Source organism: Glycine max, chromosome 18 (genome assembly GCF_000004515.6).
Source record: "Glycine max cultivar Williams 82 chromosome 18, Glycine_max_v4.0, whole genome shotgun sequence".
NCBI classification, from domain to species: Eukaryota; Viridiplantae; Streptophyta; class Magnoliopsida; order Fabales; family Fabaceae; genus Glycine; species Glycine max.
This window is the reverse complement of record NC_038254.2, coordinates 40,820,329-40,927,539: the sequence shown is the minus strand read 5'-3', so window position 1 is coordinate 40,927,539 and position 107,211 is coordinate 40,820,329. Positions and strand designations below refer to the sequence as shown.

At 34.8% G+C, this 107,211-nt stretch overlaps 1 protein-coding gene and 2 pseudogenes across 4 annotated transcripts; 1 reads left to right on the top strand and 2 right to left on the bottom strand.

The window, feature by feature from the left end:
- Window positions 1-2,952: 2,952 nt before the first annotated feature.
- On the bottom strand, window positions 2,953-6,812 carry LOC102668487 (uncharacterized; annotated as a pseudogene).
- Window positions 6,813-27,691: 20,879 nt separating this feature from the next.
- LOC100787701 (putative receptor protein kinase ZmPK1) lies at window positions 27,692-64,696 on the top strand (annotated as a pseudogene).
- A 14,333-nt stretch (window positions 64,697-79,029) lies between these two features.
- On the bottom strand, window positions 79,030-86,094 carry LOC100787174 (E3 ubiquitin-protein ligase PRT1). 4 transcript variants are annotated; one of them, XM_006602468.4, is made up of 8 exons: window positions 85,874-86,093; window positions 85,298-85,326; window positions 85,043-85,222; window positions 81,235-81,315; window positions 80,959-81,153; window positions 80,637-80,840; window positions 80,130-80,224; window positions 79,030-79,695 (listed from the first exon to the last, which is right to left on the bottom strand). In XM_006602468.4, the coding sequence occupies exons 1-8, from the start codon at window positions 85,957-85,959 to the stop codon at window positions 79,381-79,383; spliced, it is 1,185 nt and encodes a 394-aa protein (XP_006602531.1). In that variant the 5' UTR covers window positions 85,960-86,093; the 3' UTR covers window positions 79,030-79,380. The 4 variants fall into 4 exon arrangements, with proteins under 4 accessions (XP_006602531.1, XP_003551419.1, XP_040867608.1 ...); XM_003551371.5 differs by having other exon boundaries at window positions 80,959-81,315; window positions 85,874-86,092; XM_041011674.1 differs by having other exon boundaries at window positions 80,959-81,315; window positions 85,043-85,326; window positions 85,874-86,094.
- Window positions 86,095-107,211: the final 21,117 nt, after the last annotated feature.

Genomic DNA, 107,211 nt, shown 5'->3' with positions numbered 1-107,211 from the left:
GGGTTGCTTGAGTACTGGACGTAGGCACGGGTTGTGGCCGAACCAATATAAAACTGTGTTTGCATTCTCTCTTCCCTTATCTCATTTATGTTATTGCAATCAATTTTGCCTTTCATGTTTAAAGAACATTATTAAATTGATTGTTGTTGCTTCTTCTGCATTCTAAGCCTATCCCTCTTAAGTTATTGAGGCCACAAGGTCCAACAAGTGGTATCAGAGCGGGATTCTTGTATAAAGTTTAAAAACTTCAAGAATAGATATGGCCTCAACCAAATTTCCATTTTTTGAGGAAAATTCTATCAATAGGCTCTTATGTTCAATGGTGAGGGTTATCATTATTGGAAAACCCGAATGCAGATCTTTATAGAAGCCATAGATCTAAAGATATGGGAAGCCATTGATTTTGATTCATTTATTCCTACAATGGTTGAGAGAAATGCAACTACATAAAAAAAAACTAGAGAAGAAAGAAGATGATGATGAAAGAAGAAAGAAGAAGATTCCTCTTTAGCCCCAAAATGTTAAGTGCGATCAAATTGGGCACATGAGATTCAATTGTCCTGTGTTTAAAAGAAGAATGGAAAAATCCGACAAGATGAATTTCAAAGGGAAGAAAGAAAAGAAAGGATACATCACTTGGGAAGATAATGTCATAAATTATTCAAGTGATTCAGAGTAGAAAATCATAAGTCTGGGTATCATGATGAAAGACTATGAAAACGGAGAAGAGCAAAGTCGATACATTGATAGCAATTTCTCCAAACACATGGCATGCATCAAAGTTTATTCATATTTCTCCCCAAAATAAAGTGGATATGTGATTTATGAAGACAACAAGCAAAGGCCATATTTCTCCCCAAGAAAAAGTGAGTCTCAAGAAAAGTAAATATGTGATCTATGGAGACAACGAACAAAGGTCACTTGATCAACAAGCCCAACAAGTGATATCAAATGATACCAACAGGTCACTTGTCTTTGATTAATTATTTTTTATGCTTGTTTGCTACTTGAGTTTAGATTGTCCTTGATGATTGTGATTGAATTTGATTGGTTGTGTTTGATGATTGATTGATTGTGTTTTTTGATTAATGTGTTTGTTTTTTCTTGTTTGATATTCAATGTTTGTTAGTTTGATTGATTGATTATATTTTATAATTGATTAATTGTGGTTGTTGATTATTTTTTATTGAGTTTTGATTGTCTTTGATAATTGTTTTTTTATTGTGTTTTGTTGATTGCTTTTGATTGTATATTTGATTGATTGTGTTTTTTATTGATGTGATACTATACTTGTTTTTGCTTGATCAATATTGAATGATTGGTTTAATGCCTTTTGGTATCACTTGATTCTCATACATTACAACAAGTGGTAACATTTTTCTCCTCTCTATTCATGATTTGTTTTTGATGTTGACAAAGGGGGAGAGAACGATAAAAGATAAAATAATAAGAAAAAATTATCTATTTTTTATGAGACAACTTTTTATATATGAAAAATATGAAATCTTCAATTGTCTCATATAAGAAATCATTGTAAAACCAAGGGGGAGTAAACTATATGCAAATAGATATTTTCTTTGTTGTTGCTCCTAACCTACAGGTGGTTGTCATCATCAAAAAGGGGGAGAATGTAAATCATGAAGATTTTGATGATATCAAGAAGAAATTGCTTGAGAAAGGGGGAGATGTAAATCATGCAAGCTTTGATGGTGTCGAGAAGAAATCACATGTTTGTCATCATCAAAAAGGGGGAGAATGTGAATGTATGTATACATGATTTTGACGATGTCAAAGAAGAATCTAACAAGGCTGCTTCAAATGATAAGCATTTGCTTCAAGAATAATTCAAGATTGCTTCAACAAACAAAGCCTTATTTCAAGATTCACTAAAGACCAAGTCTTGCCTTAAAACAAAGTGCTTTCAAGACATGCAAGTCTCTGGTAATCGATTACCAAGAAGTGTAATCGATTACCAGAAGACAGGGTTGAGAAATAGCTGTTGAAAAAGGTTTTGAATTTGAATTTTCAACATGTAATCGATTACCATATGTCTGTAATCGATTACCAGCAACAGAACTTTGGAAATTCAAATTCAAAAGTCATAACCCTTCAAATTATAACTGTGTAATCGATTACACAAACATTGTAATCGATTACCAGTGGAAAGTTTTCAGAAAATCTGCCAACAGTCACATCTTTTCATTAGATTTTTGAATGGCCATCAAAGGCCTATAAATAGGTGACTAGGGCACGAATTAAAAAAGAGAGAGTTTTGATTGATCAAAATGTTTTATCCTCTCAAAAGATTAAGAGAGTTTTGCTTGGCAAAAATGTCTTATCCTCTCAAAAGACAATGAGAGAGATTCTAAAAGAACTTCGTTGTCAAATGCTCTCTCAAAAGAAATCCTTGACCAAACACTTGCAAAATCTATAAGGATTCTTACATGATCTTCATTGTAATATTCTTCTCTTGAAGAGAGAATTCTTCTTCCATTCTTCTTATTCAATGAGATTGGTTAAGAGACTGTAAGTCTCTTGTTGTAAAGCATCAGAACACAAGGGATGGGTTGTCCTTGTGTGGTTCAGACTTTGTAAAGGATTTTACAAAGATAGTGGAAATCTCAAGTGGGTTGCTTGAGTACTGGACGTAGGCACGGGTTGTGGCCGAACCAGTATAAAACTGTGTTTGCATTCTCTCTTCCCTTATCTCATTTATGTTATTGCAATCAATTTTGCCTTTCATGTTTAAAGAACATTATTAAATTGATTGTTGTTGCTTCTTCTACATTCTAAGCCTATCCCTCTTAAGTTATTGAGGCCACAAGGTCCAACATTAAGAAGTAAAATGATCCACAAATTTTAAGCTAGCAGCACATGAATATTTGAAATATTATTGTACATTTCAATTTTTATGCATGTATTGGTTAGTGATAAGGAACAAGTTACAAGAAGACCGGAGAATCTAAATCACTTGCAATGAATAAGGGCCACAAATAAAAGTATAAATCTTGAGTCTTAAGTTCTGTCTATAGAGAGGCTTTTATCTTAGGTAAATAGACATTTCAATTAAATAAGTTATGTCAAAACAAAATAATGGATTTATTTGTTAATAGTGATCACTTGGAAGGGGAAATAAAAAAAAAGGTAAGGCTCGTATGAAGTGGAAAATTTTATGATATGATACTATATAACAATTCTACCTTTTTGTTGGGGGTGGGGGAGCACAATATCAGACTTTCAGTACAAATATTTTCTTTAAAATAAGGCTTTTCATGTGTATGAAATGAAATACCATGTTTTATTTTCATTAACTAAAAGATCCTATATAACCTGAGAAAATAAAAAAAAACAAAAAAAAAACAGAACTGAATGGCTTACATTATTAGAAATACAACAATCCCAAACCCGAGCATGATGCCCAAATAAGACAAGGGCAATAGGATCATGGCACAATGAATGTTCCCTTTTAATAGAAACACCCTAGACACATGCACTGCATTAATAAAAGGAGATCAATCAGCATGTGTCATTGTCTTTAAGAATGAACATAAATCAGTGATACAATAGGACTTGAAAAAACTAGCTTGCCTTCGGTCATCAGAGACATATACCAGTTTAGATCCACAAGACGACCATGCTATTCAGAAGATTGAACCTTTATGTCCAATAAGTTAACAAACATGAATAGCCTCATACAACAACAATTGGAGGATGAAATGCTCTGATGATCATGGTTTTCTTGATGACTTGAAATTTATTGTGGTGAGGGGAAACTTTCCAAATAATAATCTACCGGAACCAAACTCTTTGAAGAAATTAAAAGAAAATAGAAACATCAATACATTAAACATTAGGCCACAACAAGCACAGGGATCTTTTAAAAAGGATAGTGACGAGTATTTTAAGTACAACACTTCTATGAAGAAAACCAAACATAATTTTCAAGTAAAACATAAAGAGATACAGTGCAGATAAAAAATCCTTCATGTGCGCACTTAAATAAAATTAACTTAGTTAGTCATGTAGTGTCATACTATGCCTGTAGCACAACAGTCATGCTATATACTTTTGAGTGTTTTTGCATGAGGTCTTTGGTACTAGTATGTGGAAACCTAGCAGGATTGTGTCAACACAACAACACAAGGTTTCTATATAATTATTGTTATGACTTATGATGAAGGTTTTTCCAGCCACCAACCTACTGGAGTTGTAGAAGATGAATTTAGAGTAATAAATATAAAAGCATATGGAGGATATTTGATCTGTTATTAGGCATCTGGACCCAACTTCAAACCAAATAATACTAAACAAGATCTCAAGAATAGGAGCAAGGAGGAAATTTACATTACCAATGGTTTAGGGGAAATTTACTCCACATCCTTTCCTCCCTTGTTCCATTCGGCCAAATCCATTTAACCTTTCCATTTTGTCATCAAAAGCATGATTTATAAACCTCTTATATATTTTATGACCCTCTTATATATCCATTTCGATAACATTAAGCCAAGAAGCATTCACCATCATTTACTACTTACTAGGCAAAAAAAGGGATGGGGGAAGGAATTCCATTTGGTCAATTATCATGAAATGCATAAACCAAAATGCTTCCTCTACAGACTAGTCAGCAAGACTCTATATTGGAAAGAACCAATGACATACTTGCATGGTGACAACAATATGTTCAAAACAAATTCTTCATAATCTATGTGACTCTTTTCGGACATTTCGAACATCAATTGTAAACATTTAATATCAGCATATCTCTTACCTCATTAAATATTGTATCAGATGCAATTAAGAGAACTTCAAGATTGTGACTCAATAATCTCATTAAGTACAGAAGGCACCACACTGTTGTAGAAGCAAAGACTTTGACTTTGATGTTTTGATGATGCCATATGGTCATGATATTTTGATGCCTTATGAAAATGCGCTTCTCAAGTTTAATTCAAGACAAAAATCCAAGAATACAAGATACATCATCAAGAAGATCTCTAGTGATTTAGGAAGGGAATTCCAAATTGAAACAACAAAAGGTTTGGCCAAGAAATTTAAGCTAAAATGTCTTCTTTTTCAAGAGATTTACTCTCTGGTAATCGATTACCAGAAGATGTAATCGAGGGTTAATCGATTACCAGTGGCCAACATGATTTATAACAGCCATTAGAAAATTTAAATTTAAATTTTACACTGTGTAATCGATTACACATGGATGGTAATCGATTACCAGCAGTTATTGAACGTTTTAATTCAAATTTTAAAGTCTGTAATCGATTACACAAGTCTTGTAATCAATTACACAAGTCTTGTAATCAATTACCAGAGGAGATTTTCAGAAAATTATTTTTAAGGGTCACATCTGTTCAAATGGTTTTTACATGACCATCAAAGGTTTATTTATATGTGACTTGAAACACGAATTTGCTTAGAGTTTTTTAGAACAAATAGGTCTTATCCTCTCAAAAAGAAAAATCATCTTATCCTCTTAAAAATTCCTTGACCAATACACTTGCAATTCAATAAAGAATTATTTGAGTGCTCAATTGTTCAATCTATCTCTTTTAAGAGAGATTTCTTCTTCTCTTCATCTTATTTCTCAAAAGGGATTAAGAGACCGAGGGTCTCTTGTTGTAAAGAAATCTGAACACAAAGGAAGGGTTGTCCTTGTGTGGTTCAGAACTTGTAAAGGGCTTTTGCAAGATAGTGGAACTCTTAAGCGGGTTGCTTAGGGACTGGACGTAGGCACAAAGGTGTGGCCGAACCAGTATAAATCTGAGTTTGCAATCTTTCTTCCCTTAAACTCCTTTATTGTTTATTGCTTATTGCTTATTGTTTCTATTCAGTAAGATTAATTTGCATTATTATTTAGGAGTTCATTTTGAAAGAAATCTTGAGTTTTTGGGTTAAAATCAAAATAGAATTTTTCATTAAGAAAAGATTGTGATATCTTAATTCAACCCCCCCTTCTTAAGATATCTGAGGTCACTTGTCTAACAACTGTTATCCAACGACAAACACAACATCATTAAACAAAACAAAAAGAAAAATCTACAAGAAAAAAAAAACAATCCATGGTATATAGTAAAGTTGATACCAACCTGGAGATTGAACCTTAAGAACCATATTAGAGTTAGAAATATCCCAAATGTAAACTGAATTGTCGCTACATCCTACAACAAGAAACTAACTCTTCACATTGGAATGGTGCAAGTATCCCTATTACCAAGTAAAAAGAAAAAAGAAAAAGCAACACAAGTTAGAACAGAATAAGAAGAAGTATTCATTATTTCGAAATTGAAATATGTTAAGTACTCACTCTCACTCACCTTGAGGAAGCAAACATCCAAAACCGAGTGACCAAATTTCGGCAACAAATGAATGAGCGTCAACTCTGGACTCTGAGAAATGCTATCAAATACGATGCTAAATAGTTTCACTCTCATTTCCCCAAATACGGCAATTACATTCCCTTGAGGGAAACTAGAAGCGATTCTGTGGACGCGAACTCCTTCGAATACTGAGAAGAATATTATTCTCTTACTCAGTTCTAAATTGTACACCGTAATTTTTGAACCCAAACCTGAACGAAGCATTGAGAAGGTCAAAACAAATGAGGTACAACAAACACAATGCAATTGAAACTTTGAAAACGGTGAGAGAAAAACAATACCGGCGAGCAAAAAAGGAAGAAAGAGATTGGGAAAGTGAAGAAAATAGAGAGTTGAGATGTCACCGAAGTGGGGGCCATAGTGCATGCGCCATTCGGCTAACTGTTGGTCCTCCACTGTCGTTGTTCTGTTCAGCGAATCCATTTAGCTCCTTCAACAATACAGTTACAGTGAAGTAGGGTTTAAGGCTTTAAGCATGAGTTCGTTGAGCAGATTCATGTTTGAAAATACATTACACTTAACGCACTAGCTCATCATGAGATAAACTAATTAAATTTGAAAGTTCAGGGAAGCAACAGAATACGATGATTCATGTTTTTGTCATGCAAACAAAAATAATTGCCCCACAAAAACATGAAAATTGATTCAGGAGAAATGCTTTCCATAAGCAACAAAATAATAGCCTCATTGTGTCTTCGTTGCCACTGGTCTCAGTGCGCCACCATCACGATTCCCAAATTAAACGTTTGTCGCCATCGGCAGTGGAGGTTGCGCCGACATGGAGACCGTAGCTGCAGGGAGGCTGCGCCGTTGTGTGGGTGCCAATGCCTCTTGGGAACGAATTGAGAAAACGCATGCAGAAGGGCAGAACACGAGAGTGAAGAAGAAGGGTTTTTGCGGTGCCCATGCGTTTTGGGAAATTTTTAATCTCCCCCCCAAAAAAACCAAAGTAAGTACGAGATCTCGAAGGAGTTTCTTGGGTTTACAATCTTTTTTAATGGAGAGCATATCGGTGACAATGTTCTCTACGGAGTTCTTGTTGTTGCACAACATTTCGTAGGGTGATTCCTTCGACTTGTGTGGCTCTAGTGATTCCTCTTCAATCTCACCATATTCCATCGATTCTGTTCTTTGTGACAACCTTGCCCTATACTCTTCTTTTATTCTGCTTCCCACCTTTAAATTTAAAGACAAAGACAATGAGAACTGATTTTGTCACGAATTTAAATTGCGAGGACTGGGAGGACATCTTATCAATTGTGAGGATGAGAGGAGAGGAACACTGGGGGGGAAATGAAAAGTTGAAAACGAGCGAGAGTGTGTGGAACCACAAAAATAAAAACCCGCTCAACGAGAGTTTCTTTGTAAAACCAATGTTGAGTATCTAATTTCAAGGATGATTTTGACAAAAAAACCCTCTTTGCAAAGATGTTCTAAATATTTAAAAAAAGTCATCACTATCCAAATTACAACGGTTTTTGGACAACCGTCTTTGTAAAAAGTACTTTTTTAGTCGTGTCGCCACATCCAAATGGGAGATTATCAACATCTTCCTCATCATAGCTTTCATCTTGCATGTGACACACTTTCAGTTGGTGATCCAAACTTTCGCATCCATACCAGAAATTACAAAGTCTCTCATATTTGAAAGAGATATTTATAATATCCATGTTGCGAGTTTAGCTCCTCTCCATTTTTTAAAGAAATGGACATTACGTGGCCTTGAAACATTTCAAAGCTTGAGATTCAATTTTTTTTTTTAAAGAGAATATTGAACTTCTTTCTTCAACAACTGGGCCCCTCTCTTTCTCTCTTTATTTTATTTTTTAGGATACGCCCCTTTCTTTTCATCCCTGCACTGACACCCTCGCTCTTTCTCATTGCGGGAGTGAGGTTGTGCTATTTTAGACAACATTGAACATTTAATGGGAAAAAATGCCTTCTTTTTTTTTATTTTAAGGGTTAAATATGTTTTTTATCCCTAATAAATATTTAATTTTTTATTTGCTCCCTAATAAATTTTTTTTAGTAAGCCGATGAATCTCTAATAAAACAACAATTTTTTTTGTCCTTGACACTTATTTTTAACTTCTAATAAATTAGTAAATTTTGTGTTTACTTCATGATAAATATTTTTCATTTGTTATTAATACAGACTAAAACAAAATTTGTTAATTTATTAGAAAGCAAACACAAAATTTTCTAATTTATTAGACTAAAACAAAATATCAAGAATAAAAAATAAAAATATTTTATTAGGGACTCAACACAAAACAAAAATTTATTAGAAAACAAACACGAAATTCATTATTTACTAGGGATCAAAAACATATTTAAGTCTTATTTTAATATTCTTTCAACATAATGGTGGTTCAATAAAATTTTATACTAGAGAAGAGGCATGATAAGAACATGGAATTGAGAAAGAGTTATCTATTTTGAAAATTTGAGTTTTCACAACTAATTGTTGGTTTGACTCGTTTCTACTGCATATATAACAGATTATAAACCTATCCACTTTAAGAAGCATTGTGCCCAAATTTGAGAAAGAAACTTAAATGGAAAAAAGATAAGAAAAAAAATGTTCTATACTCTCTTTTTTCACAAAAGTTTCATCCTCATTATGAATTTCTCCCTTTGTCAAGAGAGGTTACCATTAAAGATTTATTTGCTTAATTAACCATTTAAGTATTTGAAGAACCTACCAACCATTTCCTATGATCCAAAGATCTTTCCTACAAAGAAATTTTTAATAGAAGATCAAACTTTTGGCTTGTGGGAATAAAACTTTGGTTGGCTTTTTGTCAAGAAGCAACAATAACAATAGTAGACCAAGCTGAGAGGAAAACTCCAGCAGGGAGCTATGTACCAAATCATGAGATACAAGTATAAATCTTGGAGTCTAAATACACATTTGTTAACACATTTTCTCAATGTCAATCCTCTAAAGATATATTTATGCTTCTCAAAACACACTTTTCACACTTAGCTGTTAGCTCCTCCTCCATTCCCACTCTCCAGGGACAGCCATAACAAGTCCGGAGGTATGACGACATAGGACTCACAACTAAAAGGGACCCAAAATATTTTAAAAAAAATTATAGTCATTAAATATTTTTTATATTATTTAGGTTATTTTTATAACTAAATTAAAATTATTTTTATTTTATATCTCATTTTTGTTCAAATTAAGATGTGACATATGCGATTAAAAAGATTAAAAAGTATTATTATGTTCGTTGTTAGTTTCTTTTTTATTTATTACCTTCATAAGCCTATACTGAATGCATTTTTAGCTCAGTGCAACCTATCAACATGTAATTGATCTATGATAATGGACTTAAAATATTTTTTTAACAAAATAAGAAAAAAAACAAAAACTCAAATTATAAATGAAAAAAACTAAATATTAGTATATTAATAAAGAACAAAAATATGAAATGATATTTTGTTGACGATAGAATTGAAACATAGTACAATTAAATTAAATTATAAATATATAATGTTATAGCCATTTTTGTACATTCAATGTACTCTACAGATAGAGGATTACATAGAGTTAAAAATAATAAAATAAGAAATTGAAAGATTTTGTTGAAATTAATTGTTTGTGAAATTCTGATACCAGGGGACAGATGTCGTACAGGATGTCACGACATCACGCTTCAGAACATGCAGTTTATGTGTGTCCGTATGAACAGATTAAACAAGTAAATAACACAAGAGAATTGTTAACCCAGTTCGGTGCAACCTCACCTACATCTGGGGGCTACCAAGCCAGGGAGGAAATCCACTCTCAATAGTGTTAGTTCAAGGTCTAACAGCCCCTGTTTACAACCTTCTCACCTAACCACTACCCGTGCGATCTCTACCTAAGAGCCACTCTTAGATATGAGAACCTCTGCTCACTCCCTCTCACTCACACTCCCGTGTTTACAATTAAGTCAAAGACACACCAGAGATCAACTCTGAACAAAAGAGATCAACTCTACACACTAGAGATCAACTCTAGACACAAGAGATCAACTCTACACACATAGGTCCAACACTTGATGCTAGGGTACCATCAAGGTGGCTCACAAATCACTCAAGTCCCAAAACTCACAAAATAACTCTTCAATCCCGGACTTGGTACAGAACTCGTGCAGCCTCCATGGTTATATAGCAATTTGCGTTTCTGGGCTGCAACGGCTTGTGCTGGAGGAGATCTATCTTCTTCTGAAAAAATCTGCAGTTAAAGAACTAAAAGATAACTTTTGATCTTTTAGTTTGAATCTTTAATCTTTAATCTTTAATCCCTGAACGAACTCTTCTACTTTGAAATTCGAACTTTAATGATCTTTTAATTCGTTCCTAAAGATAGATCTTCTAATCTCTTGCTAACTGCACAATAATCTGTTAAAGATATAACAGATTTATATGTCCAGTATTTTCGGGCCGGATGTCAGGACATCGTGTCCGACATCGTGGATCCTGCAGCTTCACTTCTGCACTTGACTTTTATCTTGCATTGTACAGCAACTCCAGTATTCTCGGGCAGGATGTCAGGACATTGTATCCGACATCGTGGATCCTGCAACTTCAATTCTTCATTTGCCATTTTATCTTGCCTTGTACATTGTGCAGCCCGATCTTATTCCTTGACATAACGTTGGACATCATGTGCAGCAACTCCAGCTTTCCTTCATTGTCTAAGTGCTTATGTTTTAACAAAATCTTAGCCAATCTTTTAAAGCTCAGTAGAGCTAAACACTAACAATCTCCCCCTTTGGCAAATTTTGTCTAAAACATACTTAGACACCTCCTGAGCAGGTACGAGCAGTTATGCAAGTGGGATCAGCAACTTCCATTATCAGAGTAATCAAGCACAGCGGAAATTTTTCAAGTTGCAAATCTACAAGTCTTCTCCAGGATGTCAAGACATCTCTCGTGACATCAGCTTTCTGCTACTGCTCCCCCTGTCTTCATGCTTACTGCAGCATCTTCTATCAGCTACTAGTCTTTTCCAGGATGTCGATACATCTCATGTGACATCCGCTATCTGCTCCCCCTGTCTTCATGCTCTTACTGCAGCATCTTCTATCAGCTTCTAGTAGCTTACATCATTCATCATCAGCAGCAGTCTCCCCCTCAAAATCGTATACATACAACTCCCCCTCAAAATCATAAATCATGCATACATCGTATCAATCATGCATAATACGACTATTGCATACACAGTATCCTACTGCTCAAAATCATGCATAATAGCAAGCATAATACTATTACTCCCCCTTTTTAGACATAAATTTGGCAAAAGTAGGATGCATGAAATTAAAGTGCAAATATTACAGACCAATAGTAATCAACTGTTCAAAGGGACATGCCCCTTTAGCTAGTAAAAGTAAAAATAAAGGTCTGATGATCATGGGGTGGCTTCAGAATCATCATCTGATTCTGTCTCTTCTGCTGCATCTTCCTCTTCCTCAGCAGCTTCTTCTTCTTCTTCAGCTGCTTCTCCTTCTTCCTCAGCTGCTTCTTCATCATCAATGCCACTCTCTGAGAGCCTTTTGATCAGTAGTTCCAGCTCCATTTTCTTCTCTGTGGAGGCTTTGATGGTTGCTTCCAGCACCTTGCATGTGTCCTTGAGTTCAGCAATCAGAGCATCCTTGGACACAGCACCTGAAGCAGCAGCTTTCCCTGATGTCGAGACAATGTCTGGGACATGTGTCCCCTCAAACAGTTTGTAATGCAGGGATAGAGGAGATTCTCTCTTTATCACAGAGTCAGTGTAGTTAAACATATTGGGATGCTGACTCAACATAATGCCACACAATACAGTAGGGAAGGCAATGGGTAATTTGACAGCAAATGATTCTGAATGCTTAACAGTTTGATCAAAAATATAGTTTCCAAAATTAAATTTGGACTTGGTTCCAACAGCATACAGAAATTTACCCAAACCTGTGGCAACAGTGGAAGTATGATTGGTGGGTACCCAGTTTGCAGCACCAATCCTGTGTAGAATTGCATACTTCACACTTAGCTTCCCTGCTGAAAGCTTCCCTTTCTTCGGCCAATGCTGGACTTGTTTGGCAGTGATTTCCTTGGCAATTTGATGCTCAGAAACAGCAATATCTATCACTCCATCAGTAGGTCTGCCCAGGTACTTGTTAATCACAGCAGGGGAGAATCTAACACACTTTCCTCTGACAAACACTCTTTGATAATCATCACTTTTTCTGTTTGATATGTCAGAGGGAATGTTGACAATGAATTCCCTGACTAAGCCTTCATAGCAATCTCCCAACTTGCTGACAGTCTTCAGCAGTCCAGCAGCCTTGATGAGGTCCATGATCTCCTTGCAATCCATGGCAGCTCTTCCCAGTTCTCTTTCAACCGCAAGTCTGCGTTGATACACATATTTCCACTTTTCAACATTGCCAATGGAGTGGAAAGAGATGTTGTCCAATGGTGCATCAGGAACATTTCCAGGCACCTTTCTCCCAGATTTCTTGGCCCTCTTAGATGTCGAGACATCTAGTTCGACATCCTCATCAGAATCGGATGAGGAAATTTCTTTCCTCTTCTTGGAGGGGATAGCAACCTTGCTTCTTCTGGATGTGGCAGGAGTGATTGGAGTACTCTTCTTCTGTGCCATAGTCTTGATTCGTCCAGACCTCTTAAGGGGGGTTTTTCCCTTTCTGTTTTGAAGTCTTTCCGCAATGCCAGGTGCCAACCTGTTGGCAATGGGTTCTTCATCAGATTCGACTTCTTCCAGGTCGATGAGGTCACCTGGAACAGATTCTGGTGCCCGTGGTGCAGGGGTCTCCTCTGCGGCTTGATCCTCTTCTTCTGTTGATTCCTCTTCACTGGGTGAAGGGAAGGCTTCAGCATTTGGAGCGGAGGATGTTGGAACATCTTTCTCAGCATCAGGCACAGAAACACTTGGGGTGGACGATGTTGGAACATCTTTCTCAGCATCAGGCACAGAAGCATCTTTCAGAATGCTACTCACAATACTGCGGATTTTCTTGTCCATCTCCGTGTCTACTTCCCTAGAACTTGTTGCAAGGCTAGGGTTTTCAGCAATCTTCACTCCCTGTTGTCTTCTGGGAACCAGTTTCTCAGGGACAGAAGCTTGACCAGGAATTATTTGGATGGGTTGGATGTTGAATTCAGGTTGTTCCTGGTGCGGAGATGATGGTACTGCGGGTGAACCAGAAGCGGAAGTTTCTTTTGGTGAGGTAGCCATGGAAAAGCAGAGCGTTTGGAATGATTTCGTAAATCTCAGAAAACTATTGGGAAATGCTGGTAAAAACACGAATGCCAAGCAGATATAAATTTGAATGAAGAATGTAGAGGGGCGTGTGAAGCAACGGTCGAATTTGCTTTGTGGTGAACGTGCTATTAATGTTAAGTGATTCGTTTGGGCACGTTCAGATTGCAGTAGCTGCTATAATTCCTCTAGCAGACAAATGCCCAGCTTGCCCCTCAGTTTTTCAAACTGATTTGCATCCAAAGCCTTTGTGAAAATATCTGCTATTTGTTCCTCAGTGTCAACATGCTTCAGTGTGATCACTTTATCATCAACAAGATCTCTGATATAGTGATGTCTAATGTCAATGTGCTTGGTTCTGCTGTGTTGAACAGGATTTTTAGAAATATTAATAGCACTCATGTTGTCACAGTACAATGTCATGACATCTTGTTCGACATTGTACTCCTTCAGCATCTGCTTCATCCAAACTAGTTGTGAACAGCTGCTTCCTGCTGCAATATACTCGGCTTCTGCAGTAGATAGGGACACACAGTTCTGCTTCTTGCTGAACCATGAAGTAAGGTTGTTTCCCAAATAGAAGCATCCACCAGAAGTGCTTTTTCTGTCATCTGCACTTCCAGCCCAATCAGCATCACAATACCCAACCAGCATTGAATCTGAACAATGACAGTATATGATCCCATAGTCACTGGTGCCATTTACATATTTCAGAATTCTCTTTACTTGAGTCAAGTGACTTATCTTGGGATTGGCTTGATATCTTGCACAAACACCCACTGCATAGGTGATGTCGGGTCTGCTAGCTGTTAAATATAGTAAGCTCCCTATCATGCTTCTGTACAGACTTTGATCAACACTGGTGCCTGCTTCATCCTTTGACAGCTTCAAGTGAGTAGGTGCAGGTGTCCTTTTATAACTGGCATTCTCCATTCCAAACTTCTTGACCATGTTCTTTGCATACTTGCTCTGTGAGAGGAATATGGAGTCTTCCATCTGCTTCACTTGGAGTCCCAGAAAATAAGTCAGCTCTCCAACAAGACTCATCTCAAATTCAGATTGCATCTGTTGAACAAAATGTCGAAGCATCTCATTCGACATCCCTCCAAACACAATGTCATCAACATATATCTGTGCAATCATCAAGTTTTTAGCATCTTGTTTGACAAAGAGAGTCTTGTCAATTCCTCCCTTCCTATACCCTTGCTGAGTAAGGAACTCTGTTAGCCTTTCATACCAAGCTCTTGGAGCTTGCTTCAATCCATAGAGAGCCTTCTTGAGCCTGTATACATGATCTGGATGAGTTGGGTCTACAAATCCCCTTGGCTGCTCCACATAGACTTCTTCATTCAGGTATCCATTCAGAAATGCGCTCTTCACATCCATCTGGTACAGCTTGAATTTGAGGATGCAAGCTACACCAAGTAATAATCTGATGGACTCAAGTCTAGCAACTGGGGCAAAAGTCTCATCAAAGTCTACACCTTCAATCTGAGTGTAGCCTTGAGCAACTAGTCTGGCCTTGTTTCTGGTTATGACACCTTCTTCATTGGTTTTGTTCTTGAAGATCCACTTGGTGCCAATCACATTAGTTCCCTCGGGCCTAGGAACTAGCTCCCATACTTCATTCCTTTTGAATTGCTCCAATTCTTCTTGCATAGCATTGATCCAGAACTCATCTGTCAGTGCCTCTTTCACATTCTTGGGCTCAATTTTGGAGACAAAACATGAGTTTGAGACGATCTCAACCTCCCTTGATCTTGCAGTGACCCCTCTGTTTGGATCTCCTATAATCAGCTCCTTGGGGTGCATCTTCTGGATTCTAATGGAGGGTCTCTTGTCAGGTTGGTTGATGTTTGAATCATCTGTAGCAGGATCAGAGTTTTCTGCATTTTCTCCACTTTTAGTTGCATCTGCTACATTGTCTCCCGATGTTCTGACATCTTCTTCGACATCCTTCTTTCTTGCTGGAGACAGATCATCAACAACCACATTGATGGATTCCATCACTGTTCTGGTTCTGGAATTGAATACTCTATATGCTCTGCTGTTTGTAGAGTATCCCAGGAATATTCCTGCATCACTCTTGGGATCCATCTTTCTCCTTTGCTCTCTATCTGCCAAGATGTAACATGGACTTCCAAAGATGTGGAAGTGCTTGACAGATGGCTTCCTCCCTTTCCAGATTTCATACAGGGTGGTTGGAGTCCCTCTTCTCAGTGTGACTCTGTTGTGGATGTAGCATGCTGTGTTCATGGCTTCAGCCCAGAGATTATAGGGAAGTTCTTTGGCATGAAGCATGACCCTAGCAGCCTCTTGCAGAGTCCTGTTTTTCCTTTCAACTATGCCATTCTGTTGTGGTGTAATGGCTGTAGAGAACTCATGAGTGATGCCTTCAGATGTGCAGAATTCAGTGAACCTGCTGTTTTCAAATTCTCTGCCATGGTCACTCCTGATTCTCTTGATGACACAATCCTTTTCTCTTTGAAGTCTTAGACTCAACTCTTTGAATACTTCAAAGGTTTCTGATTTCTCTCTGATAAAGTTGACCCAGGTAAATCTGGAGAAATCATCCACAACAACATAGGCATACCTCTTTCCTCCAAGGCTTTCAACTTGCATAGGCCCCATCAAGTCCATGTGAAGTAGTTCCAGCACCCTGGAAGTGGTCTGATGTTGAAGCTTCTGGTGGGACATCTTGACTTGCTTTCCAATCTGACATTCACCACAGATTCTGCCTTCTTCTATTTTCAGATTGGGAATGCCTCTAACAGCACCTTTGTCAATGATTTTCTTCATGCCTCTTAAGTGCAGATGTCCAAATCTTTGATGCCATATTCTGACTTCATCTTCTTTGGAGGATAGACATGTGGAGGAGTAGCTGGTTTCTTGGGGTGTCCATAGGTAACAATTGTCCTTTGATCTGCTGCCCTTCATTAGAACTTCACTCTTCTCATTTGTCACCAAGCATTCTGACTTTGTGAAGTTTACATTGAACCCTTCATCACACAGCTGACTGATGCTGATCAAGTTTGTAGTCAGTCCCTTCACCAGCAGTACTTTGTTCAGACTAGGAAGTCCATCATGAGCTAGCTTTCCCATTCCAATGATCTTTCCTTTAGAGCCATCTCCAAATGTCACATAACTAGTGGAGCAGGGCTCAATATTCAGCAGGAATTCTTTGACTCCTGTCATGTGTCTGGAACAGCCGCTATCTAGGTACCAATCTTCCTTAGCTGATGCTCTAAGTGAAGTATGAACAACAAGACTGACAGCCTTGTGTTTTGGAACCCACATCATCTTCTTTCTGCTGTTGCTACTTTGAGTTCCATGATGTGGATGGCCATGTAGATGATAGCAAAAGGGCTTTATGTGACCATACTTGCCACAGTAGTGACACCTCCACTTCTTTCTTTCGTTCTTTTTCTGCTGCGTTCCATGATGTCGAGACCGATGTTGTGACATCGTGGCTCCAGTGCTGGTTTTGGCAGGAACAAAATCTTTCATGGTTTTTCTGCCAGCAGATTTACTATTAAGCCCAAGTCCTCTCTGGTCTCCAACATTCTTCCCAAGCTGTAGCACCTCATCAAGCATATCTGAGCCTTTATTCAACATCTTTATTGATTTGGTCATGTTTTCCAGTTTAGAGTTCAGAAAACCGACTTCTCCTTTAAGCTCAGAGATCTCCTCTTTATGTGCCTTCTTCTCAGCCTCCAGATCTGCAATGACCTTCTTTAGTTGTGCTTCTTGCTGAAGAATCTTCTCACTTCTGATGCATAGTTCTCTATAGGATGTAGCAAGCTCATCAAAAGTGATTTCACTGTCTGTATCACTTGAATCTTCAGCAGTTTCAAATCTCCCAGTGAGTGCATTCTCATCTCTGTCAGAGTCACTTTCCTGTTCACTCTCTGTATCAGATCGACATACAGAAAGTCCTTTCCTCTGCTTCTTGAGATGAGTGGGACATTCAGCTATGATGTGTCCATAGCCTTCACACCCATGGCATTGAATTCCTTTGCTGTGACTGGGCTTTACATCTGACTCTTTCTGGTGTTTACTGCCTTTCCTGATGTCGAAAGGGATGTTCTGGACATGTGGCTTCTGCCTTCTGTCCATTCTGTTCTGCACTTTGTTGAACTGCTTTCCAAGGAGCACAACTGCCTTAGTCAGACCTTCATCAGTGTCCAGGTCATACTCATCTTCTTCTCCTTCATCATTGGACACGAAAGCCAAGTTCTTGCTTTTCTTTTCAGCCCTATCCGAGAGTCCTAGCTCAAGGGTTTGAAGGGAACCAATGAGTTCATCCACTCTCATGTTGCAAATGTCTTGGGCCTCCTCTATTGCAGTGACTTTCATGTCAAATCTCTTAGGCAAGGATCTGAGGATCTTTCTCACCAGCTTTTCATCTGTCATCTTCTCTCCCAAGGCAGTGCAAGCATTGGCAATTTCAAGAATGTTCATGTGGAAGTCATGAATACATTCTTCCTCCTTCATCTTCAGATTTTCGAATTTTGTAGCCAATAGTTGCAGTCTGGACATCTTTACCTTGGAGGTTCCTTCATGAGTGGTTTTCAGGATCTCCCACGCATCCTTGGCCACTGTGCAAGTGTTGATTAGTCTGAAGATATTCTTGTCAACTCCATTGAATAGAGCATTCAAAGCTTTGGAGTTTCCAAGTGCCAATTCGTCTTCTTCTTTAGTCCAGTCTTCTTCTGGCTTCAATTCTTCAGTGGGCTTTCCTTCTGTGTCCAGCATCTTGGGATGTTCCCAGCCTTTGATGACAGCTTTCCAGGTTCTGCTATCCAGTGATTTGAGGAAGGCCACCATCCTTGCTTTCCAGTATTCATAGTTGGTTCCATCTAGGATTGGTGGTCTGTTCACTGGTCCTCCTTCTTTCTCCATGTTCATCAGAATTTATCTCCCCAGATCTCACTCTGTGATTTCGAGTGTTGGCTCTGATACCAATTGAAATTCTGATACCAGGGGACAGATGTCGTACAGGATGTCACGACATCACGCTTCAGAACATGCAGTTTATATGTGTCTGTATGAATAGATTAAACAAGTAAATAACACAAGAGAATTGTTAACCCAGTTCGGTGCAACCTCACCTACATCTGGGGGCTACCAAGCCAGGGAGGAAATCCACTCTCAATAGTGTTAGTTCAAGGTCTAACAGCCCCTGTTTACAACCTTCTCACCTAACCACTACCCGTGCGATCTCTACCTAAGACCCAATCTTAGATATGAGAACCTCCGCTCACTCCCTCTCACTCACACTCCCGTGTTTACAATTAATTCAAAGACACACCAGAGATCAACTCTGAACAAAAGAGATCAACTCTACACACTAGAGATCAACTCTAGACACAAGAGATCAACTCTACACACATAGGTCCAACACTTGATGCTAGGGTACCATCAAGGTGGCTCACAAAAGACTCAAGTCCCAAAAACTCACAAACTAACTCTTCAATCCCGGACTTGGTACAGAACTCGTGCAGCCTCCATGATTATATAGCAATTTGCGTTTCTGGGCTGCAACGGCTTGTGCTGGAGGAGATCTATCTTCTTCTGAAAAAATCTGCAGTTAAAGAACTAAAAGATAACTTTTGATCTTTTAGTTTGAATCTTTAATCTTTAATCTTTAATCCCTGAACGAACTCTTCTACTTTGAAATTCGAACTTTAATTATCTTTTAATTCGTTCCAGAAGATAGATCATCTAATCTCTTGCTAACTGCACAATAATCTGTTAAAGATATAACAGATTTATATGTCCAGTATTATCGGGCCGGATGTCAGGACATCGTGTCCGACATCGTGGATCCTGCAGCTTCACTTCTGCACTTGACTTTTATCTTGCATTGTACAGCGACTCCAGTATTCTCGGGCAGGATGTCAGGACATTGTATCCGACATCGTGGATCCTGCAACTTCAATTCTTCATTTGACATTTTATCTTGCCTTGTGCATTGTGCAGCCCGATCTTATTCCTTGACATAACGTTGGACATCATGTGCAGCAACTCCAGCTTTCCTTCATTGTCTAAGTGCTTATGTTTTAACAAAATCTTAGCCAATCTTTTAAAGCTCAGTAGAGCTAAGTACTAACAGTTTGGAAAGTTCCCTAAAAGCTAATCATAGGTTCTTTCTGCCCATTGGAACAATAGGGGGTCATTATGCTCATTACTAAACTTGTTGAAGAGATAAAAAAGAACCAAGGTATATATTTTTTATCAGAGGTTGAATCAATCATCAGATGAAGAATTAGGCCAAAAATTGGGATACATTCTATGATAATAAAAATTCCATTGAAGGTATAAAGAATGTGATGGTTTCCTCATAGCTTTACCTAAATTTGTAAAACTTAATCGAGATCAAGATGGATCTAAAAAATATATATCTACCTTTTTAAATGTGAACCTATCTCACCTTTCTGAATGGATGGGATAGGGAGAGTCCATCCTATGATCAACTTGTTCCATTGTCATGTCTACATTATGTGTAAATATTTATGTTATGTAATTGTTTTAGGAATAAATTGAATTAAAAATATGGTATATCATTTTGAGATTTATTAAAGCTATGTTATTCGTTTAATATAAGAAAACATGTAATTTTTAATTAAATTATGTGTCTACTTCTTTTTATATAAGTCAAATGATTTTTTTAGTCCTTTTATCTTATTTTTTTGGTTCAGTTTAGTCCTTTATCTTTTAAAAAATTTATTTTAGTTCTTTATCTTTTTTAAATTGGTTCAAATTGGTCCTTCCATCCTTTAAAAATGGATGTCATTAATAATTTACAAATATCAGTGGCTAAATGCATCCTCTCTAGTATTGAATTGAATGACACCAGCGAGGAAGTTGCACGTCTTGATGTGGCCACCGTCGACAAGGGAGAAGAAGTCTTTATTGTGGACCTTGATGGTAAGGGAGAACGAAAGGTCGATAGTGCATGGGTTTGGCGTTGGCTTGAATCCCAATGCAATTGAGTCAGATCTAGGCAAGGCAGATCTTCGAGTCATACTGGTAGATGAGGAAGGCGCCACCGTTAGAGGTGTTAGGTTTTGCTATTTGATTTTCGGTTTTGGGTCTTTGAATTTCTGAATTTATGGCATGTAACACAGTGATTATGAATTGTACTCTTCTCCATTGTACTGCCTAAATTGTTTAAGTTTTAGTGAATCTTGTTGTGGTTTGATCATTATATTGGAGATCGAGTTCTTATATTTTATGACATTGGTGTAGTTTGAATTTTGTCCAGTCATGTTTTCCTATATGGTGGTGAGTTATAGGAAGTTTAATAGTGGAATTATTATGGTGGCTCGTTGTTGGTCTTTGGGAAGCATGCATTTTTAGAGGTGGTTACCTTAGGTGGGAGGGGTTTGGTTATATTGGTTCACGTGTAGTTTGTTAGTGGGTTCATAACTGTGTGTATATATTTTGAACTTCATTTTGGAACTAGATTTGAAGATTTTTGTTGTATGTTATTGAGTTGAAGATGAAAATGGAATAAGATAAGGGAGAAGGGAGAAAAAAAGGAAGAAGGTGAAGGGAAAAAACTAAGAAACACATTTGTGGCGGCTTTTAGCTGCCAATTTTTTAAAATTATTAACGACGTTAATTTTCAATGGACAGAAGGACCAATTTGAACCAATTTAAAAAGATAAAGGACTAAAATAAACTTTTTAAAAGATAAAGGATAAAATTAAACCAAGAAAAATAAGATAAAGGATCAACTAGATCATTAGGCCTTTTATATAATATATATTTATATTTTCCAATACCTAAATATAAAAAGGTCCAAATTAATTTTTTGCCATGGGCCTATGAAATCTCAACACCAACCCTACCATTCTCTTATCATCCATCTCCTCTAATATAAAATTTTACAAAACTCCGATAATGCTAAGAAAAAAATTAAATAAGAAAGTGTAAAATATGTTTGGGGTCCATATAAAATTTGAAAAGTATTAGTCTTATCCTCATAATATTTTTCATATAAGGACTAAATTAATATTTTTCAAATTTTACTAGAACCTCAAACATATTTTACCCAATAAAAATTTAAGAAAAAAGAAGGAAAAACACTTTTTTTTTAATTTCCACTTACTTTGTGTTGTCTAAAATGACGTCAACTAGCATAGTCCCACCCTATGGCAACAAGAGAAAGAGGAGTGCAGTCTTATAACAATGAGAGAGAGAGAGAGAGAGAGAGAGAGAGAGAGAGAGAGAGAGTTGTACCTGCTGAAGGAAAAATGTTCTATTTTTTTTAATATAGAAAGGATTGGATCTCAACCTTTGAAATATTGTAAGGTTAATGTCATGTACTAGTGAAAAGAAATGGAGATGTCTATTAAATAATGGAGAGGATTTGAACTCCCATATTGCCTACCTTCAATTGGGTGTCACATTTTAGAGGTTTCATGACATCCAGTAGAACTCTCACCCTCAGGAACTTATCAAGTATGTTATCCTCCACTACATCCCACTCCATAACACGACCCAATTTAGGGTGCTATTATTGGCCCCTACAAAATTGTTCTTGGCCTCTACTAGCCAAGTGCAAAGACCAAAATACCCTTTGAGCATTTTCACCCCACCCTTCCTCACCCCACTACTCTTTCCTCCTTCCCTTTCTTCATTCCTTTTACCCTTTCCTCTTTTCTTTTCTTAGTTCATTCATTCCTTCCATTTTTCCTTCTCTTCACTCACATAGGTCTCCAATGTTAGGAATCATGATTCCATTTTTTGTGTTTTTGGTAACACAACGAAATCTAGATTCTGTTGTATTATATTTTTTTATTGCATAACAGAATCACGATTTCACTGTACTACAAATTCACATCTCATGCAACACAATGGAATCTAGATTCTATTGAATAACAAAACTTGTTACATAACGAAATCGTAATTTTGTTGGGTTGCAAATTATACAATAAATAATTTTTTTAAAAAAATAACAAGTTATTTTATGTTGATTGTGTAGCCAATGGATTGGAATACATATATATTTGATAAGGTTAAAATGCCACCTTGATAGGGAAATATAGATGATGGAAGCCAAGGTTTCTTTTACTATCCCTCCGTTTCATATGGAGTCGAGTCTAGTGATACTGGTATAGGGAATGATAATGATGATAATGTGGGTAGTGGTGACACTAACATGCATTTGCAACCTTGCTATCTTGACTTTTCTAGTTATTTCATGATTTTTATAGGTATGTGTTTATGCAACCTTGTGTTTTGTTATTGAATAATTTTTTCGATTCTTTTAGGGTTTTGAAGAGTGCGATGATTTGTTAAATTCGGCTCAATGTCTGGGAAATGAGCATGGGTTTGTGATTATGATTCCAAAGTCAGAAGTAAAAAAAATGTTATATTGGTTTGCAAAAAAGGAAGGAAGAAAAGTACAAACAATACAAAGACAAGTTAGTGCACAAGTCTACAAGAACCAGAAAATATGGGTGTCCTTTTAAATTAAAAGGGAGGTTGGTAAGAACTATAGGGTGGAGAGTTACTGTAGAATATGGTTTCCATAACCATAAAGTGATGGCAACCTTGCTTGGTCATTCATATGATGGTCGTTTAAGCAGTGAATGAAAAACTATGGTTAATTAATTAACCAAAAACATAGTGAAGCTTGGTCAAATTTTGTTGATAATCAAAGATCAAGACCAAAAAAATGTTAACACCATCAAAACCATATATGTAACAACTTGCCTTGTCGCTACGATATCACCATCCTAAACCGCGATAAATTCAATTTTTTTAAATAAAAACACCCTTAATTTTTTGCTTATGAAAATAAAGTAATTTTGTCTCGACATACATTCACCCAACAACACACCATTACTTAAGTGAATATATAATTATGTAGGAATAGTAACTCGGTACACGTCATACACATAATGAAAATTAAATCTGTTCATACATATATATAAAATCTGAGGTTTACATCTTTAACTCAACAAAATAAAACTTGAAAACCAACTATGGAGGAGTTGATTACAAAAACACAACTCTCTCTCCCAAAATAATGCCAACGTCATCACGTCGGCTCGGCGGCTCCTCACTAGAATCTTACTCCCTGTACCCTACTGCTGCCATTCTGCTCCTACGAACAAGGTTCGCGATCATCATAGGTATCAACCACACGATGCAAAATTGCAAGGGTGAGTTCATTATAAAAAAAACCAATATCCAATCCAAATAACCACAATTAGCAAGAAACATAGGCAAACATTATGAGCTTACACAACATTCGTTATTCAACATCCACATTCAGCAATTACTCATCATCCATCTATGGATTCAATCAATACTGCACAGAGTGATGCATGCACCTGACCTCAACTCTCAGATGCAATGTGGCACGTACCATCAACCAATACCAGGAAATAGCCTAAGCGTGTCCGCATGACACTCTCACTTAGGAAAACTAGGCAGTAAGTGTCGAGGCCACCCTGTCGTGCAAGGCAACTCCTCCCCCACGGTGATTAACCTGAGTCTCAAGGGAGTTCCAAACCAAGTGACACACCCCCTAGTACAAGTATTCCTCCGCATAAGGTCTACAAGTACTTACTGGCAAAGTTTATACTATTTCCCGTGTCATATGAGGCATGAAACATGGGAGTCTCAAGTACATGACCATAGATGAATTAAAGCGCCTAAGCATTCCCTCCAAAATGCTTAAATTCTTTAACCACTCTATTTCCCTCACCAGGGACATCCGACAAGGTCAATGCACCCCCTTCATGATCATACACAACATACGACGTATGGACGTAGGAGTCTCAAGTACATGACCATGGATGAATTAAAGGGCCTAAGCATCCCCTAAAAAATGCTTAAGTTCTTTAACCACTCTAGTTTCCCCCACCAGGGACATATGACAAGGTCAATGCACCCCCCCCCCCACGAACATATACAACATCCAACGTATGAAACATGGGCATCTCAAGTACATGACCATGGATGAATTAAAGCGCCTAAGCATCCCCTCAGAAATGCTTAAATTTTTTGACCACTCTAGTTTCCCACACAAGGGACATCCGACAAGGTCAATGCACCCCGCCCATGAACATACACAACATGCACATGTCAATGCATTTCCAACATCATCAACATTTCATTTCAATATCATTCTCAACATAAACATCATCTCATCTCAATGACGTTATCAACAACAACAACAACCTCATTTCATATTCACATAAGCATCAATAATAACATCAATTCATATTGGCATGATCTTCATCACCACATATCAACACTCAAATCATGTTGACGTCATCTCAAATCAATATCATCATGGATATCAACATCACCACATATCAATTAAAGTCATCAATAGCAACATCAACAGTAAGTCACATTCCGCATATACATATATTTTTCATGCCTGAGATTCACACTCCCTAGGTCTTCAAACAATACAAGTCAAATAGAGACAATAATTTCATTCATCAACAGTAAATATATCGCATCCCATTCGTCAAAACATAGTTTTTCTTGAAAACTAGCATGCACATCAATAATAATTATATCACATCCCATTAGTTAAAAACATTGTTTTCTATAAAGGAAAAAAATCATCATGCAACAAGGACATGCATATATTCTCATAGCTAGGTTCCCTGACCCTAACTATGGTGTCAAAACGGTAAATCTTATAATAAACTCCCCTCACCTATTGTGAGCTTCCCATCGACTTTTTCTTTGCGTCACTTAAAGGTCTCTTTCTCATTCATGCTTGTCGGTCCAACGTGAGTTTTAGAAAAGCAAGACAATATTCTGAATCAAAACCCTTGTCAAAACGTAAAGGGCTCAAGGGCGTTTCGGATTTTAGAAAAGCAACATCATTTTGAAATTCCGATCATGCCAATGTGACCGGGGTTCAGTGAAGGTCACAAAAAAAACACCCATTTCATGAAAAGATAACGTTTACGAAGTCTCTTTCTCTAGTGTTTTTCAAAGGAAGCGCAAAACATACAATGGTGGTTCCAAAGTCAGAAAAGATGCAAAGACAAGCTAAAACTAACAAGGAACAAGCATAGAATCACGGTTACCTCAAGGAAAACCACGAAGGTCAGACCGGGCTTCGTTCTCAACCAAAACCGCGAGGCAAGTTTGGAAGATTCCACTTCGGTTGAAGGGTTCCTCTCGGTGTGGGGTTTCAACGGGGAACAAACGGAGGTTCGTGGTGGCTACTGGTGGCTGTGGGTGATGGAGAAGAAGCTTGAGACATTGGAAATGGTTTTGGAAGAAAGAAGGAGAAAGAAATGGTTGTTTTTCCAAGGCTATACGAAAAGCAAAGGCTGAAACACTCAAGTGCTTCTGCTCGCGGGAAAGGAAGAGTTCCTCACACGCCAGACGTCATATTGAAGATCGCAACGGTCAGATCATGGACATTTGTCCTATGAACCTCCAGGAAAAGTTTCAAGAATATCCAACGGTTAACAAAGGCAAGGGGGCACTTTTACTGAGACAGTTTCAGATAGCTTCCTTGAGAAGCTTCATTAAGAGGCTCCCTCGAGAAGCTTCCTCGTGAGGCTTCTTTGAGAAGTCAACGCTTTAACTACCAACACCCTTCTAATAACTAAACTCACCTCCTTGAAAATAAAACACGAATAAAATAACACAACAAAATAATCAAACATCAAATATAATTACTAATAATATTTCAGGGTGTTACAATATACAATGAACGTCTAAAATATCATTGCGAACAAAGGAGACCAAAACAAAAGTACAACATTCAATGAAGTTGATAGAATGCGACGAATATGTTTACTGATTTAGATGGGTAGACAATGAAGATGTTGTCAGATATATATGGTGGGCACATCCAGATTCCATCAAACTCCTAAATCCATTTCCAACATGTTGATTTGTGATAAAACTTATAAAACAAACAAATATTGTCTTCTGATGTTGGAAATTGTAGGTATCACTTCAACAAACATGGCTTTCGTTGTTGCCTTTACTTTTTTAAGTTTATGAGAGAACAAATAATTTTGAATGGGATTTAAGTAAGGTGAAAGGATTGTTTGTGAAAGATGATATGTTGCCTCAAGTTATTATCAGTGATATGGATCTTGCTTTCATGAATGCATTGGAGAGTGTGTTTCCTTCCTCAATCAATTTGTTATGTGTGTTACACATTACGAAGAATGTCAACGTAAAATGAAAAATCCTCATGGATAAGGCTGAAGAGTGGCAAAATATCATGGATGCTTGGGAACTATTGTTGCATTCTCTGGATGAAGAATCGTATAATGAATGCTTGAAAATCTTTACAAATTGGTAAGCACGTTATAAAGAATTTGTTGACTATGCCCAAAATACAATGGTTGATGCCTTTTAGGGAGAAGTTTGTAAAGCATAGGTTAATCGAGTGATGCATCTTGAAAACACAACAACAAACAGGTACATAAATTATTTGACATGTTTTTAATGTTTCATTTTGTTAAGTTAAAAGTATTTTTTATATTATCATTTTGTTACATAATAGGTTTGAAGGTGCATATGCAAGATTGAAGAGGTTGCTTCATGATAGCATGAGATATTTGTGTAGTTGTTGGAATGCAATGAATAACATGTTTGTCTTGTAGCATATGTTGATTAAAGCTTCATTTCAAAAAAGCATAAATATGGTTGAGCACATGTTTAATTCCCCAGTATATAAGAAGTTACACTACTTTATATCAAGAAAAGCACAAGAGATCCTTTTCCATGAGTTACAAAGGGTTGACTCCATAGGTACTGATAATTCTATTTGTGGTTGCACACTTAGAGTTACTCACAGTCTACCATGTGCTTGTGAACTTAAACAATTTGCAATATATATGGCTCCATTCATGTACATTGAAATATGTTATCTATTCATAGTTTAGAAGACACAGGTGACTCTTGGGGAAACTTAACCTTGACACATGAGGTTAATGCATTGTTAAAGAGACTTTCACCACTAGACGTGTGTGGTAAAATCACCTTAAAGACTAAATTTTATGAACTTGCATTTCTGAATACCACTTCAATGTGTCCCCCTCCAGAGAAAGCAAAAACAAAGGGTGCGTTGAAGTCTGTAAAATGTACTAAACGTGAACCTTCAATGTGGGAGAATGTCAATGAAATGAGCACAATGGTTGGTAGTTTTGGAACTCCAAGTGTGGCTCACAAGGTTGGTCGTGACAAGAAGAAGAGAAAAATGGATCATTATATGGATGAATTTCTTGATGAGTTGCAACAATACATTATGAACACTAAAGATGTCACACCAGATGAAAATTGTGGTTATAGGACAATTGTAGCTTTGCTAGGCCAAGGTAAGGAGTCTTGGTCTCTCATTTGTCAACATTTGATTTGAGAACTTCAAACATGACACTCTCTCCATGTTCAATTATTTGACTCAAAAGAAAGATTGTTGGAATTAATAACCTCTTTGTATGTTGACTTTGGTTTAGTACCCAAAGAGAAGTGAACGATCATTCCTGACATAGGTTATGTCATTGCCAGTAGGTATAATATTGTATTGGTCCACTTATATAGGCTACAAAGTTGGACTTTCTTTCCACTTAGGAATCTCGTGATAGTTGCGTCTTATCTTATTGCAATTGAATTTCTCAATGGAAATCACTTTGTGCATGTATACATTATCCACTAAAGATATCATTTACTTTTGTAAGCTAATATTTATTTATTCACTAACTCCATCTTTTATATGATAATATAGTTATTTTTAAGGGATAATTGTCCCTTGCCTCCTGTTGTACCCCAATGGACAAAATATTGCACACCGAAGCCCGTTTATGGAAAAATCCTTACATGAAATACATTCAAGCTTTCAACTCAATACATTTCAACCAGCTAGAGGATCTTAATATGTAATAGACCTTTCTAAGGATTGAAATTATTTTAAATGCTCAATGCATATCCAATTAATTTTATGGATGTGTATGTCAATATGTAGTAGACATTTCTATGAAATCTCATTTAATACATACGTTTTTTTCTCTCTGTCAAACCACTAGAAAAACAAAAAATGTACAATGGAAGAATCATACTCACTGAATAGTTTTTTATAGAAAAAAATTGTACAAGAGAATTGTCATTTTGCTATACTGTGCAACAAAATCATAATTTTATTGTACATGTCGTATTTAGCCTCCTTTACACAATAAAGTTGTGATTCCGTTATATATTTTTTCATAAATCATAATGCACCACAAAATCATAATTATGTTGTATATGGAAAGTGTAAAATAAAGTACAATAAAATGTCAATTCCATAGAACAATGGTTTGCACAGCTCCCACAATGCATGATTCCATTGTGAGGGCCAATATTTGAAATTTTAAAATGGTGGTGAGGGCCAATATTTGGTTGGGACCAATACCCAAAAAAAAAATTTGGCAATATGTTGAACTATTTTCTCGATCCTCGGTATAGGACTAACGTGACCAACGTTGATTTGAAAGCCCGAATATTCATAGGGCCTTGAGAAAGGACCCTTCCCACCAGCCAAAAGTCTTATAGTTCAGCATTGGCCGGTTTTTTTACCTATCTACACACTGATGTAAGCTCCATTGGAGCCTGTAGGCCTAGGATCTTCTTCATCAATGGATTCCTTTGCTTCTTGGAAGATGAATGGCAGCGGAATGGAGAAGGAAGAGAGACAGGAGACACCACTTCAGGAGAAGATGAGACAAGAAGAAGCTCACCACTATAGGAGGCCATGGATAAGAGCTTGGAGGAATAAGGAGATGAATGAAGGGAGAGGAAGAGAAGAGCACGAAATTTTGTGCTCTAAAAGAGCTCTAAAATCTGAAGTTTAATTTTCAAATGATCAAAGTTGAAAAAATGCACACACATGATCTCTATTTATAGCTTAAGTGTCACACAAAATTAGAGGGAAATTTGAATTTCAATTCAAATTTCACTTGAATTTGAAATTGAATTTGTGGAGCCAAACTTTGGAGCCAAAATTTCACTAATTATGATTAGTGAATTTTAGTTATGGTTCAACCCACTAATCCAAGATCAATTCCAAGATTCTCCACTAAGTGTGCTTAGGTGTCATGAGGCATGTAAAGCATGAAGGACATGCACAAAGTGTGACTATATGATGTGGCAATGGGGTGTAGTAAGCAAATGCTCACCTCCCGCTTTAAAATTTAATTGGATTAGGCTTCTAAATGACTTTGGCAAGTCTTCTAAATGCATGAAATGCATCATTTTTATGAGTAAGAAATAAAGTCCAAGTATACCTAGAATAGTCATCAACAATTACTAATGCATAGTAGCTTCCACCAAAACTCATGACCCTAGATTGTCTAAACAAATCCATGTGCAATAATTGTAATGGTTGAGTGGTAGAAACAATATTTTTAGACTTAAAAGATACTTTTGTTTGTTTACCTTTTTGGCATGCATCACATAACTTATCTTTTTCAAATTTTAATTTTGGTAAACCAATAACTAGATCTTTTGAAATTAATCTATTTAGATTATCCATGTTAATATGAGCAATTCTCTTATGCCATAACCATGGATCACAATCTTTACTTAGAAAGCATCTATCATTTTCAGATTTTTGTTTTAAATCAATCATGTAAACATTATTTTCTCTGAAACCTATATGTTCAATATCTTTGTCATGCTCATGCTTGATATCACATTTTTCAGAATCAAAAGATACTTTATCCTCTATCACATAATTGACTAACACTTAATAGGCTATGCTTTAAACCTTCTACAAGTAACACATTTTCAATAGGAGTAGAGGAACTCGTACCTATTTTACCGATTCCAATGATTTTGCCTTTGTTGTTGTCGCCATATGTAACATGTTCACTTTTCTTGGGGAAAATAGTTGTAAATTTTGATACATCTCCCGTCATATGCTTGAACATCCACTGTCGATGTACCACTTCTTCCTTACAGATTCTTCTTTGTTGTTTTCATGAGATTTTGTCATGAGACACAAGTTGACTTGGCCTTCATCATGATCTGGGAATAACCTATTCCTGAAAATACTTTTGAAAAACAAAGAATTTAAAAAGGCCATGAATCTTGAAGTTGTTAAACTTTCTACAAGATACTTGCTCTGATACCACTTGTTGGATCATGTGGCCTCGGAATAATTAAGAAGGGGGGGGTTGAATTAATTATTAATGAACCTTTACTAATTAAAAATCTATCCTTCTTAATGTTACTAAAATCAATTAGGCTTTTACTATAATGTTAAGAAAGTAAAGAACAGAAATAGAAACTTAACCAAAAGTAAAAGCGATAATTAAAGTGCATAGCGGAAATTAAAAGTGTAGGGAAGAAGAAGACAAACACAAGAGTTTTATACTGGTTCGGCAACAACCCGTGCCTACATCCAGTCCCTAAGCGACCTGCGGTCCTTGAGATTTCTTTTCAACCTTGTAAAATCCTTTACAAGCAAAGATCCACAAAGGATGTACCCTCCCTTGTTCTCTTTGAACAACCAAGTGGATGTACCCTCCACTTGAACTAATCCACAAGAGATGTACCCTCTCTTGTTCTCAGTCACAACAACCCAAGTAGATGTACCCTCTACTTGTACCACAAAGGATGTACCCTCCAATGTGTTAAGACAAAGTTCTCAGGCGGTTCGTCCTTTGAAACTTTGTGAAGGGGAAACAAAAGATATCTCAAGCGGTTAGTCCTTTGAAATCTTTTGTTTATGGGAAAGGGAAGAATCAAAAGAATTCTCAGGCTGTGTCGTTTTGAATTCTTTGACAAGGAAGAAGGGAGACACAAAAGAATTCAGGCGATTAGTCCTTTGTTCTTTTGGAAAAGGGAGAAGAGAGACACAAAAAGAATTCAGGTGGTTAGTCCTTGGCGAATTCTTTTTGGCAAAAGGAGAAGAGAATGAAAAAGACGAATAGCACACTTTTGTTTTATGTGAAAGAACAAAATTTGGAAACCAGAAAACTCAGAAAGCTTTTGGCAAAGGAAGAAGAAGAAGAAGTTCAAGAAGATGTTCAAAGAGATTCAAAGGTTGTAAAAGAATATATATAAAAAGTTGTTGAAATGCAAGTCAAGGTCTTGCTTTTATAGACTCTTCATGTCTGGTCAAGAAAACCATTAGAAGAGTTATAACCTTTAGAAAAACCTGAAAACCATTGGAAGAGTTATATCTTTTGATTTTTATTCAAAACTTGTCACTAGTAATTGATTACTAAAACCATGTAATCGATTACACAAAGCTTTTTATGAAAGGATATGAATCTTCACAATTGATTTTGAATTTCAACGTTCAGATACACTGGTAATCGATTACCAATACCTTGTAATCGATTACACCATTTTGAAATCAATTGGAACGTTGCAAATTCAGTTGCAAGCTTTTGAAATCAAACTTTGCCACTAGTAATCGATTACAGGAAACTGGTAATCGATTACCAGAGAGTAAAAACTCTGGTAACTTAGAAAATTTTGAGAAAAACTCTTCTGAAAAACAAAATTGTGCTATGTTTGTTTTTTTGAAAAATCTTTTCAATACTTCCCTTGTGAAGTCTTCTTGATTTCTTCTCTTGAAACTTGAATTCATCTTCTCTTGAATCTTGAAATCAAACTTCTCTTGATTCTTGAATCTTCTTGATTTCTTTTCTTGAAACTTGAAATTAAACTTGATCTTGAACTTGTTGACTCAATCTTGAAATCATTCTTTGGGATTTTTGTCATCATCTTTGTCATTATCAAAACTACTTGAATCAACTTGATTTATCATCATGAAGCTTGCTTCTACAAAATCTATCCTGAGGTTCATGAGAACCCTAGGGCCTTCTTCAGCAACTCTAGCTCAATCCTCTTGGAGCCTCTTGCTCATGGCTCTAGTGACTGGTCCCTTCCTAGGAAGGATTGCATCATCCCCTTCCCCTTGAAGAGGATTTGACCTCAAATTTGTTATTTCCTCATCCTCAATATCAGCTCCACCTGCAAAAGGAATTAAATCATAAATGTTAAAAGTGGTGCTGACTCCATACTATTCTGGGAGGTCCAACCTATAGGCATTGTTATTGATCCTCTCCAAAACCTGAAAAGGTTCATCCCCTCTAGGGCTAAGCTTGGATTTCCTTTTAGTAGGGAATCTATCCTTCCTAAGATGGAGCCAAACCCAGTCACTGTCATTAAGAACTAGCTCTTTTCTTCCTCTATTGCCTTTAGTTGAATACACCTTTGTTTGGTTCTCTATTTGGTTCTTAACCCTCTCATGAAACTTCTTTACAAACATTGACCTAGATTCCCCTTCTTTATGTATAAAAGAAGTGTCCAGTGGGAGGGGAATGAGGTCTAACGGTGTTAGGGGATTGAACCCATAGACAATCTTAAAAGGGGATTGCTTGGTGGTTCTATGAACCCCCATGTTGTAGGCAAATTCTATATGAGGAAGATACTCATCCCAAGACTTATGGTTGCCTTTCAGAAGAGCCCTTAAAAGGGTGGATAAAGACCTATTCACTACCTCTGTTTGCCCATCAGTTTGTGGATGACAAGTGGTAGAGAAAAGAAGTTTAGTTCCTAGCTTAGCCCATAAGGTTTTCCAGAAGTGGCTAAGGAACTTAGCATCTCTAGCTGACACAATGGTCCTAGGAAAACCATGGAGTCTCACAACTTCCCTGAAAAAGAGTTTTGAGATGTGGGAAGCTTCATCCACCTTGTGGCATGGTATAAAGTGTGTCATCTTGCTAAACCTATCCACCACCGCAAAGATAGAGTCTACACCTCTTTGGGTTCTAGGAAGCCCAAGGACAAAGTCCATACTAATGTCTACCCAAGGTGCAGAGGGGATGGGTAAGGGTATGTATAGCCCATGAGGCATCACCCTAGACTTGGCTTGTAAACAAGCCACACACCTAGTGCAATGCTTATGGACATCTTTCTTCATATGGGGCCAATAAAACTTTTCTTTGAGTAAGACAAGGGTCTTGTCTATCCCAAAGTGGCCCATGAGCCCACCCTCGTGGCTCTCTTTCACAAGTAATTTCCTAATGGATCCTTGGGGTATGCAAAGCTTTCCCTCTTTGAACAAATACCCCTCAGCCAAATAGAATCCATCTTGGGCCTTTTTCCCACAACTCTCATAAATGGGAGAGAAATGTTCATCTAAAGCATACAAGTCCCTAATATTATCAAATCCTAAAATTTGGCCTCCTAGGGAGCAAAACCATGTGTGTCTCCTAGAGAGGGCATCAGCTACCACATTTGTTGTTCCCTTTTTGTATTTGATAACATATGGAAATTGCTCTAGGTACTCTACCCATTTTGCATGCCTCTTGTTTAACTTGATTTGCCCTCTAATGTACTTAAGTGATTGATGATCACTATAAATGACAAATTCCTTGGAAACAAGGTAATGTTCCTAAGTTTGGAGGGCTCTTATTAAGGCATAAAGCTCTTTATCATAGGTGGGGTAGTTGAGGGTGGCACTATGAAGTTTTTCACTAAAATAAGCAATAGGGTGCCCACCTTGTAACAATACATCTCTAACTCCCACTCCAGAGGCATCACATTCTAGCTCAAAAGTTTTAGAAAAGTCAGGAAGAGCTAGAACAGGAGCCTTAGTAAGCTTTTCTTTGAGCAAAGCAAAGGCTTGCTCTTGTTTTTCACCCCAGGTAAATGCCACATTCTTCTTCACAAGCTCATTGATAGGTGATGCAATTGTAGAGAAATTAGGAACGAACCTTCTATAGAAGCTTGCTAACCCATGGAAGCTCTTAATATCTCCCACACTTTTTGGGGTGGGCCATTCTTGGATGGCCTTGATTTTCTCAGGGTCCACTTGGACCCCATTTCTACCAACTACAAACCCTAAGAAAACTATATTATCTACACAAAAAGTATACTTCTCTATATTTGCATAGAGGGTGTTTTTCCTAAGGACTGAAAGAACTTGCCTGAGATGTCCTAAGTGATCATCTAGGCTCCTATTGTACACTAAAATATCATCAAAATAAACAACTACAAATCTACATATGAAATCCCTTAAGACAAGATGCATAAGCCTCATAAAGGTGCTTGGTGCATTACTGAGCCCAAAAGGCATCACTAGCCATTCATACAAACCAAACTTGGTCTTGAAAGCGGTTTTCCACTCATCACCCTTTTTCATGCTGATTTGGTGATACCCACTTTTAAGATCAATTTTTGAAAAGATATTGGCACCATGCAACTCATCAAGAAAATCATCAAGTCTAGGAATGGGGTGCCTATACTTTACAGTGATGTTGTTGATGGCTCTACAATCTGTACACATTCTCCACGTACCATCCTTTTTGGGCACCAACAACACTGGCACAACACATGGGCTTAGGCTCTCTTGGACCCAGCCCTTCTCCAACAATTCTTTAACCCGAGACTCTTTCTCCATAGTCTTCCGAGGGTTAGTCCTATAGGCTGGCCTATTAGGAAGGCTTGCTCCTAGGACTAAATCTATTTGGTGTTCTATTCCCCTTAAAGGAGGTAGCCTAGGGGGTATCTCTTTGGGAAATATATCACCAAATTCATGTAAGAGTTCTTGGACCTTTGGGGGTAAGGTCTTGGACCCAGCCCTTCTCCAACAATTCTTTAACCTAAGATTCTATCTCCTTAGTCTCCTAAGGGTTAGTCCTATAGGCTGGCCTATTAGGAAGGCTTGCTCCTGGGACTAAATCTATTTGGTGTTCTATTCCCCTTAAAGGAGGTAGCCCAAGGGATATCTCTTTGGGAAATATATCACCAAATTCATGTAAGAGTTCTTGGACCTTTAGGGGTAAGGTCTCAAATGTAGGAATTGTGGCAGTGCTAAGGGATGTTTCCCTTGATAGGAGAGGATAGAAAGATTGTTTAAGAAGGAGTGCTCTTTTAATATCACCTTTTGTTGCAAAATGATTTTCCTTTTTAACAATATTCTTGGAGGAATCCTTTTCCTCTTTTTCCTTCCCCTTGGCCTTTGAAGACAAGACCTTACTATCCTTCTTTTTCTTTTGTTTTTCTAGTTTTTCTTCCTCATCCCTCTTATCTTTCATAGTTACTTGATCTTTGGCCACCTGTGAAGGTGTTTGAGGATGCAACACAAATTTAGTGCCAAGATGGGTGAGGGTAATCTCATTAGTTAGGCCATTGTAAATGATCTTCCTATCAAATTGTCATAGCCTTCCTAAATGAATATGTCCTGCCTCCATGGGAACTATATCACAATTAACTTCATCCTTATATGTCCCAATGGAGAAAGTACCTTCACTTGTTGGTTAACTATCATTTCCCCTTGCTCATCGAGCCATTGAAGTTTATAAGGTTTTGGGTTGGGAATGATAGTGAGGTTTAACTTGGAAACTAATCTTGTGCTACAAAAATTGCAACAAGATCCACTATCCACAATGAGAGAACAAGTTTTATCTAAAATTTTGCATCTTGTATAAAAGATGTTCTCTCTTTGGGATTGAGATAGATCACAAGATTGACCTCCAAGGAGCCTTCTAACCATTAATAGGTCACCTTTTTCATGGGGGTAGGCTTCCTCACTAGACTCTTCACCCCTTAATTCATCTTCACTTCCACTAGAGGAAGGGAAAGAAGTAGTCTCCTCTTGACTACTATAAATGTCTTGACCCCTCATGATCATGGTTTTCTTTGTGGGGCATTGAGAGGCAATGTGACCTCTCCCAAGACATTTTAAGCATTTAATGTTGCTAGTCCTTTCTTGGGAACTAGTCTTAGGGGTGTATTTCTCTATGGTCTTACCCTTATCTTCCTTGGGTTTTGAAGGTGCAGCCCCTAAAATTCCATGGGCTTGGTCCTTCCTTGGACAAGAGTGAGAGCCATAAGATTTTGAAGAAGGCTTTCTTTTAAGTTGTTGCTCCACTCTTATACAAAGTTGGACTAGCTCATCTAGGTCCCTATATGGAAGGAGTTCAACCTTGTCCCTCACTTCCATATTAAGCCCACTAAGGAACCTAGCTATGCTTGTTCTTTCCTCCTCCCTAAGTCCAGCTCTTAAAAGGAGTAGTTCCATTTGTTGTCTATATTCTTCAACACTCATACTCCCTTGTTTAAGCCTTTGGAGCTTGTCCATAAGCTCCCTTTCATAGTAGGAAGGAATGTGCCTCTTCCTAAGGGCACTCTTAAGATCATTCCAATACTCTACTGGAGGATCCCCATGAATCCTTTGTTCCCTAACAAGGGAAGTCCACCAATAGAGGGCATACCCTTGAAAGCTAAGGGTAGCCAATGGAACTTTTTCTCTCTTCGCTAATATGATGGCAAGCAAAGAGTTGTTCAACCTTCATTTTCCAATCTAAGTAGCCTCTACATTGTCCTTCCCATGGAAGTATGGGAGGTTAATGTTAGCCTCTTGAGGCTTTCTTTCCTTTTCTCTCGTATGGGAGTGAGGTCTAAGATGTGACCTATGCCTTCCTTCATAATAGTCACAAAGTTCCTCACTTAGGCTTTTGCAAGAGTTATGACTACTATAGGAGGCATGTTTTTCTTTTCTTAATTCTTTTAGTATTTTCCTTCTTTCTTCTTCCCTTATTTGTTCCCTCTCATCTTGATTTATTTTTACCATCTCTTTTCCTTTTTCTTTTCTTTCTAGTTTTTCTTTCCATAACTTGAGGGAACTCAACTCATCTAGGATTCTAGATAGAGGGTCCTTGTGACTAGTACCCTTGCCATTAACACTAGATGAATGATGACTCATGTTGGTTCCTAAGTTGTGGTTCTTTCTTGTTGGGGGTTTGTAAAAAAAAAAGGTAAAAGCTAAGGTTCCAAAATAACTCAAGATAAGCGTGATAAGAAAGAAGAAATTACTATGCAATAACAAGATAAACTAGGTGTGACCAGTAAAGAAAATAAACTATGAAAGTAAGCAAGAAATTAAAGTGAAAGAAATGTAAACTACGCGGATCCTAAGAGTGTTTGGATGACCTCATTTAAGGTTCCCAACAAAACACTCACTATCCTAAGGAAAAATTGCCTAAAATTATTACACACAAATGGAAGTAGGGTGACTTATTGGAGGCTCCCAACTTACTTCCAATGAAAGGCCTTTTTGTTACAAAATTTGAAAGCAATGAAGGTAAGTAAATTCTCAATTAAAAAAATTACAAAAAGATCCTCAATTTTTGGTGATTGTTCTCTCTTTAGTGATTCACTCAATTTGGAGTGCTTCTTAGTCCAATAGCTCTTAAGGTGGTTTTCCCCTTGCTTCTTGACTCAAATTCTTCAAGGGATGGCACCAATCCTCCTTTTCAATTCCCTATATGACAACTCACAAACAAGGAAACAAAGAGACAAGCAATAACCAAAGACCAAAAAAATTAAATGAAAGCTAAACCAATAGAGTTTTAACAAGACAAATTTTCAAGGATTATTCAACAATTAAAGCAATGAAAAGCACACAAAAGCAAGCTAGGACTCAAAGAGAAACCTAAAATGGCTCTAGAGTAGAGTAGAAAAAAACTAAAAAAAAAAGACTCAAGAAACCTCTAGTTTTGGAACTTGTATTAACAGTAATTTTCAATTGAAATTTCAAAACTAGGATTGGTATAAAATAGGCACCAATTATAGAACAAATTTTGAGCCAAAACAACAAGCACACTTCCCTTTCACTTTTTTTTTTCTTGGACACTGATTTTTCAGCCAACTTGTGTGATTTTTATTATTTTTTCCTTTAATCCAAATCGCTTGGTTCTTTTTTCATAATTTTTTTCCAGATGTCTAGCAAATTCATTAACAATTTCAGCACAAAACACGTAGTGACCAATTCCCAGTAATTTATACAAGTTCGTATGTTCAAGCTGCCAACACCAGCGATTTCAACCTAGAAATCAAGAGTAGTGTTTATGTTGCTTAAGGCATGAATAGTTACAATTTATGTTTGCTTATGCTCAATTATCTTGAATAACACAATTCAAGAGAGATTAAGACTTATTTTGATTCACAAATCCAGCCACAACTAAGCACCACAACTCAACTTCATCATAGGCATCATGTAGGAAACTTAGAAAAAAAAAGTTCAACAACAAGACTACTTCTAGGAATTGATTTAGAGCATGTTATGAACTAAATAACATGCATGAATTAGACTCAAAATTCAAAAGATAGGCTAAGAATGACAAGAATACATGAACAAATGTATCTAGAATTCAATCAACAAAATAAAAATTCAACACAAACTTAGAACATAATGTGACAATTACCATGACTAAACATGACTCTAAGACAACATGGATTAAGTGATTTGCACTTAGATTTTTGTGTTTTTTTTTCTAATCAATATTTTGGAAGAAAATTTAGATCTAAGGTTCAGCGCAAGAATATTATGAATGAAAAATGATAGAACATAAAATCAACACAAAAACATGATTCAAAAGTATATCTACAAAATTTGAACCATAGAAACGCAAGAACAAGTGTAGATCTAAGATTTAATCGGTTTATTTTTTTTGAATCTACTATAAACAGAACCAAACCACAATACAATGGAGGGTATACATGGGGAATAAGATGAAGAACAAGGAATTAAAGAGAATTCATCGAACAAAAAGATAGAGGAAGCAAAAGAACATCACCTAGATGAAGATGCTCTTGATACCACATGATGTAAGCTCCATTGGAGCTTGTAGGCCAAGGATCTTCTTCATCAATGGATTCCTTTGCTTCTTGGAAGATGAATGGTAGCGGAATGGAGAAGGAAGAGAGAGAGGAGATTCCACTTCAAGGAGAAGATGAGTCTAGAAGAAGTTCACCACCATAGGAGGCCATGGATAAGAGCTTGGAGGAAGAAGGAGATGAATGAAGAGAGAAGAAGAGAAGAGGATAAAATTTTGTGCTCTAAAAGAGCTCTGAAATCTGAAGTTTAATTTTCAAATGATCAAAGTTGAAAAAATGCACACACATGACCTCTAATTATAGCCTAAGTGTCACACAAAATTGGAGGAAAATTTGAATTTCAATTCAAATTTCACTTGAATTTGAAATTGAATTTGTGGAGCCAAACTTTGGAGCCAAAATTTCACTAATTATGATTAGTGAATTTTAGTTATGGTTCAGCCCACTAATCCAAGATCAATTCTAAGATTCTCCACTAAGTGTGCTTAGGTGTCATGAGGCATGTAAAGCATGAAGGACATGCACAAAGTGTGACTATATGATGTGGCAATGGGGTGTAGTAAGCAAATGTTCACCTCCCCCTCTAAAATTTAATTGGATTGGGCTTCTACCAATTCAATTAAATTTTATTTCCCAACACACACATCAAATATTCATGTAGTGCATGTGAAATTACAAAATTACCCCTAATACAAAAACTAGTCTAGGTGCCCTAAAATAAAAGGGCTGAAAAATTCTATATTTCTAGGGTACCCTACCTACATTATGGAGCCCTAAATACAAGGATCGAATATAATGACATTCTAGTCTAATATGTACAAAGATAATTGGACCCAACCTTGGCTCATGTGCTTAGAAATCTACCCTGAGGTTCATGAGAATCCTAAGGCCTTCTTCAGCAACTCTAGCCCAATCCTCTTGGAGCCTCTTGCTCATGGCTCTAGTGACTGGTCCCTTCCTAGGGAGGATTGCATCACACACACTCTCTTATAAAAATACCTAAACTAGACTACTTTTGTATCTTATTCCTAAACTACACCAGTTTGCTTTTTTTTTTTTCTAAGGAAGTCGGGTTTGGCCACCCCAACTTCCATTGGTGATGTTTTGCTTTATATATATATATAAATTAAAATTTAATTAAAATTAAATATTATATTATATAAAATTATTTTTATTATATATTAAAATATATATTTATTAAATTAATTTTTGAAGGATTATTTTATAATTTTTTTAATTAAAAAATGATATTATTAAATTTAATTATTTTTTTATATTATTTAATTTATTTAAGATATTTTTTGTTGAATATTTGTTTTAAAATTTGAATTTAGTATAATAATATATTGATTTTAGTAAAAAAATTTAATTTTAAATTTAATTATTTTACTAAATATAATTAGTTTATTTATGTCATTTGATTTAATTAGAAATGATAAAACTAAAGCTTTTAACAATTTATCTACAGAAGAATATTACATTGCATTATCAATAAAATATTTAAACAATGACATTTGGTTAGGGAAAAACTTAAGATGAGGATATATTAGGACAATTGTTTATGCTATGATCGTGTTGTCGGCAAAGTCCACATTTTTTTCTACGTGCTCGTTCATTTTTGTCTTCGTCTCTAAAAAAATTAATGTCACACCAATAAAACTGACATGACGTGGATAACTCAGTTTTTTTTCACTCAATTGTTTTTTTTTTCACTCTGCAATTTGCACATTATGGACCCTTGTAAATATGCTTAAGTGTTCATTTACCCGTTCATCTAAATGCACAATTAACTAGTAACTCACCCAACTATAACCAAATTCTATAAATACCCCTACAACTAAAGACATTCGTAACAATTTCAAATTTTCATCTCAATCCCTACCACAATGTGTCACCTAACTGCATATGTTTGTGTTTACTACGACGACCAAATTTGCAATACTAATGAGGGCACCACCTTCGTTAGTAACAACACAAAAACTTTCATGGTCAACAAGGTCATAACCTTTACACAATTGTTTGAACTTGTTCACCAAAAACTAAACATTGACCCAGAACAACATATCCAACATCTCCACTTTCGGTGCCCTATATTTGAGTCAGGACAATGTTATATGTACATATCTTTTATTCTGCGAGATGATGCCGATGTTCGACAAATGTTCAACATTTTTTACAACAACCCATCACTACCATTTGTGGAGTTATTTGCCATAATCTGTCACAATAATAACCCACCAGGCAACCAACATGGCTCAACCTCTAATCTTGAGGACTTATCAAATGAATACGAGACTTGTTGGGTCAAAAACCATGATAGTGATACTGACTCCTCTTCCGGGCTCGAAGGAAGTAACCTATTTCCATCCCACGAACCTATATTCAAACAAGATTGGTAATCTACGGATTATTCATGTCTAAGTTATTTCTTCTTTGAGATTTCCATGTAATGTCTTATGTCCGTCTTCAGTTATCACTTTATGTATTGAAATAATTTTTCCTTTAAATTTAAATTAGCAATTTTCAGTTTACCCACTTTTACTGCAGTAGTTGACATGGTAACATAACTATCAAAATTCATAATACTTTGCCATTTACACTACATTATTTCTAAAAATTAAATGTCTCATCGACAAAACTGACATGAAATGGACAACTCAAAATCTCTTTGTTCACTCTGAAAATAATCATGGGCGTTTGTTGCTTTAATTACAAGGGAAAAATCACAGTCCAAATTGACAACACTCTGCAATTTGCACACGTCTCTAAAAATTAAATGTCTCACCTGCAAAACTGACATGAAATGGACAGCTCATAATCTCTTTGTTCACTCTGAAAATCATCATGAACGTCTGCTGCTTTAATTACATGGGAAAAATCACAATCCAAATTGACAACACTCTGCATTATGAGTTGTCCATTTCATGTCAGTTTTGCAGGTGAGACATTTAATTTTTAGAGACGTGTGCAAAACTGACATGAGATGGACAACTCATAATCTCTTTGTTCACTCTGAAATTATAATGGGCGTTTGTTACATCACTAACTAGGAAAAAAGAAACATTGGATTCCAATACACATCAAGGTGGCAGAATACTCATACAACTATAAATAACACAACACACACAATACAAACACACAATCTCACATAACATAATTTCACAAACCAAATTCAATCTTATTACTATGTCATTTTTGGGAGAAACAACCAGTTAGACCATTGCTAACTCCATATTAGCTTTCATTTTTCCAAATTGATCAATCACTCACAACCAAACTGGTGTTTATTTTCAAAGTCTCACCCAACACCAATGTGAGTTCCTAACAATTGTTCTTTTGATACACTCAAGCGTAGAATGCACAACACCCTTCAACTAACCAACGATCAATTACTGGATGAAATCTACTACCGACAACCATTCATAGATGTAGGTCAACAATATTTTTTTCAATCTCTACAACTGAAAAAATGATGATGATATTTACACAATGTTAATGTGCAATGAGCAATACTCGTGTGTTGGTCCTATAGAATTATTATGTACCATTATTAAAACACTGGATGGTATACTCAATGTATTACAAGGGAAGTGGAACATACCACGTCAAGGTAAGTTTTTGGGTTACTCCTTTACTAGAACTAATCCAATAAGATTTGGCATTTCTTCGGGATATGGCATGGAGAAACTCAAGGATTAATCAAGCAAGTTGCACCTATAGGGGTTCCCCCTAATGGAATTCACGGGTCGTAGTTGGTTAGACGATTGTTCTTTCGACAACCAGGTCATTCTAAGTATTCCGAAAATTTGATTGAATATTAGACAACATAATTGAAAAATGATGAAGACGTGCTAAAGGTGTTAGCACAATCCAATTATTGGAAACGATTCTACACAATAGAAATTTTGGCTATTTTTAGCAAACCAGTAATCCAAATAGAAGAAGACATGTATTCTGCCCAACATATTTCAGATTCTCATTAGTTTTGTTATGTTTGCGTTGTAATTGTAATTTTTAATATGTTTCATTATTGTTGAGTATCATTTCAGTTATTGTAATTTGAGTATTTTGTCTACTTTATAAGATAGATGTGACATATATTTTTTTGCGGTGTTTTTTTTTTACTGTATTTTAATACTACTAACTAATTTTATTATTTTTTAATTATAAGAACATAAAAAAATTAACAAAACATAAATTTAATTACACAATTACATATAACATAAATAAAAAATTATACTCTAATTTTATCCAGTTTTTATATTTTTCTTTATATGTACATTTTTGTTAATAAAAAAATAATTTAATCAATATTAAAAAAATAGTTTAGTAATTAAATAATTTTAAAAATAATTAAAAATATTTGTATATAATATAATATTTAATTTAAAAAAAACACATGAAGGGAAGTCAGGGTGTCCAAACGGACTCTCCTAAAGGAAGCAAAACTGGTGTAGTTTGAGAAATAATTCTCAAAGTAGTGTACTTTAAAAATTTTGATGAGAGAGAGAGTGTACTTTGCCAGCAACATGGTTAGATGTAATATTGATAATAAAGTGTAATAAGTTTTTTCTTAAATTTTTGTCTAATATATTCTCATCCTAGTATATTCTATTGATAATGCAGTGTAATAAGTTTTTTCTTAAGTTTTTTTCTAATATATTCTCATCCTAGTATATTCTATTGATAATGCAGTGTAATATTTTTCTATAGATAAATATTCTCATCTTAAGTTTTTTCTTAACCAGATATTATTGTTTAAATATTTTATTGATAATGCAGTGTAATATTCTTCTGTAGATAAATTGTTAAAAGCTTTAGTTTTATCATTTGTAATTAAATCTAATGACATAAATAAACTAATTATATTTAGTAAAATAATTAAATTTAAAATTAAATTTTTTTACTAAAATCAATATATTATTATACAAAATTCATATTTTAAAACAAATATTCAAAAAAAATATCTTAAATAAATTAAATAATATAAAAAATAATTAAATTTAATAATATCATTTTTTATAAAAAAAATTATAAAATAATCCTTCAAAAATTAATTTAATAAATATATAATTTTAATATATAATAAAAATAATTTTATATAATATAATATTTAATTTTAATTAAATTTTAATTTTTATATATATATATATATATATATATATATATATATAAAGCAAAGTTTAGGTATTTTTATGAGAGAGTGTGTAGATAGGTAAAAAAACCACATTTGGCCCCTTGATCGGTTTTCCCCATAACAAATATTCTATGAAATGAAACCTATAAATTAAATGTATTTCATATCCATTAGATTCAAAACTTTGTTTTTTTATGAAAAGATCCATTGGAATCATAACTAAAGAAACGTGTATATGATCACTGTAATTTCATAATTCATGCATTATTGAATATCCAATCTACGGAGATAATAAACATTAACTCTTATTTTGCAACACTACTGAGAGTGGCCCAGAGTAATCATTTCTTCTCACAACAACACACGGCATATCCCAAACAAGCACCTCTCTTGAAACCACGGATAATGCATTGATGGTCGCAATCTGGCACGCAGTCTCCTATGCAACCTCCTAACTCTGGTAGTTGCCCATATTGTTCTGGTTCCCCTTGTTCGAGACATATTGCTGGACCTACAATTTTTTTTATTTAAAAAAAGTTAAGAAATTTATGCACATAGCTCATATTGCTTATTATCAATTATATCTCCGTTACAGATTGACAAAGATAGAAACGAAACACATGAATAAGAAATATGGCTTAATATTATTTTTTAAAATTAAAACTACTTATTCTTTTTTAAATAATATATAAAATAGATTTTGACGGAAATCACCAATCGTACATATATGACAAAAAACTGGTTGGTACTAGATAGCATTTTTCCTCAATAGAACATATCTAAAAAAAATCTTCTATTTGGTTCTTTAGAGATTTTATTACCAATATAATGATCTTAGGTTTGTGAAAAAGGTGTTTTGATTTTCTTTTTTATTATCACTTTTAGTTTCAAAATAAGATTTTTTTTTTAATTTCCTATCACCATAAAAAAATATTATGAGTACTCGTAGAAAAATTCAAAAGTTACTTTTATTTTTTATTTTTAATTCCAACTTAAATATTTGAAAATAAAAAATGAAAAAAATAATTATTTTTTATTTTGGAAAGTTAAATAAAAATTAAAAACAAAACATAATTTCTGAAAGTAAGCAGGATCATAGTCATTCAAATATTAAATGTCATTATATTAGTCCTTCAAAGATTTTCCCCACGACATAAATCAATGCCTTAAAACATAAAACCTTTGACAAATTTATATTTTTATGTGATTGATACTTTAGAGCTTTAAAGCTTTTTGCAATACTAACACGATAACAAAATTCATATAAAAAAATATGCTGACACATTAGTTAACATTCTAATGGATTAATTTAGCAATATAAACATTTAAAAAATTAATGTAATTATATCCTAATTCTCAGGAAAATGTATGAAGACTTTATTTAACATATATCTTGCTTTAAAAATTAGCTTACAAAAGTTCCAATTAAAAACTATTAAGAATTTTTTGAAGGGGTTTTACCTAGCACCAAATGATATATTCTTGGATAAATATGAAACAACATTGAAAATATATATATTTTTTCATAACTGTTTTTTCTTCAGAAAAAAAAAAAAACTAATCTCTTTTTGTTACCTGAGGCACATAGGATTAAGGCGACGCATAGAATTCCAACGATCGAAGATTGATAGAGACTACTTTCCATTGTGCAAAGTTTTGTCCTTTAAACACTTATATTTTTCTTTTTTGAGGGATGTGTTTCTTTTTTTTTTTGACAGCTTGTGTTTTAGTTTGTAAAAAAATGATCCTTATATATATATGTTTATGTTGTAAAATAAAAGGTAATATGCATTAATTTTTTTAGTCTTTAATCCTCAGATTTATTTCCTTATAATGAATTCTTGACTTAACATTCATTAAATATTGAATATTGAATATTAAATAAGAAATATTCAATATTCAATTTTTTAATCTTTAATCCTAACATTACTTTCCTAATAATGAATTATTGACTTTAAATTCATTAAATATTTAATATTCAATATTCAAGTTTTTTTTCTTACCCGAGGCACATAAGATTAAGGCAATGCATAAATTTCTATCGACCAAAGATTGATGTTACGCGCCATTATGTGAAATTTTGTCCTTTAAACACTGATACTTTTCTTTTCTAAGTTGTATTTTTTTTAGGGATGTGTGTGTTGTAAAATAAAAAGTAATACATATTAATTTTTTATTTTTAATCTTTAATCCTCATATTACTTTCCTAAAACTGAACTATTGACTTAACATTCATTAAATATTGAATATTAAATACGGAATATTGAATATTCAATTTCAAGGATTAAGGCAATGCATAAATTTCTATCGACCGAAGATTGATAGATGTTACGCGCCATTATGTGAAATTTTGTCCTTTAAACACTGATACTTTTCTTTTCTAAGTAGTATTTTTTTTAGGGATGTGTGTGTTGTAAAATAAAAAGTAATACACATTAATTTTTTATTTTTAATCTTTAATCCTCATATTACTTTCCTAAAACTGAACTGTTGACTTAACATTCATTAAATATTGAATATTAAATACGGAGTATTGAATATTCAATTTCAAGGAAGCAAATTGCAAGGACTTTCTAGACTGTATTTGAATTTAAGTCTTTCTAACAGACAAGGAGATTATTTTGTTATTAGTTCTTTATTTAATCTTCACCTACCAAGATAAGTATTATTTGGTTTCGTGCAATTATTCTTTTTTCGTAGATAATCATTTCAAACTATCATTTTTCGCTTTTACTTCATATACTCTGTATTTAAATTAACTTTTAATATATTTTTATTATAAAAAATCAATAATATAATTATGTAAAATATAATGTGTATTCCAAATATTTTTTGATATTAACTATAGTTTTTAATTATAATATAATTTTTGAATTCAAAATATATATTTATCAGAAATTTTAATTATTGTATAAAATAAATACATATTATATGCAACTTATGAGAGCTAAAATTCTATTTATATTTATTTCATGACAATTATTTATAGTAATGAGTAGTGCATTTCATTAATCTATTATAATCAATAAATATTTTAAATATCAAATTTATTCATATTTAAAGTTTTTTTTCCAGGAAGTCAACATATTTGTGTTATTTGAAGTTTTTCTGAAGAAATTTTTTGAAAAATTGAGAGAAATTCCATTACTCGAGATTTTAAATACCTTTTTATCGTCATCTATTTGTTAAAATTTATATTCAACATTATGCATTTTAAAAATTATATTTATTTAACAAAGCACCTTTAATTGATTAAATAATAAATAAATTGCTAATACGTTGATAGAGGAAAAAGTAAAAAAAAAATGCCTAAGATCTTAAAACAATAAATATTTTAAATCTTTATATGTTTTTTTGGAAGGACAAACTATATTTTGATGAACTTTCTTTAAAGACCGAGAGAAATTTCAATATGATAGAAAGTTGATCACACCTTGTCTGTTGTACGCATCATATATGTACGTATAAAGCCCCGTCCTTCACACCTATTTAATCGAACTTTCAAACTCAACACTGCACACACTCTCTAAGTGGATCGGATTTCATAGGCATTATTTATGTTTTCCTTTGTTTCTATTATGTTTCAATATTTCCCGTTGACTTCAGATATCCTATTAGCTAAAACCAAAGCAAACCTTTTCCAATGTTGCATCCTCCTTCCACAATTGCCTATGCTAATTCAAATATATTTGGACGTTCAGTACAAGTTAACACTAGCTTAATTTTTATCATGTTTTCTTTTAATGTTGCAGTGCCGCCGTCTCGGACATTTTTTAGACTCGCAAAAATTAAAAAAGAGATCCTTAAATAATGGAAACATATTTTATAAATAATTTATTAAAAAAATTTGTAAATTTATAAATTTAACCATAAAAAAATAATACACAAAACCCTTACATATTAAAAAGTTTACCAAAATTAAGTTAATATTTTTTTTTTCAAATTTTAAAAAGCCTTGGAATCTCTAATGGAGGTTCTGATCCGTCGATCACCTTATACATGTGTTCGAGATGACATTACAATGTTGGTGTCAGTCAATACCAACAAAGCTAGCATTCCTATGAGAGTGGGAGAAAGAGCAAATAGTATGGGAGGCGCAGAAGGAAAAAATCCAGAGAGACAATCAAAAGCGATATGCCATTTTCAAGGCAACAAGAGTTGGAGGAGGAAGTTAGAAGGAGAATGAGACTAGAAAGAGAGCTGGGAAATCTGAGGCAAAGAGAAGAGTGGATTTTGGCTCCACAAATGCCAGGGGAGATCTTTGTTCCAAAAGGATTTTCAGTGTCTTTTAGCCCAAGAATGAATCTAGGTCATCTATTATGAATGTCAGCAGTTACATCAACAAATGGGTTCTTTCGTGGAACACCGTCATTCTCTCCTGAAGCAGATGGCAAAAGATGATTCTGCCTACCTTGCTGTGACAAAAGATTTAGACCAGGTATCTGACCTCGAATTCCGTATCCATAAGGTGCAGATTCATTCCCATCGAGGAAAGATCTAGACCAGGTATCTGACCTCGAATTCCGTATCCATAAGGTGCAGATTCATTTCCATTGAGAAAAGATCGTCCATTAGATAATAAAGTCCTAGAATCTGGAACACCATCAAGAGAACTATAGTGGATAGAGGGTGCAACTCTCTCATATGTCTCATTTCTAACAGAGGGCTTCTCTGGAATAAATTGATATTCATGCAGAGTCCTTGAAACATCCTAGATAATGAACTTTTCAGCCAAGCCATAAAGATGAATATAAAATATGTTTTTCACCTAGATAAGATATATAATTACAAAAACAAAGGAGATAAACAAAGATATAGATAAAATACAATATTTAACTAGTAGCATGCTTGGTACAATATTTAATCAGTAACAAAAAAAAGTGATTATTTCTATAAAGTAAGCTGAACCAAACATGCACTAGTACTAACCACAGTTGTAACCTAATGACTTTTAAAGTAGTACTACATTATTCAAAAAGATTTCTTTAAAACTGTAAAACTGCAGAAAGAGAAAGAATAAAAGAAATATAACCTTGTCCAGTTGTTCATAAATTTTTGCCTCAAAAGGCCTTCCACATTGCCTGTGCACCATCCCTGGAATAATAGAAAACATTGTTGAGGGTTCAATAGTAGTACTTACAGCACAAAGTCATGCCAACTGAAACAAGTTTACCAAACATCTGTCATGCACAACATTGACAAGAATATGTTTTACGTATCCTTTCCAAAATTACTTTTTAAGGGCGCAAATGTTGTGCCTTTTTAAAGGAAAAACATTTTCTATTAAAAAATATGATATAACTATTATTAGACAAGCTTTCCAAAAGGTGAAACAAGTGTTCTAGTGCTTCTCTTAAAAGCTAAAAATAGTAGCCTCGGTGGGAAAAAATTTAGAAAATAGTTGTAATATAGGAAAACTTTTTCAAAGCTTATTTAAAAATGCACCTTAAGTGCATGTTTGGAAAAGATTAATTTTCTGGAAATATTCGCTTATTCTTTGAAAGTTCTCTTCAAAAGCTAACAAAAAAAAAAGTGATTATCTCTAGAAAATAAGTTGAATCAAACATGCACTAAATATTTTAAGAGCTCAAAAGTGATTATTGGCTGCAAAAAAAGACTTCAATTAACCAAATTTATTCAAAACAAGCACTAACCAAATTTCTCTCATGTACAACATTGACAAAAATGTGTTCTACTTCTATGTGCCCGTTCCAATTTCCAAATTCAGTTTCTAAAACTTTGAAGAGCTTGAGTGAATACTGACCTTAAAAATCATATTTTCAGAGCCAAAAAGCAGTGAGTTATGGCACTCTATTACTTACAACAAAAAAAATGCCAAATACCTGTTATCAAAAGGGAGATAATAATTTGAAAGCATATAAATAGATATCATTCTCTTCAAATTAACCAATAAATGTGCCAAGACTAAAATGGACTATTACCCAATCAAATCCAGATGAAGACTGACTCATTTAAATGAATTATTAAAGTTTACTTGCATGACAAGTGCATTTTAATAAGCAACTAAACTTTTTTTTTTCCTATATAAGTTGTGTTTAGGTTATTTTCACAATTAGCTGGTAGGTTTGCTTGTTCTTATAAGCTATGAAAAATATCCATTTAAATGCACAAAAGAACTTGTATAATTGCCATACTTGTGACATTAATCCATTGGGATCATACACTTACAAGCAACAACAAAAAAAAGTTAATCCATTCAGCTCATACATACCCTATACTAGTCTGACATTGCAAATATCTTGTATGACCTTGAAGTCACAATCAGGTAAGATCCTTAGGCTTCATTTGAATATCTAAGTGTATGGAGCAATGCACAATAAAATAAAGTGGGGTGGAATGGAATGGAACAAAATAGAATAAAAATACCACTCCATTGTTTCATAGTTCGGATACTTGAATACTTTATGATGGAATGGTATAAAATTTCCATTCCTTTGTTTGGGAAGTGGATAAAATGGCATGAGCTAAATTATTAAGAGAGCAAATATAGATCCATCATCACAAACAACTGTTAGAAACATGTTAGTATGTCAAGGCTCATTGTAATATCTAGGTTCAGTGCATCAAGTAAATATGGTAATCAGGAAAACTGAATCTTCGTATTTAATATATTCATTAGATAAATATTGAGTCCATGGTGTAGTTGAGTTGATACACATGATTTTCAGCATAAGCTTCTCTTTTCTATCTCTACGAGAAATCATAAGTTCAAGGAATAATTTTAGGACAAACAAGACCTTGAATAGGGACCTTAAAGAAAGAGATAACCTGGCACAAACAGGTGGAGAAAAGTATACTTACACGATAATGAAAAGCTTGTATAAGTTCATCCAAGGTAAATGGCCATATTCCAAGAACATCAGCAAGGGTAATCAAGAACCTCCAAACCTAAATACAAAGCATTTATATTCATCACACAGTTGAGAGAAAATTCAGTAAACCACATATAGTTACTAAATGCAATAAAAAGAATTAATTTTATATTTTGAAAATATTGGTATAGTTTAATAGCTTTAATTAATGGTCTTTTAGAAAAAATAACTCTAATTAACGTGACAATAAATATCTTCACAAGAAAAACTAAGCACAATTACAGGCTCAATCCGGGTATTTGATTGACCAGTGGAGCAGAGAGAACACAAATGACAAAGTGATTTTCCCAAGTGGTGAGTGAGCAGGTCACATGGTTCAATAACATTACATTCCACGAGAAAGTAAGACCATGCAGAAAATAAAATGAGTCATTTATCACAAGATACAATAATGCACAATCAGAAACATATTTGAACCAACTATAACTAGGTTGCAGATTTTATATTGGTGAAGGGAGATAGTTTTTCACAACTTTGGTTAGCCTCACGGACAGTAATAACATCAGAGTCTCAACAAATTTCATCTACCAATCAGAAAATCCAAAAAAAAAAAGATACAAAAAATGAGAAAAACAATCTTACCATTAGAAGATTTCCTATGTTCTCATCAGAAGCTGGCCAAGATTTTAACCGAGGGAGAACAAAATTCTAAAACACGGAGCAAGCTTCTTGTTCAATATGGATCAAACAGCAATGTGATAAAAGTTGTGTGCATACACTACTAGACAAAGCGCTTTCTACATCGGTTATTTTTTACATTCTACATCGGTTACACAACGTCATTGTAGCGTGTGTCGTAAAAAGTTGGTTGAACGACCATGACGGTTGAGGGAGACCGCCTTAGAAAGTACTACATTCTAAGACAGTCGGTGCTCCGACCGTCTTAGAATGTACTACCTTCTAAGACGGGTGTCTTAGGATGACCGCATTAGAATATAGTGCATTCTAAGATGGATTTAGGTTTTAGCCACAAAAAATAGCAAGAAAAAACTCAAAGGAACCTAAACACAACACAATTCATGGTTCAAGAAAAAGAATAAGAAATTTGAACCATAGAAAATCAAATCTAGCTTCTATAACAAGTTTAATCGGTGGGAAACTCTAAAGAATCATGTTAACAACATTTAGCACAAGACATGTGAGGAGATACATGGAGAAAAACGAAGAAACAACAATGGAAGAGAAGGTAAAGATGAAAACTAATGGAGGTTTAAGGAGCACCTACTTGAAGCTCTTGTGCTCTGATTACCACTTGATGGAAACTTGCTTGAGAAGCTTCTATGGAGGCTGGATCTTTGAGCTTCATTAAGGTCCTTCAATGGTGATTTTCAACCATGGATATGTAGCGGAAGATAAAGAAGAAGAGGTGAGAAGAGACACCATCCACTAGAGAATAAGCCATGGAAGGAGGAGCTTCACCACCAAGAGAGTGTCTTGGATAAGAAGCTTAGAGAGAAAGCTTCAATGGAGGAAAAAAATGAGAGAGGGGGGGGGGGGCAAGAAATTGAAGGAGAATAAAGAGGGAAAGAAGTGGAACTTTGAAGTGTGTCTCACAAGACTCTCATTCATCAAAGTTACAACAAGTGTTACACATTCTTCTATTTATAGCCTAGGTAGCTTCATTGAGAAACTTCCTTGAGAAGCTTCCTTGAGAAGCTAGAGCTTAGCTACACACACCTCTCTAATAACTAAGTTCACCTCCTTGAGAAACTTCCTTGAGAAGCTTCTTGAAAAGCTTCCTTGAAAAGATTCCTAGAGAAGCTAGAGCTTAGCTACACACACCCCTCTAATAGCTAAGCTCACCTCCTTGAGATGAGAAGCTAGAACTTAGCTACACACACCCCCTATAATATCTAAGCTCACTCCCAAACCAAAATACATGAAAATACAAAAGAGTTTATATTACAAAGACTACTCAAAATGTCCTGAAATACAAGGCTAAAACCTTATACTACAAGAATGGCCAAAATACTAGGCCCAAAAGAAGGAAAAACCTATTGTAATATTTACAAAGAAGAGTGGACCCAACCTTGGTCCATGGGCTCAGAAATCTACCATGAGGTTCATGAGAACCCTAGGGCCTTCTTTAGTAGCTCTAGTTCAATCTTCTTAGAGTCTTCTATCTAATACCCTTGAAGGGTAGGATTGCATCAGTGAGGATGATAAACCTTTAGTCTTCAAGAAAACAAAAGTTGCACCCCCTTCGAATGAGACCTTTGTGCCTCAAGTGAAGAAGGTGAAACCATCTCAATAGGCTCATCCTCCTCCTACTCAACCTCATTCAAGCAAATGATAAAAAAAAAAGGAGCTTAGCGAACCAAGCATCTAAAGGGTGAACAATCCTCAATTCAAGATAATGTTGCTAACGACCCCCCTCTAACTGATATTCAACTGGTTCGTCAACAGGCTTCAATTGTTCAACAGGTTAAGCGAAGCCTTCGAAGAATTGAGACTATACACCTCAGGAAGAAATGAACTGAGTGCACTACTAATATGACAATGATGTTTAGAATGAAGCACCTCCATCTCCCATCCACCTTGATCACTTTCAACATCAAGGCCCTCCTGTCGTAGATCCTAACCTTAAAGCTGAAGACATTGCAAGGTTGTGTTTTCCCGTTGTCTATGCTTACAACATTCAAAGAACAATGGGAGCAGAATTCCAACCTCCAATTGATTGGACACGGTTTTGACTTGACATTGAAGAATGGAAGCATAATTTAATGTTGCATCCATAGCTTCTAAGCAAGATCCACCAACAAGGATCAAAGTTCTTCCTCCACTAAAGTGGAAGTGACTTCACCCTAAGGTATCCAAGCCTTCATCTCTCGTGGCCCAACGCAAGAATATCTACATAATTCCTTTTGGAGCTTGCAGAGAAAAGGTTACATATGACAAGGACACCATTGGGTGGTTTCACAAGATTGACGCACAGATTGATCCATCTTCTAATGATTTTCTGCTTTCTTTCTACATCCAAAATATGTCCAACTTTTCACTCCCATGTCTAAGTTTGTTCCCTTAGACTATGGCCATCAAGCTCTCCCCCTAACTAAGGATGATGTATATAATGTTGGGATGATGAAGATGCGATGTGGGTTGACATATCAATGGCCAAGCTATCCTCCAGGTCTATATATCTATTGCAAAACTACTATCAAATTCATGCCTAACAGAATAGCTCCAAGATTGCCACCCTTGGACCTAATGAAGCAGAAAAACAAAGTTCCTCCCCACAGTAAGCACTAGGGGTGGAAATAGGCCAGGCCGGCCTACAGGGGCCTACGACCTGGCCTACATAAAGTCTGGCCTGAACTGGCCTATTTAATTAAAAGGTTAGGCTCAAGCTTTTTTAAAAGTCTATTAAATTAAATAGACCAGGCTTAGGCTTATATATATATATATATATATATATATATATATATATATATATATATATATATATATATATATATATATATATATATATATATTTTTTTTTTTGGGTACCAATATATAATATTATTTTTTGGATACAATTAATTTTTTTTTAAACTATCAGACTTTGATTACACATTACTGCTCCATAACTTTTATTCCTATAATCAAGGACTTTAATTACAATTTAGGTGTGAGTCAAGTGACCTTTTATATTCCTCATTATTTTGATTGACTTTCCTTTTTTTTTAACTTTCCTATTACGTTCCTACTCCATAAAATATTAAATATTTATTGCGAAGAAGACTTTTAAAAAGGCTATCAGGTCAGGCCAAGCTTTTAAAAAGATCAGGCCGAGCCAAAATAAAAGTCTTTGATAGGCTATAGGCCAGGCTCAGGCCTCAAAGATTCATCGTAGGTAGGGGTGGAAATGAGTCAAGCCAAGCCAAGCTTTACTAGGCTTGAGCTCGGCTTGAATTGAATAGATAAGGCTTGAGCTTGGCTCATTACCTGTCATAAGCTTTTTTTTAAAGGCTCGGCTCGGCTTACATAAAAGTTTGGCTTGGCCCACGAGCCTATTTAAAAACTTGCTTAAAGACGTCTTTGATTAATTAATTATTTTAAAACCTAGTGAAATACTAACTAAAAAAGAAACTTATAAAATTTGGTATAAGTAATGTACAAATCCAAAATTAATTGAGAAACAAAATCATATTGAATTCAAGTCATTAAAGCACAAAGTATATCAAAAGAAAATAAAAAGAGCATAATATTAAAAAATGTATGGATTAGGTCCTCAGCCCCAAAGCTTACAAATTTATTTTAAGTTCAACCCCATAAACGAAATAAAATAAAATCTGGACAAAATAAGATAAGATTTGATGAAATAAAATCTGGACGAAATAAAATCTAGATGGAATAAAATCTGGATAAAATAAAATTTGGATAAGATAAGATTTGATAAAATAAAGTTATTATTATTATTATTATTGTTAGTTAAACAGACCGGCTTGTCAAGCTTAACAAGCTTTTTTTATAGTTTGGGCTTGGTCTTTTTATCTAAAAAGGCTTTTTAAAAAGCTTGAGCTTAGCCTTTATAGTAAACAAGCCGAGTCGAGTCGAGCCTTACATAGGCCGAGCCAAAGGCCCTTGACAAGCTGCTCGACTCATTTTCACCCCTAATCGTAGGCTAGGCTCAGGCCTTTCAAAGTCTGGCCTAACCTGGCCTATTCCCACCCCTAGTAAGCACATGCCTTATCAAGGCCCAAAAGATAATGCTGCCTTGGGTCTAATTTTGTATGATTGGAGTAGGTACTATACCAAGGATGTGACTACAAAATCTCATGCATTAAAGCTTGGCATTGAGTTTGATCAGAATGATGCCATGTTCTTTTACTATAAAGACATGTATGAGAACTCACGCCTTGCTTCCACCTCCAACTATGATCAAGAAGACAACTCCAACCCTAAGCGGATGGCATAAATCTTGCGTCTATCCTAGATATATCGCTTGAACGACTGGCAGATGTGTTTCCTAAGATAAGAAGGAGATGATGAGTTCTATCAACGCCTTATTCATGATACTCATCCTCCTCACTCTCGGTTTGTTTGTGGCTTGCATAAGTACTCTAAAGATGCAATGAGAAGTCCATTGTCACTGTCTGGGCAAGGTTTCCTGGACTCAAGGAGTGTCCATATTCTCCTTATCAAAATCCATGGGTTCCATGTCAAGGCATGGCAACTGAGCTTTAATGAAAATAAGAGAAGCTAAACTGCTAGTTGATGGAGATGCAAAAAGAGGCCGAAGAAAAACAACAACAGAAAATGCTTGAATCTGAAGAGCTATTCGACAATATTCATGCACACCTTGGACCTCATGTCAATGCTATTGAACCTTTGCTAATTGAAGTTATTCACAACCTCTACTAGTTGTTGAAGATACCATAACCACTGTCAGCACTTTCAATACTCCTCATGTGATAACTCCTTTGACCACCTTTGCTCCAATTGGTGTGTCTAAAAAGAGGATTCAAGAACTATTGTGCCTTTAATAGGCTAACTTGGAAGAACCCATGGAAAGAAGGTTCCTTGCTGAACATATGGAGACCAATTTACTGATCAAGAACACCCTGGTGTCCTTACTCAAATCCTTTAATGATTATGTTCTCTTTAACATGAATCTACTGATGCAACAAAGGTTGCCTCCATTCGTCAAACACTAGTCTACACCTATACCTCAACCACCTCCACCACCAGCAACCACATTATGCAACCTCACCTTAAGGTTCCTGCATTAATGGTTCCTACATCAGAGGTTGTAATCCTTACTGATCCTGTTCCTACTCCTCTGCCTTCACCACCAAAGTCACCACGTTCTACCCCTCAACCTTCGTCCACTGAAGGTTGAAAATGATGTTCATGTCTTTTTCTCTTTCTTTTAGAACCAACGTCTTTTGATAATGACTAAGGGAGAGAAAGTAGAATAGGAATTTTGATGTGTAAACACTTGTATTCTTCTCTGCCAATTTTAATAAAACAAGTGTTCTGGTGGTAACATATGTGTGTTTCCATGTTTTTAAATTTTTTTTGCTACATATATGCTTTGATATCTATAACATGCATGCTTTGATTGATACATGCATAAGGTAATGAACTTAAGGAGAGTTTCATTTATCTCCACATAATTTGCCTATGCATATTGATAACATCTTTTCTCTGATTATGTCTTTGAAAGCTCTCTTTATACTTTGATGCTTAACAAGTTTGTTGTATATCAAAGTTACATTCTTTAGATACACACACAAAGGCTAAGTGGAATACAATAGTACACTCAAAACACTTTTGGTACCTTAATCTTTTCATCTTATCCTTCTTGGTATATATCAAAATTTATATTGTTTGTTGTCATAAAAAAGGAAGAGATTGTTAAGTCTGGCTACGTCCAAGTCACATTAGACTGTACCAAACAGTAAAGTCCCTAAGGTTTTGATGCTAGCAAAGTATGAATTTTATGTGTTAACCTTTCATGCTTAAGCTACAGGTTTATCTATCTCTATAAGATACAAGCAAAAACCATGGGTAGAAAAGCTCTGGACGATAGCTGAAGCATCATTCATTGGATGATATTGCCCCAGCGTGCAGTCTCAAGAAGACAAGTACTTTGACACTTGGCTCACAGTCCAAAGGCAATGAAACAATTACTCAATCCTCAAGAATTGAGAAGTTATCGCCATAAAGTAACATCCATGGTTTAGTAAGTCATAGGTGCCATAGCGCACAAGAGAGAAGTTTTTTAAATTGTCTTGTCTTAACATTCTTTATTATGTTTATCCTGCGTTGTTAGCGTTGTATTTGAATTGTACCTTGAAAGCCAACTCCGAGCCCAAGACGACACTGTGAAGATGTACTTCTCTGAAGATATGCTACAGAAAATGTTTGTGGCCTCCACACTCTTTCTCTCTTTGCAGAGTACTTGTTGTAGCCAGAAGTGACAGAGAATACTTGGTTGTCATCAAAATTTTGATTAGTGAAACCCTTGAAGTTTTGAAGGAGAAGTCAACGTAACCCAAGAATTGGAATGAACCAGTATAAAACCTCTTTATTTTCTTTACTGCTTCTATATAACTAGTTCATTTCTATAGTTTACTTCTACAAAATACATTGATTTCAAACCAACACATTGTCCATTGATATATGTTTGAAAAAAGCTTCCAAAGTTTTTGAAAGACAATTTTTATCCATTACATTATTCAACCCCCCTTCTAGTGTGTTTCGGATACTTTATAATAGACATGAAACTTGTGTATAGCCCACGCGACAATTTTTATTGCACTTTTTTGTCAAAATTAAATTAAATTTAGATTTCAATATTCTATTTTGAACTCTTAAGGGTCATCAATTTGTCCTAGATATCAAAAGACCCATAAATAATCTTTTACTTGAAATCAATTAAAATTAAAAAAGAAGGAAAAGTGTATGGAGAAAATTATCTCTCTATATATAAATAGATAAATGGTAAAAACCCGAGTGTCCGTTCCATCCCTGAAAATGCTATGAAATGTTGGAAAATGATTAAAGTAGTTGAATAGGAGGATAGCTATGTTTAATGAGTTTGACAGTATGGGATATTAGGGGATACCAAATCTTAAAATGAAGGAAAAATTATGTTTGTTATAAATAAAAGATATGTCAAAAAGTAGAATAATTATAAAATTCATTTTCATATTCAGCATAAACATATAATAATTTTACATCGCACTCCGCATCGCAGCAACCACAATGGCCGCAACCGGTAATCGTAACTGCGATTTAAAACCATGTCTAACAAGGTCCTAATATAGCACCCGGCACCTTATCACTTATTTTTAAAAATTCAGCCATTTCTGACAATAACAATGCCCAACAGATTATCAGAATAGTCCAAGGAGTTTCTGTTAGCTGCAAGACAGAAGGAATTGAGATGCAAAATAGGCATTTGATTTCCATTCGTTGGAAGTGTTCTCCATGGGAAAGTTTAAATTGAATTGTGATGGGGCAGTTGCTGTTGGTGATGTGACTGGATGTGGAGGAATTATCAGGGACCATGAAGGTCATATGGTTGTAGCTTTTGCAAACAACTTAGGTAGGTAAGTGGTGTTAATAGCAGAGCTCTGGGCCATTCTCATTGGGGTGCAGATTGCATGGGGAAAAGGTTTTAAAAAGAAGCTGGTTGAGTCTGATTTTTTTTTTATAAGGACAAGTCAAAGATAAGTATAAGTGAATTTACAATAATTCACGCATCCTACTAAGGAAAACTTTCAGAGTGGTTGAGTTGGTTTCTAGTCTTGCTATTTCTCTTAGTCAAGGGGATGTTCCTCGACGAATATTTGTTTCCCTTTAGTTCAAGCTATTCAGGATTTTGTTATTAAGGGGATGTTTATTCTTGGATGCACATATATCTTGAAGCCAATCAAGTGGCAGATGTTCTGTCCAAGTAAGGGTCTTCATTAGATAGTGAGGTCAGAGTTTTTGATGCTGTTCCTGGTTTCATTTCTTCGCCGCTGTTAGTAGACGTATCTTCGGTCTCTTTCTATAGAGGTTTTTAATTGACTTAGTAGTGAGTGTTTTTGCCACTGTTTCTTGACCAAAAAAATACTCCCCCGGAAGTCAAACTACTTTATCAGTGCACACCACGTCCAGCTAAAGTTTTCTTAATCAAAGACTTCAACAATATTTATCAAAAAAGAAAACAAGGCTAAACAATAGGCATGGAAATGGGGTGTGGCGGGTACGGGTATGAGTATTGTCTCCCCGATCCCTTATCCCGACCTCCCAACATATCCTCATACTCGTATCTGATATCTGACGGATTTAAGTTTATTGTCTCATTTTCGTACCCGTCGGCTATCGGGTATCTCCGATCCTGTTACATACACGATTCAAATTAGAAAAATATTTTTTTTAAAAAAAAAAATATTAAAATTTTGATTTTAGAAAAAATAAATTGATTGTTAAACATTTATTTTTAACTACTTATATATCAATAAATTTATTATAACGAATGTGTCTACAAAAATAGTTAAGAAAATAATATTAAATTATATAAAAGTTCTAAAATAAAATTAACTAGTAATAAAAATTTTATGCCTTTTAATTAAATTATACAAAAATTCTAAAGATTTTAAGTGGCGGGGCGGGTTCGGGTTTGGGATCGGGACGGGTCTAGTAATCCCATATCCGTACTCGTATCCAACTTTTGGTTATCTGAAAAAACCTGAACCCGAACCCGAACCCATACCCGATCAAATCGGGTATTATCTATCAAAATCGAGACAAATTCAGACGGATATTAACGAGTACGAGTTTTCTTGCCATGTCTACTAAACAACAAAAGTTCAAAGCATTTAGTGTGGTTCCGGGAAGATCTCACCAATAACCTCACCGTGTACATCAGGCTAATTGATAAATCATAATATTGATTTTGGAAGATGTAATGAGATTCCCTTTATTTTTCTTTCTATATCGGTATTAAAAATAAGGAACTTAATACTCGATTTTTCTTTTACAATATTTGTACTACTCATAAAAAAATATTTCTTCCTTCCCGTAATAATCATTCTAAGAAAAAAATTGTCTCAAAATAATTGTTATTTTAATTTTTAAATATAACATTAATTAATTTTTCTACTTATATCCCTTATAATATTAATGACATGGGTTACAAAAATAAAAAATAAATTAATGATAATAAAGTTAATTTTATAAAATTATTATTCTCTTTTTATTTATTTATTGATTTTTTTTGTTTGTGAAAATAACTTAAAATAATAATTATAATGAGACAAAAAGATTATAATATTTGTACTTTTCTTTTACATTAATTTTCTCAATTTTTTATCATCACATATTATTTATGATCTCTTTTAGTATATAGATTGACCAAACGAGTGAATCACAATTTTTTAAAGTTTCCTTATATTTTTGGCTTTTATAATTTATTAAACGAGGGATTTTAAAGCACGTAATTTCATTTGCTTAAGTCAAATTAATTTATCATTAAATTCTTAGTTGACAAAAATTTTACATAAATATAAATTCTTATTGGAGATGATATGATACTTATATGTCTAAACTAGGATTAGAAAATTAAAAAATATTAACATACTTTTAGTCCCTTTTAAATCCTTAATAAGACAAAATAAACCGTTAAAATTGTTGGAACTGACATGACATCATAGATAATTTGTTGATATGTTAAGTTAATAGACACATAAGCAGCTAATGCGTGGACATCTAGAAACGACATGTATATAAAATATAAGTTTTTAAATATTAAAGATAAATACATTTTTATTTTATTATGAATATAAATCAAAATTTGAATATTTATTAAGTAACCAAAAAATATTTTAAAGGATAAAAAGTTTAAAGACTGAAATCAGTCTAGGATCTAAAAGTAATTCAAAAAAGTTTAGTGACCATAAACATATTATTTGGGTAATTAAAATCTAAGAAAATAAAAACTTTATCACTTTTATTAGAACCTTTGTAACCAATCACTATCAGCCGATAGGACTCTTTAGCCATATTGATAATTTAATGTACTCACATGGCTCACATTAATATGTAATTAAGACACGGGCGTTACCTCAGACATTCACACAAAAAGCCTCATAAGACCATAGCCTTGGACCTCAATTTTGCCATCGTGGCTTTCTCAATTTCACTCTTTTTGCTAGTCTTGCTTCTTTCTTTCAAATGTTCATCTTCCCTATTGTCACTGAACAAGGGGTCTTTCCTCTCAGTGGAGAAACACGCAGAAGACGTTATTGTTTCCCAAAATCAAATGTTCTGTGCTGGCTTCTCTCAAGTTCGTGAAAATGCCTTCTCCTTTGATATATGGTTCAACGAGTCCCACACTCATAACAACAGCAACACCGTGGTTTGGATTGCGAATCGCGAACAACCCGTTAACGGAAAGTTATCAAAGATTTCCCTCTTAAACAGTGGTAAAGTTGTCTTGGTTAATGCAGGTCAAATCATCACTTGGTCATCAAACACAGCACCACATGCCCCAGTTGAGTTGCATCTCCAAGATGATGGGAATCTTGTGTTACGTGAGCTCCAAGGAAAGATTTGTGGCAAATTTCGATTCCACAACCGATACTCTTCTTCCCGGTCAACCTCTTACTAGATACACACAACTTGTGTCTTCATGAAGCCAGACTAACCTTTCTTCTGGTTTCTATAAGCTGCTCTTTGACGATGACAACGTTCTTCGTCCTGTTTATGATGGTTCTGATGTTTCAAGCACATATTGGCCACATCCTTGGCTAAGAAGTTGGGAAGCTGGAAGGTTTAATTACAACAGCAGCAGAGTTGCAGTGTTAGATTCTCTTGGAAATTTCAATTCTTCGGATAGTTATGCCTTTTCCACGGATGATCATGGCAGGGTGATGCCAAGAAGATTAACACTTGATTCTGATGGTAACGTTCGTGTGTACAGTAGAAATGAGGCTCTAAAGAAATGGTACGTTTCATGGCATTTCATATTTGATACTTGCACCATTCTCGGGATCTGTGGCGCTAACAGCTCTAGTAATTATGATCCTCAAAAGCAAAGAAGATGCTCCTGTCTACCAGGTTACAGAGTAAAGAATCACAGTGATTGGTCTTATGGGTGAGAACCCATGTTAGATCTTACTTGCAATGGAAATGGGTCTACCTTTTTCGAGATGCAGGGTGTTGAGTTTTACGGCTATGACCGCAATTATGTTGCAAACAGGACTTACATGAATTGTGTGAATTCATCTTTAAAAGATTGTAACTGCAAAGGGTTTCAGTACAGAGATGATGGGGACGAAGGCTATAGCTGCTATACAAAGATACTGCTGCTGAATGGGAGGCGTTCTCAAAGATTTAAAGGAACAATTTACTTGAGACTGCCTAAGAACAAAAACTTCTCCAGGGAAGAATCTGTGAGTGCAGATGATCATGTTTGTTCTGTGAAGCTTCCCAGAGACAATGTTAGAAAGCCAGCAAATCGTTTTGAGATTTTTTTCCTTGACTTGCTACCGTTGTTGGAGCTTTGGAACTGATTTGCTTTTTCATGATTTGGAGTTTCTTGATTTGGAACCGCCAAAAGTCCGGTGCAGATCAGCAAGGCCTCCATCTTGCAGAAGTAGGAATCAGAAAATTTAGTCATTTTGAATTGAAGGAGGCGATAAAGGGGTTCAGCCAAGAGATTGGAGGGGGTGCAGGAGGGGTTGTGTACAAAGACATTTTATCTGATCAAAGACATGCTGCAATTGAAAGACTCTATGATACCAAACAAGGAGAAGGAGAATTCCTTGCTGAAGTGAGCATCATTGGAAGGCTCAACCTCATGAACTTGATTGAAATGTGGGGATATTGTGCTGAGGGAAAGCATAGATTGTTGGTGTATGAGTATATGGAAAATGGTTTTTAGGCAGAGAATCTGTCATCCAACAAAATTGATTGGAGTAAGAGATATAACATTTCTCTTGGAACGGCAAGGGTTTTAGCATATCTGCATGAAGAATGCTTGGAGTGAACTTTGCACTGTGATATAAAGCCTCAAAACATACTCCTTGATGCTAATATCAGCCCAAGGTAGCAGATTTTGGCTTGTCCAAGCTACTTAACAAAAATAACCTCAATAACAATTCAAGCTTTTCAATGATCAGAGGAACCAGAGGGTATATGGCACCTGAGTGGATTTACACTTTACCAATCACCTCAAAGGTTGATGTTTCCAGCTTTGGAATTGTTCTCTTGGAGATGATAACTGGAAAAAGTCCAACAATGGACATTGAAACGGTTGATGGAACAGAGCCACACGATGGTAGGCTGGTAACATGGGTGAGAGAGAAAAAGAGGAGAACATCTTGGATAGAGCAAATATTAGATCCTTCAATTGAACCAAGTTGTGATGTGAATAAGATGGAAATTTTGGCTACAGTTGCTTTCGACTGTGTTGAGGAAGACAAAGATGTTAGGCCTACCATGAAGCAAGTGATTGAGATGCTTCAAAGCTATGAAAGTGATGCATAACGATGAATGCTTATGTTAACAAATTCTATGTGCAAGTCTTAGACGATGGGTTTAGGAACCCATTGATTATCTTTGGAAATTGGTGGATTGGTTTCTTTGTTTTAATTAGCATTTCAAGCTATATCTATGTTTAAAATTTCATATATTGATGCTTCTGTTTGTAGTTAATCTCAGTACTTGTTTCTGATTGTACTTCTTGTTTTTTTTTTCTTTTTTTTTCCCTCTACAGGCATGTGGGTCTTTTACCCCAATAATAAAAAAAATTATCCAAATAATACAACTCTCAAACTATTTATCCAAATAATACATATTCCTGTTCACGGTATGAAATTGATTTCCCCCAAATTGGTTCTCAGTTCTTTGAGAACTGATTTCTTAACGCGAATTTTTTAAATTGATAATTTTTTTGTTTTTGTTTTTGTTTTGTAATTATTTTTTGTCTTTTATTAGTTATTCCTTTGTATTTTTTTATCTCTTTCTAAAACAGAAGAATTAATTTGTTGTTAATAAAAAAATTTTAACCCACAAATTTACTTGAACTAAAAATGGATTTAAGTTAACATGAAATATAATAGAATTACAAAAAATACGACAATTTTGTTTTTAATGTTGTTGGCTTGAACTTCCAACATGATGATGGTATTTGTTTTTTGAATGATATGGGTTGCGACACAAAACATTTTTTTGGCTGACTTGGGTCTCTCATATTCATTTCGGTGTGTAAAGGAAAGGATACTGGACGACTTTTAGAATTTCTTAACATTTTCTGGTCGAGTCAAATAGGTAGTTCGTGACATTGTGGTCAATACGCTTCATTGCGCAATTTGACAAACAATCCTTTGTATACATTGGAGACACTTTTCAACGTGTACACATGATCTATGTAATCCTTATACTCGTGGTGAACATGTTTACAAGTAGCAACAACATACGAACAAGACATGTGTACCTTTTGGAATTTACCGTAATTGCACCACCTTTGATCTAGCCTAACTGTGAAATTTCCAACTGATCAGACCTCTCTTAGGTTAATTGTCTCTTGCACTAAAAATCATGTATCGCATCAATCAAATTCAAGAACATGGTGAGTGTTGGTCTTTCTTTGTGCTTCTTCCATAGCCTTGTTCAATATTTTTGTATAAACATGGCCAAATCTAGTCATTGCTATGATTTCACTCCCTCTTTGGTTGAATAAGTTATTACACCTTTGATAGGTCGATTTGACGACCAACACACTTAGTGGAAAATTTCTTGTTTTCTTGAGTATTGATTTAATTGACATAGCAAGATTGATGTTCATGTGTCCCCATCGTCGGCCTACATCCCATGTGAGAGTCCACTCTTGTGGAATTTGGTTAAGCCAATTAATGGCTCGTTCACTATCTACTTTCTCCCTCAATTTTTCTTAGTAGTAGTTGAAAGTAGACTCCACCCTTGCATATGTTGAGTAGTTAAAAACATACAATTTCAATATTATGAATAATACAAAATTAAGTGATATTTACTATGAAGAGAAAAAAGTTTGGCACTCACCCATATTAATAATCAGGTTTGTTATGTCATTATTTTTTACTTCCTCATGTAATTTTGTGTAATGTGTCGAATGCATAATACATGCCCAGAATTTTCTAGTGTTCACCCACTATCTCGTCTTGAGTAGACACTTTTGATTGACTTGTGTTTGTCTAAAATCAAGCAAAGACCATTTTATGGTGTGACATGCCTTTTCAAACTATTGAGGAAGAAGAACCAAGTTTTCATTGTTTCATCCTCGACAATGATGAATCCTATTAGAAGGATTTTTTTTTGTTCCCATCCTGTGTAACTGCCACAAGGAAAGTCCCTTTGTACTTTTGGGACAACTAAGTTCCATCGACCTGAACAACGGGCTTGCAATATTGAAACCTTTTGAAAGAAAATGGAATTTTACGACACCCTCTACCATATGACCTTGATTGGTGGGCATTGGTAGTGTTTCATTCTCTACAACCATACCAAGAAGATATGTCTATATAGCTTGCAACAATCTTGGTAAATCGTGGTACAATTTTTTTCAGTTGTCATAGATGTTTTCAATGGTTTTTTGCTTTGCCAACCATGTTTTCCTATACATCATAGTGTATCCTTCAGTGCTTTTGACATGTGCTATCAAGGTTGGCACTGAAGTTGATCTATAGTTGTTGATCAACATGCGGATACTTTTACTGATGAGCATATAAGATAATTTTACATGACCTTGTGATATGGCAGGATTTGAGCATGTATGGGGTTCATGGAGCTTTCTAATTTCCCATTTCTTACTTGCTAGGATGTATGCTGTTTTGTACGTCCAAGCACATCCATCGTCATCACATTTGACAATTAGCTTTGTTGAATTTGACAATTTGGTATTGTAATTAACTCATTTGTTCACATGATATTGTTGCAAAACATGTTGAACTTCTTCTTTGATTTCAAAGCACATCCCTTCAAAGAGGGTTCCCATCGAATGTTGAACATCTTCACGATCCAACGTATGACCGTATTCAAAATCTTGGAAATTAGATTTAAAGTCAACATTATGCATGTGTGCTGCAATGTAGTATGTTGGTGCAGTTGTTGATGAAGGTATAAGATCAGCCTCTTCATCACGTTCTTCATGGGGTTGGTTGCATAAAATTTTATCTTCATCATCACTAAAGGGACCAAGTTCTTTGTTAGGTAAGCCAAACTCTACAAATTCAGGCTCATTTGGTTGAGTTGGTGGGATAAGCTTTGCTTTAGGAGTTCTTTAGTATGCATGGGGTTAATCCTCAGTAAGACAAATTATTGTTAGGCTAACAAATTTATGGAAAATGGTGTGGAAAGAAGTTGTGTAAAAGAAGATGTGGTTGATTGTCATTCATGTTCTTGTCATTGGGTTAAATCTAATGTCGGCTAGTAGAAATCAACATGAGTATATGATGGGGTTGCATCGAATACATGTGAATAACTGGATTGGGGATATGAATAATAATGGGGTTCATGAGGTATTGGCTGAGGAATTGGGATGGAAAGCATTTTTAGCACAATGTTTGCATACAATTCAATGGTTGAAAGAATCTAATGTTGGCGAATAACAACAACCATACCTTTAACGTCATCATCGTCAACAACTTTTACTGACGTAAACTTGAGCATTCCGCATCCAACTAGTTGGGGGTATTCTAATGAGATATCACTGATTCGGTCATGTGGTTGAAGTATGACCTTTTGGTGAATTCTCCTTTTCAAAGGCTTCAAGTGTGATGTCTCGCTTTGACGTAAAGAACACTGGGTTGGGGAATTCAAATGTATCCCCTTCATTTGATTTGATTATTTGACCATTGTAGTGCACTAATCAATGGATGGGTGAGGAAGACATGTTGTGTATTGTGTTTGCAAAGTTGGAAGTAATTAATTGAGAAAGAAAGTGTTGTGCGAATGTGTAAATGAAGGTGAATACACCTTGTATATATAGCAAAAATCTTAGACGTCATGTGAACCGTTCATTTTTCATATACAATATGAATCATTCGTTTTAGATTGTTAATTAAAGCATTGGATTCCCTGACACCTTGACGCAAAGCAAAGGATTCCCAAATGCACTAACGTAAAACATCGAATTTCCTAACGCAAAGCAAAGGATTCCCTAAAGCCTTGACGTAAAGCATTGGATTTCCTAATGACCTGACGCAAAACAAAGGATTCCCTGATGCACTAACATAAAGCATTAGATTCGCTAACACCCTGACATAAAGCATCGGATTAACGTAAAGCAAAGGATTTTCTAATGCCTTGACGTAAAACATTGGATTCTTTAATACCCTGACCCAAATCAAGGGATTCCCTGATGCACTGACAAAAGCATCGGATTTCCTATCATCTTGATGTAAAGCAAAAGATTCCCTAATGCAAAACATTTTTTAAATATCACAACTATTTTTATTATAAAAATAAGAAATTAGCAACAACGAAAATCACAAACTTAATACAACTATTTGCAAACACATAGTAATACAACAATGAACAACACACATGAAGACTACAAATCTTGAAAACCAAAATAAAACCTTTTAAACTTACAATATTAAATTAAAACCAAAATTTCATATCAGAAATCAAAATTACATTTCATCCTTTTTCTTATAAGCTTAAGAGTCAATATTAAACCATACTAATATTGTATAAAAATATATTCTCATTATTACTATTTAATTTTATTATTAGACTATGTTCAATAAAAACAAGTTAAAAATAACTCAAAGTTAAAAAGTTAGTTAAAAACTAAAAAGTTAACTAATAACTAAAAGCTTTTAAGCTAGTTTATTAAATCTTAATTGATTAAAAATATAGATTGAAGTAGCTAACAAATATAAAATAATAGAAATGAACATTAATATGATATTTTAATATAAATTTCAATTTTTATTTTATGATTAAAAATATTTTTTGAGGTGTTATAATTTTAGTTTTCATTTTAAACTCTTGTAATTTTTATTTATGGATAAAATATTTTCAATTACATTTTTATTTTTAATTATCATATTAATTTTCATAATATGTATTATACTATTAATCTTATAATATATCTTAAAATATTTTTAATAATTTATAAAATAAAGTAAAAAGATACTTTTTTTACTGCATCGATATCTTAAAAAAAACACCTAAGTAGATATTATATTTTTATTGTGTTAATCAGCGTAATAGTTAAAATAAATAGTCTAATATTAAATTATTCAAAAAATGAGAAAACAAAATAAATCTAACATATTATTATCAATTTTGTGAAGCATAATGTTGAAAAAATAAATTAAATATTATAAATAATACAATGGTTAAAACAAGTAGTGTAATATAAAAAGTGTAAGAGGAATGAATGAAAAAAAAATAAACAATAAAATTATATTTTATTTAAAAAAGATTATAATAAATTTTAAAAAAGATTTTAAGGATAAAAATAGAATAAAATATAAAAAATTTGAAACTAAAATATTCACTTTGAGAAACATTAGAAATTATTAAAATAAATTATTGATCGAACAAACAAACAAGTTGATAAATAAGTTTTTTAGCTAGTAAAAATTAATTATAATGACTTGCCAATATAATTTTATTCCTAATAAATACTCAACTTTTGTGTTTATCTACTAATAAATTTTTATTTTGTGCTGAGTTCCTAATAAAATAACTATTTTATTTTTTATTTTTGATATTTTGTTTTAATCATTGAAAAAATAAATAATTTTGTATTTACTCTCTGATAAATTAATGAATTGTGTTTTAGTCTCGACTAATTACAAATAAAATAATTTATCAAAAACAAATACAAAACCCATTAATTTACCAGAGACTACAAAAAGTGTAAAAGGCCAAAATTAAAATTAATTTTTTAACAGAGACTCACAAATACAAAAATCAAATATTTATTAAAGATAAAAACATATTTAACCCTTATAGTAATATTATTTTAATTATAATATTATAATTAGAAAACGGGGAAGGGGAACTTCCTTCATGCTTTAATTTAATCGATTATCATGGGCTGGATAATGGTTGTTGCAGGTTTTATTCATACTTCTGTGCAATTCCTTGCTCACTTGGATAGAATTTTTTTTTTTTGAGTTCAACCAAAATTTTTGAATATTTTCTTATAATTTCACTCTACCAAACAATTAGTAATCTCTTATATTCTCACTCTATCAGCAATCTCTTATATTCTCACTCTATTCCTTTATCTCCCTCTCTATTTTCACTCTACCAAATATCTTCCTTCTTATTTGATAGTTGGAGTAGGTCTAACTAGCATCTGCCATAACATTTGGTAATGGCTGAAAATTTCCCTTTGAACCTATATTAGCCAACTTACGTGAAGCCATGCATCCGTATATGAACCGTAGTAATATATATACTATACCTCAGTTGCTGACAACCAATTCATATAAGTGGACTTTCTTTTTGTTTTCTAAGTTTGCTTTTGTGGCTCAGATGAATCCCAGCTGGACAAGGGGCACAGTATTGTTGTACATACACTTCAATCACGACTTATCTTCTGTGTCTGCATTGAATGCAAGATTAAGCGGGTGCTCGGATCTTGCAGGAGTATGGTATTACAACAAGATATAATTTTGGATTTACTTACGATATTATCATTTTTCAGTATTGACGTGATTTTGAACTATTTTTACAATGTTTTAAGACACGAAATTGGTATCGTTGGATTCATTGGAATGCAAATTAAGCAACTCTACTAAGGTGAAAGCAACAAAACCAAATTATTGAGGTGAAAATCGGATAGTAAGTTACCGACATGTTCAACTTTTTTCCATTATATTTAAAAGTTTTTTTTTTCAGTTTTCGGGAATAATTTTGAACTATTTTAACACTTATTCAAGACACCAAATAGGTACCGTTGGGATGCATTGACATGCAAACTAAGCAACTCTATTAAAGTGGAAGCAAAAAAACCAAACTATCAAGGTGAAAATTGGGTGATGAGTTACCCACATGTTCAACCTTTTTCCATTCAAAAGTGATTTTTTCAGTTTTTAGAAACGATTTTGAACCTTTTTAACACATTCAAGACGCAAAATTAGTACCATTGAATTCAGTAACATGCAAACTATGAAACTCAGATAAAGTTCAAATTAAAAAACTCATTCACTCACTCAAAATCAAACAACAAAGGACCTCCTGCAACAGCCAATTTGGATGTTTAAAATACTAAATTAACTCAAACTTAACAATTAACACACTAAAAATACAACTTAAACTACACATCACCATAACAAATTTAGTACAAATAATAAACAAAAATATATTTTATATATGTTAAAAATTAAATACAAAATTAATATTATAAAAATTAAAAAAACATAAAAAACATTCAAATTCTGGTCGGGGGACCGAATTCCCAACGGTTTTCTTATAATAAAAAAAAATACAGTGTGAACTGTGAAATTGGGTCCTGCCAAATCAAATTCAGCACAGTGAACAATAAAGGAGATTAGTTATGTAAATAATTTGGGGCTTAATTAAGTAATTAAAAAATTAAAAATAAATATTAATGTAAAAAAATCATCATGCAATTATATTTTTTTAAGCAATCATCATGCTATTATATTTATAATATTATTATAACCAATGGTATTATAAAATTTGTGCAGACACCATCTTAGACTTACATGTTAGCATTTTATACATATGAACCCACTTTTAAAATGAGTACTTTAGTAAGTTTTTAAGCTAATTTATAATTTATTAAACTAGTTTAAAAGTTTATTTAACCAACTTCATTTGAGTAAAAAAAAAAGACTTATTTCAATAGTTTTTTCTCTCACAAGTATACTCTTTTAAAAGTAATCATATTCAAAACAAGGTTAGACCAAACATTGTTTTGCAGGGAGATTTGGATTTTAGTTTGTCACGTTTTGTGAACTACCCCACTACAAAAAAGGGAATTTTGCCTTCGGTTTGTTTTTTATGGTCTAAATAAACTTCTAAAAAATATTACAATTCTGACTGAAAAATTAACCGCTACAATCGAACCCAATTTTTACTACTCATGTCATGCCCCACCTGATTCAATACTCATTTTCACTAACATTAGGGTGCTTACCCCCCCTCCCCCTTCTCTCCCCTTCTTCTACATCATCTTGTTACCGTGTCGCTCGAGTCTCCATTGAAACCCTTGCAATTATCACCGCAATCACAGGGCTTCAACGTTCCGCCATGAAATCGTGATGCTTGCCGCTTAAAGTACTCTAAAGGAGAAGCTCCGAGTGATTGATGTCGATTCCAAAGTAAATTGCTTTTTCCGTTTTCGCCAAGGCTTCTCTAAGGTTTTGGATTCGCTTTGTTTGAACTTCGAGCTCGTGTTGTGTTTGGGCGAAACCTAATTTCGCCACTATGAAGGCAATGCCAGTGCGGGTTTGGGAATGGCTTTGGAGTTGACTCAATTGGATGAAATATTAAGACAGTTCTCGTTGACTGGTTGTCAAAAAATTTAAGAACCAAAAATAGCAAAAAGTTCTGGATCAAAAAACATAATCTATCCATAATTGAGTGTGTTTGTTTTTCTTTTCAATATCCCGCAAACAAACGTTCAAGGAGACAAAACAAATTGTTGTCTCTCATAAAACAGTGCTTTGGAACACATGCCCATGGAATAAAAGGGTAAAACAAACATAACCTAAATGATATAAAAGTTAAAGTTGCTATGGTTAAGACGTAAAAACCACATCCTTAATGCATGACCAAACACACATGATTGCAAAGACATAGAATGAAACACATAGAACACTTATATCAAATATATGGTGAAAATCATGTTTGATATAAAATTAGTTAAACATAAATCATGTTACCAGTTAACTACTTCAATTTTGACCAAAAAATAATTTGTAAAATTGAATTAATTAAAAATAAAATTTACAGGCTCTAATCTAGACACACTTTGATAAGCATTTAGATTAAAGCTTCTAAAATGAGAACATATCATATGTATTTTATTCAATAAAAATCATTTTTATAATTTTATGTTGATAAATTTAATCGCAAAACTTATTGAAATAAATTTAGAAAAATTAAAAAGTCATGAGCCACTTTACTTTTAAGGTATAATTATACTTTTTATCACTATGTTTTTATTTTTATTCTTTAACAAATTTTATCCAAACAAATTATTTTAATACATTTTACCTCTAAGTTTTAAAAAATTTATAAATTTTACCTTTCCACGTTTATCCATTAATTGACTAACATAAACAAACTTAAGAATTTTACCTTTTCACATTTGTCCATTAATTGATTAACATAAAGTTGGCCTGACATGTTGACATGGCAAAAGTTAGAGAGCAAAATCCTAATATCAATGAGCACGATATCAATGAACATGATAAGCACTTTAGAATTATTTTATACTAAAGTTTTGACCCAATATCAATATGGATAAGGCTATGCCAAAATCCTACCAAAATGTTACCATTTTTTTTAGGAAAACATAGAAGATCCTTATCGATTTTTTGATACTAAGTCGAGTACTGAAGATCCTTACCATCCCACACTCTTTGGGTCTTACGATGATCTTATTTTCCGTCAAGCACCAGTCTAACCATAAAGGACTTCCATTGCTTTTCAAAAACAGATATCAAGGGCACACCTTTGCAGACTTACAAATCCCAGGTTTTTAAAAAAAAAACAAAAAAAATTCAAAAGTAAAGTAAACATCTGAGTTCTAAATCATATTCGCATTTTCTAAATGAAGATAACTAAGGTCCCTTGAGTGTGCCTTCGAAGAATTTAGCTAGACATGGTGGATATCATACTTACAGATTGACAGAAAAATCAAGGGGGGAGATCTGAAAAGAAGCTGAATATTATTGCTTAAGACACTATTACAAACTTTTTCTTTCTATTTCTCTTACTAGTTTTTCTAGTATCCGTCTAGCATGTTTACAATTGAGATCTGAGGCTCTTTATATAGAGAAAATGGAAAGAAAATGATAAAAGGTCCCTTCAGTCAAGAATAGTAAAATTACTATTCATTTACTTTGTCACAAGACCCATTTTACAATGCACATTTGTGGATAGACTCAGTGTCAGAGTCTTAGTGAACGTAAAAGATTCCTGCTTAAATTTCTCAACTGTATTTTGGCAGGATTCTTTTGTCTTTTGGTCAGCTCTTTGATGACTTTGTAATGCTAACATTTTCTTCTTCTTCTTGGATGTTTTCGGAGTAGAAAATGTCTGATGAGTCTTCCATAGAGAGATCGGTGAATGGAAAAGGAGGAGTTTGTTGTCCATGACACCCACTAGCTTCATAGATCTCTTTATCTTTCTTTTCCTTTTGGAAGAATTGAACTAGTTTGTTGTTGTGATCAACCGGGAAAGGAATGAAAAACTTTCTATTGTATGATGGCTAGAAGAGTTTTGTATCGTGGATTTCTCTTATCAGGTCAAATTCTCGTTTGTCTGAATCTGAGAAGAACCATTGGTATCTTTGTATTTGTGCCCTCATGAGGCTGTATTGGTACTGTATATTTCCTTGTACATTCCAAGTCTCATATTCATCATTGAATAGGCAAGGAAAGTCTCTATGATCCTTTGGTAAGAGTTTCATAACATGGCAGAAAAATTGCTCGGACAAGTTATTATTTTGATGGAAATGTAATCCATCATTTTTGTCTATATTAGGTTTATGGCTTCATTAATTGAAGGGTTAAACCCTTCAAATCTATCTGATGGAGGAATCAGGATTGATTCCAAACATCCATAGTTCAGAAGACTTTTTGTGGAAATTGCCAAGTCCTCATATCCGAAGGACTTGAACTGGTCTAGGTCTAATCTGACTTTTCTGAAAAGGAACTTTATTTTGCAAGGACAATTAATTTTGTCTTCACAAAATGGGGTTTTGTTGGTGCATCCAAATTTTTGGTTGAAATAAGCATGCACACCTATGTAAAGACCCAGAATCTAGGTTTGGTTGCTAAGTACCCTAAATAATAATTTTTGTATTTTCTTGAAGTTGTCTAGACTCAAGCTATTTATTGGTCCGGGGACATTTGGGCTGATTGAGTCCTTATAGGTTTTATGGCAGGTTTTTTTTGTCAGCATTTATGACTATAATCGCAGTTTCTGGCTCAAGGACCTTCTTGATTTTGTTGATATCTGTGGTATTTAATTTAAGGGCTTTTTCTGCTTCTTCCCTTGAATAGAATCCTTTGTAAATTAGGCTTTGAATACTCTCCTTTGCCAGGCAAAGGTCTTTAAAATTGGTGTAAACACCTTTATGAGGTCTTGATAATAGGACAAAAGTTGAATAACCTTTCCCAGAAGGAGAGGCTTTTGTAAGGAGGGGGACTCTTTGGTTATCTGCTATGTAGAAATTGTATAAGGCACACATTATGCCCTTTTTTACTGAACAAACAAATTGCTCATTATTGTTTGTGTGTTTTGGAATATTCCAAATATTGTCAATAAGGCAATTGAATTTGTCGTTGATGGCTTCTCTACCATGGTAGTGAAACTCATTTGTAAGTACAGGTAATTCTTGATTGCCAAATTTCATTTTTTGTTTTATATTTTGATATGAAACCTTAGAAGGCTTCATCTTGTTGTATCCCTGCAAAACGAGAAAGAATATTAGCAGCAACATTCTTGACCCCTTTTATGTGTTCAAATTTTTTTTTATTGGAATAAAAGCCATCTTTTGTCAGGCTTTTTATCAGTATGTATTTGTTGGCTACCATAAGCCACTATTGCTTCGCAATAAGTTCTTAGGGTAATTTCTCTTTTATTAACCAAGAAGAGTTTAAATCCTTCTAAGACATTTATTATGGCATTTACTTCGTAATTTGTAGAAGTTGAGTATACTTGTGGTTTTGTGTGGTATTTTCCTGAAGCATACCTACAAATTTCTTCATCATGAAATTTTTCATAGTTATGTTTCTTTTTCTTTAGGATGGCTCTCCATCCTTGTTCACAACCATCACACTCTATGACTAGATAGTCATAATCTAATGGTAGAGATAGATATGACAAATTATTAACCATTTCTTTAATTTTTTGAACTAATTTTATATCCTCTGTGTTAAATTTTCTTTGTCCAGTTAAAGATATTTTATTGTAAAGAGAAGTTGTGTATTTCCCTAAGTCTTTGATAAAAGTTCTTGCATAGTTAAGCAGGCCCCTAGAAAGGCTCTCAGGGTTTTTATGTCTTCCATTTTATCTGGGAAACCAAGAATCTTTTGGGCGATATGGGACTGAAGCCTTATTTTCCCGTTTCCTATTTTTGTTCCTAAGAAAGAAATATGAGTCTTACAAATTTCCATTTTTTATTTTGAGATAATTATACCAAATTTCTCAAATGAATGAAGAACTTGTTTAAGATGTAGATAATGTTCTTCTTTAGTTTTCAAAAAAACAAGTACATCATCTATAGATGTACAAGTAAATTCTTTGAAATTTCCAAAAATTTTATCCATTTTTCTTTGGAAAATTTGTGGTGCATTTTTCAATTTGAAAGACATTACTTTTCATTCGAATAATCCTTCTGAACAGGAAAAGGCAGTCCATTTTATTGAGTCAGGATGCATCTTAACTTGGTGAAATCCTGATTTTTAAATCAAATTTTGAAAGCCACTTGGCTTTTTGTATCCTGTTTATCAACACATCTTTAGAAGGAATAGTATATCCGTCTATGTGGGTGTTATCATTAAGTCTTTTGTAGTTATAAACCATTCTAGTTTTTCCTCTTTTTTGTTCTGAATGTTTATTAACGATAAAAGTAGGGCTTCTATGAGGACTAGTGCTTGGGACTATAACTTTTAGATCCAAGAGGGATTTTATGTGGTTTTTACATTCCTCTTGTTCGAAATTCCCATACTGGATGTCTTTAGTTTTAATTATCTAATCTGGGTTTATAATTTCTAATTTGCATATAACATGATCTTTTTTCCAATACTTTGTAAGGTCTTCTCCTATTATGCTTGTTTTATTTAGTCCTTCTATAATCTGTTGTATATTATCGAAAGTTATAATTTTGTTGATTTTGATGGAAATATAGTCAGATTATTTTATCTTATGTACTATTGTATTTACCTTTTTCTTGTTTATAATACAAGTGACTCGGTACCTTATTGGTATTAGAGCCATTATTTAGCTCTGGATAGACATCAAGAACTAACATGTTCTAACAGTCCTATTAACAAATTTTCTACAAAATTGTTTGAAGACTTATCTAAAACTTTAGAAAGTTTAACAAAAACACAAAACTTGTTGTTTAACAAAGTACAAATTTTAGAAAATAAAGTTAATGATATTTTGAATATTCTTAAATCTAAAGACCAACAAATTCGTTTTTCTACAAACGAACTCGATAAAATTACAACACAGCTTTCTAAATTATCTTTAGGAAAGACCACCTGTCAAACCTCAAATAAATTTGTATTAGCAAAGCCAAGAAAATGAGGACAATACCATTTACAGGAACATCACAAACAATTTCAGGACACAATCCTGTCACTGAATCTATAAACCATCATCCTGGAATCTTAGATAGATTTTATAGGAGAACAAACTTCCAAACCATACAACTAGAGCAAATAGTAGACATAGAATCCAATATTGATATCGGATCAAACTCTAGGATAGACTCCCTCAATCCTAGACAATTATACAACTTAAACTGGTTAAGTTCTTATAGAACTAGCCTATATAGATATAGAAGGATTGATGACTTCCATCTTCTTGACGGAAGACATGAGATTATCATATTAATCTTAAAACAAACCGGACAACAACTTCTTAGCACAAATAGAAGATATGTACACCTAGGGTTAATTGCCATAGGTGTCAGGTCTCTAACAAGATCTTTGGTAGGAGCAAAAGCTTTTGTAGTGCTCTTCGATCAAAGATTCAGAGATAATAATTCTTGAGCCATAATAGGAATGATAGAAATAGACCTAAACCAAACAGTCTCCCTAATTTATATTGCCCCTAACTACACAATGAATCTTAGTGATTTCATACAAAACATAAACCTAGAAGTCCAGACAATAGGTTTTGGAAGAAACTTTATGGGACATAACTTACACTTAGATATTACCTTCATAGGCAGAATAAGTGACCAAATATCCCCTAGATATAGGATAAACACAAATCCTTTAATGACAGTCTTATCATCTGATGGAATTCAATTTTTGCCACCCGAAATCTTTGATTCCTCCAGAAATCAAAATAATCAATGGCAAACACATATTGATGTTGAATCCTCTAGGAGTGCTATAACCACTCCCGGATCAGCTATAATAATAAACAGAAGAAATAGTCTTTCAGTAAAATTTACTGATTACGAAGACATACAAAATCTCCCAGAAGAGGAGATGGTAACTATTGTTTCGAGTCACAAATAAAAATTCATTAATATCATTTATGATTTTAGGCTTTTAACTTTAAACATTTAGTTATATATTATCAGTGAAACCTCTAGCCCCAATTGCGAAGCTCTATACTCTATCATTTGAACCAACACATTATTGAAGTTATAAAAGGTTATTTAAACTAGAAAACAAACTTAAGAATCTTACCTTTTCACATTTGTCCATTAATTGATTGACATAAAATTGGCCTAACATGTTGACATGGCAAAAGTTAGAGAGGATAAAATTCTCCAAAAAAAAGTTACTAATAAAATTTGCCAAAAAAATTAGAGATAAAACCCATAAAATATTAGACAAAAAAATACAATTATTTCTACATATCACATCAACTCAATTAACAATGAAACGGCAGAAGACAAAATTAGCAAGTTTTTTAAAAATAAGTTGTAAAATACACCAAATTAATTTGTTACAAAATAAAATTAAAAAAAAGTGAAAAGTTTAATTAAACCTAATTTTAAATGTACATGATAAGAAACTCAAATAACCCCGTAAAAAATATTTTAAACGCTCTCATAGTACACATCCTATCATTATTAAAACATACTAGAAACACTTAGCCGTGCTTTGCACGGCAGTTAAAAAAACCCAAAATTATTTACAATGCATAGAGAAAAGGTGTAGGGTGAAAAAGTTGATATAAAATGCTAACAATAGCATGTGTCTAATTTCTGGACAGCTTATATATAATTATGGATGATAACACAAGCTGCTCCGGGGTATATATTATTCACAATGATGTGCCTATTATTATTAATATTATTGCAACAAACACATTATCGTAGATCTCAGACAAACTCCTAGAATATGTACATTCCCGAATATGTTCAAATATACATTCCCGAATATGTTCAAATAACCAGGTTAAGTACAAGATTCTTACCATCAAGGCGTAACAGAATTGCTTGTGCACCTAATACAATAACATAAAATAGCCACAAGCTGGAAACAAATTCAGTTAAGACATAAATACACTGTCAAGTTGGCATGCAATAGAAAATCACATAGACCACGTAGAATTGAGAATTCCTCAACCAATTGACTAGCAAACTTCCTTGAAACATTGCATTATTTGCTCCTCCCACAATTAGGAGTTATCCACTTAACCCCCCCACCAAAAACATCAATTATTAGATCATGGACTTTTTTTGTTAAGCTCATTTTTTCAATTGGTGGCTTCAGAATCATTGTGGTTATCTTCTCCATCATCAAACAAAGCGGCACCATCTGAAGTAACTTCTATGTTTGCTATAGACTCCAGGTCAATAGAACCTTCTCCTAACTGTGCTGTGGCCAGCCTCAACATCATGTTATGAATAATGTTCGGTGGTACAAGCTTGAACTTATGCTCTGAGGTGTGTTGTTGATTAAATCGACCGGGAAGCTTCGAGCGGCTTGCGTAGCAATCACCACAAAGATCAAAGCCCATCTTCTCCTTACAGTCAATGCATCTATATCTATCTCCAATTATTGGAAACATCTGTACAGAGAAGTCACACATTAGCACACTGCAGAGAACTAGAAGAATAATAGTAATGAAATTAGTTATGACATAAATATCTGTGAAAGCAATCATTAATTTAGTGTAGGTGATCATCTCGGACCATATGAAAATGCGTTTAAGTATTGTAAGTTGGCAGTGTGCTGCAAAAATGCAAATAAGCAAGTTAGTAACTAGAACAGGGAATTTCTAACTCCCTTTGCAAACATGTGAGACCTGAAATGTCAATACCCATTAGTTAACAAAAGACAAGCAACCACATAAAGTGGCCGCCACCTATCTAGGTCAATGAAATAGAGAAATTTGGAGAGCATGTCCTACTATAGAACAAAAAAAGAATATTAATAGAGTAATGATAACAAAAGGGAATAGAAAACAAAAAGATGCCAGATATGATGGACTAGAGCTTTTACCCCGCAAAAATCGCAACCAACTCCAATGTGAACTTTTGGGTCAGGATCAGACCACCAATCTATATTTTCTACTCTTTTACCATTATCCAATGAACCTGAAAGACAACCAATACATAGTAACAAAAACGTGAACAAAAATAATCCAAGAAACACCAAATTGTATAATGATAAATCAACCACTTGGGAAATCTAGAAATATCATATAATATCTTTCTATTGTATTTTAGAGTAATGTAGATGATATCAAAGGAGTAATTTCCAAAATCCATATTTTAATATATTCCATACTTGGTTTGCTTATTTAACTAAAATTAGGAGTCAAATATTTAGCATAAATAGGGGGTTACGCTTTACTCTCAATACTTGAACAGGCCAAACCATATAAAATATTCTAACACATTCTTAAGGGAAAGGTGAAGGATATACACACATATTGCAATATTTTCACCCAAATTATACGCTCCAAGATATCAGTCATGTAAAAAAGATGTAGGCAAATATGCATACAAGAAGAAGGGGTGTCGGGTTTGACTTTGATTTGCTTTAGTTCAATGGCATCTCTCCGCTGTCCATATTCTTCAGGAAATTGTTCCTCCAAAAAGTGATCCAACTCCAAACACACTTTTGGTAATCCTCTAGGATGTGGACTTTGACAAACTTTACATCTGAGCATCTCGTCATCTATGTTGATGACACAAGTTTGACAGTACACTGTAGGGAATGAGGAAAAGTATAACAAAATCAATATATCATTTCAGTGTTCTATAACTTCTATTATTAACAATACCGAACAGTTATAACTGAAAGAAAACTTAAATGCATTGAGTACCATGACCACAATTAAGAACTACAGGATGAAAGAGCAGTTGCTTGCACATCGTACAAGTCACATCTGCAACTGATAATTTCCTTTGTACAGAAAGCTCTTCCTGAGGCATTTTTTTTCCTTTAGCAGGAGTTCCAATAATATCAGACTCTCCATCATAATAGATGGTGCCATCATCTCCTTCATTGGCAGCTGACCCTGATTGCTCCAGACATTCAGAAGTTCCCACATTGCATGAGTTGGACGTTAAATTCAAATTAGAGGAGGAACTAGGGATACCAGAATGACCAAATTTAGCTTGTGATTCACATGTATCAGGATCAAATTGAGGGGAGTAGAATCCTGATTGCTTTTCTTCCTCTGAAACAAGATGTGAATAAGAATAATTGTCAAAATTGGCCCAACAAAGTAGACAAAAGGATTACTTCTATGATAAATACAAATTTACTAGAAAGTGGCATCAAAGAAGAAAGGAGAAAACTGCATTATCAAGAAGTATAAAAGGAATAACAGGCATCAGAATACAATAAAAAAGATAAAACAAAAACATTTGATAAAGTTTTGGATACCCATATAACATAGAGTTTTGGTCATGGATGTAAGAATTAGAGATAGGGCAAAGAGAAGAAGTCCTATGGTAGCACCAAGGATCAAATGGTGGCACTTGAAGGGTGAGAAACAAAGAATCTTCCAACAAAAGATATGGGAGGGATGGTGTGGACAATCACAAGGAAGTGCAAATGATATGTGGAACAAGATGTCCCAAGAGATTATTAAAGTGGCTAAAGAGACGTTGGGTGAATCTAGAGGTTTTGGACCTAGGGGTAAAGAATCGTGGTGGTGGAATGAAAGTGTTCAGAGCAAAGTTAGAGTAAAAAAAGAGTGTTTCAAGGAGTGGTCTAGGTGTAGAAATTCTGAAACTTGGGATAAGTATAAGATAGCTAGAAATGAAACCAAAAAGGCGGTGAGTGAGGCAAGAGCCCAAGCTTTTGACGGACTATACCAAGCTCTAGGAACCAGGGACGAAGAAAGATCTATATATAGGCTTGCTAAGGGTAGAGAGAGGAAGACTAGAGATTTGGATCAAGTAAAGTGTGTTAAGGATGAAGAAGGCAAAGTCTTATTGCATGAAAAAGATATCAAGGAAAGGTGGAAGGCGTATTTCCAAAACTTATTTAATGATGGATATGGATATGACTCTAGCAGTCTAGACACAAGAGAAGAGGACCGGAACTATAAGTACTATCGTCGGATTCAGAAACAAGAAGTAAAGGAAGCGTTGAAAAGAATGAGTAACGGTAAGGCGGTGGGGCCAGACAACATACCTATTGAAGTGTGGAAAACTCTTGGAGATAGAGGTCTTGAGTGGCTCACCAAACTCTTTAATGAAATTATGAGGTCAAAACGCATGCCGGAGGAATGGAGGAGAAGCACGTTAGTGCCAATCTATAAGAACAAGGGGGATATACAAAATTGTGCTAATTATAAGGGAATCAAGCTCATGAGTCATACCATGAAATTATGGGAAAGAGTGATCGAACGGAGATTAAGAAAGGAGACTCAAGTTACTAAGAATCAATTTGGTTTCATGCCGGGAAGGTCGACCATGGAAGCGATCTATTTATTACGGCGGGTGATGGAGCAATATCGCATGGACCAACAAGACTTGCACTTGATTTTTATTGACTTGGAGAAAGCGTATGATAGAGTGCCTAGAGAGATTTTGTGGAAAGCTCTAGAGAAGAAAGGGGTTAGGGTTGCATATATTCGAGCTATCCAAGATATGTATGATAGGGTATCGACTAGTGTTAGGACACAGGGTGGAGAGTCAGACGATTTTCCCATCACAATTGATTTGCATCAAGGGTCAACCCTTAGCCTCTACCTTTTTACCTTAATTCTGGATGTCCTCACGGAACAAATCCAAGAGATAGCGCCGAGATGCATGCTTTTTGCAGATGACATAGTCCTCCTTGGAGAGTCGAGGGAGGAGTTGAATGAGAGGTTGGAAACTTGGAGACGAGCTCTAGAAACACATGGTTTTCGCCTAAGCAGAAGAAAATCGGAGTATATGAAATGTAAGTTCAACAAAAGAAGGATGGTTTATAACTCAGAGGTGAAAATAGGAGACCATATTATCCCTCAAGTCACACGGTTTAAATATCTTGGGTCTGTAATACAGGATGATGGAGAAATTGAAGGGGATGTGAATCATCGCATTCAAGCAGGATGGATGAAATGGAGAAAAGCATCGGGGGTGCTATGTGATGTAAAGGTACCGATCAAGCTAAAGGGAAAGTTTTATCGGACTGCGGTAAGACCGGCGATTTTGTACAGAATAGAATGTTGGGCGGTCAAGAGCCAACATGAGAATAAAGTAGGTGTAGCGGAGATGAGGATGTTGCGGTGGATGTGTGGTAAGACTCGACAGGATAAAATTAGAAACGAAGCTATTAGAGAGAGGGTTGGAGTAGCGCCTATTGTAGAGAAGATGGTGGAAAATAGACTTAGGTAGTTTGGGCACGTAGAGAGAAGACCGGTAGACTCTGTAGTGAGGAGAGTAGACCAGATGGAGAGAAGACAAACAATTCGAGGCAGAGGAAGACCCAAAAAGACTATAAGAGAGGTTATCAAAAAGGATCTCGAACTTAATGATTTGAATAGAAGTATGGTACTTGATAGAACATTATGACGAAAGTTGATCCATGTAGCCGACCCCACCTAGTGGGATAAGGCGTTGTTGTTGTTGTTACCCATATAACATGAGAATATAAAATTCAAAACACAGCGGCAAAAATTTATCCATGAAAAGCCTATTTTGGATAAAATTATCAATAAGTACCCTATAGGAGAAGAAAATGAGGTAAAATGGATCAAACTTCTCTCACAAGTTAAAGTCAACTTATGGGCCACAAATCACAAGCGAAGAAGAAAACCTAAACTGACATGATAAGAAAAAGGAGAAAACAGCTACTCTAGACAGCTAGAATTAGAACATTTATTTCTTGATAACAAAAATTCTTTTACTATGTTACCTGGGCATTGATAAGAAGAAAGCCCTCTATCACAAGAAAAGAAACGACCACCTAGAGGAGGAAGGTATAATAATATTATAAACTAAAGTTATTTGGAAGTTAAGGGTTTGTGGCTACCTTTATGGCTTATTAAGCTTCAGATTGAAAGTATAATTAGACTATCTCAATGGGTACAGTTAACAACTTTTTACTTCAGATGTATTTTCTTGCAAGGTTCAAAGTTGTATGCATCTAAGAGTCTCAGAATTGTGCAACAATAGTCATACAACAAACTCAAGTCACCAATTAGAAGTAATGCATCTTCTGTTTAGATGCAGAACCAACCAGAAATGATTTGGTATCTGTTCCATTAGGTGGTCCAGTCATATGTGAATTCAAGGACATAGCAATAAAAACTTTGAATGGAGGTGTGGTGCCTAGCCTAATTGAATCTCACATCTGACATGCACAAAAAAGCCCAAACCTTATGCCATGAAGTGAGGTTGGCTAACTGCACTAATTAATTGACGATATGACACCATTGGGATCTACTAAAAGGAAAATTTTCAGTATTTAGAGCAAGGTCTTTTATAATGGTGTCTCTTAATCTTTTGTTGGGTCTTCCTCTAACTTTTATAATTGAACTATCTTCCCTTTGATCCACTATTCTCACTAGAATACATATTGATCTTCTTCTCACATAAATTCATAACCAAACAACCTTAAGTGAGTTTCCATAATCTGCTCCTTAATAGATGCTACCCCAACATTTTTCTCATAATCATCCATCCATCCACCCATCTTAGCATTGGGATATGTAAAATGAAACAAGGGATCCTAAATTGAGTCCGCGTCACTTGGGAAAAAAGAATGGGCCTGACAGAAGTTGCCAATCATACTCAATCATGTTGCAATGCATTGAGCATACAACTTGAACGGATCACCATTAACAGATAATCATTGTAATTTTAGAAACACCGTTGGTATTCAATGCATTGCAAATAAATCATTGAGAACATTGCACATGTATATTCAATATGTTCATGCATAAGTCATTAGAAAAAGAGATATACCAAGAGTTTGGTTTTCCCTTCTCTTGTAAGCAGCGGTATAGATCTTGAGAAGTAAAAAGTGAAGCAATTGGCAGACTGTTGGGAAGTGATAATATTGATTCCTACATACTGGACATTGAGACTCCCGCAGACAATTCATTGAATTATAGACACACCAGAAACAGCATATGTGACCACAAGCTGCAAATAGAGAGAAAAATGGACTGTCACTAATAACATATTCATATGTATTTCTAGAAAATAATGCTGCCTTACATAGCACAATGGGCTTGTATAATAGATCCCTGCATAATGAGAGTCAAGTCAAAATCAGTACATACAAATTGAAAAACAAAAATATGGGAGCTCATACACCAACTAAAAATAACACAATAACCAATGCTTTTAACTTTAAACAATACAATAAAAAATTCAAAGCTCGTGAATGTGTAACCTATAATCCATCAAGAGGCAAGATTTTTGGGTTTTAGAGTCAAATTTTTATTTTCATTTTTCAAATAAAAAATGAGGAATCGTTGCTCTGATTTATTTATTTTCTCAGCATGTACATCACGTTCAAAGAATTTGGAATTCAATTGTAATTTCGGATATAAAGCAAATCTATACCAACTTCAGATCGAGAAGAAAAAAACAACCTTGGAATTTTCCAATCAACTTGCTTAATTCATGGATACATTTCTTTTTACAAAAAAAATAAAATAAAAATAAAGGCATCCCTGGTGCCCCTTTTGAAATACGAATAAGAATTAAGGCACAAAATTGAGGCTTGATGACTAACATAGCAGAGTATTTCACATTCAAATATATATGCAACTGAAAGAGGAGACTCACAGACAAACGCAGCAAACAAAGGAATCAGGGATTTCTTCGTGTTCATTGTCCTCCAAGATTCGATCTCTGAATGCGTTGTTCTCCATTTTCTGAATTGTTTTTTTCGGCTCACTCTCCTTTTTTTTTCTGAATGTTCTCCAACAACGCAGAGAGAGGGCGAGAGAGAAAGAAAGCGGTGGTGCAACAGGGGAGAATCAAGATAGGAAGGAAGGAAGGAAGCTGTTTGTTGTACAATATATATTTAATTAATTACGTCACCAAACGATATAGGTTTAATTACTTACTAGTATATTAAAAAAATAAAATGTTGAATTAGTCCATATATTTTCTTTTACCAATTATTACTTATTCTACCCGAATTTTGAAGCGGTTATTTATGAACAAAAACTAGATAATATCAATATTAAAGGGAGGTTTGAAGTCCAAATTAGCCGGAAAAAAGGTCTAACAAAAACAAAGAGAAAATATTGAGAAAAAGAAAAAAGAACTCGGTAAATAAAGTCAAACACTCTCACACCTTTAAAAATCTCACATAAGGACACACTCAAACAATAAACTTCTAGGATCCAAAGAATATAAAATACTAGAGAAATGTGTTAAAAAAATGTGTTTCTAATAGGAATGAAAATAGGTTGGGATGATCAAAACTTAAATTAGCTTATTTAAAAAAATTAAAGCTCAAATATATAGTTTATTATCTATTATAAATTTATGCTTTAGGTTTACTTGTATGATCTTTTTTAAAAGTTTAATTTGGATAATTGATCTACTTAAAAAGTTTATTATCTATTATAGGCTTATGTTTTAGGTTTACTTGTATCTGACCTTTTTAAAAAGTTTAATTTGGATAATTGATCTACTTAAAAAGTTTATTTCATATTAAGTTTTTAGGTTTGTCTAACCTAATCTTATATATGACAATTGTCTAATAGGCTAATGTGAAAAAAAAATTATGTAAAACAAATTATAAGTTATAAATTATAAAAATTGAAAGAATTCCTACTCAAGACATGAAACAAGGATGGAAATAGGAAGATTAGGTTTTGTAAGAGTGGAGTTTAATCTATTTATATGATATAAGCTCACTTTTAAGGTCTAATTTAACCTTCATGATAACTTATTTAAAAATTTCTTTTACAAAAATGTTCAAACAAGACAGTAATATACTAATTTTATCCCTGCATATAAGATACTATTTAAAAAATGTCTTTTTCTATAAGATTTTTTTCTTACTTTTTCTAGCATTAATTCTTTTTTATACCAAAATATCCTTAATTATTTTTTCCATAATTAATAAATTTTATAAGTTGTCTCTTCCTCTCTTTTATGAGGATTGAAAATTGAAGAATTTAATTTTAAAAATTAAAACTCCTAACTTTTCATTGGACTTAACTCTTTGTCTAAGTCAACATGTGTAATATTTAAAAAGGTATATAAACATATGGTTTTTAATACATAAAAAATTAAAATAATAATAATAATAAAATTATTATTTATATTTAATTAAATAGGTCGACATGCTAGACTTAAAAGACTTTTTGAATAGCCTAAAGTCTAGTCTTTTAACCAAATAAGTTTTCTTATAAAAGTCTTGACCTAGTTTATTTATTTGTATAATTGATTTTCTTATCTGCTTATTATTATGAATAATCTATTTGTGACTATCCAAATCTATTTCATTATCTTTTATGATATTTCATTTATAATTATTTATCTTTTGTAACTTTCCATATATCTCTTGTATCTATAAATACACTATTCCAAGGTTGTCAGACTTGAGATTCTACATAGACTCATGAAGGTTTCGTAAACTCGACTCGTAAAATCAAATCATAAACTCGTAAGAGTTTACTCAATTTAAAAAATATATTAATATTCCTAAATATAAAATCATAACTAATTCAACCCTAAAATAAATCAAAATAACAAACTTTAGCAATAATTCAATAAACTAACAAAGTCCACAGTCCACACCCAATCAAACATAAATTCATACAATACAAAACACAAGTTTTTAAAATAAAAACACTTAAAAAAATATATATAGTTCAAATGTCCATCAATCCTTTAATAAAATAATCTCCAATATCACCACCACCACCATCATCTTCATCTCCATCGTCTTCAAGCTCTTCCTCAATTGAGAAGTGATCTTCCACATTGTCATTCAAAACCAAATTGTCAATATCAAATGCATGCAAAGTTGGATCAGTTAAACTTCCTCCAACCAAGTCAATATTGCTTCCATGACCACTTTCACCTAGAGGTTGCTCTTGCTCAACTTGGACATTGCCTTTATAAAAAATATCATCTCCTTCTTCTGCTATCCACTCATCATCATATTCCATATCTTTAAATGGAAGAGCAATAGTTTTTCTTATTTGTCTACTTTTCAGCTTCAAGTTGTACAATACATAAACTAAGTCATTTCATCTTCTTTTGATGCAAACTGTTTCTCCTATTTGTACGAACCTATAAATCACAAAAATCGAAGTTCATAACTTAACTAAAGTCTAAAGTGTAAACTAAACAAAAAATTATTAAAAAAAATACAAATAAAGTCATGAAGTTCAATTACCATTTCAAATGCGCTCCAATTATGCTCACATCCAGAAGAGCTACAAGTTAAGCTCAAAACATGAATAGCAAACCACTTTAATTCTGGGCATTCATCCCTAAATATTTCCCACCAATCTATAGGTGGCATAGTCTTCCTAGAGTTTATTGCATTCTCAATAGAAAAAAGACCTTTAGAAAAATGAAATTCAAGAAGTTGCACATTAATTTTGTTCCTTACCCCAACGTCCTTTACCAATCTCATCATACAAATAAACAATCCTTCTTTCACTTCTCGATTATCTTTTTTAAAATCATCTTCAAAATGCAATTGAAGATTAAGATAATATGCAGCTGCTGCAAAGGCCTATAAAGTTGGTTCTCCCACCTCTTATCAATAATTTTTCAAACAGGGTCTTAACTACACATATAAATAAAATAAATTATATTTAGAATTAGAGAGATAAATAAAGTAAACTATATTTTAAAATTTAAATGATATAATTTAAAAAAATTACTTTTTCTTCACATTATTGAAGTTGCTTTTAATCTTTTCCTTTGCACGATCCATCTCAACATATATGAAAAACCCATGGCGGGTTGTTGATCAGAATCCACCAATCAAAGGACTACCATAAGAAGGGCAGTAACTTTGAGGCATATGGATACGTTCTTCCAAAATCTACTATCCAATACTAAATTTTCTACTTTTCTCCCCTTTTGTGAAGTTCCAAACTTACTTTTTTTCCACTCTTCAGAACTGAACAACCTCATCAAAGATGCTTTCATTTCATGGAGACAAGCTAAAGTCAAGTAAGCAGTTGCAAATCTAGTCATACCAACTCTAATAAAGTCCCTCCCATTTGTGTACTTCTTAAGCATGCTGATGAGCATTGTTCTACCATATGTATAAGTGGTTATCTTTCTTCCCTTCTTTATAGTAACTTCATGAACCTTCAAATGTTTCTCCAAGCCCTCAAGTATCAGATCAATGCAATGGGCAACAAATGGAGCCCAATACAAATTTTGTCGAGTGTGCATCAACAACTCTCCTGCTGCTTTGAAATTCCCAGCATTATCAGTAATCACTTGAACTACATTCTCTTCTCCAACAAATGTGACAACATCATCTAACATCTTAAAAACTTTGTCAGTTATTTTGTAGATTTTAGAAGTATCTAAGGAATATAGGAATATTGTCTCTTTTGGACTGTTCACCAAAAAGTTACAAATTGAATGTCTTTTTTTTATCTGTCCACCCATCAAACATTATTGAGCAACCAGTTCTCTTCCACTCATCTCTAACATCATGATAAGATGGAGGTTTATAGCCAGGTCCATATTTCCTTATCATCTCACACATCTTTAAAAATGCAGGATTTTTAATGGCATTGAATGGAAAGACACTTGTGTAAAAAAAAATTAGCAACTTGAGCATCAACTAAATGTTTATCTATTTTTTTCATCAATTGATTCAAAGTTGCTTGAACACTGACACTCTCACTGCTTGCACTACCTTCTTTTCCTTTTGAACCAAAACCCCTTTGTCCCTGCAAGTTGGTTGCCTCCTCCCCCTCAACACTTTCTTCATCTTCATCAACACTATTCAATCTCCTTTTCTTTTCTTTTGTTGCTTTAGATTCAACAACAATTTTCATCATCAACAATTTGATCTCATCCGGCACCATAGCATAAGGCTCAGAATCTTCTCTAGCCCTGACAAGATGACGCTTGAATTTGAAAACTCCACCACTCACAATCTTTGAACAATACTTGCTTTTGAATTTCTTACCATTGCATCAACATCAGTCCCATGTTTCCACCCTATGTTAGTCCTATTCCCAGGGGCATTTTTGTATTTACTTCTAGCAACCGAAGAAGAGCCACCCGCAATTGTATCTCTCCACTACTTGAATTGGATCCACTTCCACTGATTATAACAATCTAATAACAAAAAACAACACATTTGAGGCTATACCAATAAGCATAAATTACAAACATCAATAGAGATGGAGAGTATTTTAAAGGAGTATTGTAGAGAGCATGTTGGTATCATATCACTTATCGTCATAATTCATAAAGAGAAAACAAACCAAATAATCTCAATTTCTAAGGTTACCAACCAGAAAATTGGTTCTAATGTTTAGTAAACATGGTCAACTCTAACTTTTTATTCTCATATATTCATGTACATTAAAACCATCATGCTTTCTGGTTCAAGTCAGATACCAACTGAAATGCCAAGGAACCCTTTAACTTCAATGCTTCAAGTCAGATTCTGATTAGGAAAAGGAAATCAAGAAAAGAGAGGGAGACATGTTTTTTTTTATCTAACTCTTCCATTCTGTACCCTCATTATATCTAACTCTTTCACACTTTAATTAAAGTAAATTAAAGAGAGAGGGAGATGTGTTATATTTTCCATGGCTGATGACTGAAAGTTCCAACATAGTGCATTAAGTGGCATACCGTTAGTCGTCTTTTACGACTAACTTTTATATAGAAAAGTTTTCAAAAATGTATATATTTCTCCCAGTTTATGGTTCTTTTTGGTAGGATTGTAAATATTTCTTGTTTAGTTTTTATATTTGCTCAGTAGAAGCTTTCCATATGAATTTAATGTAAATTTCACTTCAACTCCAGGTAAAAAGGAGAAAAAGTTAAAGGTGCAAAAGCTATTGTCTCGCTAAGCCTAGACCGTGCGCTTAGCGAGACTTAACTGCTAAGTGAGACATCAGCCGCTTAGCGAGTGAGATGAATATTGAAGAGAATCTGCCATGTCATCATGCGCTCAGCGCGCCATCAACTCGTTCAGCGAGAAGATTGTCTCTTCTGCGCTTAGCACGAGAATGGCGCTAATCCAAATTTCATTTACTCGCGCTAAGCGCAAAAATGGCGCTAAGCGCGCCTTCACGGACAAAAAGCCCTTTTTAAGCCTGAATTGCAGAGAGTGAAAAAGGGAGGTCTGAATAGACTACGTGAGCCTAGTGTTGAATGAAGAACAAAGGAAAAGATGACCAAGGAAGAAAAAGGCCCTAACTTTTAGGTAGATTTTTAGGTCTAGGAGTGATTCCTAGGTTCCTAGAGGTGGAAGAGACATCCCCACTGCTTTGTAATCTGGTATTTTCTCTGAAACCCTTCTCCTATTTGTGAAAGGTAATCCTTTGTAATGGAGGGCTAGAATCCTTTGTTGGGAAATTCCACTGAGTACTTGATGTAAATATTATTACTATTTATTTGAAGTTGTTTTTATGTGTTCAATGTTTCTATGTGTGCTTATGTTATGCATGATTGTGGCTTGATCACCCATTTGTGTGTAAGGTTAGGAGCTTTAGCATTGGAAAATGTACTACATCCTTAGAACTGGATAGGACAAGGCTAGGTTATCGAATTGTCGGACACAAAGTGTAGGAATTTAGTTTTTATCATGTTGTAATTGTAATGTTGTTTGATTAGGCTAAGTTCAACAAGAGACATTTGAGAACGAAGTTTAATTTGAATTAGGCCAAACTCGTGAGACATTGGTGTTTGGTATTTGTGCCTTCAGCATAGAACACAAAAATAATTTCATGTAGAGAAAAACCCTAATTGCATCAAGTATCTTAGTAGAAGGACCCAACACTTTTACATATTTGTTTTCACACTCACTTGCTCACAATTACCGCTTTTACTTAGAATAGAATTACTTCTATTTTTACTTCATGATAATCAATTCTTTAGGCAAATTCCTATTTACTGAATGATGCTTTGCCAAGTAAAACAAGTTCCCTGAGTTCGATACTCGGTTCACATCATTTTAATTATTTACTTGACGACCTGGTGCACTTGCCGGTTAGATTTCACATCCATAAAAACAAGTAGTACCAGGATGCGAACAAGTATTTTGGCGTCGTTGCCGGGGAACTTCTCTTTATTTGGAAAAGTTTAGTTCAGTTTGTAGGTGTTTATTCTTTATTCTTTGATTCGTTGTTTTGTTTTTGTGAATATTTGTTTACTGCAGAATTTATTTTTCTTCAGAATTGGTTAACTGTTGTTTATGCTTAGTTGTGTATGCAAAGAAAGTCCTCTGCAGGTAATTTGGTTCCAATAGACTTGGAAATCGAAGCAACTTGTAGAAGGAACAGAGCAGAAAGGCGTTGAAAATTTTTGCAGGATATAGAAGCAACAACAATTTTTGAAGAACCTCAATCTTCAGAGTCATCTTCTAGTTTTCCAGAGACAAGGGAATCAGATACAACATTGCTTGAAGCCAACACAATGGCTGATGAGCAACCTAGACGAGTAACCCTTGAAGACTACTCAAGTACAAGTGTGCCGCAAATTTTCACTAGTATTGCGCGGCCGGAGGTTCAAGCTCAGAATATCACATATCCAAATTCTTTGATTCAGCTTATACAGGGCAATCAATTTCATGGTTTACCCAATGAAGATCCTTATGCACATCTAGCAACTTACATTGAAATTTGTAACATAGTCAGAATTGCTGGAGTGCCAGAAGATGCTGTTAGGCTCAACTTATTTTCATTCTCACTATCTGGAGAAGCCAAGAGGTGGCTACATTCATTCAAAGGTAATAGCTTGAGGACTTGGGATGAAGTTGTGGAAAAGTTTCTGAAGAAATATTTCCTAGAGTCCAAGACTTTAGAGGGAAAGTGATGCAATCCTACCCCACAAGGGCATTACATAGAAGACTCCAAAAAGATTGGGCCAGAGATGCAAGAGAAGGCCCTAGGGTTCTCTTGAGCCTCAGGGTAGATTTCGGACCCATGGGCTAAGTATGAGTCCGCTTATCTTTGAACATATTAGATTAAGGTTTCATTATTTTTGGGCCTTGTATTTAGGGCTCCAAAATATAGGTAAGGTACCCTAGAAATGTAGGATTTTTCAGCCCTTGTATTTTAGGGCACCTAGACTAGTTTTTTGTATTAGGGGTAGTTTTGTAATTTCACATGCATTAAGTGAATATTTGATGTGTGTGGTTGGAAATAAATTTAATTGAATTGGGAGAAGCCCAATCCAATTAAATTTTAGAGGGGGAGGTGAGCATTTGCTTGCTACACCCTATTGCCACATCATATAGTCACACTTTGTGCATGTCCTTCATGCTTTACATGCCTCATGACACCTAAGCACACTTAGTGGAGAATCTTGGACTTGATCTTAGATTAGTGGGCTAAACCATATCTAAAATTCACTAATCATAATTAGTGAAATTTTGGCTCCAAAATTTGGCTCAACAAATTGAATTTCAAATTCAAGTGAAATTTAAATTGAAATTCAAATTTCCCTCCAATTTTGTGTAACACTTAGGCTATAAATAGAGGCCATGTGTGTGCATTTTTTCAATTTTGATCATTTGAATATTAAACTTCATATTTCAGAGCTCTTTGAGAGCACAAAATTTTGTGCTCTTCTCTTCCTCTCCCTTCATTCATCTCCTTCTTCCTCCAAGCTCTTATCCATGACCTCCTATGGTGGTGAGCTTCTTCTAGACTCATCTTCTCCTTGAAGTGGCGTCTCCTCTCTCTCTTCCTTCTCCATTCCGCTGCCATTCATCTTTCAAGAAGCAAAGGAATCCATTGATGAAGAAGATCCTAGACCTACAAGCTCCAATGGAGCTTACATCATTTGGTATCAGAGCATCTTCATCTAGGTGATGTTTTTTTGCTTCCTCTATCTTTTTGTTCGGTGAATTCTCTTTAATTCCTTCTTCTTCATATTATCCTCCATGTATATCCTCCATTGTCTTGTGGTTTGGTGCTGTTTAGAGTAGATTCAAAAAAATAAACTGATTAAATCTTAGATCTACACTTGTTCTTGCATTTCTATGGTTCAAATTTTGTAGATCTACTCTTGAATCATGTTTTTGTGTTGATTTTAGGTTCTATCATTTTTTATTCATAATATTATTGTGCTGAACCTTAGATCTAAATTTTCTTCCAAAATATTGATTAGAAAAAAAACACAAAAATCTAAGTGTAAATCACTTAATCCATGTTGTCTTAGAGTCGTGTTTAGTCATAGTAATTGTCACATTATGTTCTAAGTTTGTATTGAATTTTTATTTTGTTGATTGAATTCTAGATACATTTTGTATGTATTCTTGTCATTCTTAGCCTATCTTTTGAATTTTGAGTCTAATTCATGCATGTTATTTAGTTCATAACATGTTCTAAATCAATTCCTAGAAGTAGTCTTATTTGTTGAACTCTGTTTTTTTTGTTTTCTAAGTTTCCTACATGATGCCTATGATGAAGTTGAGTTGTGGTGCTAAGTTGTGGCTGGATTTGTGAATCAAAATAAGTCTTATGCTCTCTTGGATTGTGTTTTTCAAGATAATTGAGCATAAGCAAACACAAATTGTAACTATCCAAACCTTAAGCAACATAAACACTACTCTTGATTTCTAAGTTGAAATCGCTGGTGCTGACAGCTTGAACATACGAACTTGTATAAATTACTGGGAATTGGTCACTATGTGTTTTGAGCTGAAATTTTTACTTAATTTTCTAGACATCTGGACCAAAATTATGAAAAAAAAATAACCAAGCGATTTGGATTAAAGGAAAAAAATAAATAAAATCACACAAGTTGGCAGAAAAATCAGTATCCAGGAAAAAAAGTGAAAGGGAAGTGTGCTTGTTGTTTTGACTCAAAATTTGTTCTATAATTGGTGCCTATTTTATACCAATCCTAGTTCTGAAATTTCAATTGAAAATTATTGTGAAAACAAGTGCCAAAACTAGAGGTTTCTTGAGTCTTTTTTTTTTTTAGTTTTTCTACTCTACTCTAAAGCCATTCTAGGTTTCTCTTTGAGTCCTAGCTTGCTTTTGTGTGCTTTTCATTGCTTTAATTGTTGAATAATCCTTGAAAATTTGTCTTGTTAAAACTCTATTGGTTTAGCTTTCATTTCATTTTTTTTTGTCTTTGGTTATTGCTTGTCTCTTTGTTTCCTTGCTTGTGAGTTGCCATATAGGGAATTGAAAAGGAGGATTGGTGTCATACCTTGAAGAATTTGAGTCAAGAAGCAAGGGGCCAACCACCTTAAGAGCTATTGGACTAAGAAGCATTCCAAATTGAGTGAATCACCAAAGAGAGAACAACCACAAAAATTGAGTACCTTGTTGTAATTTTGTAATTGACAATTTACTTACTTTCATTGCTTTCAAATTTTGTAACAAAAAGGCCTTTCATTGGAAGTAAGTTGGGAGCCTCCAATAGGTCACCCTACTTCCATTTGTGTGTAATAATTTTAGCCAATTTCCCCTTAGGATTGTGAGTGTTTTGTTGGGAACCTTAAATTTGGTCATCCAAACACTCTTAGGATTCGCCTAGTTTACATTTCTTGCTTACTTTCATAGCTTATTTCCTTTACCTTCCGTTGTCAAATCGCCTAGATAGCTTTCCTTTTACCAATTAGTTTTTACCTTATCTTTCACACCTCTTTTAGTGTTTATTTTGGCTAGTTTCAACCATAGTTTCCTTTACCTTTTGTTTTCAAACCCCCAACAAGAAAGAACCACAACTTAGGAACCAACATGAGTCTTCATTCTTCATCTAGTGTTAATGGTGAGGGTTCTACTCCTAAGGATCCCTTGTATAAGATATTAGATGAGTTGAGATCCCTTAAGTTGTGGAAAGAAAAACAAGAGAGAAAAGAAAATGGAAAAAAAAGAGTGGAAGACATAAGTCAAGATGAAAAAGAGAAAATAAGGGAATAAGAAAGAAGGAAAATACTAAAAGAGTTAAGAAAAGAAAAACATGCCTCCTCTAGTAGTCATAACTCTTGCAAGAGCCTAAGTGAAGAACTTCGTGACTATTATGAAGGAAGGCATAGGTCACATCTTAGACCTCACTGCCATGGGAGAGAAAAGGAAAGAAAGCCTCAAGAGGCCAACATTAACCTCCCATACTTCCATGGGAAGGACAATGTAGAGGCTAACTTAGATTGGGAAATAAGGGTAAAGCAACAACTTAAAAGGAAGTCTACTTCAAAATTTTATGGCTCTCACTCTTATCCAAAGAAAGACCAAGGTCAAGGCATCTTAGGGGTGGCACCTTCTAAGCCCAAAGATGATAAGGGGAAGACAATAGAAAAGCAACCCCTTAAGGCTAGTATGCAAGAGAAGACTAGCTCTATGAAGTGCTTTAAATGTCTTGGAAGAGGACACATTACTTCTCAATGCCCCACCAAGAAAACCATGATTATGAGAGGCCAAGACATTTATAGTAGCCAAGATGAGGTTACTACTTCACCTTCTTCGAGTGAAAGTGAAGAAGCAAAAGGGGAAGAATCTAGTGAAGAAATCTACCCCCAAGAAGAAGGACAACCTTTAATGGTTAAGGAGGAGTGCAAGGAGGTAAGTGTCTCCTCCAAGAGGTTAGCTAAGAAGGAAAGTCATTTTGAAAAAAGACAAATATTAAAGAAACTTACCCTCTTAGACAACCTCCACATTTTCTCCTTTGTAAAAAGACACTTGTTAGCATTGCCACACCTCTTAGGCTTGAGTTTATTCCTCAAGTAAAGGAGTTGTTGGATGAGGGTTATGTTCACAAGAGCTTAAATCCTTGTGCTTTGTTGGTGCCCAAAAAATAGGTATTATTAGGCATCAAATCCCTAAAATAGGTGGTATGATGAATGTTTTAAGTGGTGCAACCCTCTTTTGTAAAATCACTCGTGCACCCAACATCTTCATGATTTATGTACATAGGGACTCATTAGGTAAGTTTGTTCTTATTTTTAGTTTCATTACAAACTTAGGTACTTATACGGGACACCTTAGGTTTGTCATACTTTTTGGTAGGAATAATCAACATGAAAATACAGAAAAAGGTATGTTTTATTGCATTACTTTTTTTAATTTTTTAAATAGTGATCAAGGGGATCCCATGAATCCTAAGAGAATAAAAGTCATTCCTGAGTGGCCCACTCCACCAAGTATAAGAAAAATTTGGGGCTTCCATGACTTAACAAACTTTTACAAAAGGTTTGTCCCATATATTTTTATACTTGTAGCACCACTCATTGAGTTGGTGAGGAACCATGTTCCTTCATGGGAAGATGCCCAGGAAATGGGTTTTCAGACCTTACCTTACTTCAACATACTAAACACCGCCACTAATACATATGTTTTTGTTCTTTTTACAGGTGTTGTGGAAAAAAGCCCAAAGTTTCAAGAACCTCGGGATTTGAGGTCAAATCCTTTTCTAGGGGGAGGGAATGATGCAATCCTACCCCACAAGGGCATTGGATAGAAGACTCCAAAAAGATTTTGCCAGAGATGCAAGAGAAGGCCCTAGGATTCTCATGAGCCTTAGGGTAGATTTTGGGCCCATGGGCTAAGTATGAGCCCGCTTATCTTTGTACATATTAGATTACGGTTTCATTATTTTTGGGCCTTGTATTTAGGGCTCCATAATATAGGTAAGGTACCCTAGAAATGTAGGATTTTTCAGCCCTTGTATTTTAGGGCACCTAGACTAGTTTTTTGTATTAGGGGTAGTTTTGTAATTTCACATGCATTAAGTGAATATTTGATGTGTGTGGGTTGAAATAAATTTAATTGAATTGGGAGAAGCCCAATCCAATTAAATTTTAGAGGGGGAGGTGAGCATTTGCTTGCTACACCCTATTGTCACATCATATAGTCACACTTTGTGCATGTCCTTCATGCTTTACATGCCTCATGACACCTAAGCACACTTAGTGGAGAATCTTGGACTTGATCTTAAATTAGTGGGCTGAACCATATCTAAAATTCACTAATCATAATTAGTGAAATTTTGGCTCCACAAATTGAATTTCAAATTCAAGTGAAATTTGAATTGAAATTCAAATTTCCCTCCAATTTTGTGTGACACTTAGGCTATAAATAGAGGCCATGTGTGTGCATTTTTTCAACTTTGATCATTTGAATATTAAACTTCATATTTCAAAATTTGGAGAATGGATTGCATAAAACTTAATAAAACTTGAGATCGGACATGGATTCAATTCATCGAAATATGTAAGGATGCCTTGGGCATTTGCTTGTGTGTTGTAATGTGTTTGGAATGGTTTAATGTCTTAGTTAGACAGAAAGAAGGAGAAGTCCTCTTTCCCTAATGGTGTTTGGAATGGTTTAATGTCGTGGTAGATACGTTATATTCATGACGTCGCACATCGAGACGACATACAACACGAGGAACACAAGGAAAATTATGGACACCAGTTGAAGAAGTAAGCATGAAAGTAGTCACATGGGAAGTTCTACTGTTAAGTGTTAATGATGAGAGATGGGGTTGGAATAATCACCTAGTGTGGTGATTTTCGATCTTTGTGTTGAAGAGTCAAAGGTGAGGCCTTAAGCTCAAGTTTTGTTCTCCAACCACCACCAAGTACATGTGATTGAAGAATCCCACAGGGGCAAATTAAGACAATCCTAGTGAGGAAAGTTGTTGAGAAGTCAGTCCTCAAAGATTAGATGACCACACGGGGTGGTACTTGAGGGATAGATTGCTGACTTGTTGTTTCTTGGGGGTGTGGCACCGAGTTTGTGGTTGCACTTCCACAATTCCAACTTAGCAACCTGACAAATGCAAGCCATAATTGTGTTGGTGAGAACTTCATCGTTGTACTATGATAAGGGGTGTACTCCCAATAGTCATCCAACTTAAATTGTGTAAAACCACTATGTTTTGGAAGTTCCAATGGCAGCGGGCCTGTAATATGATAAGTTAAGAAATTGCTAGAAATGTGAATAAGATTGCAAGTGAGACCGTGAGAGGACCACATCATATGGGTTAGTATGTATCTTTGTGATCATAAGGTTGTTTACTTGCAGTTTTAGAGGAGATAGATGACTCACTTCATACACTCTTTGTTTTTCAGAGAAAGATGAAGGACTTGATGCCAACAATGAAGATTGGATGGGAAAGCTATGACAAGCACTAAAGAGGTGGTTGTACTTGTTCGAGAGAAATAAGGATTTACTGATGGTGCCTCAAGAGTTTTGAAATAGGTATATAAGGATTGGGTTTTCTTTGAGTTATTGCTCTGAGTCTCATTCTTTTCTCGAACAAAGGAGGATAGATTAGGTTTAAATCTCATGTTGTTATCATTCTTCGTATGTGACTCAGATGTATTAAGTATATAATTTCAAGCATGTAAATTTGTGTTATAATTGATAGTGTAGTTGTTTAACGAGGTATATTGAGAATTTGCAAATAAGCTTTTATTGTTTTGGATTTGGTTTAATAGAAATAAAGTATGTTATAAATTAAAAGTTATTTCATATTAAAAAATATGATGTTGACGAACGCCTTACTTTACATGTAACGAGTATTATCTTAATATGACTTATCGTTTTGAAAGGTCTTCGATAATATTTTTTTTTCAATGGGAAAAATTATTCCTTCACTTCATAATTTCACAAATAAATTAAGAGAAATTATAATAATAACTAGGGGTGTTACAATCACTACTAAAAAAATAGTTTTCTACATCGCCTAATTAACATCGGTTATAGCTAAAATCGATGTTAACGAAAGCGCGGTGGCATTGTTATAGCTAAAATCGATGTTAACGAAAGCGCGGTGGCATTTTTGTAAATAAGTAGACTTAGTTAACATCGGTTTTGTAAAAACTGATGTTATCGAGTCGATGTTAACATCGGTTTTATTATAACCGATGTTACGTAGTTGATGTTAACATCGGTTAGTTTTAAAAAACCGATGTTGTTATCATTATAAATTAAACTTCTGAAATTGCACAACCCGCGCTTGAACCCTATCGTTCTTCTTCTTTCTCCTTGCACTTGAACCCTATCGTTCTTCTTCTTTCTCCTTGTGTCAAAGTCGCCTGCGCTTCCGTGACTGCAACCACATTATGGAGATCGTCTTTGGCACTTATCCATTGAGGTACGTCCTTTCGTTTTAGCATTAGACGTTGTCGTTTTAACATTAGGCGTTCGTCGTTTTAACCCAGGGCTTTATTGTTGTTTCTCCTTCTGCCTTAGTTCGTGTTTGTCGCAAACTGGGCTGTGCTTCCGTGACTGCAACCACATTGTCGAGTTCGCGTTTGTGGAGTTCGTGTCTGCGCTTCCATCGAAGGTATGTCTCTGTTGTATGTTAATGATGAAAATCCATTGTTCAATGGTGTGTCTTTGTTGTGATGTTTCGAAACCCTAGTTAGGCACAAAGGGTTAATCGTAACTGAATGTGTAGTGATTTAGGACCATATGTAACTGCCTTAAGCAGTTATTGCAGAATAAATTATGGAGTAACAACAAGGGGGTTAGGCAGTTTTTAGTGGGTTTTCAGGAAGGGAGACAAGAGGCTGTCAAATTTACATAGAGGGTTTCAGGGACAAAGCTTTTTTTTTTTTTGCACAGCAAAAATCAATATATTATATATAAAGATCTGTACTAGGTGTACTGAAAATAAGATAGGAATACAAGGCAAAAAGAGCCTAAACCCCACTAGGGAGAAACGGTAGATAGGACAACATACAAAGCAAACCCAACCCCTTTAAGAAAAGCCTCCTTCAGATTAGTTGACCAGAAATTAAAATGCGATTGGAAACCCTTCTCCACACACTTGAGCCAGGACCAGGTGTGGAATAGAGCCTCATCCATGACCTTTTCTGGATTAAAAGGCTGATTATTGAAAATCATGCCATTTCGGTGATGCCAAATGGACACTGACAAAGCTATCCAGAGAAATTCCCATTTCTTGACTGTGTAGGTTGGCCTATTCCACTGAGAGAATTGCAGAAAATGATTCTTTGGGTCAGTGGGGAAGGGACCCACTCTATTAACCCATCTCATAGGCTCCCACCAGAGACTCCTAGTCTTGGAACAGTTGAAAAAAAAAGATGATTGACAGATTCTTCTTCAAGGTCACATAAGGGGCAACTATATGTATGCAATGACACTTGCCTCCTTCTAAGATTATCCCTAGTAGGGAGCTTGTTCTTGAATAATCTCCATGAAAAAGCATTAGCTCTTGGGGGAATTTTCAGACTCCACATGATGTTAAGAACCCTGTCCTCAATAGCACTAGCATGACCCTCCTGCAACACTTTGTAAGCAGACTTTATGGAATATAGGCCATTAGGATCAGACTTCCAACAAAGGAAATCCCTGCTGGAGTGATTGATGTTGCCTGACTCGATGTCAGCTATAAAATCAGCTACCATGTCAATTTCATGGTAAAAAAAGTTCCTTCTCCATGTTAGCTTCCATTCCCATCTCTCTTCCACAAAATTCCCCATAGAATTAATTGAGGAGGTCTGCTGATTGCTTATTAAAAATAGAGTGGGATTAATTGAAGGGGCACATTCCGAGGCAACATTACAGTCAGCCCATAAATATGGACATATCCTCCTATCAATGGCTTCGATTTTTGTTTCTTGGATACATAGAACATCAAGATTGTTGGTCAAGGTCATTTTTCTGATGGCTGACCACTTGACACCACTACCCAACCCTCTAGAGTTAAAGGATAAAATATTCATGAGTCAATATTGTCCTTTCCCAACACAGCTGTTAAATCTGCTGTATGTTCACTAGCAACCTTATCAGTCTCAGGGACAAAGCTTTGATTTACACAGAGGGTTTCAGGGACAAAGCTTTGATTTACATATTGAATTTCATCCAAATTTTTGACAAGTCATTGTTACTTCCATGAATATTGATATTTTATCATGCTTAATTATATGCATTTGCTTATTCTGATCATTGTGTGTTGTGTGATTATTTCTTCCATGCAGGTACATGATTCCTATTTGTTGTGAGAGTGAAATGATGGGCAGCAGCACCAACTGAGGTGAGTTTATATTTCCTTTTTTTTGTCTTTATCTTTGTTAGTTTGTTATATAGTTTTTATTTTATATGTTTGAGTTTTAAATGTGTAAAAAATAGAAATAGAAAGGTCTGGTGATTGCTTAGGAATTCCTTGCTGTTTCATGGCATTCCTTTTGAACCTCAAAAGGTGCTTATGATGGCCTTTGGTTAAATTTCTGATTATATGTATTGGGGTCCTTGTGCTGGGTTATTGTTGGGTTTGTTTTGCTTTTTGGAAGGTGTCACTTTTGTGTCTTGTATCTTTTATTTTCAGTACCTGTGGTACTGTTCTGTTTAATAATTTTTTTTGAATTGCAAAGATAATTTATATTGATAATTAGAAGTATCAGTGGTACTACAGATTACAAAGACACATTTTTTTTTGCATAGCAAAAATCAATATATTATATATGAAATTGAGTACTAGGTGTACTGAAGATACAAAGTTAAAAAGCAAGACAATTACAGTCTGCATCCCATTAGGAGAGACCGAATATAGCCCACAAAAATACAAACCCATCCCCTCTAAGAAAGAACATCCTTTAGATTGGTTGACCATAAATTAAAGTGCATTTGGAAGTCCTTCTCCATGATAACTTCCATTCCCACTACCCTCCACAAAATCTCCCATATAATTGATTGATGAATTCTGCTGTTTACTTATTAAATATAACTGGGGATATTTTCCTTGGAGAGTACAGTTGTCCTCCATCCATTTATGCTTCCAGAAATTGATGCTGGACCCCCTTCCCACTCTCCATTTTAAATTATCAGTTAAGCATTCATTGTGATGCTGCTGGAAGATACTCTTCAAATCCTGCCACCATTGGGAAGTGAAATTCCTCCTTCCACCACAAATCAACTCCTTCCACCCACCATACTTAGAGATTAAAATTCTAGACCAAGGCTGGTCTTGATTGTTAGCCAGCTGCCACCCCCATTTGCCAAGTAAAGCCGCATTAAATTTTTTTTTTTTGAAAAGCAAAAGATAATTTATATATTAATCATAATAGGACACAGCAGCACCAAAAGTACTACTGGTGATTTACATAGATGCAGTGCATCTAAAACCGCCCACCATTACAGGATTAGAACAACAAAACCCCCCACAAATACAAGAGAACCTAATTTAGGCAAAGAAGTCTCCAAGATTAGACGACCAATAGTTAAAGGAAGTGCAGAAATTTTTGTCCCTAGACTTCAACCATGACCACAAAAGGAATAAAGCATCCTCCTTGACTTTTGGTGTTTCAAATCTTTTGCCTTGGAATATGAGGAGATTCCTATTCTTCCATATTGAGCTTGTTAAAGCAATCCACCATCTGTGCCATCTGTTTTGATTCTTCCCAGCACCAAAGCCATCATAGAATTGAGTGTAATGAGCTGTTGGAGAAGCTGCTAGGGGTCCAACCACTCGCTTCCACCTCATTGATTCCCACCAAAGACCATTAGTCAATTTACAGTGAAAAAATAGATGCCCAGCTTCCTCTTGATGAGATCCACATAAGGGGCAATGCTATTCTTGAATGGGGACATTTCTTCTTAGGAGATTATGTCTAATGGGTAATCTATTTTTGATAAGTCTCCAAGCGAAAATCGCAGCTCTTGAAGGGATGTTAAGCCTCCAAATTGTCTTGTATATATTGGCCTGAGGATGATTGCTGTTAGCAGTGATTATCAATCTATAAGCTGACCTAGTTGAGTATAAACCCGAAGGTTCAGTTGTCCATCTCAAGGTGTCCTTCATTTGAGGTTGAATGTGAACGTTACTAATGATTTCCATAAAAGCCACAGCTAAACCCTATTCATGATCAAATAAGTTCCTTCTCCATTTTAAATCCCAGCACCAATGACCATGAGACATGATACCCATATTGGAGATAGAACTAGTCTGCTGTTTACTGATGAGAAACAACTGATTAAACTGCTGCTCAAGGTTTGAATCAACCCCAAGCCATTTATCCTTCCAGAATTTGACTATGCTTCCATCCCCTACCTTCCAAACCAGATGCTGATGAATAGGGCTAAATTCAGGTTGCTTACTTACTTTTCGAATATCCTTCCCCCAATGAGAGTGCCAAGGTGTATCACTACCATTGTTAAGATCTGCCCAGCCCCCATATTTTGAGATAAGAATTCTAGCCCACAGCTGATCTTGTGTAGAGGCTAAAGCCCATAACCATCTACCCAACAAGGCAGCATTAAAACTAGAGATATCCTTAATCCCAAGACCCCCCAACTCCTTTGGAAGGCAGATATCTTTCCATTTCACCCAGGCGATTTTGGTGAGGTCTTGATAGCCCCCCCCCCCCCCCCCCACAGAAAATTCCTTTGTAAGGATCTCACTTTATGAGCTACTTTTTGAGGAATTCTAAAAAAAGACAGTAAAAAAATTGGTAGAGCAGTTAACACTGAAGTTATCAATGTGACCTTCGCTGCCATTGATAGAGCTCTCTGCTTCCACTTAGACAGCTTTGATTCAATTTTTTTAATGAAAGGTTCCCACACCAAGCAGCTAGAAGACTTAGCCCCTAGAGGAATCCCTAAGAACTGAAAGGGAATCTCCATCTGCCTGCACTTGAGAAAGTGAGCTGCATCAAGAACCCAATTGGTATCAGCACCAAAAATCCCCACACTGCTCTTGGAAAAATTAATCTTCAACCTAGATACCATTTCAAAGCCTCTAAGCATTGCCTTCATGACAAACACATTATCCCATGAAGCTTCTCCCACAAAGACAGTATCATCTGCGTATTGCAGAATGTTTACTGGCACCTTCTGCTTTCCTACTAAATAACTGTTGTACAGACCTTTGGATAGAGCTGTCCTCATCATGCCAGTCAAGCCTTCAGCTGCAATATTGAAAAGGAAAGGGGCTAAGGGGTCCCCTTGCCTCAAACCTCTAGTGGGGGCAAATTCATTTGAGGGGCTGCCATTTATGAGAATGGATATAGAAGCTGATTGATTGCAAGCATTGATCCATTTCCTCCATATAGGACAGAACCCCATTCTGACCATCATATAATCCAAAAAGTTCCATGAAACAGAGTCATAAGCCTTTGCAAAGTCCACCTTAAACACCAAAGATGGTTTCTTACTTCTTTTAGCTTCCTCTATTGCTTCATTGAGAATCAAAGTTCCATGAAGGATGTGTCTATCCTTTATGAAAGTTTTTTGTCTCTCATGAATGAGTCCAGGCAATAATTTTCTTAACCTATTGGCCAGTAATTTAGCAATGATCTTATACATACAGCCAATGAGGGAGATGGGCCTATAGTCATCAAAAGACTATGGGTGATTGATTTTAGGAATTAAAGCCAAGAAGGATGCATTACTACCCTTAGGAAATCTTCCATTGACATGAAAATAATCTACAAACCTCCTGAAATATGGTTTGAAAATCTCCCAAAACTCTTTGATGAAGTTAAAATTGAAGCCATCCGGCCCAGGACATTTATCTCCACTGCAACTCCACACAGCCTCCATAAGATCAAGATCTGAAAATGGGGCAATCAACTCCTACCTCAAGAATCTGGCAGAAAAGAAGCTTACAGCTTGATCCTTAATCAATTTTGGGTTCTGAACCCATGTGCCTTCAATGAACATACCTTGAATTGCATTGTAGTGTCTTCTGAAGTTGATAGATTTATGGAAATTGGTTGTGTTATTATCACCTTCCCTGAGCCATCTGATCCTTGATTTTTGTCTCAAGATTGATTCATGAGCAAAAGAAATCTCCCACAATTCCTGCTGAATGGACTTCATGGTCTGCACTTCATCATCCCCCAAGGGTCTGTCCTGGGCTGAAATATCAATTTGATGCAACTGCTGCTTCAAAAGATAAGTCTTTAATCATCCCCCAAGGGTCTGTCCTACGCATTAAATAAAGATAAGTCTTTAATCCCTAGACCCCCTTTGTTCTTAGGAAGACAAACTTTGTCCCACTTCACCCAAGGAATCTTGCTGGCCTCTTGGTGACTTCCCCACAGAAAATTTCTCTGGATGGAGACAATTTTTTGCACCACTTTTTTGGGGATCCTAAAGAAGGATAGAAGGTAGATAGGTAAGGTTGAGAGGACAGAATTAATAAGGGTGATTCTGCCCCCCATTGATAGAGTTCTTTGCTTCCATTTTGCAAGTTTGACTTCAAACTTCCTTACAATAGGCTGCCACACGATCCAGCTCTTAGAGGACACCCCAACTGGAATTCCAAGATAAGTAAAAGGAAATTCCAAAGTACTACAATTAAGGAATTGGGCAGCTTCCCTGCACCAACTTGCTGATTTACCCAAACAACCAAAGTGGCTTTTAGAGTAATTTATCTTGAATCCACACACCATCCATGAAAATACCTGGAATAGCATTTTTTCTTCTTCTATGATTGATCAATCTGTGAAAATAAGTAGAGTTGTTGTCCCCTTCTTTTAGCCACTTAATTCTAGCCTTTTGTCTCAACATAGATTCATATGCATAAGCTGCCTCCCACAATTGAACTTGAAGAGATTTCTTAAGAGTGACTTCCACTTGGGATAAAGGTCTGTCATTTAGATTCATATGATATGTATTCTTAAAAAATTGTCAATGAGCTGTTTGATAGAATGACTAAAAAAGGTTTTAAATACACTCTCAGTATAATGTCTTTTGAGATTCAATTTATCACCATGAAGTGAGAGTCATATTGTTGATAAAAGGCTTTAAAAACACTGTGGCTAATTTCTGTATGGTTTTTTTTAGGGCTATCATTTACTACTGCTAATTGGCGTTGCTGCGGAAGCGCTTTGATTATATCTTTGAAGCCTCAAAGTCAGGTATTTATATCTTTGATTCAAAAACTAATTTGAAATTGTTGTTGTATGCATTACTGGTATATTTGTAACTTATGCTATGCCTGTCTACATGACCTTTGTTTCATTGGACTGATATCTTTGAAGTATTTACTGTGATTTAAACTCTCATAAC

Excerpts from the sequence above, each read along its gene's own strand:
- LOC100787174 (XM_041011674.1), bottom strand. The coding sequence starts at position 85,959 with ATGGAGAACAACGCATTCAGAGATCGAATCTTGGAGGACAATGAACAC. Across the intron at positions 81,316-85,042 it reads AAGGGAAAACCAAACTCTTG|AGGAAGAAAAGCAATCAGGA; the intron begins GTATATCTCTTT and ends ATCTTGTTTCAG. Across the intron at positions 80,225-80,636 it reads ACCCGACACCCCTTCTTCTT|GTTCATTGGATAATGGTAAA; the intron begins GTATGCATATTT and ends GTTGTCTTTCAG.